Genomic DNA, 144,179 nt, shown 5'->3' on the forward strand with positions numbered 1-144,179 from the left:
TGGTGGATGAAATGAACAAATATTTTGCTTCTGTCTTCACTAGAGGATAGAAAAACATTCCAGTAATAGCTACAGATCAGGAGGTGGAAGGAAGAGATGAACTTGGTGAAAATACAATCACCAGGGAAGCGGTACTGAGCAAACTGATGGAGCTGCGGGCTGACAAGTTCCCAGGTCCTGATGGACTTCATCCTAGAGTCTTAAAAGAGGTGGCTAATGAGGTAGTAGATGCGTTGGTATTAATTTTTCAAAACTCACTAGATTCTGGAAAGGTTCCATCAGACTGGAAAGCAGCAAATACGACCCCTCTATTCAAGAAGGGGGGAAACAGAAAACAGGTAACTATAGGCCAGTTAGCTTGATGTCTGTCATGGGGAAGGTGTTAGAATTGATCATTACAGAAGTTATAGCTGGGCACTTGGAAAAACTCAAGGTAATCGGGAATAGTCAACATGGTTTTGTGAAAGGGAAATCATGTTTAACCAATTTAACCAATTAACCGGGTTCGATTCTGGGTACTGCCTGTGTGGAGTTTGCAAGTTCTCCCTGTGTCTGCGTGGGTTTTCTCCGGGTGCTCCGGTTTCCTCCCACAAGCCAAAAAAAAGACTTGCAGGTTGGTAGGTAAATTGACCATTATAAATTGTCACTAGTATAGGTAGGTGGTAGGGAAATATAGGGACAGGTGGGGATGTTTGGTAGGAATATGGGATTAGTGTAGGATTAGTATAAATGGGTGGTTGATGGTCGGCACAGACTCGGTGGGCCGAAGGGCCTGTTTCAGTGCTGTATCTCTAATCTAATCTAATCAATTTATGGGAGTTCTTTGAAGAAGTAACAGCGTTGTGGATAAAGGGGAGCCCATTGATGTACCGTACTTAGATTTCCAGAAGGCATTTGACAAGGCAACAAATAAAAGGTTATTGCGCGAAGTAGGTGGTCATGGTGTAGGGGGTAACATATTAACATGGATAGAAGATTGGCTTGCTGGAAGAAAATAGAGAGTATGCATAAATGGGTCCTTTTTGAGTAGCAGGATATGACGAGTGGAGTCCTGCAGGGGTCTGTGCTGAGGCCTCAACTTTTTACAATTTATATCAATGACTTGGATAAGGGGAGCAATGGCCTGGTAGCTAAATTTGCAGATGACACAAAGGTAGGAAAGTATGTTGTGAAGAGGACATAAGGAGGTTGCATAGGTTGAATGAGTGGGCAAAAATCTAGCAAATGGACTATAATGTGGGAAAATGTGAAGTTGTTCACTTTGGAAGGAAGAATAAAAAAGCAAAGTATTACTTAAACGGAGAATGACTGCAGAATTCCGGAGTACAGAAGGATCTCGGTGTTCTAGTGTATGAGTCACAAAAAGTTAGTATGCAGGTACATCAAGTAATAAAGAAGGTTAACGGAATGCTATCCTTTATTACGAGAGGAATTGAAAATAAAAGGATGATATGCTTCAGTTCTACAAGGCATTGGTGAGACCATATCTCGAATACTGTGTGCAGTTTTGGTCTCCTTATTTAAGGAAGGATGTAAATGTGTTGGAGGTGGTTTAGAGGAGGTTTACTAGATTGATACCTGGAATGAGTGAGTTGTCTTATGAGGAAAGGTTGGACAGATTGGGCTTGTTTTCACTGGAGTTTAGAAGAGTGAGGGTAGACTTGATTGAAGTATATAAGATCCTGAATGGTCTTGACAGCTCTGATGAAGAGTCACTGACCTGAAACGTTAACTCTGCTTCTCTCTCCACAGATGCTGCCAGACCTGCTAAGTATTTCCAGCATTTCTTGTTTTTATTTCTGATTTCCAGCATCTGCAGTATTTTGCTTTTATTGGCAAGGTGGATGTGGAAAGGATGTTTCCTCTTGTGGGTGAGTTCTTTGTTAAGTACAGATCATTCAACATCAGAGATGGAAAGGTCAGGGGGTATTGTGAATACACGGCAAGGGGTCAGAGGAAAGTGAAGGGGAAGAAGAATCCGGAGGGGCATTAGTCCCCATGAGCTGCTGGAGCTTGCGTTCCTTAACACCTGAAAGGAAGAGAAAAAGCTTTTTGTTAGTGTGTCGGATAAGACAAAAGATGGAATGAAACTGCGGAGCAGGACAGCTTTAAGATAAGGAGAATCAGTGCTTCTGGAGAGAGAGGTTGAGTGTGTACATGTGGCGGCACATGGCACTGAGTGTGGACCTCAGGATGTAGCGAGAACAGCAGTCCGAGGAACGTTGTATGTCTAGGAGATACCTGTAATCCTGGATGGATTCGAAACATGAAGGATGAAACTTCAGTTGGACATGGAACAAGTTGGAGCCGGAGACAGTCGTTGAGGAAGGAAATGTGGCTGTGAAAATGAGTTTTGATAGACACCTTATCAAACACCAGGAGGGAAATGGAAATTAATGAAGGGGAACAAGGGACAAATGGAAATCCCGTCAGAGAGAAGAGCAGAATTTCTTCAAGGTATGCATTCCTGGAAGAGAAAGGGCAGTAAATTAAACACTAAAGTCAAAGCTAAATACTGCGGATGCTGGAAATCTGAAATAAAAACAGAAAGTGCTGGAAATACTTAGCAGATCTGGCAGCATCTGTGAAGACAGAAGCAGAGTTAATGTATCTCGACCCATATTTTTGTTTCTTTACTTGTCTCATTACCATCTCCTTTCTGTCTTCCATCATTCCTTCTATCATTTAATCTCTTCTGTCTTCCATCCTATCTCAGACCATCCCTTTTGTTCTTTCCCTCTTTTCCCTGCCTCTGTACTTGCTTAAAATCTGTAACATCTCTTTTTCCAGTTCTTATGAAAGGTCTGAAGCGTTAACTTTTGTTTCTCTCTTTATAATTCTTGTTATAGCGTTACTTTTCCAGGCGATGGCACTGGTTGGGACTAAGTAGACCAGCGCTCTTTCTCTTTTTGGCGGGGGGAGGTCCTCCAGCTGATGGCGCCCTCTCGGCTGGAGGACTGTATTGCACCTGGCACCGCCTCTCTCATTTCTTCCCCTTTTCTTCAGTTGTCCTTCACGCAATGACGTCAGATGCCGGAAGGTCATAGGCTGTGAACGGAAGTGAGTGCTGGAGCTCTCCGCCATTGTGTATGAGAGATAATAATCGTACCTTTACAGACACGTACTCCGGCTGCCGACTCAACAACTATACAGGTCACGGGAAAGCTGCGGGCAGACAAACAGTGGCGCCATCCTCCGCCTCCTGGGATTTACCAGCATTGCCTCGGGCCGCTGGGAGCGCGGGTTAAACAGGAATCGGCCGAGCCCCTGCCGCCGCTCTTTAATGAAGAATGTCTGCTACCAGCGTGGATCAGGTAATCGACTGACTGCCAGCTGGGGAGTGAGTGCTGAGTCCGGCCGCCGCCTCGCAAGCCATAACTCTCCTCTCGCTCTGACACTTCCTGTCGTTTGCAATGTTGCAACAAGGTGTATTTTAAAAAAAATAACTTGTTAATATTTAATTCCGGATTTCCATAAGGTACTGACGGGTGTTTTCTTTTTTGTGTTTTTGTTTTCTTTTGTATTTTTCTTTCTATTAAACACGATACTACATCAGAGACCGAAAGGCCAGGGAAGTAAAGGTGAGTTGGTCCGTTACTCATTCTGTTGATTTCACACAGATTGAGTGCTTTGACTTTTTTTTGTATTTTTTTGTTTGTTTTGCTAGAGCGCGCTTTAACTTCATTTTCCTAACATCACCTTTTATTTATGAACTCATCAAATCAAACGTTGAAAACTTTTTTTACACTTCTATCAAACTTCAGAACACTTTTAGTATTCATATGGCAGGACATGATTTCGAACTTTAGGAGCAATTTGCCTTCCGAGGCAAATGAGCTTCCATGTTTTATTTGCCTGAATCAAGTTTTAGTTTACTTTGATTTTCTACATATGAATCTGGTAACAAAACCATTCAGGCTGAATTTCGTAATGCTTTACCACTTTAATTTCACTTGTTTGCACTTTAATTGTTCACTTCTAATTTTTGTTTCCTGCATTTCTTTGTTTCAAAGTCTGAAAGTGAAGTAAAATAAATATAACAGCATTGATTTCTCTTTCAATATTTTTGACATAATGTGGGAATAAGTGTAGCCTGAGGTTTTGATTGTTTCTGAAAGCAGCATAGTGTTTCCTTGATTTTTAAACATGTGAAGTTTACTCAATTTAGCAAATTTCATTTGAACTGCTTCATACAGTTACTTATATTACATCTTTGAGGCACCCAAACAAGTTAAAAAGTATAGCTAATCCTTTTGTGTTTGTGCAAACACAATAATGGAATTTTAGGTTCTCAGTTTATGAAATATATGATTTGAAATACTGACGACCTGGAGGCGAGAGTTTTTTTTTCTTTTGCAAGTCTTAATGCTGACCTGGCTTTAATTCTCCATTGCACCATATTGGGCTGTGTAAAATTTGTAGTAGTAGCTATTTATTCACTTGATCATCGACTGCGTTCCCACCTCATTGGCCATGAGTTGCTGTGGGAGGGCATCTAATGGCATTTGCTGTTAGTTAGACTTGCTCTTGCGTGTTAAGGTTTTTAAATTTATTGTGCGGCCAGTTTCTGAAAGTGTGAGCTGATGGCACAGCAAGGGGAATGGTAGTATATGGGATCTGAGTGAACAGGACAAGCAACTGTATCACTGTAACCAATCAGATTGTAGTATTGTGAAATTGACTGCAGTGACTGAGTCATAGTTATACAACACAGAAACAGGCCCTTTGGCCCATTGTGTCTGTCCTGGCCATCAAGCATCTGCCTATTCTAATCCCATTTTCCTGCACTGAGTATAAATTAGAGTGGGTGAATTCAATGCCAAATCCGCTACAGAAAAAGGGAGAAAAGAAGATTGGATTGAGAGAGCGATAGAGGCAGAAAGGAAAAATTTTAGAAATTACCTTTTGCAGTCTCCAGTACCAACGAAAACCTGAAGAAATGAGATTCTACGCTTGTAATAGTGAATGCCTGTAGTTTGTATCTAATGTGCAAATACAGCAATTTCATGGTCATTTAATACATTTTAATGGTGAGGCAGACGGCAAGATGTATTTTTGCGAAGGTAATGGCGGACTTTCACAAGTCGGACAACAACATTAAGTTTAACCGCACATCTGCGTCTTGCTTGGAGTTGCTGTGCCATTTGTGTATAAACAATGGCAACCGCAATTAGCCTCACTGTTACTTTGACAGAGCAACTGAAAATGAGTCCACAATGGAATTACTTTTCGGATTGTAAAATGCTTGCATTTTCTCTAGGAAAATCCAGCGCTCTGACCATGTGCTCACATTGTGCAGTAAAGTAAATCCAGCGCTCTGACCGTGTGCCCACATTATGCAGGAAAACGAACTAAGTGTTTAAGAATGTATCAAGCTCTGACCTCACTTTCTGTTTGTGCATATTTGCTGAACCCAGCTAATTGTAGTGTGTATTGTTTACTGCTGATGGGATCTCATGTGCTTGAGTTATTGTCATTTGGATGTAAAGTTGACACTCTGATTTAAAGCTGTAGAGGCCTGAAAGCCTTCATCCCTGTTTTAAAGGCTCTTAAATTTGCTGCCATATGCACTGCCATGTGGAAGTAACATGTTTGATTGCTGGCATGGAGGAGACCTGACATCTTTACATTTTTTGACTTGCCATATGACCATTTTATCTGGCAGTTATATGTAGCAGAAGCAAAATCTGCAGCTCAAACAATCTTATCTAGCTGGTGGAAAATGTGTATTGGCGAAAGGAAAACAATATTTAATTTACTTTATGTAGTGTCTTCTGAGAAACCATTTTGAGCCCTGCATTATTTACAATATGCATGCACATTGGATTTCCTAGTCATTAACTGCAGATTTCATATTAAACTTGTAATTACATTAATTTTTGATCTTCTCAAACCTTGAGTATATGGAATGCATTGATGGTTGATGTCTACACAAAAACTGATCAAAAACAGAATAAATCCCTTGTCCAACAAAATGGAAATCAACTATCGACCCATAAGTATAACATGAAAATAGTATGTCTTGTGCATTGTTGTCCAGTGTGAAATTGGTGACTAGACACAAGTATGTTTTAGGCACATGCACTAATTTTAGTAGAAAACACAACTCGAACATTGCAAGTAAATGTACTTCACGTGCATATATTTACTTAACATACTTCTGCCATTCAGTAACCAAGCAAGTACCATGATCAAACAAAACAGTCGCACACTTTATTTTTGTCTTATCATTTTACCAGCATGTACAAAAAAAATTCAAATACACCTATATGCCATGCAAATATAAATATTGAGATTGCTTGCCCAGCAACGGAACCTGTTACTCTTGTTTACTAATAGAAACGTAGAAAATAGGAGCAGGAGTAGGCCATTCGGCCCTTCGAGCCTGCTCCGCCATTCATTATGATCATGGCTGATCATCCAACTTAGTAACCTGTTCCGGTTTTCGCCCCATACCCTTTGATCCCATTAGACCCAAGAGCTATATCTAACTCCTTCTTGAAAACATACACTGTTTTGGCCTCAACTGCTTTCTGTGGTAGTGAATTCCACAGGATCACCACTCTCTGGGTGAAGAAATTGCTCCTCAACACGATCCTGAAAGGTTTACCCCATATCCTTAGACTATGACCCCTGGTTCTGGACTCCCCCTCCATCGGGAACATTCTTCCTGCATCTATCCTGTCTAGTCCCCTTAGAATTTTATAGGTTTCTATGAGATCCCCCCTCACTCTTCTGAACTCCAGCGAATATAATCCTAACTGACCCAATCTCTCCTCATGTGTCAGTCCCACTATCCCAGGAATCAGTCTGGTAAACCTTCTGCACTCCCTCTATAGCAAGAACATCCTTCCTCAGGTAAGGAGACCAAAACTGCACACAATGTCCCAGGTGTGGCCTCACCAATGCCCTGTATAATTGCAGCAAGACATCCCTGCTCCTGTACTCTAATCCTCTCACTATGAAGGCCAACATACCATTTGCCTTTTTTGCCGCCTGTTGGATCTGCATGCTTACCTTCAGCGACTGGTGTACGAGAGCACCCAGGTCTCGTTGCATATTCCCCTCTTTCACAGATAATCTGCCTTTCAGTTTTTGCTACCAAAGTAGATAACCACACATTTATCCACATTATACTGCATCTGCCATGCATTAGCCCACTCACTCAGTTTGTCCAAATCACCCTGAAGCCTCTCTGCATTCTCCTCACAACTCACCCTCCCACCCAGTTTTGTGTCATCTGCAAATTTGGAGATATTACATTTAGTTCCCACATCTAAATCATTATTGGGGTCTTGGCACCAATCCCTGCGGTACCCCACTAGTCACTGCCTGCCATTCGGAAAAAGACCCATTTATCCCTACTTTTTGTTTCCTGTCCGCCAACCAATTTTCTATCCATCGCAATACACTACCCCCAGTCCCATCCGCTTTAATTTTATATGCTAATCTCTTATGTGGGACTTTGTCGAAAGCCTTCTGAAAGTCCAAATAAACCACATCCACTGGCTTCCCCTCATCAACTCTACTAGTTACATCCTCGAAGAATTCTAGTAGATTTGTCAAGCATGATTTCCCTTTTGTAAATCCATGCTGAGTCTGCCCAATTCTACCACTGTTCTCCAAGTGCTCTGCTATAAATTCTTTGATAATGGACTCTAGAACTTTCCCCACTACTGACGTCAGGCTGACTGGTCTATAATTCCCTGCTTTCTCTCTCCCTCCCTTTTTAAATAGTGGGGTTACATTAGCTACCCTCCAATCTGTAGGAACTGTTCCAGAGTCTATAGAATCTTGGAAGATGACCACCAATGCATCCACTATTTCTAGGGCCACATCCTTAAGTACTCTGGGATGCATACCATCAGGCCCTGGGGATTTATCGGCCTTCAGTCCCATCAATTTCCCCAACACTATTTCTCTACTAATGCTGATTTCTTTTCAGTTCCTCTCTCTCACTAAGCCCTGTGTTCCCCAACGTTTCTAGTATGATATTTGTGTCCTCCTTTGTGAAGACTGAACCAAAGTATGCATACAGTTGTTCAGCCATTTCTTTGTTCCCCATCATAAATTCCCCTGTTTCTGACTAAGGGACCTACATTTGTCTTCAATCTTTTTCTTTTTACATACCTATAGAAACTTTTACAGTCAGTTTTTATGTTCCCCACAAGCTTGCTCTCGTACTCTATTTTCCCCTTCTTAATCAATCCCTTGGTCCTCCTTTGCTGAATTTTAAACTGCTCTCAATCTACAGGTCCGTTTTTCCTGGCAAATTTATATGCCTCTTTCTTGGATCTAAATCTAGCTCTAATTTCCCTTGTAAGCCATGATTTGGCTATTTTTCCGTTTTACTTTTACGCCAGACAGGGATAAACAATTGTTGCAGTTCATCCATGCGCTCTTTAAATGTTTGTCATTGCCTCTCCACCGTCATCCCTTTAAGTAACGTTTCTCAATCCGTGATGGCCAACTCGCGCCTCATACCTTCGTAGTTTCCTTTACTAAGATTCAGGATCCTAGATTCAGAATCAACTACGTGACTCTCCATCTTGATGAAGAATTCTATCACATTATAGTCGCTCGTCCTCAAGGGGTCTCGCACCACTACATTATCAATTATTCCTCTCTCATTACACAGTACCCAGTCTAGGATGGCCTGTTCTCTAGTTGGTTCCTCAACGTATTGGTCTAGAAAACCATCCTATATATACTCCAGAAATTCCTCCTTTACGGTATTGTGACTAATTTGATTTGTCCAATCTATCTGCAGATTATGCAGATGGCATGCACCTCTAATTTACTGTTTAATGCCATTCCCAACATCACTACAGTTTTGGGGTCTATATACAACCCCCACTAACCTTTTTTGCCCTTGGTGTTTCTCAGCTGTACCCTGTATAGAAATACAATTAGCCACATCGGGATTCCCAATTAGTCAGGTGGCCAATGATATTGTATTGGAAAGCACTGTTGTAATTCGCATTTCCTGGCTGTAGCACTTCAAGTCTCGCCTTCAAAGATTTCAGTGCCACTTCAAAGAGAAATATGTAGAAATATAGGAACTCAACTGGAACCCAAATGGTTGCAGCTTCTTAACTGACATCTGTATTAACTTTATTTATCAATAGCACTTAATTGATCTCTGAACCAATCTAGTGTTTATTTAGCATCAATTCCATTTTGTAGCCTTGGAGACAGCATTTACACTTTGCTAGAACAATAATACAGTATGCTTCTATCTTTATAAAGTAGCAAATCTTTTTACCATAAGCCAGGTTGTTAGAATTGTAAAAACTTTACACATGCATACTCTTCCTGTCTGTCATATTTAAGAGTCACACTCTCCAATGCAAATTTCTGTATTACATGAGGCAAGAAAAGAGCAAACAGCACCCACCAGAGCCATGATGTCTCCAGCTCTAAATTGACCAGTGTATGAACTCGCCCAGTGATTACTTAATTAGTCTTTGTAAGCACACCAATACTTGAATAATGACTTGTGCATTATATGGTAAAATATTCCTGTCCTCCTAGCAAATCATTTAGCTTTGTTAGCTTTGCTCTTTAATTTATAATTTAAAAAAAAATGCTATCTGGCAGTGTATGGATCCATCACACTGTTACAGATGAAAATCTTTTTTTTAAAAAGAAAGGCTAATTAATGCTGGGCACTTCTGACCTGTAGTTGAAATTGATCAGTTTTGCAACTTGCAGAATTATCTGACCACCTTCTTCTTTGGCCTCCTTGTCTCGGGAGACAATGGGTAAGCGCCTGGAGGTGGTCAGTGGTTTGTGAAGCAGCGCCTGGAGTGGCTATAAAGGCCAATTCTAGAGTGACAGACTCTTCCACAGGTGCTGCAGATAAAATTGGTTGTCAGGGCTGTTACACAGTTGGCTCTCTCCTTGCGCCTCTGTCTTTTTTCCTGCCAACTGCTAAGTCTCTTCGACTCGCCACGCTTTAGATCTGCCTTTATGGTTGCCCGCCAGCTCTGGTGATCGCTGGCAACTGACTCCCACGACTTGTGATCAACGTCACAGGACTTCGTGTCGTGTTTGCAGACGTCTTTAAAGCGGAGACATGGACGGCCGGTGGGTCTGATACCAGTGACGAGCTCGCTGTACAGTGTGTCCTTGGGGATCCTGCCATCTTCCATGCGGCTCACATGGCCAAGCCATCTCAGGCGCCGCTGGCTTAGTAGGGTGTATATGCTGGGGATGTTGCCCACCTCGAGGACTTCTGTGTTGGAGATATGGTCCTGCCACCTGATGCCAAGGATTCTCCGGAGGCAGCGAAGATGGAATGAATTGAGACGTCGCTCTTGGCTGACGTACGTTGTCCAGGCCTCGCTGCCGTAGAGCAAAGTACTGAGGACACAGGCTTGATAGACTTGAACTTTTGTGTTCTGTGTCAGTGCGCCATTTTCCCACACTCTCTTGGCCAGTCTGGACATAGCAGAGGGTGCCTTTCCCATGCGCTTGTTGAATTCTGCATCGAGAGACAGGTTACTGGTGATAGTTGAGCCTAGGTAGGTGAACTCTTGAACCACTTCCAGAGTGTGGTCGCCAATATTTATGGAATTATCTGACCAAACAACAATAAAACTCTATTTAAGAACATAAGAAATAGGAGCTGGCATATACTATTTGGCCCTTTGAGTCAATAAAATCTTCTACCTCAGCTCTACCTTCTCGCAATATCCCTTTGTACCCAAAACTCTGTCGACCTCTGTCTTGAAAATACACAACAACTGAGCATCCACAGCTCTTTGGGTTAGAGAATTCTAAAGATTCGCAACTCTTTCAGTGAAGAGCTTTTTCCTTGTCTCTGTCCCAAATGGCTGACCCCTTATTCTGAGACTGTAACCCTGTGTTCTAGATTCCCCAACCAGGAAAACGTTTTCTTAGTATCTTAGTTTTAGATGTTTCAATTAGATCTCTCTAGATCAGTTGAGATTTAGATCTAGCTCTAGTTCAGTTACACTCTCTAGAGCAAGTATGTCCTTCCTTGGGTAAGGAGATCAAAACTGTACACAGTATCCCAGGTATGGCCTCACCAATGCTCTGTATAATTGTAATAAGACTGCTTTTACTCTTGTACTCCAATCCCTTCGTAACAAAAGCGAACCTACCATTTGCCTTCCTAATTGATTGCTGTACCTGCATATTATCTCTGTGATTCATGTACAAGGACACACAGGTTCCTCCTAAATGCAAACATTTCCCCAGTCTCTCAGCATTCAAAAAATAATCTGCTTTTTTATTTTTCCTGCCAATGTGGATAACTTCAACTTCACCACATTGTATTCTATCTGCCATGTTCTTGTCCACTTTAAGCGACCTGAATTTGTGTTTACTTAACAATTAGACTGTTACCCAAAAAGCGACACATCACCATAGCAGAGTAATGTATTGATTTCTGCATAGTATAAAATTCCTGTTCTTTGTAAAGCCAAATATCTAACTTAACACTAGCAATGCTTTAGGAGATCCGGTAATATATTCAAAATTGCATGTGCATATGCTGCACTTTGTACTGCGCAAACAATCTTAAAATGCTTACTTTTTCAGAGTTGCACATTCCAATCTAAACAGTTCGCTGAACAAATAATTAAAATCTGACCTCAAGCTCTGTTTACTTGTACAGTTAAACTTATTTTGGCCATAAAGTCGTGCTGTATTAACAAAATAATATATTGTGCATTACATGGTACAGTACTTATGCCATTGTAAAACTGCATCATCCAGTTTAATTTTTTTTTGGAATAATTTCTTGATTGCCAGTTTTGGAGGGATGATAGTTTAGATGTTGGACTATTAATCATTCAAGATTCTTTCATCTACTTTGATATGATAGGTAACTATTGATAAGATTATTGTCATGTGTTATCCTCTATCTTTTGCATCCATATTATAGTTCTGCTTCAATATCTGAAATTTTTTGGGTATCGTACAGCAATGAAACTTTCTTTTTAAGGAAAAGCAATGATCCGCAAGTTATAAACTACATGTTCTCGTTAAGCGTACTATATATGCTCATGCAGTATGTTCTGAAACTGCGAGTTTATAAATCCATTAGCATTTCATGAGCTACCTTTTCACCGTTGACTCTGGTGGTTATATCCTGTTACACAGTCCAATATAAAACTTTAAAAAAAAAAATGTTGGGTTTTCAAAGATGACTGTATTAAGAGCATTTTCTAATGGAATGTTTTTAATTACAGTTCAGAACGGTTCGATGCATCAAAAAGACACAGTGAACGATGATGATTTTGAACCTTATTTAACCAGCCAGACGAATCAGGTAAAAATCTTCATTTGAGCATTGATGGTCATTGCATACATTCCTTTTTCTTAAACCTGAAATGTACACTTTGGAAGGATTTTATTTTCATGATTTTGCATTATTAATGGGTCTCAACTGCCGAAGACTGATGTAAGATTACTGTACCCTAAGTACAGAGCAGTAAAGTTTATTTTTGCAAGTATTGGTTCCCTTGTTTTAGGTAGAGAATAACAAAAAAAATTTATATTCTTGTTTATGTAAGGACAAGGCATAAAGTCCAGCAATTCTGCAAGGTCTTGCCTTATTTTCTGATCAGTTTATATTGTGCAGCATGCTTCCAGCAGAATTTGCTATGTTTATAAAGCAAAGTATCTTTAACACAAAACAAGTTGTACGAAAGTTGCAATAGTGACTTTTGATCCTGGAGAAGGACCATTAAAGGCAAACAATGTGGTAATAGTTAGGCTAGGTACACAGCTTGTCTGAAATCAGTGTGGTTAGTGGCTAGTTGGAGCTGCAGCTGGTAGCAGCATTATACACAGCTACATAAGCTCTGCTGTTGATATGGTCTCTGCACCACCTCTCTTACTTTTCAGTGCTGCTGCTGAAATTGGAGCTGTTGGAGACAGCACTGCTGTAAGATTGGCACTGTATTTTTTAAACACTTCTTGTAACTGGCAATTAAATCACTTGAATGTTAAGGCATTTGACAAGTTAATACTTGTGGATTTGAGAATAGATCAAAAGAAAGCAAATCCAAAGCACAGATGACAATTTTCAGCTATAAATTCTTGTTGGTTCCCTAAAGATAGAAGGTCTTCGGTGAGATGCTGGAGAGCAGGCAGTGCCTGGAGAATTATAGATCCAGCAGGAGGAGAACTGGGGCAAGGACTGACCTGAAAGTAAATGGATTCTGTGTCTCAAAAATCTAAGCTGAGAGCAACTAGGTTTATTTTCAAATATTCATTACACCTTCCACTAAAATTTTTAAAGGAACAATTTGCATTTGTATAACACTTTTCAAATCATGATGACCCAAAACATTTCATATGTAATTCAGTGGATTATGAATTGCAGTTCCCTTTATATAAGTTAACAAGACAGCTAATTTGCACTCAGCAAGGTCCTGTAAACAGCAGAGAAATGAATGGCCAGTTAATTTGTTTCTGGTGGTGGTTGAGAGTTGGATATTGACCAAGACATCAGAAGAATTGCCCTGCTCCTCTTCTCGCCGTGACCTGGGATATTTGCATCCACCCAAGCTGGCAAATGGGGTACTGGTTTATATTCCTATCCAAGTGATGACACCTCTAACGATGCAGAATTTCCTAAGTATGGCACTGAAGTTCAGTCAGATTATGTGCTCAAGTTCTGCAGTCAGGCTTAGAACCATTCCAGGCCTCAAGCACATAAATCTAAAAAGGTCAGTGCAGTAGTAGAAGGGGAGGTACTCAATCCATCGACAGACCTGATGCATACAAAAGAACTTGGGTACAGGGATAAATCAGTGCAGTCCTCACTGCTTGGACCATGCTTTCTAATGATACTTGCCATTGTAGCACTGATTCCTTTTCTGATTAATGTTGAATCATTAAAAAGATTCAGGGTATAAATTGTTCTGATTGTGTATTGCAGACCCCACTGCTCAAATGGCTGAAGGCAGTGGGGTTGTCTGCAAAGAATTAAAACAGGTGCTGCTTAGTCAGAAGGTTGCTAATTTAAGCCCCATAATGGACATCACATAATCCAAGGTGGCATTTAAATACAGTATTGTGTTGATACATTAAACTAAGTCATTGTCTCTTACTCAGTCGGTTGTAAAATATTCTATAGCACTGTTAGTTATAACACTACCAGTTCTGGCATCCTGGATAATGTTTTTTTCTCCAACAAAAAAACTCTGGTCATCTCATTTGCTGTGTGGGACTTTCTGCCTAAATTGTCTACAACATTTGCCGACAAGTAACAAGATTTTTTCTTGAAGTAGAATCAGTTGTAAAGTGCTTTGGGAGACTGCTGTAAGGTGTATTATAAATGGAGGTTTGTTGTCCTTCACTTGATTTTCTGTGTGCGTGTGCTCATGTTCATGCATGCTCATTCAAATCTGTGCCCATCCTTCCAAGAACTCTGTTTGAATCCCTTCAGTTAGGATTCCATCCTGCCACAGTGAAACAGTTCTGGTCGAAGTCACATGACGTTCTATGTGACTGACTAAGGGCCATCCCTCCTTGACCTTCTCAACCTGTCTGCAGCCTTTGACACAGTTGACCATACTATCCTCCTCCAACATTTCTCCGTTCAGCTGGGTGGGACTGCACTTAGCTGGTTCCATTCTTATCTATCCAGTTTTAGCCAGAGAATCACCTGCAATGGCTTCTCTTGCTGCTTCTGCACTATTACCTCTGGTGTTCCCCCAGGAATCTATCCTTGGCCTTCTGCCCCCTTCTCCTTCCCCCCCACCCCCCCCCATCTCTCATCTGCATATGGTCCCTCAGCGACATCATCCGAAGACAGCGTCACTTTGCACGTAGATGCTGATGACACCCAGCTCTACCTCATCACCACCTCTCACGACCCTCTACCGTCTCTAAATTGTCAGACTGCTTGTCAAGACAATCGGAACTAGTTGAGCAGAAATTTCCCTCAACTAAATATTGGGAAGCTTGAAGCAGTTGATTTGTTCCTAGCCGCAGACTCCGTTCCTCACCCAGCCTCACAGTTGCCTGAACCAGACTGATCACATTTAACCCCGAGATGAGCTTCTGACCATGTATCCGTGTCATCGCTAAGACTGCCTAGTTCCTCCTTTGCAACCTTGCCCGACTCCACCCTTGCCGCATCTGCTGCTGAAACCCTCTTCCATGCCTTTTTTACCTCTAGACTTGACCCTTCCAATGCGCTCCTGGCCAGCTTCCCATGTTTTACTCTGTAAATTTGGTCATAAAAAGCCCTGTTGCCTGTGTCTTCACTCGCATCAGGTCCTGTTCACCCATCACTCCTGTGTTTACTATTCTGCATTGGCTCCTGGTTAAGCGACAACTCAATTTTAAAATTCTCATCCTTATTTTCAAATCCCTCCACGACCTCATCCTTCCCTGTCTCCATAGTCGCCTCCAGCCACAAAACCCTCCGAGATACCTGCACTCCTACACTTCTGGCTTCTTGAGCATTCCTGATTTTAATCACTCTGCCGTTGTCTGTGTCTTCAGCTGCCAAGGCCTTAAGCTCTGGAATTCCCTCCATAAACTTCTCAGCCTCTTTTTTTCTTCCTTTTTAAGACACTCCTTAAAACCTTGCCCAAATATCTCCTTATGTGGCTAAGATCAAACAAAATTTGACAAACACTCCTGTGAAGCAACTTGGGATGTTTCATGATAAAGGCACAGTATAAATATAACTATGGTAATTGCTGACTTATGTACCTCCTCCCAATCATAAGAGATGGAAGAAGTCATCAATAATGCTGTCAAGCAAAACCAGTAACACGGTCACAGATGCTCAGTTTGGGTTCTGCTAGAATCATGATGCTCCAGATCTCGTCAATCTTAATTTCAGAAAAAGCACGAGCTGGATGCCAGAGCAGAGATGAGAGCAGCTGCCCTCAACATCAAGGTAGCATTTGACTGAGTATAGCACTAGGGAACAGTGCTAATGCTGAGTCAGTGGGAAGACCCACCAGTGGCTGAAGCCAGACCAGACATACAGGAAGCTGGAACAAAAACAAGAAATGCTGGATTCACTCAGCAAGTCTGGCAGCATCTGTGGAAAGAGAAGCAGAGTTAACGTTTCGGGTCAGTGACCCGAAACGTTAACTCTGCTTCTCTTTCCACAGATGCTGCCAGACCTGCTGAGTGAATCCAGCATTTCTTGTTTTTGTTTCAGATTTCCAGCATCCGCAGTATTTTGCTTTTATACAGGAAGCTGGCCTTGGTTCTTGGAGCACAATCACCGCAGCCCTGGTCTTTGATGCAGGGGTTCATTAGGCAGCGTCCTTGGCTCAGTAGGAGCTGGACAAAGCCAGGCTTGAGCTGACGAGTGGCAGGTAACATTCACATTACATAAGTGCCAGGTTGTGACCCATTTCCACCAAAAGAAGGCCCAAGCTCCTTATCCTGACATTCAGTGGCACCACAGTTGCTGAGTCCTGCATCAGCAACATTCTGGGGAACACCATTGGCCAGAAGCTTAACAGGAGCAACTGTGTCAATACAATAGCAAGGCAGAAGCTAAATATATCTGCCAGTTTGTTTGCCTCCTGACTGCTCAATGCCAATCTGCCATTTACAGCACTGACATCAGGAGTATGATGGAATGTTCACCTGCTTATACAGATGTAGCTACAGCACTCCAATTCAACACCATCAGGAAAAAAAAATCCCACTCATTTGCCTCTGCCACTATAATCAATATCTGTCATCTGCATTTTAGGCACATTGTGGCTGCAGTATGTACCATCAACAAGATGCACTACGGCAACTTGCTAGTGTCATTTCAACTTTTTTTTATTCATTCATGGGATGTTGGTGTCGCTGGCCAGGCCAACATTTATTGCCCATCCCTAATTGCCCTTGAGGTGGTGGTGACAACTGAGTGGCTTGCTAGGCCATTTCAGAGGGCATGTAAGAGTCAACCACATTGCTGTGGATCTGGAGTCATTTCGATTGACAATAGCTCCAGGCCCTGCGAATGGCACCATTTGAGAAGGGTAAGAGCAGCATTGTAAGAACATTATCACCTCCAAATGTCATCCTTACTTCAAACTATATTGCTATTCCTTCATCACTAGGTCAAAATTCAGCATGCTTCCCACCCGAGAACAAATATATAAGAAAATAAATCAAATTTTGCTGTGCATTGATTTTGAAGGATAATTCTGTATTGATTTTATTCTGTATTTTCATTTTAACATTTCAATATTAGTTGAAATAGGATTTTGAGATTAACAGCCTTGATCTAGTGAGTAGCTTTGGTGTACAGATTCGATTAAGTCCCCAATCTACTGAGTTAGCTGATTTTAGCTGGGATTGGTATGGGATTTGACTGCGGTTCCCCACTTTTGATTGCTATCTAATAATCCTTGCTGGAATTGTATATGTAGGTGCTGGGTAAAGGCTAGATTGGCTTGGCTGAAATATAAGTAGCGTTCCCAAACTTCCAGGATTGGCTGAGTTTCCAGGAATTAATTGAGAATTATCTCCTGGATACTGCAGCGAGTAACCTGGGAGAAAAGTCATAGGGAAGTAGAGTTCGAACTTTGGGATTTGGACTTTCTTTTCCAGACTGCTTTTTCCCTGATTGTGATGTCTCTGCATATTCCGTGAAGTCGTACTCTGTCCTTTATTTGAAATGAAGGAGTGGGTCACCGTTGGCCTTTCCAAAACGAAGGTGTCTGGCTCGCGCTTACAGAATCGCTTGCGCTGCCCAATCAAAGGGATTTCGTGACTCTGACCATGGTGGCAGGTGGGTACTCTAGCTTTGTAGATTGCTGGACATACCAGGAGCAGAAGCAGACTAGGGGAAAGAAAAGGTAAGGGAAGTAAATTGCATTTTCTGGTCTGCACTAAAAGGAGAAAAATAGCACATCGGAGCAATACATGGCAAGTCAGTCAATGGAGATAATTCATTTCAAAAGTGTTCAAAGTAAAATCAATGCATCAAATGACTTTTTTATGCCACCATAAATAACACTCGCAGTCCAATTCATGAGGAATTTCAGACCGTTTAGCCTAATAGATATTTAGGATTAGCGAGTTGGAGTATTACTTTTAATTAAAGCCAGAACCACTTGTAAAATGTTATTATGGAAATAATTATTTTTGATAATTGCCTGTCTATTCACTGTTTTAACTTTAATGATTTTAATATTGACTTTCAGTATAAATGATAGACATTAAATATACATGCTTAAGATATCACTTTAAAAAAAAAAACAAGTGGTTCAAGAATCTTGTCTGAAAGTGTCACAGATGTACCATTGGAAATGAAATGGCTATTTCAACCTGTTCAGGACTCTTTGTCCTGAGGCCCCCTGCCCCCCCCCCCCGACCCCTCCTGTCGGCTTGAGGACACGAACTTTTGCATATGAGTTCTGCGAGTGTAAAGACATACAACTACAGAGTACCCAATATTCACTGACTAATGTGATAACACCAAACCTCCAGGTATACATCCAGCCACAGTTGTTAACGCTAAATATGTGATTGATTAGATACTCCTATGAATAATGGCCACTCGAGTGAAGTACTCTTGGGTGATAAAACCATTTTCTATGAAAGTCAATGTCTTGAAGAGAAAATTTCCAAGAAAAACATGATTTTTCTTTTGCCTGTTTTGCTGTCTACAGGAAGTATTGACTGTTCTCTGCAATGCGATTCCACAGATGCTGTCTGCTCCCCACTGATGGGGCTATTCCTGCATGAGCCCTAACAGTGGGAATCAGCAGGGTAGTTGACTGCGGGTTGAGGGAAATCAAGGGCAAGCCTGATCCTGACCTCCCAATGTCTGCATATCTACTTTCAACCAAGATAGAGTGGGGACTGGTGAGGAATAAGAGGTTTGACACTCGGGGTGGGGTGGGGGAGGAAAAGTCTTTATTGTCTTTTGTATATTCATAAAGAGTTAAGTGATTAATCCAGCTGTACAAGGTTTTGAGAAAAGTCAAGCTTTTTCAAAGTTAGAATAATTGGAATTTAAATATTCATAGTAAATATAATTACAGTGGTACAACTGTCATTAGCATCCATTACCAGTGAAATTTGAGTGAATTAAAGGTGGCATTTCAAAGGCGGTCAGGTTTTAAAGTCAATAGAATATTGTCAAAGCTAGATCACTAGAAGAATGAACAGTTTTTTAAAAGAGACTATGTGGATTGTGTGCCCCTTTGAGAAGAAAAATTACATTTTCCCAATATGACATACTGGAAATGATGAGATAGATTTGCAGGGTGTGATGAGAAAATCTTGTAAATTAAGATCACCAATCCTTAGAATGAATGAAATGTCAAAAATATTAAATTTGTTGAAGTCCAGGGCCTCCTTTTCTAAGAAATTTGAAGAATTTATTTCAAATTTATTTGTCAAATGAATTCTGGCCTTTTTATGTTCCAGGCTCATATGTAAATATTGGTATAAAACCAGAAAATGCTGGAAACACTCAGGTTCAGCAGCATCTGTGGAGAGAAGGTTTGGGTAATGTTTCAGGTCCCCTCTCCACTGATGCTGCCTGACCTGTTTGGTGTTTCCAGCATTTGTTTTTAATTTCAGATTTCCAGCATCTGAACTTTCACCTCTCACTCTGCTGTCTTATTCCATCTGCTTTTGAAACCCTAATCTATGCTTTTGTCACCTTCGGACTTTGACTATTCCACTGCTCTCCTGTGCTCCTATCCTCCACCCTCCATAAACCGAAGATCATCAAAAATACTGCTATAATTATTCCAGCCCACACCAAGGACTGCTCATCCATCGTTCCTATGCTCGTTGATCTACATTGGTACGTAGTCTACCGCCATCTCAAATTTAAAATTCCCGCCCTAATTTTCAAATGCTTTCATCAGCTTCACCCTTCCTATTTATGTAATCTCTTGCAGCCCTACAACCTTCTGAGAACACTCTGCATCTGACACATCGCCCACTCTTTTTACCACATTATTGGCGCTGTGCTTATAGCTATCTAGGCCCTGTGCTCTGAAATTTCCTTCCTAAATCCATCTATCTTTCTCTCCTTTTTAAGACAATTGTTAAAACTACCTATTTGACCAAACTTTTGGCCTCCCCTCCAAATATCTCCCCTTTTGGCTCAATCTGAATTTCTATTTGATTTATACTTCTGTGAAGTGCCTTTGGATGTGTTCCTACGTTAAAGGCACTAAATAAATGCAAGTTGCTGTTAGAAATTTGGTAGTCTGGTATAAAAGTTGCAAGTATAATCAATTGCATGCTTTTAGCTCAGCATTGTTAAATGTATGCATTTGCATATAGCTTACTATGGCAGACAGAAACATTCAAAATCCTTCAGATTCTTGTTGGAAATTAACACTCTTTTTTGCCTAAGTAAAGTTGGCACTTAGCTGATTTTTTTTCCCCCACCTCTTGGCCATATATCCATTCCAAATTGATGAACCCCATATTTTGTTTTGTACTGTGTAGCACAGCAGTTCAGATTTTTTTCATATCTCCTAAATTGCCCCCAATTGAAAATACCCCTCATACTGCATACATCAGACAGGCAAGTACAGATGAGTAATTGTTGATATTTTTGTTGCCATGGATGATAGACCAGCTATGTATATGATGTGAACCACATCTGCTTCCCTGAATAATTTAATTACTAATACCATTATTATCTTTTTAAGTTGAATTCTGCCATTGCACATCAAAAAATCCTCAACTTGTCGGGAAACTTAAAATAGAAACTTTCTGCTTACATATATCTCATACTGTTGATAGAAGTTGGGTAGATTGTTTAAATCATTCCTTGTCCTTGCCAAATATTTCCTTTCCATATTGAAACACATTATTTTAGCTACCTTCACTAAGATCCACTGTCTCCACGTTAACTGGCAGTGATGCAGCATTTACTGATCCAACTTTGTTCTGTATGGTTAACCAGACTCCGCTTTGACTTTGATCTGCAGATATTAGTAAGGAAACTGTTGCACATAGTAAAACAGTTGATTTCTGTTTTTGAAAAGCAAGAGTAGTTATGCAATGCCTACAGACAGATGTAAACATATTTACCTTACACTGTGGCTGGTTTTTAGAGAAGGTACACTTTTTCACATGTGCTGTTTAATTTCTATAGTGATGTAATCTTAGATCATCCTTTTCAGAGAATTAGTGTATGTATGAGTTTTATCTCCTATAGCAACATTATAAAATGTGGACGGTTTCTGCAGTGGTTTCTGCAAATACTAAGGAAATTCCACCACTGGTTGGGTATACTAAATTTCCAGCTGATTCAAAGCAAGGCACCTTGCATTCATCTTGGGCATTGTTACCAGAGCAGTCTAGCAGTAATAAAGATTTAGATTTAGAGATACAGTACTGAAACAGGCCCTTCGGCCCACCGAGTCTGTGCCGACCATTAACCACCCATTTATACTAATCCCCTATTCCTACCACATCCTCACCTGTCCCTATACATCCTCACCTGTCTTTATATTCCCCTACCACCTACCTATACTAGGGGCAATTTATAATGGCCAATTTACCTATCAACCTGCAAGTCTTTTTGGCTGTGGGAGGAAACCGGAGCACCCGGAGGAAACCCACGCAGACACAGGGAGAACTTGCAAACTCCACACAGGCAGTACCCAGAATTGAACCCGGGTCGCTGGAGCTGTGAGGCTGCGGTGCTAACCACTGCGCCACCGTGCCGCCCTTGAAGTCTTTCTATATTAGAAAGTATAATTCTATAAAATGGGTAAATATTTGAATAATACTTGGATTGATGTAGCACCTTTAACAGATGTCTCCAAATGTTTCACAATTGAGGGTTAGACACAGCAATTAGGGGAGACAAGAATGAGTACGTTTTGAAGACTTTCAAAGCTGAAGATTCAACAAGGTGGAGGGGTTATAGGGAGAGAGTTTCAATTTATCATGACAAGATGACTAAAACCTCTGCCATTAATGGTAGAGGTATTAAAGGATGTTTTTTATGATCCATTTGTTCCTCAATCAGTAAGTTTCTTTAACCATTGACAGCAAGTTTTTGTAGTTTTATTAAGCATACAGTCCATGCAATAGAACTGGACATACACTCAAATCATATTACTTAACAATGTCGCGGGTTAACAATATTAACTGTTTTCTCTCTTCAGGTGTTGTTCCTCTCTCCTTTTTAAGTGTGACGTCATCACCCTTCTCAAAACAGCCCTCGACCCCACCGTATTTGCAAACTACTTCCCTGTCCTCTTCAAAGTCATTGAACATGTCGCCTCCCAAATCCATGCCCATCTTCCCAGGACTCCATGTTTGAATCCCTCCAATCAGGTTTCTGACCATGCCACTGTACCGAAACGGCTCTTATCAAACTCACAAATGACATTTTATGCAACTGTGACAAAGGTTAACTATCCCTCCTCATCCTGTCTGCAGCCATTGACGTGGTTGAACACCATCCTCCTCCGTCCCTCCACTGTCATCCAGCTGGGTGGGACTGCTCTCACTGGTTCCATTCTTATCTATCCAATCTTACCCAGAGTATTACTTGCAATGGCTTCTCTTCCCTCTGGTGTCCCCTAAGGATCTATCCTTGGCCTACTCCTATTTCTTATCTACATGCTGCCCCTCGCTGACATCATCCAAAAACAGTGTTCGCTTTCAAGTACACTGATACCCAGCTCCATCTTGCCACGGCCTCTCTTGACTCCTCCATTGTTGTTAAATTATCAGACACGTATCAGACGTCCAGTACAGGATGAGCAGAAATTTCCTCAAAATAAATATTGGGAAGACTGAAGCCATTTTTTTCGGTCCACGCTGCATACTCTGCTTTCTAGCTGCCGACTCCATTCCCCACCCTGAAATTATCTGAGACTAAACCAGACGGTTCACAACCTTGTCATATTTGACCCCAAGATGAGCTTCCCACCATTACTAAGACTGCCTATTTCCACCACTGTAACGTCACGCCTGCCTCACCTCATCTGCTGCTGAAACCATCATTCATGCCTTTGTTACCTCTAGACTAAACCAATGCACTGTTAACTGGTCTTCCATATTCTACCCTCCTGTAAACTTGAGGTCATCCAGAATTCTGCTGCCCATGTTCTAATGCACACCAAGTTCCATTCACCTATCACCCCTGTGCTCGCTGACCTAGATTAATTTTAAAATTCTTGTCTTGTTTTCATACCTTTCCATGGTCTCGCCCCTCCTTATTTATTTTTATTTAGAGATACAGCACTGAAACAGGCCCTTCGGCCCACTGAGTCTGTGCCGACCAACAACCACCCATTTATTCTAACCCTACACTACCCGCACATTTGCTACCACATCCCCACCGTTCTCCTACCATCTACATACACTAGGGGCAATTTAAAATGGCCAATTTACCTATCAACCTGCAAGTCTTTTGGAGGTGGGAGGAAACCGGAGCACCAGGCGGAAACCCACACAGACACAGGGAGAACTTGCAAACTCCGCACAGGCAGTACCCAGAATCGAACCCGGATCGCTGGAGCTGTGAGGCTGCGGTGCTAACCACTGCGCCACTGTGCCGCCCATTATCTCTGTAATCTCCAGCCACAGAACCCTGCGAGATATCTGCACTCATCTAATTCTGGCCTCTTGAGCATCCCCGATTTTTAATCGCTCCACTATTGGTAGCCATTCTTGCAGGGGGTGCTGTTCCCGATGCCTTTCCGCCTCCACTGCAGATTTACGAGGGGCAGCAGTGGCAAAACAGCCCGTCTGCCCTAGGCCAGTCAGGGCTCTTAAGTGGCCTATTAACTGCCACTTAAGGGCCTCCTCCCAATGCCGCTGGTATTATACCAGCGGACGATTGAGGTCCCCTCAGGAGACTGCCAAGTAAAACCTGGCGTTCTCCTTGCGGGTTTAGGGGCGCTCCTGATCGGGCACCCTGTGCCCCACTGAGGGCTGAGCCCCCCCCCCCCCCTTGCCTCGCTTGGGACAATGGACCGGACCCCAGCGAGGCCCCACAAACTTAACCTTTTATCCGGGGGGCCGGCGTCCCTCTTGCTGCTGTGACTGAGCACAGCCGGTTCACTGATTAGCCAGTAGTTATTGGAAGTGGGATTTCCTGCCTCACAGAAGCGGAAATCCTGCTAAAGGTTAATTAAGGGCCTGGGGGATGTAAAATCCCGGCATGGCTCCTAGGCACAGCAGAGGCGGGTTCGCCCCCAACTTTTTGGCCGGTGGGCGGGGACTCCTGCCCAATGTAAAATTCTGGCCAATATCTCCTTATGTGGCTCAGTGTCAGCCCTATGAATCCAAGCCTTGTTCCAGTCTGCCACTTTGATAAGCTGCAAATTGCTTATTGAAATAGCCACATATGGCAAGCTATGCAATGTAATTTTACAATACTTCTACTGATTGACATAGACTCAGAGTTATACAGCACAGAAACAGGCCTTTCGGCCCATCCTGTCTGTGCCGACGATCAAGCACCTATCTATTCTAATCCCATTTTCCAGCACTTGGCCCGTAGCCTTGTATGCTATGGCATTTCAAGTGCTCGTCTAAATGCTTCTTAAATGTTGTAAGGGTTCCTGCCTCTACCACCCCTTCAGGCTTCAATCATGTGTGTCCCTTCTGTTTTTCCCAAAATTGATCCTCATCCATTCACTGTTTGCCACCTCCATCCAACTACTGGAAGCACTAATGAGTCTCCTGTGTCTTCAGCACTCCTGTTTGCCCCATCTGATGTTTCCTCCTTTTTTAAATACCAGTTGCTCTCCCAAGGTCCCAAAGCCAGCAAGGGTGACAAGCCAACATCTCATCCTTTCTCTCCATTAATCTTCGGGGTTATTTTTGGTTATGCTTCATTCAGTTTATTAAAATTTTAAAATTTGCATCCCCTCTCTCAGTTGCCTTCCCCATGTGATATTGTTAGTTAAGTTTCCAGGATGCAGCAGAATCAGTCAGCCCCACTGAAAGAATACTTTTACTTCTAACAATTTCTGTTCAGTTGATTTTTTAAAATATTAAATTCAAGTTATTTTTTTTGAGACAGGATCTCTGTGTATGACTGTACTAGTTACACCTAGGGCACAGGGATTCTAATTGCTAAAAGAGAGACACAGACAATAGAGACAAAAGTGTCATTAATCATTCTAATTTCTTTTGAAAAAAAATTGAATTTTGAAAGCGCATAAAGCTTCTGAGGGAAATGTATAGAAGTGGTGATTGGGAAGGGAATAGGTTGAGGATAAGTTGGCCTATTGCCTCTCACTAACCTCACCTTGGAGAGAGACAAGTAGGAGTAAGTAGGGAGGATGACTGGAGCATTAAGGATGAGGTAATATTGAAGCAAGAGGGAGGGAAGGATTCAGAGTTTCAGCATGAATTTTTAGGAAGCAGAGGTAGGGGCAGTGATAGGAGTGAAAAAATAGTAGGAAGGAGAGGGGTCACTGGGGAGGCAATGGTGACATGGTTGAAGATGTAAACATTTTGCTTTCTACCTTGTGTTTTTCCCCGATCATGTTCAATAACAATTAGCATTATTGTGCTGCCTCTATCCTGACTTTATCAAGTTCCATTCAGCCATTATCCCTGTGCTCACTGACCAACATTTGCTCCTGATCAACAATGCCTCGATTTTTAAAATTCTAAACCTTATAAATTCTGGCCTCTTGTGCATTCCTGGTTTTTAATTGCTTTACCATTGACAGCCGTGCCATCAGCTGTCTTGGCCTTAAGCTCTGGAGTTCCCTCCCTAAACTTTTCTACCTTTTCGTTCCTCCTTTAAGACGCTTATTAAAACCTACCTCTTTGGCCAAGCTTTTGATCACCTGTCCTAATATCTTGTGTGGTTTGGTGTTCCGTTTTGTATGATAACGCTCTGGTGCCGGACCTTGGAATGTTTTAATACTCAAGACCCTATATAAATAAAAGTTGTTTCTACATTACATATTTATACCAAAAATTAAAATACAACTCATTAAGGAGAATCTAATTGGTCCTATGCCATATCAATATCGTCATTTAATCTGATTTCTTTATGAACGAGGCCAGTCTAACTCCCTTATTTCGTTCTCTTACAAAGTTGAAACTACTGATTGGTATGGAATCAAAGACGGTCTTACAATCAGCACCAGCTTGATCTCACCCATTCGACAGAAACGTTTTCCTTTTGTGTCTGCATCTGTGTGATTGAGTATTGCTCCCTGAAACTAGCCAGTATGCAATGACATATCTTCAATTAACTTCTTTCATTAAGCAGGTGATTATTTCATATTAAAACCTGCTGAGATTATGGGATCAGTCTGAGTTCAAAAGTCACTATTTCAGAATTGAATTGTACTTCCTTACTTAAAGATTAAAAACTAAGATTGGTACAATATCAAAGAAAAATCAATAGCAGTATTACACATTTCATGTCACTCTGATTAACTTTATTCATAAAGGCTTGCTGTCATTCTGTAGACCATTCACATGTTTGTTGACCCTTTTTATCACCTTTCGTGCATACAAATATCTTCACTGGAGGAGTGACCCTTTTTTCCAAAAAAGACTACCTTTTTTTGATCAATGCCTCTAAACTTCTAAAGCAAGCTTCATTAAATGGATATATAGTGTCTCTTTATTCCAGCCATTTCAACATCCATTCAAAACAAAAAAGCTGCTGTTCACTCTTAAAAAGAATAGTTACAGCACAGAAAGAGGCTATTCGGCCTGTCATGTCCATGCCGGCTCTGCAAGAGCAACTCTGCTAGACTCACTCTCTGGTCTTTTTCCCCATCGCCCTGTAAACTTTTTGTCTTCAGGTGCATACCTAATTCCCTTTTGAAAGCCATGTTTGAATCTACCTCCACTGTGCTCGGAGCATTCTAGATCTTAACCACACACAGCATAAGAAAAAGTTTTTCTTCATGTCACTGTTTAGAATTGTACCCTGTATTTTATATTACCTCTCCTCATTCTTCTTGCCAAAATGTATCACTTCACACTTCTCTGCATTGAGTTTCATCTGCAATGTTTATGCACATTCCACGAGCCTGTCCATATCCTCTTGAAGTTTATCACTATTCTCTGTACAATTCATAATACTTCCAAGTTTTTGGTCATCTGCAGATTTTGAAATTGTGTTCTGCGAGCCCAAGTCTAAGAAAAGCCGTGGTCCTAGTATCAACCCACTATATACCTTCTTCCAGTCCAAAAAATGATAGTCAGCCACTGTTCTGTTTCCTGTTACTCGGCCAACTTCGTATCCATGCTGCCACTGTCCCTTTTATTCCATGGGTTTCAACTTTGCTGGTGAGCCTATTATGTGGCACTTTATCAGATGCCTTTTGGAAGTCCACGTACACCACATCAACTACATTACCTTCATCCACTCTATTACCTTATCACGTTAGTTAAACACAACTTGCATTTAACAATCCATACTGACTTTCCTTAATTAATCCACATTTGTCCAAGTGACTGTTAATTTTGGTCCTGTATTATTGCTTCTGAAGGCTTTCCCACCACCAGGTTAAACTGACTGGCCTGCAGTTTCTGGGTTTATCCTTATACCCTTTTTTTGGAACAGCGTGTAACATTTGCAATTCTCCACTCCTCTGGCACCACCCGCTGTATCTAAGGAGGATTGGAAGATTCTGGCCAGTACCTCCACAATTTCCACCCTTCCTTTCCTGCACATTTTCTGATGTATCCCATCGGTACTGGTGACTTATCAACTTTATGTACAGCCAGCCTTTCCAGTACCTCCACTTTATCAATTGTTAAACCATCCAGTGTCTCAACTACCTCCTCTTTCACCATGACTTTGACAGAATCTTCTTCCTTGATAAAGTCAGTACAAAGTACTCATTTGTACCCCTGCCTTCATGCATATATCCCCTTTTTGGTCCTAATTGCGTGCCTTTCCTCTCTTTCTCCCCCCCCCCCCCCCCCCCCCCCCTTACTACCTTTTTACCATTTATATGTTTATAGAAGACTTTTGAATTCCCTTTTGTGTTAGCTGTCAGTCTCTTCTCATACTCATGCCCCTGATCTTTGTATGTTTCCTGTGTGTCATGCTAAGAGTGCTGCACTGAAATGTAAATTGTGTGACCTGGTCTTCGGTGAGGTCAGTTTCTTGCACCACCAGCATGCACACAACCTGAGGAGCAGTGATGGTAATATTGGGGCAGCATTATTTGAGATTAGGTCGATATTTCAATTGGTTACTGATCCAGTTATTAAAAACTAACATTGAACAAATGAGCACATTAGTACAGTAATTAGTGTGGCTCAATTTTGGGATTAATACTGTTATAGCAAAGACCAATTTCATACATATCTGTTCATTCAGCTTTGTATTTGGATTTTGCAACTGTTTTCCATTAGAACTCATTCAGTCTTCATTTGAGCAATATGTTATCTGTTGAGACTAATTTTCAAGAAAAAAAAGTGTAGTCAACAGCATGCTTGGAAACCAGATTCACTGTTGTGCAAAGAAAATATGTTGGCAACAGAGATGTTTGTAAATTACAGGAAATTCCTTTGCACAAAAGCTACTTGAAGGGTTTGTTAAATGCTGGAAGTGTTTCAGTCTTGTACAATGTTTATGTAGCTATCAAAGGGTGTATTTGATTTCTTACTGAAGCAGGATATGTATGTTGAACTTGGTGTGAATAGAATTGTGATCTGGAACTTACCTCGTGCTTAGTGAATGGATGTAGGTGCCATTGTAGAATTGAGTCATACAGACTAGGAAAGCCCTAAATTCAATCCCTAGTTTTAGTGATCTCTGGTGACAAAGGCTTTGTTGTCAGCCTTGTATTTGTGGTGGCGCTCATCATTGAGCCTGAAGGTTCTGGATTCAAGTCCCACTGAAGAATTTGAGTACATTATCCAGACTGACAGTCTAAGGGCGTAGTGAACTTTTGAAGATTCGTCTTTCAAATGAGGTGTTAAATCGAGGCCTCATCTGTGCTGTCAAGTGGATGGAAAAGATCCCGTGGTCCTATGCAAAGAAGAGCACAGAGGTTCTTTCGGTTTTAAGCTACATTTGTAACTAGCAACTTCAATCAGTCGTTTCTAATTAAATTCACAGTACATGACCGAAAGGAAGGGTAGTAGCTGCTTCCAAATTCAGCACAGCATTTATGGGAAGGAGAAAGTTAGTTGGGGTCTCTATGCATTAGAAAGTGAAATAGGCTGTTTTAACAGCCTGTTATGTCATAATTTTACTTGCATGTTTTAAATACAGCAAGGGTGTTTAAGTTGGTAGTACTGATTCTGAATTTTTTTTTATATATATATTTATATTGCTGGAGAATCTGTTTGGACTGAGGCCTTACAAAGAGTGAAAATTAAAGACTTGAGTTTCAAATGCTAACATGATTTTAGTTGCTGAAAGTTTTATAAGCTATCACTTCAGACTGGGATAGCACCGAGACTGAGCCAGAACAGGGTGTTGAGGAATGGAGTTGAGGGCATCAAGTTGAAGACAGAGTCTTGGTTGAGTTCTTCGAAATGCTCCCTCCAGCAAGTACTGACTGGCTCCCTGTCCTTGAGCTCTGCAAGTAAAGGGAGTGTTGGCCCTCTAGAGAGTGAGAATGGGGAGCTAATAGACAGTAAGGAAATGGCAGATGCAATGATCAAATATTTTGCTTCTGTCTTCACTATAGAGGATACAAAAAAAATTCCAGTTATAGCTGTAAATCAAGAGATGGAAGGAAGAGAGGAACTTGGTGAAATTACAATCACCAGATAAGCGGTACTGACCAAACTGATGGAGCTGCAGGCTGACAAGTCCCCGTGTCCTGATGGACTTTATTCTAAGGTCTTAAAAGAGGTAGCTAATGAGGTAGTATATGTGTTGGTGTTGGTCAAAATTTGCTAGATTCTGGACAGGTTCCATCAGACTGGAAAGTGGCACATATAACCCCTCCTACTCCAGAAGGGCCCGAGGCAGAAAACCGGTAACTATAGGCCAGTTAGCTTGATATCTGTCATTGGGAAGGTGTTAGAATCTATTATTAAGGAGGTTGTAGCTGGGCTCTTAAAAAAAAAAACTCAAGGTAATCTGGCGTTGTCAGCATGGCTTTGTGATGGGGTAGTCATGTTTAACCAATTTGTTGGCGTTCTTTGAAGGAGTGACATATGCTGTGGATAAAGGGGAGCCCGTTAACATACTGTACTTGGATTTTCAGAAGGCATTTGACAGGGTGCCAGATAAAAGGTTATTGTGCAAAGTAGGAGCTTATGGTGTAGGGGGTAACATAATGGAAAGATTGGTTGGCTGGCTGGTTTTTAAAAAAAAAAGTATGCATAAATGGGTCCTTTTCTGATTGGCAGGATATGACAACTGGAGTCCTGCAGGGCTCGAGGCTGGGGCCTCAACTTTTTACAATTTATATCAATGACTTTGATGGCATGGTAGCTAAAGTTGCAGATGACAGATAGGAATGTGGGCATCGCAGGCTAGGCCAGCATTTATTGCCCATCCCTAATTGCCTTTGAGAAGTTGGTGGTGAGCTGCCGCCTTGAACCGCTGCAGTCCATGTGAGGTAGATACGCCCACTCTGCTGTTGGGAAGGGAGTTCCAGGATTTTGACCCAGTGACAGTGAAGGAACAGCGATATAATTCCAAGTCAGGATGGTGTGTGACTTGGAAGGGATCTTGCAGGGTGGTGGTGTTTTCATGCATTTGCTGCTCTTGTCCTTCTAGTTGGTAGAGGTTGCGGGTTTGGAAGGTGTTGTCTACGGAGCCTTGTGTGTTGCTGCAGAGTATCTTGTTGATGGTACACACTGCTGCCACTGTACATCAGTGGTAGAGGGAGTGAATGGCATCCCATCCACAAACAATCAAGTGGGCTGCTTTGTCCTGGATGGTGTCGAGCTTATTGTGGTGTTGGAGCTGCACCCATCCAGGCAAGTGGAGAGTATTCCATCACGCTCCTGACTTGTGCCTTGTTGATGGTGGACAGGCTTTGGGGAGTCAGGAGGTGAGTTACTCGCCACAGGATTCCTCGCCTCTGACCTGCTCTTGTAGCCACGGTATTTATATGGCTACTCCAGTTCCATTTCTGGTCAATGGTAACCCCCAGGATGTTGATAGTGGGGGATTCAGCGATGGTAAAGCCATTGAATATCATGGGGAGATGATTAGATTCTCTCTTGTTGGAGATGGCCATTGCCTGGTACTTGTGTGGCACAAATGTTCCTTGCCACGTGTCAACCCAAGCCTGGATATTGTCCAGGTCTTGCTGCATTTCTACACAGACTGCTTCAGTATCTGAGGAGTCACGAATGGTGTTGAACATTGTGCAATCACCAGCAAACATTCCCACTTCTGCTCTTATGATTGAAGGAAGGTCATTGATGAAGCAGCTGAAGATGGTTGGGACTAGGATACTAACCTGAGGAACTCCTGCAGTGATGTCCTGGAGCTGAGATGATTAACCTCCGACGACCGCAACCATCTTCCTTTGCACCAGGTATGACTCCAACCAGTGGAGAGTTTTCCCCCTTATTCTCATTGACTTCAGTTTTGCTTGGGCTCCTTGATGCCATACTCTTTCAAATGCTGTCTTGATGTCAAGAGCAGTAACTCTCACCTCACCTCTTGAGTTCAGCTCTTTTGCCCATGTTTGAACCAAGGCTGTAATGAGATCAGGAGCTGAGTTGCACTGGTGGAACCCAAACTGAATGTCACTGAGAAGGTTATTGCGAAGCAAGTGTTGCTTGATAGCACTGTCGATGACTCCTTCCATCACTTTACTGATGATCGAGAGTAGACTGGGGTGTTAATTGACCGGGTTGGACTTGTCCTCCTTTTTGTGTACAAGACATACCTGGGCAATTTTCCACATTGCCGGGTAGATGCCAGTGCTGTAGCTGTACTGGAATAGCTTTGCTAGGGGCGCGGCACGTTCTGGAGCACAGGACTTCAGTACTATTGCCGGAATATTGTCAGGGCCCATAGCCTTTGCAGTATCCAGTGCCTTCAGTCGTTTCTTGATATCATGCGGAGTGAATCGAATTGGCTGAAGTCTGGAATCTCTGATGCTGGAGACTTCAGGAGGAGGCTGAGATGGATCATCAGCTCGGTACTTCTGGCTGAAGATTGTTGAAAATGCTTCAGCCTGGTCTTTTGCACTGAGGTGCGGGGCTGTCCCATCATTGAGGATGGGGATATTTGTGGAGCCATCTCCTCCAGTTAGTTGTTTAATTATCCACCACCATTCACTACTGGATGTGGCAAGACTGCAGAGCTTAGATCTGATCTGTTGGTTATGGGATCACTTAGCTCTGTCTGTGGCATGCTGCTTATGCAGTTTGGCATGCAAGTAATTCTGTGTTGTAGCTCCACCAGGTTGACTCCTCATTTTGAAGTATGCCTGGTGCTGCTCCTGGCATACCCTCGTGCACTCTTCATTGAACCAGGGTTGGTCTGTCAGCTAGGTGGGGGCCTAGCATTACACTGGTAATGGTAGAGTAGGGGGTATGCCAGGCCATCAGGTTACAGATTGTGGTTGAGTACAATTCTGCTGCTGCTGATGGCCCACAGCGCCTCATGGATGCCCAGTTTTGCATGGCTAGATTTGTTCGCAATCTATCCCATTTAGCACGGTGATAGTGCCACACAACACGCTGGAGGGTATCCTCAATGTGAAGGTGGGACTTCGTCTCCACAAGAACTGTGCAGTGGTCACTCTACCAATACTGTCGTGGACAGAAGTATGTTGTGAAGAGAACATGAGGTTGCAGACTGATGCAGATAGGTTGAGTGAGTGGGCAAAAATCTGGCAGATGGATCATAATGTGGGAAAATGTGAAGTTGTTCACTTTAGCAGGAAGGATTGTCATGGTCCTGTAGTTTTGTTTCTGGGGACATGCAGTTTGCCTTTAAGGCTTGCAAAGGATCAGTATTGCTTCAAGAACCAGCAAGCCTCGAGTTATAGGAAGGTGCATTTTCGTTGCCTTGGAAACAACCATTTGGAGACTGCGATTCAACGGGTGCATTCTTGTTACCATAGATATAGCCACTGGGAGTGAGTTTCATGTGATACATTTGTTAAAAGCCAGTTCAAAACTGAGTTGCTAATTGAAGACAGTTTGTTCTAACAGAGGACACAGACAGAGACATACAGACATAGCTGGTGTGAGCACCTGAAGAAAGAGCTCTCAACCAATTAAACTGAAGGAAGAGGATTTTAGTCTGTTTATTATCTCAAAATTCTAAGAAAAAGTCAAGCCCAAAACACAGATCCCTGGTAATTTAAATTGAAGGAAAGTTCGACTGTGAAGATCTTTCATCCCTCAAAAACTCTAATGTCGGATTGTTTCTGTTGAAAGTGTTTGCAAGTCGTTAATTGTTGAAATTCGCTGGAGAAGGAAAGCAACATTCTGTGAGGACTTCAAGCAACATCGGACTGTAAATTTGCAAGGACTCTAATTTTTTCTGTGTTAAATTTTGGTTACATCTTCATAGTGTTTAAGAATTTAGTTCTTCTAATTAAAGAGTTAATTTGTAGATTTAAAGACACTTGGTTTGGTTAGCCTCATTCGGGGGTTGATAGATGGTACAGTTTGGTTGGATCTTTAATTTGGAAAGTTTTAAATGATATGTTAGCCGATCTGTGGAGATTGGATTAACAGTGCGTTGGTCCCATCACAATTAAAATAGTATATATATTTTTTTAAATTTAGAAATACAGCACTGAAACAGGCCCTTCGGCCCACCGAGTCTGTGCCGACCATTAACCACCCATTTATACTAATCCTACATTAATTCCATATTCCTATCACATCCCCTCAATTCCCATACCACCTACCTACACTAGGGACAATTTATAATGGACAATTTATCTATTAACCTGCAAGTCTTTGGCAGTGGGAGAAAACCGGAGCACCCGGTGGAAACCCACGCGGTCACAGGGAGAACTTGCAAACTCTGCACAGGCAGCACCCAGAATCGAACCCGGGTTGCTGGAGCTGTGAGGCTGCGGTGCTAACCACTGCGCCACTGTGCCACCTGCAATTTTGATTGGGGGCTTTGACTGGAGTGGTTGGTCGTAACAGAATAAAAAAGCAGAGTATTACTTAAACGAAGAACTACTGCAGAATTCCGAGGTGCAGGGGGGGATCTAGGTGTTCTAAGGCAGGAGTCACAAAAAGTTAGTATGCAGGTACAGAAAGTCATAAAGAAGGCTGATGGAATGCTATCCTTTATTACAAGAGAATTGAAAATAAAAGTAAGGATGTTATGCTTCCGTTATACAGGGCATTGGTGAGACCACATCTCAAATACTGTGTGCAGTTTTGGTCTCCTTATTTAAGGAAGGATGTGAATGTGTTGGAGGTGGTTCAGAGGAGGTTTACTGGAACCTGGAATGAGCGGGTTGTCTGAAAGTTGCTGGATCTCTTGTGTTCTTTCTACCCACCATTTGTGTTTAAAGTCCCGGGTTTTATACAGCTCTGCTGCCTTCAGGAGCCTGTAGGATTGCTGCTTTACCTTGGATGTGTGATGAAGTTTCTAGTCTGTGAAGGCTTTGCGCTTATGCTCGATTGGGTTATGCATTTCTTGTCAAACCAGTGACGATGCTTCCTGGTAGAGAAGCCCAGGACCTCTTTGCAGGTTATTGTTATGGTGGCTTTTAGGGTCGACCAGGCACTAATGGCACACAGGAGCTCCTGGTGGTTGGAGGTTGGCAGTGAGGCATTGGGGTATAATTTCTAATTGAATCCTTTTAGGTTGACGCTTATTGGCCAAGTGCTGTGATGAAGAATGGCTAGTTAGACAAGGTTACTAGTAACTAGAGTGCATAGCTGCTTACAGCATCAAACGGAGGACATTGGTTATCAAAATGAAAAAGAAAGCAGTGTGGGCGTTTGCCTAATGGGTATTTCACACTTGTAATGTTGCAATTACCAGTATAACTTTAGGCGACCTCTATGAACTATCATTGTAGAGCAAACCTCTTAAAAAGAACTTGTATTTATATAGTCGCACTGAAAAATTTTCTATAGGTTCCAAACTTGTCCTGTGAAAAGTTCCAAGTTTAATTTTATGTTTTGAAAGTACAAATGCATGCTGATGGAAATTGTTGCAGAAATCTCCTGCCAGGCAGCTTAGTTTTTGTACATAAGTTTGTGGGCCAGTCACCCTGCGAGTTTAATTCAATCTAAGTGTATCAGCAGATCTGGGTGGTGTGTTCTTACCGTATGGAATAGATAGTTCTTTGTTTCGGACTTCAGCTTTGTGTGCATTGACTGCAGGTCACCATTTGAAACAGTTTATAAGCTGTGGTATAAAGTGAATGTGCAACTTAAAAAAACTACATGCATCTCAGCATTTTTGTTTAAAAAAATTTGTTTCACGAGATGTTGGCGTTGCTGGATAGGCCAGCATTTGTTGCCCGTCCCAAATTGCCTTGGGAAGGTGGTGGTGAGCTGCCTTCTTGAACCACTGCAGTCCATCTGGTGCGGGTGCACCATCAGTGCTGTTAGGGAGGAAGTTCCAGAATTTTGACCCAGTGACAGTGAAGGAATGGTGATATATTCCCAAATCAGGATGGTCTGTGGTTTGGAGGGGAAATTGCAAGTGGTGGTGTTCCCATGCATCTGCTGCCCTTGTCCTTCAAGGTGGAAGAGATCACGGATTTGGAAGGTGCTGTCGAAGGAACTGTGCATCTTGTATATGGTACACCCTACCGCTACTATGCGTCGCTGGTGGAGGGAGTGAATGTTGAAGGTGGTGGGTGAGGCACCGATCAAGTGGGCTGCTTTGTCCTGGATGGTGTCGATCTTCCTGAGTGTTGGAGCTGCACCCATCCGAGCAAGTGGAGAGTATTCCATCATACTCCTGACTTGTACTTGTGGATAGGCTTTGGGGAATCAGGAACTGAGTTACTCACTGTAGAATTCCCAGCCTCTAACCTGCTCTTGTAGCCACAGTATTTATGTCGCTGTTCCAACCCCCCAGGATGTTGATCATGGGGATTTAGCAATGGTAGTGCTATTGAATGTGGAGGGGGAGATGGTTAGATTCTTTCTTTTTCCTGGCACTTGTGTGTTGTGAATGTTATTTGCCACTTATCAGCCCAAGCCTGAATGTTGTCCAGGTCTTGCTGCATATGGACACGGACTACTTCATTATCTGAGGAGTTTCAAATGGTGCTGAGCATCCTACAATCAGCGAACATCCCCACTTCTAACCTTATGATGGAGGGAATGTCATTGATGAAGCAGCTGAAGATGGTTGGGCCTTGGGCACTACCCTGAGGAACTGTTGCAGTAAAGTCCTAGGGCTGAGATGATTTGGCCTCCAACAATCGCAACCATTTTCCTTTGTACTAGGTATGACCCTGACCAGAGGAGAGTTTTCCTCCTGATTCCCATTGACTTCTCTTTGGCTAGGGCTCTTTGCCGTACTCTGTCAAATGTTGCTGTGGTATCAAGGGAAATCACTTTCACCTCACCTCTTGTGTTCAGCTCTTTTATCCATGTTTGGACCAAGGCCGTAATGAGGTCAGGAGCTGACTGGCCTTGACGGAACCCAAACTGAGCATCAGTGAGCAGATTGTTGCTGAGTGAGTGCTGCTTGATTGCACTGTCAGTGACACCTTCCATCACTTTTCTGATGATTGAGAGTCGACTGATGGGGCAGTACTTGTCCAGATTGGATTTGTCCTGCGTTTTGTGGACAGGACATACTTGGGCAGTTTTCCACATGGTTTGGTAGATGCCATGTTGTAGTCAGTTTTGTTGATAATTTGTGTGATGTTTGATTTGCTGCAAAATAATCGAGTGTTTTTGTTATGTTGTATTAAATTTGAGACAAATGCTACTGAGGGATTGTTTAGTGTGCATGAAAATTAGTTATAGGTACTCACCATTTGAGTAGAATCATACGTTACATCACCTTACAAGCAACTTTGTACCATGACTGAAAGAGAATAAATCAGTCTGTTCCAGTGTATAGAGAAACCTTACCATCCACATGCAAAAACTACTTAATTGGCCAGTGAATCTGCCTAAAATCATTTAGCCCCTAACTCACCCAGGAAGGCTTAAGAATTACACTTTCTGACCTTAAAGGAACACTAATTTAAATGCAGCTGCATTTTAGTAATGGTATAATTGCTGTATAATTGCTTGGACCATTATAAAACTGTGTTCCGTCTTGCCATGAATAGCACCGCAGAAGTTCTGATAGCATACATGAAAATGTATAGTCTTTGTGTTGCATTGTTTATATGTTCATAGATTAAAATTTGTTTTATTTCTTGCAGAGCAACAGCTATCCACCAATGTCTGACCCATATATACCCAGTTACTATGCTCCTTCCATTGGATTTCCATATTCTCTTGGTGAAGCCCCCTGGTCAACAGGGGGAGATCCTCCAATGCCATACTTAACAACATATGGACAAATGAGCAATGGTGAGCATCACTTTATACCAGATGGTGTATTTAGTCAGCCCGGGGCCTTGGGCAGCACCCCACCATTTTTGAATCAACATGGATTTAACTTTTTTCCTGGGAATGCAGACTTTTCTACTTGGGGAGCGAGTGGATCTCAAGGACAGTCAACACAAAGTTCTGCATATAGCAACAGCTATGGATACCCACCTAGTTCTCTTGGAAGGGCCATAGCTGATGGACAAGCTGGATTTGGCAGTGACTCTTTGAGTAAGGTGCCTGGCATAAATAGCATTGAGCAAGGCATGACTGGACTGAAGATTGGAGGTGATATGACAACAGCTGTCACTAAAACTGTAGGTTCTGCTCTTAATAGTACAGGTATGTGCAGTAGCATTGTTGCTAATAGCACCCCAGCAACAACCACTTCAGCTCCTAAACCTACATCATGGGCTGCTATTGCTAGGAAGCCTGCAAAGCCTCAGCCCAAACTAAAGCCTAAGACTAACATGGCAATAGGTGGACCTGCAGTGCCACCTCCACCCATAAAACACAACATGAATATTGGAACTTGGGAAGATAAAGGCAATGTGCCCAAAGTCCCTCCTGCACAGCAAGTTATGCCTCAAGTTGTTGTTCAGCAGCATCAGCTTCCACAGCAACCAATTGCTATTCAGACCCACCTAACAAATCAGCAACAACCACAGCACCCAGGGCCTCAACAACCACAGTCTCAAGGTCAGCAGCAGCCACAAAACCGTTGGGTGGCTCCTCGCAATCGGGGGGCTGGCTTCAATCAGAACAGTGGAGCAAATAGTGAGTGTTTTGTGTTGGGTGTAGCGTCATTAAGCACTTCACCATCTGGAGGAGATGTACATCCTGTATTGGAAAAACTAAAAGGCATACACAACTACAACCCCAAAGATTTTGACTGGAGTCTGAAGACGGGCCGAGTATTTATAATTAAAAGCTACTCTGAGGACGATATACACCGTTCTATCAAGTACTCTATTTGGTGCAGTACTGAGCATGGTAATAAACGTTTGGATGCTGCTTGCCGCTCCCTGAACGGTAAAGGACCACTCTATTTACTCTTTAGTGTAAATGGAAGTGGACATTTTTGTGGAGTGGCTGAGATGAAGTCAGCAGTGGACTACAATGCTTATGCTGGAGTGTGGTCACAGGATAAGTGGAAGGGCAAGTTTGAAGTTAAGTGGATCTTTGTGAAAGACGTTCCCAATAATCAGCTAAGGCATATTCGATTGGAAAATAATGATAACAAACCAGTTACCAACTCAAGGGACACACAGGAGGTGCCCCTGGAAAAAGCGAAGCAAGTGCTTAAAATAATTGCTACTTACAAGCATACCACTTCAATCTTTGATGACTTTGCACATTATGAAAAGCGTCAAGAGGAGGAGGAAGCCATACGTAGGGTAAGTATAAAATAACAGTTGAAACTCATGTCTAGTCTATAGCTATGATATGTAGTACTAGTTAAAATTCTTCAGGCTTCTGATATTTAACACAGGCATTTATCAGGTAATCCCATAAGTTTAAAAACAACTTGTCTAATGTATGTATTTGAATGTGAATCGTAGACCAGTAGTGCACAAGAAACTATCCAGGGTACTACTGATACTCAGTTACAGACCCGAGACCTTTGGAACACTTTCAAGGATTCAGATAATGGTCTTTAGCTTGTGAATTAAATTGGCCCATTTAGGCAAATTGATGTTTATCATTTGTACCTTTTCAAAATTGACCGTTATACTTATCTATAGAGATCTCACTGAACTTGAATGACCTTACAAGTGCAATTGCCAGTATTAATGTTTTTTTCTATCTTATATTTGCTTTTGTGGGTTGAATTTTAGATACATGCAAAAACCTGACTTGTGGTTATCCAGAAATTGTCCCTAAAAAGCTTAGAAATGTTAACCACCTTCAAGCCAGTTGGTAGTTATCCAAAAAATCATTCAGTGTAAGTGCTGCACATAAATGGCAAATAAGAGTATTAGACATCAAACACCTTTCCATTTACCTGTAAACAATGTGCCGTGTTGTCATCTAGGAGATTTGAGGCAGCCATAATAGTACATTGTTCCATTGGCAATACTATTTTCCTGGCAGTGTAAATTTTGCATTTTTTTTAACTAATCATTTGTGATTATATGTAAACTGTTAAATATAATGAGATTGCTGTGACAGTCACTCAAAAGAGGACGGACCTGATTGGGATTTTGGCACCATGGAGCAGTGAAAGACCAGAGAGTCAGAAAGATGGGAGTGGTGGAAAATTCTACAGTAAGGGGACTAAATTGCCTTTTTTTGTTGCAGTTATGACTGGGTGTGCTATACTAATGTGTAGTATCGTTGATATCTGGTTGAAGGTTATCATGAAAAGGGAAGATCAGCCAAAGGTCATGATCCAAGTTTGAGCCAATGACTTGGTTAGAAATATGTTTGGGGTCTTACAGAGGGAGTTGAATTAGTTGGGCACTAACTTGAAATGAGTGTTAATCTCTGGATTTCTTACAGTGCTACATGGCTGGACAGGTTAAGGAGAGAATGATTATGATGGTCAATGCAGGCAGCAAGTTTGGTGCAGAAGGGAAGAGTTGACTTTCTTGAGACATTGATGTAAGCTCTGGAAACAAGGAAGTCTATACCAAAGTAATGAGTTCACCTCAGCTGAAACTGCACCAGTCCCCTTGCTGGGGGATTAAAATGTGTAGCGGGTAGTAGTGAGACTTAAAAGCAAAACAGAATTAATAAAACTATTGAAATAGCTGGTGAATGATGAGGTGATATTACCAGAGGGGAAAGGAAAATTTTAATGGCTTTCTGGTAGTGAGAGATAAAAGAATTACGGTAGAGTAGCTACAACAGACATTGCTTAGGTTTGAAAAAGTGGGAGCTTGATCTTTCTAGTTCTAACACTTTCAAGAGAAGGCTCGTATGGCTGTATTGAAGAATTCCATCAGGCAGCAGATCTTCAGAATGTCCCAGGGAGGTTGTGTTAACGAACAAGAAGGGAAATGGATAATTTTGTGTATTACAGGCCCACAAACAGTGGGAAATTTATAGGTATATGATATATGTAGAATGACATAAATCAATAGATATCTGGGTACTAATGACATCAAGGGATATGGGGATTGTGTGAGAAAGTGGCGTTGAGGTAGATGATCAGTCATGATCTAATTGAATGGCAGAGGAGGTTCGATGTGCTGAATGGCCTACTTTTCCTGTAGAGTTTGCAGACATTCTTGGGAGAAGGGAGAAAGTTTCTACGTGTTCTCAAAATGTACTGACCTCCCAGTCACAAGATGGACTGTGGCTTGGTACTTGCCTGCATCTAACATATGAAAGGTCATTTAATGTTGAAATATGTTCAAACATTTATGAAATGCATTGGTTTAATCATTTTGAGCTTGAATTATATTGTGAATCAAGTTATACCAACAAGCAGATCCTATGGCCAAATTTACAGGTCTGCTTAATGTTTGGTTTCTGTAACTAGAAAACTATAATATAAATCTGGAGAATCTGTAAAATTGTTAATTATTTAATAAACCTATGTAGGGCAGGTTTTTGTGTACTTTTTAAAATCAAGGCAGTCTCCTGAATTATTTGAGTTGTGTGGGGAAAAAATGAATTATTTGAATTGAATTAAGCAACGCAAAGTTGGAATTTACTGCAAAAAAAAATCAATTATCAGATCATTTAAATGAAATAAGTTTGAATCTTTTGAAGATTGTATAATATCTTAAGCACATGGAAAAATGAAAATGCAGACAAATTAAAATCATGAAAAATTGTGAACATAAACAAAATACAGCAGATGCTGGAAATCTGAAATAAAAACAGAAAATGCTGCAAACACTCAGCAGTCAGCCAAAATCTTTGTGTGGGGAGTGGTGTCAGAGCCCAGCAATTGGGAAAAGGGGAAAGATCAGGACTTGGTGGAGTGGGGTTTGAAGCCCAGCAATCGGGAGGGGAGGAGGGAAAGATCAGGGCTTGGTGGGGTGGGAGTTGTCGTTTTGAAGCCCAGCAGTTGGAAGGGAGAAAAAGATCAGGAGCAGTGACGAGGGTTTGAAGACGCAATCAGGAAAAGATCGGGGCTTGGAAGGTGGGTTGGGCATTAGCTGATTGTGGGGCAGGGTTTGGAGGGAGGTCACTCAGTTGTGCCAGTGTGGAGAGTCTGCAATTGGCAGGAGGAGGCTGAAAGATTAGGGAGAGCACAATATTATTGCTCTGTTGTGTTCATATCTCTCTGGTTTGCACCTGACTCTATTTCATTGCCAGGATTCCTGAGCCCACTAGAACTTGGCCAGCAAGTATTAAATTTAAATCAGTTTCCCAACTGTAACTACATTCCATCCCCTGCAACCACCTCAGACCAACTCCTGCCTGTTGTGGGATGTTAATATCGACCCTAAGATTTCAGTTTGATGTACTTTCATCGGAACAGTGGTACCAAAAGGCACCTTGTCTAGTATTAATTCTTCAGAGAAGTTAAAGGAATACACGTGCTTGAGAAATGGAGAGCCAGTCCAGATCAGATACAGTTCTTGGGCCCTGCTATCACGAGTAGAGTGGTGGAAGTCTAGTTATGTCCACCTGTGTTCTCTTTTTGAAATCAGGCAATCCGACCAAGGGAGGAAGTTGCATCACTGATCCTGAGTCGATCTGTCCTAGATCTGAGTTTGTAACACTACACTAAGCCTTCAGTGGGTCATTTGGAAAATTAGATTCAAGTCAATCCTGAAACCCCTCCTTGGATCGTACTAGCCAAAATTATGAAATTCCATAAATCATCACCTGCTGCTGGATACTGCCCTACTCTTTTTCAGGGCTTGGAACCAACCTAAAAATGCTTTCAGTCTGAAATGATCTTGGTCCTTTGAATTTCTTCAGGTGTAGAGTCCAAGGCCACATGTAAGTGGATCTTCAATTATTGCAACTGTCTGCACCAGTGACTCTTGTACTGTATTGCTGTGATCTCCAATCCCCTGAGCTGCTTGTCTGTAATCCCCTCAGTAGTTACATCGTTATCTATTAAAATATTGAACGTCATGACCGAATAAACTCTTAATTTGTGATTCATGCTTGGCCAAATTGTTCCAGCCAAATTCTGACTAAGGTGATTTCTGAGATTGCTCAACGTCCCTGAATGTGCACAGTTGTTTACATAATAGTAGTCCTCTTATGAAAGGGCAGTCAGTATCTGTCAAGTCTCTTGCAGCCCATGTACTGCAGCTGGATGAAAGTATGGAGTCAACCTATCTGCATTAATGGTGACCACACAACTGACCCCACAAGCTGTGATAGCCTCCTATTTGTATAACAGGATTTCTAAAAGGCCACAAGGTTCACCTTGTCAACTATCTCACTTTATTTTTAACATTTGGCCTGACTGTTTTCAAATTGCTGACTTCTGTTTGGCTGTTTCACTCTGGTGTTGCCTGGACAGATTGAGCAGCTGGCTGTTTGCGATGCTTGTCTGTGGGATGATGTAAATTATCTGGTCTCCCACCCATGTAACAGCTTGCTTGGATTCACGAGGCCAAAGATGATCAGCACAGTTGCTAGTTTTACACTCCTGTTCATGTAACTGGATTTTTAAATCATCTGGAGCCAAGTAAGTGCTTAAAAATAATTACTACTTACAAACGTACCACTTCAATCTTTTGATGATTTTGCATATGATGAAAAGCATCAAGAGGAGGAGGAAGCCATACGTAGGGTATAAAATAACTGTTGAAACTGATGTTTAGTCTATAGCTACGATATGCCATGTTGTCATCGAGGAGATTTGAGGCCGTATAATAGTACGTTGTTGCATTGCCAATACTATTTTTCTGGCACGCTGTAAATCTTGCATTTTTTTTTAAAAACTGGTCATTTGTGATTTATGCGTGATCTGTTTAAATATAATGAGCTTGCTGTGACAGTCACTCAAAAGAGGATGAACCTGATTGGTCTTTCACTGTTGCATGGTGCCAAAATTCCAGAGAGTCACAAAAATGGGAGTGGTGGGAAATTTTACAGTAAGGGGACTAAATTGCCTTTTTGTTGCAGTTATGGCTGGGTGTGCTGTATGATGTGTAGTATCTCCCTGCTCAGCATAGTGGGGAAAGTCTTTGCTCCAGTCGCTCTAAACAGGCTCCAGAAGCTGGCCGAGCGCGTCTACCCTGAGGCACAGTGTGGCTTTCGTGCAGAGAGATCGACCGTTGACATGCTGTTCTCCCTGCGTCAGATACAGGAGAAATGCCGCGAACAACAGATGCCCCTCTACATTGCTTTCATTGATCTCACCAAAGCCTTTGACCTCGTCAGCAGAAGTGGTCTCTTCAGACTACTAGAAAAGATTGGATGTCCACCAAAGCTACTAAGTATCATCACCTCATTCCATGACAATATGAAAGCCACAATTCAACATGGCGGCTCCTCATCAGACCCCTTTCCTATCCTGAGTGGCGTTGAACAGGGCTGTGTTCTCGCACCCACACTTTTTGGGATTTTCTTCTCCCTGCTGCTTTCACATGCGTTCAAGTCTTCTGAAGAAGGAATTTTCCTCCACACAAGATCAGGGGGCAGGTTGTTCAACCTTGCCCGTCTAAGAGCGAAGTCCAAAGTACGGAAAGTCCTCATCAGGGAACTCCTCTTTGCTGACGATGCTGCTTTAACATCTCACACTGAAGAGTGCCTGCAGAGTCTCATCGACTGGTTTGTGGCTGCCTGCAATGAATTTGGCCTAACCATCAGCCTCAAGAAAACTAACTTCATGGGGCAGGACGTCAAATGCTCCATCCATCAATATTGGCGACCACGCTCTGGAAGTGATTCAAGAGTTCACTTACCTAGGCTCAACTATCACCAGTAACCTGTCTCTAGATGCAGAAATCAACAAGCGCATGGGAAAGGCTTCCACTGCTATGTCCAGACTGGCCAAGAGAGTGTGGGAAAATGGCGCACTGACACGGAACACAAAAGTCCGAGTGTATCAAGCCTGTGTCCTCAGTACCTTGCTCTATGGCAGCGAGGCCTGGACAACGTATGTCGGCCAAGAGCGACGTCTCAAATCATTCCATCTTCGCTGCCTCCGGTGAATACTTGGCATCAGGTGGCAGGACCGTATCTCCAACACAGAAGTCCTCGAGGCGGCCAACATCCCCAGCTTATACACACTACTGAGTCAGCGGCGCTTGAGATGGCTTGGCCATGTGAGCCACATGGAAGATGGCAGGATCCCCAAAGACACATTGTACACTGGTATCAGACCCACTGGCCGTCCATGTCTCCGCTTTAAAGACGTCTGCAAACGCGACATGAAGTCCTGTGACATTGGTCACAAGTCGTGGGAGTCAGTTGCCAGCGTTCGCCAGAGCTGGCGGGCAGCCATAAAGGCAGGGCTAAAGTGTGGCGAGTCGAAGAGACTTAGCAGTTGGCAGGAAAAAAGACAGAAGCGCAAGGGGAGAGCCAACTGTGCAACAGCCCCGACAAACAAATTTTTCTGCAGCACCTGTGGTAGAGACTGTCACTCGAGAATTGGCCTTTATAGCCACTCCAAGCGCTGTTCCACGCACCACTGACCACCTGCAGGCGCTTATCCATTGTCTCTCGAGATAAGGAGGCCAAAGAAGACTGAGGCGTCCCTGGGACTTTGCTAGAGAGCAAGAGATGTTCCTTCCCTGGAGTTCAGTTACTGTCTGCTTTCAGAGGCGTAATTCACAAGCTCCCAGAGTTACATAGTCAGTCATGTGATGTGACCACCTCTGTGTTTGAAACAGAAGTTTCCGGAAGGGTTTTTTTGAAATTCAAAATTCTCCCCTCAAGCTGTGCAAACATACTTGGTGGTGGGGGGGTGGTGGTTTGACTCTTTCAAAGTCAGTGGGTGTTGTTGGCTTTTGACTATCAATATTGTCAAAACCATTCTAGGTAATTTAATCAGAGAGCACCCCCATTGTTCTGGCCAGACTTGGTAATCATCTATCTCTAGTCAGCCTTTGGTTTTTCATGTGCAAATTTGTGCGCGGTCATCTTTAGCTGTTCTGTTCTGCTTTTTAAAAGTTATTTGTAACAATGTCCAGTAAAAGTCTCAGGGAAAGTTCTATATGATGAAATTAATATTTCCGTGTGGCATGTGGGGCTTTCATTACAAGTGTAGTTTACAATGTGCTAGCAATCAAGAAATTATGCAAACTTTACTTTGAATAAAAGCACAAATTGTAGAAAATACATAGCAAGTCAATTGACATCCAAAAGTGAAACAAAATGGGCCAAATTTTGATTGATCAGGAAATCTAACAGCATCTGCAGTTAGTTAGACTTCACTTGCATGGTTAAACATAGAACAGCACAGTACAGGCCCTTCGGCCCACGATGTTGTGCCGAACCTTTAACCTACTCTAAGATCAAACTAACTACCTACCCTTCATTCTACTATCATCCATGTACCTATCCAAGAGTCGCTTAAATGCCCCTAATGTATCTGCTTCTACTACCACCGCTGGCAGCGCATTCCACACACCCACCACTCTGTGTAAAGAACCTACCTCTGACATCTCCCCGAAACCTTCCTCCAATCACCGTAAAATTATACCCCCTGGTTGATATCCCTTTCTACCCTGGGAAAAAGTCTCTGGCTATCCACTCTATCTATGCCTCTCATCATCTTGTACCCCTCTATCAAGTCACCTCTCATCCTTCTTCGCTCCAATGAGAAAAGCCCTAGCTCCCTCAATCTTTCTTGGTAGGACATGCCCTCCAGTCCAGGCAGCATCCTGGTAAATCTCCTCTGCACCCTCTCTGAAGCTTCCACATCCTTCCTATAATGAGACGACCAGAACTGAACACAATATTCCAAGTGTGGTCGAACCAGGGCCTTATAGAGCTGCAGCATAACCTCGCGGCTCTTAAACTCAATCCCCCTGTTAATGAAAGCCAACACACCATACGCCTTAACAACCCTATCAACTTGGGTGGCAACTTTGAGCGATCTATGGACATGGACCCCAAGATCCCTCTGTTCCTCCACACTACCAAGAATCCTGTCTTTAAGCCTGTATTCTGCATTCAAATTCGACCTTCCAAAATGAATCACTTCACACAAGTTTTTAAATTTTTTGCCTGGCAAGTTGCTGAGTGCGAGTGGCACAACTCTGACAGCAACCTCTGAATGTTCTGAATTTAACAGCATATCCCTCGCTTGCCTGAAGTTGTCGTACCATTTGTCCATTAATAGTGGGGAATGCTGTTAGCCTCGCCAATGTTCATCAGACCTACTGTAATGAAGGATTATATTAACCTATCTTTTTAAATGTTTAACCTACCATGGATTTGCAGCATTTATTCATTATCTACATCTTTTAATCCTTTTTATAGTAGGAAATACTGTACTAACCCTATCTCTGCCCTTAAGACCAACCATTTACTTAGTATCCACATGCTGTGTGGTTAAGGAATCCCTAATTTTGTGGTAATGCCACTGGGTTGATCACTAATAATGAAGTTAAAAAGGTGTGGATTATTTCTTTTTCTGTTCCCTATCATTTTCTGTTCCTTATTCATTTTGTTATACATTTAACTTTTTCAAAAGTAGTTCTAGCCATTTTTTGAAGCCAGTACCCAAATTGCCTGAAGTCAGTCCTTGGCTGAGATCATCCATTTTGGATCTTGACCAATTGTGAAATTTTTTGGGGAAGTGTTATTAATATTTTTGTGTTACATCTTTCATCCAACTCGAAGAAGTGAAAAGCAAGCATGCAATAAATAGGTGGCAGTCCAGTTAGAAAGACTTCCTAATTGAGCTGTTTTATCATGTTTTTTTTTTAATTTCCAAAATATACTTTATTCATAAAAATCTGTAAAAATTACATTGCCAAACAGTTTCCAAACAGCACCAAAAAATACCAACATTGCAAGGGAGATCAGTTTCCTTCAATACTCTCATGAGTTTCTTCCCAACCCTTCCGTTTCACAATTGTCATGTCAATTACAGTTTTACATTTACAGCAAATGAAAATATTAACGATACAGTTCGAGGGGTTTCCCATGGATCCAGCCCCTCAGTCCAGCTTGGTGGGGGGAACCTTACACTGTGGTCTTTCCCCATTGAGCCTTTGCTGCGGCTGCCCCAAGCTTTAGTGCGTCCCTCAGCACGTAGTCCTGGACCTTGGAATGTGCCAGTCTGCAACATTCGGTGGTGGACAACTCTTTGCGCTGGAAGACCAGCAAGTTTCGGGCAGACCAAAGGGCGTCTTTCACCGAATTGATAGTCCTCCAGCAGCAGTTGATGTTTGTCTCGGTGTGCGTCCCTGGGAACAGCCCGTAGAGCACAGACTCCTGTGTTACAGAGCTGCTTGGGATGAACCTTGACAAAAACCACTGCATCTCTTTCCACACCTGCTTTGCAAAGGCACATTCCAGGAGGAGGTGGGCGACCGTCTCTTCCCCACCACAGCCAACGCGGGGGCACTGTGCGGAGGGGGCGAGACTTCGGGTGTGCATGAAGGATCTGACGGGGAGGGCCCTTCTCACCACCAGCCAAGCTACGTCTTGGTGCTTGTTTGAAAGTTCTGGTGATGAGGCATTCCGCCAAATGACTTTGACGGTCTGCTCGGGGAACCATCCGACAGGATCCACCGTTTCCTTTTCCCGTAGGGCCTTGAGGACATTCCGTGCAGACCACTGCCTGATGGACCGGTGGTCAAAGGTGTTTTTCCGCAGAAACTGCTCCACGAAGGATAGGTGGTACGGCGCCGCCCAACTGCACGGAGCGTTCCGCGGCAATGTGACCAGGCCCATCCTTCGCAACACCGGGGACAGATAGAACCTCAGCACGTAGTGACACTTGGAGTTTGCGTACTGGGGATCTACACATAGCTTGATGCAGCCGCACACGAAGGTGGTCATCAGGATGAGGGCCACATTGGGTACATTTTTCCCGCCCATGTCCAGAGATTTGAACATCGTGTCCCTCCGGACCCGGTCCATTTTAGATCCCCAGACGAAGCGGAAAATGGCTCGGGTAACTGCCACGGCGCAGGAGTGGGGTATGGGCCAGACCTGCGCCACGTAGAGCAACAACGTGAGCGCCTCGCACCTGATGACCAGGTTCTTACCCACAATGGAGAGAGATCGCTGCCCCCACATGCCCAACTTTTGTCGTACCTTGGCTACTCGCTCCTCCCATGTTTTGGTGCACGCCCCGGCCCTTCCGAACCATATCCCCAGCACCTTCAGGTAATCTGACCTGACGGTGAAGGGGACAAAGGATCGGTCAGCCCAGTTCCCAAAGAACATGGCCTCGCTCTTGCCGTGGTTAACTTTGGCTCCCGAGGCCAGTTCGAACTGGTCGCAGATGCTCATCAGTCTGCGCACGGACAGCGGATCCGAGCAGAAGACGGCCACGTCATCCATGTACAGGGAGGTTTTGACCTGAGTGCCTCCGCTGCCTGGGATTGTCACCCCTCTTATGCTCGCATCCTTCCTAATAGACTCAGCAAAGGGTTCAATACAGCAAACAAACAAGACCGGGGACAGAGGACAGCCCTGTCTGACTCCAGATTTGATCGGGAAACTTTCAGATTCCCACCCGTTGATTGACACTGCGCTACTGATGTTTGTGTAGAGCAGTTGGATCCAATTGCAGATTCCCTCCCCAAACCCCATTTTGGAAAGCACATCCATCATGTAGGTGTGCGATATCCTGTCAAAAGCCTTCTCCTGGTCCAGGCTGATGAGGCAGGTGTCCACCCTCCTGTCCCGTACGTAGGCGATCGTATCCCTGAGTAGCGCGAGGCTATCAGAGATCTTCCTGCCGGGTACAGTACAGGTCTGATCGGGGTGAATCACCAGCTCCAGAGCAGACTTGACTCGACTGGCTATGACTTTGGACAGAATCTTGTAATCAACATTAAGCAGTGAGATGGGCCGCCAATTTCTGATTTCTACCCTCTCCCCCTTCTGCTTGTAAATGAGGGTGATGATGCCTTTTCTCATGGATTCTGACATGCTACCGGCCAGGAGCATACTCTCGTATACTTCCAGCAGGTCCGGGCCGACCCAGTCTCACAGGGCCGAGTACAACTCGACTGGTAAGCCGTCGCTCCCGGGAGTTTTACTCGCCTCGAAAGACTCGACGGCCTTTGTCAGCTCGTCCAGAGTTAGCGGCTTGTCCAGTCCCTCCCTCCTGCTGTCATCTAAGACCTCTGTGATAGATGACAGGAAGGACTGGGAGGCTCTGCTGTCTGTGGGCTTCGCGTCATACAACCCAGCATAAAAGGATTTGCTGATCCTTAGTATGTCGGACTGCAAAGACGTTACCGAGCCATCTTCCTTCAGGCTGCTGATAACAGAGCTCTCTCTGTGTACCTTTTGGAAGAAGTAACGCGAGCACGTCTCATCCTGCTCGATGGAGCGGACTCTGGACCGGAAGATGATCTTGGAGGCCTCCTTGGCAAAGAGCGAGGCCTGCTGGCTCTTCACCTCTTGGAGGTCCTCCTTCACCTCGACCCCCATTGACTGCAACCGGAGTAGATTTTGCATAATTTTCTGGAGTCGGGACAGTTCCCTCTGTCTCTCTCTCGCCTTCTGAACACCTTTGTGGGTGAAGAACCTCTTGATGTTCTCCTTAATCGCTTCCCACCAGTGAACTGGAGACTCAAAGAGGGGTTTCACGGTCCTCCAACCATTGTAATCCCTTTTGAGTTCCTCAACGTTCTCTGGGGTCAGCAGTGTCGCATTGAGCTTCCACGTCCCTCTGCCAACCCGCTGGTCGTCCTGTAAGTGACAGTCGGCCAGTAAGAGGCAGTGGTCGGAGAAGAACACCGGTGGATCCGACCGTGACAGCACGGGACACAAACAGGAAGTCAATCCTGGAACGGGCAGACCCGTCCGATCTTGACCATGTGTATCTGCGCTGCGCTCCGTCTGCAGGTTTGCTGAAGACGTCGTGCAGTTTGGCATCCTTAACTGTTTCTATTAGGAATCTGGACGTAGCGTCCAGTTTGCTGTCGTCACTGCCGGATCGTCCAGCCGCATCGATGATGCAGTTGAAGTCACCGCCTAGGATGACCGGCCTGGACGTCGCCAGCAGCAGTGGGAGCTGCTGGAAGACGGTCAGCCGCTCGCTGCGTTGTACCGGGGCGTACACGTTGATCAACCAGAGCGGAGCGTTGTTGTACATCACGTCTGCTACGAGGAGGCGGCCGCCCACCACCTCCTTAACTTCGGAGATGGTGAAGTTACCTCCCCGCAGCAGAATACCCAGGCCGGAGGAACGGCAGTCATTACCCCCCGACCAGATCGATGGCCCGTGGGACCACCATCGCGACCACTGCCTGTAGGTGCTGAGGTGTGGTATTCCACACTCCTGCAGAAACAGTAGGTCAGCTTTGACCTTGGCAAGGTAATCCAAGGTTGAAACACATCGCGTAGTCGATTTAATGCTACGCACATTAATGGAAGCAATTCTTACACCCATTTTTTACTAAAAATTAGTTGTTGCTTCCCATACCATTTGTCCTCGCTAGTCCCAGTCCTTCCCCTTCGGGATGTTCCTGCATACCCATCGTATGCGCAAGCAGTTTCACGTTGGTTGGGCTCAGAAACCCCTCCTGATTTTTCATGCAGGGTTTGTGCCGCTCGGGTGACATCGGGGGGGTCTTGTAGGCAGAGAGGATTGGGTTGTCCTCAGCTGCTTCCATCTGTTCCTCCTCGAAAACATCACAGCTCCCGGTCTCCCGGAGCTCAGGTGCGCCAGACGTGTCTTTGCTCCCGGTGTCCCGGAGCTGAGATGCGTTGGCCACGTCGTTACGTGTGGGGAATTGGGGTTGGGGCACGCAGGGCCCATCACAGCTTCCAGTGCCCGGGGGCTGGGATGCTTTATCATCCATCTCGGAGTTCTGCCGCCTCTTTTGAAGGGGCTGTCGTTCCAACATCCCAAAGCCACCACCCAAACCAGTGGCAAGAGGAGGCTCTCTTCTGAATCAGACTGCAACAACTCCTCTTCACTGGACGGGGAAATGCTGGAACGACAGCCCCTTCAAAAGAGGCGGCAGAACTCTGAGCTGTTTTATCATGTGTTCATGGAGTTGAGCCATAGTTCCGATGAGTCATACTCACTTCACTCACTATAACATTATTGTACCCTCTCCATGCTCTTTATTTTACAGTCTAAAACAAATATTTTTTTACTCAAAGAATGTAGTGGCCCTCCTGTTAATCCTCGGTGTAATTTCCATTCTGAATTGTATTTTTGTAACATTTTATTATTTTGTCCTTTTATGTTAATTGTCCTGTCTGTAACTTTTTAACTCGACACTGGCACTTATTTGCATATTATAACAAGCAATGGTACTGTATTATTGGGCCTGAAAAATCCTGGGAGTGGGTCTGGTGGTTTCGAAAGAATACTGCATGGAGAGCTGTGGAATTTTATTGACTTAAGCTGCCCATAATACATCTGGATTTATCAGTTTAGTCATGTCAAAGCAGTATGAATTATATTTCACCGCTTATAATATTGCAGTTGCAATTGGAGATACTGAATAAATAGTCTTCTGTCTACATAAAACCATTATATTGAGTCTGATATATTTGCCTTAATTTATATGTATGTTCAGTAGATGCAAATAACCTAATTAATAGAAAAATTGATTTTTTATAAGCACAGAACTTAAATCACTTTTCATACTTTGGAGGCTATTTAAGTTATTTTAGCGCACAATTTTTCAAAGTATTTAAATTTGGCAGTATCCTAATGTGATCTTGTAGTTGTGTGTTTATAATGTCCAGGGCCAATTAAATCTATCGCATTAATATTAAAGTGATAGGTGCTAAATATCTCTGCTTATGGCACCAATGTTTGTTATATTTTTACAGGAGCGGAACAGAAGCAAATAGTGACTGAATGGAGATGATCTACCAGAGTTACAACACTAATGAGACAAACCTTGAAAATTTACTGGTATCTTCAAGGAACCTTGGTTATTGGAACTTTACTGCTCAAGGCAACCTCTTTTGAACACTTGAACATGAGATTGGCTGGCTTTCCCTGTTGGTTCTCATTGCTGCATTTTCCCTTTCACTGTTGTTTCACAAAACATATTTGAGCGCTATATGTCAAGCACTTTCTGCCTTCCTAAAGCTTTTTATCAGTAACTGCTATCTTTCTAAACTCAACCTCTTTAGTTGAAAACCAGAAATTGAGTGAATGTCAGAAACCAATTAATAACCTTTTTTGTTGGATTTGTTTAATACTAACAAGTGTAGTTTAGTCAGTGATCTGAGATTTCACAATGCTTAGCTCTCCAACCTACTTTTTTGTGTTGTAGGATTTATTTTTAAGTTAATTTTAGCTCTACAGAAACCATTTGAATATCATGTAATTTTTAGTTCAAACTAATAATCCAATATAATGCCTATGTGAAAACTATTGTAGTAAATAAAGCAAATAAATGAAATTAATATTTTGCCAAATGTGAAACAAACCAGAAGTTATGCAAGATTCTTTCCCCAAATTATTCCTTTTATTTTTAAAAGTGTATGTGCAACCATTTGAATGCAATGCTCTTTTTTTTCTTGTACTATGTATTACATAGGTTTCGGAAAAGTGCATTTGTCTGTGGAGGAGATGCTAGGTGTTTGATACAAACATTAATGACACTGTCCTAAGTAAATGTACCTCTGTTTGATTTTAACTTTTTAGACTTCTGTATTGTCTTTTAAATACAACTTCCTAGCTTTGAATGTTTGCCTTTCTGGCAGATTACTATCATGGAAGTGAAAATTTATTTCCTCTAGATTGACTAGCTTAATAAATCCAATACTTGTTTAGCAAGTGTTATGGCATGAGTTAATTTAGTGTGTTTCACATTTTCATACTTTTGAATATAACTTTACAGGAATACAACCAATTTAGGAGATACTGAATAAATAGTCTCCTGTCTACATAAAACCACTATATTGAGTCTGATATATTTGCCTTAATTTATATGTATGTTCAGAAGGTACCAATAACCTAATAGAAAAATTGGCTTTTTATAAGCACAGAACTTAAATCACTGTTCATACTTTGAAGGCTATTTAAGTTATTTTAACACACTATTTTTCAATGTATTTAAATTTGGCAGTATCCTAATGTGATCTTATAGTTGTGTGTTTATAATGTCCCGGGCCAGTTAAATCTATCACATTAAGTTAGGGGTGCATATTTAGAGTTTGCAGTACCCAAGTAGTTTAAAACTGTTTTGTGTACGAGAAGTCATAATAACAAATGACTTCATTGCTTTTTAGTCCTGCATATGATGGAATTAAACGAACTAGTATAAAGACAATTGTGTAAGTTAGCATTGATCAGTATAACTATGCATTTACATCATGGAGTTCCCTGATTTAAGTCTCATAATTGTGTTTTTATTTCTCACAATTCAACTATCATACTGATATCATTTGGTGCAGTACTGGCTGAAATAGTTATCTGTAAAGGTAGAAAATTTAAGAAACCTTTGGAGCTATTTCTTTATCGTTTTCAGGCAACAATACTTTTTTCTAAATTGTTTTTAATTTCCCTCATATAGTAAACCTATGTGTTCACTTGTCCCAATTAATGGACTGCAAGTGATTTGGGACAAAGTGTGAAACTATATGTAAATTTCTGATTCCATTCATGAGTTTTTAAGAATATTTTACATCAGTAGCCTTAATACCCATAAGTATTGTATGCATGTTTGTCTCTCGCTCTATGTTGCATGGAGTCCTGCATCTTTTACAGACCTCTAAAGTAACTATCAATACAGATGCATTTATTCTTTTGCTGTCAATCATTTATTCAGCTGGCAGCTTAGCATTGCAGTTTTTCCCTGTTTTTATAATTGAGTACTTTGGTCAGAATAATTTAACAGAATTAAGTAATTTAATTTAACACTGCTTTTTAAATTGTTTGTGACAATATTCTAAAATTTTAAAAAATTGAGGTAGAATATAAAAAATTACATACGATTAAAGGAAATGAAAATATTGCATGAATGCAAAAAATACATGATTATTTGATTTAGAAAACAGTACCATTTTTATTTGTGACTTATTGTGTAAGATGGTCAAATTTGGAGGCTTTTGTGAACCCTTGTGCTAATACACTGCTGGTATAACTTGTTTTTGTCAGTAAAGGTAATTTTGGAATGGCTTTAAAAAACAACTTTTATTATTCAGGCCATTATCTAAGAAATAGAATATTGCAATCAAATTTAAATTACATAATGTTTAGAAGATCTATTTCTGATACCCAATAATGTTACACGCCCTTTACTTATATGCAACTTGATTTTAAAAACTAGCCTTTGTGCTATCCTACTTTCTTTGAAAACAAAATGCTATTTTCAGCTTGCATTAATAAATCATAAGTGACACATTACTCCATTTACTTTATCCTCCCACTCACCGTTCCCATTCTTTCATTAAATTTTGAATTGCTGTTTCATGTTTAATTAAACATCAAAAGATCAAAGTGTCTTGTCTCATTAATTTATAGGTACTTGATGTTTTCACCTCTGCAGGCAAAACTCTATTCTGCTGATTGTATGGATTTTGTCGATGTAATTCATATTTTTTTATGCAGCGCATCAGTTGTATATATGAAAAGTTCACCTGAGGTAAACATGGAAAATTTAGAATTATTACTGTTCTTCTGAGTTTTATGGTATACAGTCAAAGTAATCAATTTTCTTTCATGGGTGGGTTGTAGTGTGTTATAAGACAAAACCATGACAATACCCAGAGATGTATGAGGATGGAAGTGGGCTGAATTTACCAGTCCAAGACAGAATTTTGGCAAGAGCTTTTTTTTTCCCCATCTGATATTTTTGAAAGAATAATTTGGTTTGTTAACAATGTGTTCACATCTCTTCATACATTCTACTGCTAACGATTTGCTGAAATTCTGTGCCACATCGCAACAGTTTGCTTTGAGAACATAGAACATTACAGCGCAGTACAGGCCCTTCAGCCCTCGATGTTGTGCCGACCTGTGAAACCATCTGACCTACACTATTCCATTTTCATCCATATGTCTATCCAATGACCACTTAAATGCCCTTAAAGTTGGCGAGTCTACTACTGTTGCAGGCAGGGCGTTCCACGCCCCTACTACTCTCTGTGTAAAGAAACTACCTCTGACATCTGTCCTATATCTATCACCCCTCAACTTAAAGCTATGTCCCCTCATGTTTGCCATCACCATCCGAGGAAAAAGGCTCTCACTATCCACCCTGTCCAACCCTCTGATTATCTTATATGTCTCTATTAAGTCACCTCTTCTCCTCCTTCTCTCCAACGAAAACAACCTCAAGTCCCTCAGCCTTTCCTCGTAAGACCTTCCCTCCATACCAGGCAACATCCTAGTAAATCTCCTCTGCACCTTTTCCAAAGCTTCCACATCCTTCCTGTAATGCGGTGACCAGAACTGCACGCAATACTCCAGGTGCGGCCGCACCAGAGTTCTGTACAGCTGCAGCATGACCTCGTGGCTCCTAAACTCGATCCCCCTACTAATAAAAGCTAACACACCATATGCCTTCTTAACAGCTCTATTAACCTGGGTGGCAACTTTCAGGGATTTATGTACCTGGACACCAAGATCTCTCTGCTCATCTACACTACCAAGAATCTTCCCATTAGCCCAGTATTCTGCAATCCTGTTACTCCTTCCGAAGTGAATCACCTCACACTTTTCCGCATTAAACTCCATTTGCCATCTCTCAGCCCAGCTCTGCAGCCTATCTATGTCCCTCTGTAACCTACAACATCCTTCGGCACTATCCACAACTCCACCGACCTTCGTGTCATCCGCAAATTTACTAACCCACCCTTCTACACCCTCATCCAGGTCATTTATAAAAATGACAAACAGTAGTGGCCCCAAAACAGATCCCTGCGGTACACCACTAGAAACTATACTCCAGGATGAACATTTACCATCAACCACCACCCTCTGTCTTCTTTCAGCTAGCCAATTTCTGATCCAAAGCACTAATTCACCTTCAATCCCATACTTCTGTATTTTCTGCAATAGCCTACCGTGGGGAACTTTATCAAACGCCTTACTGAAATCCATATAGACCACATCCATGGCTTTACCCTCATCCACCTGTTTGGTCACCTTGTCAAAAAACTCAATAAGGTTTGTGAGGCACGACCTACCCTTCATAAAACCGTGCTGACTATCTCTAATGAACTTATTCTTTTCAAGATGATTATAAATCCTGTCTCTTATAACCTTTTCCAACATTTTACCCACAACTGAAGTAAGGCTCACAGGTCTATAATTACCAGGGCTGTCTCTACTCCCCTTCTTGAACAAGGGGGCAACATTTGCTATCCTCCAGTCTTCCGGCACTATTCCTGTCGACAATGACGACATAAAAATCAAGGACAAAGGCTCTGCAATCTCCTCCCTGGCTTCCCAGAGAATCCTAGGATAAATCCCATCTGGCCCAGGGGACCTATCTATTTTCACACTTTCCAAAATTGCTAACACCTCCTCCTTGTGAACCTCGATCCCATCTAGCCTAATAGTCTGTATCTCAGTATTCTCCTCGACAACATTTTCTTTCTCCACTGTAAATACTGACGAAAAATATTCATTTAACACTTCCCCTATCTCCTCCGATTCCACACACAACTTCCCACTACTATCCTTGATTGGCCCTAACCTCTCTCTAGTCATTCTTTTATTCCTGATATACCTATAGAAAGCCTTAGGGTTTTCTTTGATCCTATCCGCCAATGACTTCTCGTGTCCTCTCCTTGCTCTTCTTATCTCTCCCTTTAGATCCTTCCTGGCTAGCTTGTAACTCTCAAGCGCCCTAACTGAGCCTTCACGTCTCATCCTAACATAAGCCGCCTTCTTCCTCTTGACAAGCTCTTCAACTTCTTTAGTAAACCATGGCTCCCTCGCTCGACAACTTCCTCCCTGCCTGACAGGTACATACTTATCAAGGACATGCAGTAGCTGCTCCTTGAATAAGCTCCACATTTCGATTGTGCCCATCCCCTGCAGTTTCCTTCCCCATCCTACGCATCCTAAATCTTGCCTAATCGCATCATAATTTCCTTTCCCCCAGCTATAATTCTTGCCCTGCTGTATATGCCTGTCCCTGCCCATTGCTAAGGTAAACCTAACCGAATTGTGATCACTATCACCAAAGTGCTCACCAACTTCTAAATCTAACACCTGGCCGGGTTCATTACCCAGTACCAAATCCAATGTGGCATCGCCCCTGGTTGGCCTGTCTACATACTGTGTCAGAAAACCCTCCTGCACACACTGGACAAAAACAGACCCATCTAAAGTACTCGAACTATAGTATTTCCAGTCAATATTTGGAAAGTTAAAGTCCCCCATAACCACTACCCTGTTACTCTCGCTCCTGTCAAGAATCATCTTTGCTATCCTTTCCTCTACATCTCTGGAACTATTTGGAGGTCTATAGAAAACTCCCAACAGGGTGACCTCTCCTCTCCTGTTTCTAACCTCGGCCCAGACTACCTCAGTAGACGAGTCCTCAAACGTCCTTTCTGCCGCTGTAATACTTTCCTTGATTAACAATGCCACACCCCCCCCCCCCCCGCCTCTTTTACCATCTTCTCTGTTCTTAGTGAAACATCTAAATCCCGGAACCCGCAACATCCACTCCTGTCCCTGCTCTACCCATGTCTCTGAAATGGCCACAACATCGAGAGCGGCACAGTGGCGCAGTGGTTAGCACCGCAGCCTCACAGCTCCAGGGACCCGGGTTCGATTCCAGGTACTGCCTGTGTGGAGTTTGCAAGTTCTCCCTGTGTCTGCGTGGGTTTTCTCCGGGTGCTCCCACAAGCCAAAAGACTTGCAAGTTGATAGGTAAATTGGCCATTATAAATTGTCACTCGTATAGGTAGGTGAATATAGGGACAGGTGGGGATGTTTGGTAGGAATATGGGATTAGTGTAGGATTAGTATAAATGGGTGGTTGATGTTCGGCACAGACTCGGTGGGCCAAAGGGCCTGTTTCAGTGCTGTATCTCTAATCTATAATCTAAAATCCCAGGTACCAACCCATGCTGCAAGCTCACCCACCTTATTCTGGATGCTCCTGGCGTTGAAGTAGACCCATTTTAAACCAAGCTCTTGCTTGCCAGTGCCCTCTTGCGTCCTTATAACCTTATCCCTGACCTCACTACTCTCAACATCCTGCACACTGGAACTACAATTTAGGTTCCCATCCCCCTGCTGAATTAGTTTAAACCCCCCCCCCCCCCCCCCCCCACCCCGAAGAGCACTAGCAAATCTTCCCCCCAGGATATTGGTACCCCTCTGGTTCAGGTGAAGACCATCCTGTTTGTAGAGGTCCCACCTACCCCAGAAAGAGCCCCAATTATCCAGGAAACCAAAACCCTCCCTCCTACACCATCCCTGCAGCCACGTGTTCAACTCCTCTCTCTCCCTATTCCTCACTTCGCTAGCACGTGGCACGGGCAACAACCCAGAGATAACAACTCTGTTTGTTCTCGCTCTAAGCTTCCACCCTAGCTCCCTGAATTTCTGCCTTAAATCTCCATCTGTCTTCCTACCTATGTCGTTGGTGCCTATGTGTACCACGACTTGGGGCTGCTCCCCCTCCCCCTTGAGGATCCCAAAAACACGATCCGAGACATCACGTACCCTGGCACCTGGGAGGCAACACACCAACCGTGAGTCTCTCTCGTTCCCACATAACCTCCTATCTGTTCCCCTAACTATGGAGTCCCCAATGACTAATGCTCTGCTCCTCTTACCCCTTCCCTTCTGAGCAACAGGGACAGATTCTGCGCCAGAGACCTGTATCCCATTGCCTACCCCTGGTAAGTCGTCTCCCCCAACAGTATCCAAAACGGTATACCTATTGTTGAGGGAAACGGCCACAGGGGATCCCTGCACTGCCTGCTGGTTCCCTCTCCTTCCCCTGACGGTAACCCATCTACCTTCTTCTTTTACCTGAGGTGTGACTGCCTCCCGATAACTCCTCTCAATAATCCCCTCCGCCTCCCGAATGATCCGAAGTTGCTCCAGCTCCAGTTCCCTAACGCGGTCCTCGAGGAGCTGGAGCTGGGTGCACTTCCCGCAGATGCAGTCAGCAGGGACACCCTTGGCGACCCTTACCTCTCACATTCTACAGGAGGAACATTCAACTGCCTTAACCTCCATTCCCACTATTCTAAATTCCCAAGTTTTTAACCAATCACACGATAAAACAAGAAGAGAAATAGAAAAAGCCTTACCTACACACAACCGAGTCCTTTTTTTTTGGTAAGAGGAGGAGGGCGGGTGGGAGACACTACAAGAGTTTTATTTAGCTGCTAGGACCATGTGGTGTGGGGTTTGGATGGTTCCCACTATTCAACTCCTATCTCAGTGTTTGTTGTTGTTAGGGTTTATTTGTCAAATAAACAGACAGTGACAGGTTTTCTTCTAGGTTTAAAACAAAAAAACAATTATTTATTGATCTATACGCCTTAACTCAAAATTGTCGCATCCGTTTGCACGCGCGCGCGCACACAGATGGAGAGGAAAAGGGGTAACTGGTTGCAAGTGAGGATTTATTTCGGGGTCACTGTAAACCTGTTGAATTCTCTCTGTCCAGTTATCGTTGTTTGAAGGCCTCGAGGTGTTTGTAGGTTTCTCTCTTGGTTGCAAGATCAGTTGACAATAGTGGATCTCTTCAAATTCACTGCAGTATAAGTATAAATGTAGAATTGTACAGCAAGACGGGTCACTTCTTGCTGGATTTCTCCCAGCCCCGGAGTTGGAAAAATTGTTTGAGGTCGTCTCGCTCTCTAGCGCCTGTCCCCATTCCACCCCCCTCATCCCCAGCACTGCCTTATTTAAGGTAAAAAATTGTTACATCTCACTCTGCTGGGAGACAGGCATTTTCTTCCCTGTAGTGACTGGCTATGGCTTAGGCCGTGGCTACTTCTCACATTCTTCATATGGGCGGCACAGTGGCGCAGTGGTTAGCACTGCAGCCTCACAGCTCCAGGGACCCGGGTTCGAATCTGGGTACTGCCTGTGTGGAGTTTGCAAGTTCTCCCTGTGTCTGCGTGGGTTTTCTCCGGGTGCTCCGGTTTCCTCCCACAAGCCAAAAGACTTGCAGGTTGATAGGTAAATTGGCCATTATAAATTGTCACTAGTATAGGTAGGTGGTAGGGAAATATAGGAACAGGTGGGGATGTTTGGTAGGAATATGGGATTAGTGTAGGATTAGTATAAATGGGTGGTTGATGGTCGGCACAGACTCGGTGGGCCGAAGGGCCTGTTTCAGTGCTGTATCTCTAATCTAATCTAATCTAATCTAAGAACCCATTCAATTCAGATTGTTATACAGCATATGTTCTACAATCTCTTAGCTTTGAAAATAGTCCTAGTTGACAGTGTGGCAAATTTTGAATGTGTGTGGCCATCTTTTACAGCATTGACCATTTTCTTGAAAAGCGAAGTCAATTTTTATAACTTCAATTTTAGCCTTATTTTTATTGTCTCACTTCTTGCAAGTGTGACGTAGCACCTTTATCATAGTAAAATATGCCAAGGTGCTTCATAGAAGTCTTAGACCAGATTTGACACCAAAGGAGCTATTAGGCCAGGTGACCAAAAGCTTGTGTGTTGAAAGAACAGAAAACCAGCGTTTGAGGAATGCAGAGTTCTAAGAGGGTTGTAGAACTGGAGGAGGTTACACAGAGGTGTATGAGGTCATGGAGAAATTTGGGCACTAGGATGAGAATTTAAAATCAAGGCGTTGCTGGACTATGAGCCTGTATAGGTCAGTGTGTAGAATAGTGAAAGATGAATGGGACTTGATGCGAGGTAGGATACAGGCAGTAGAGCTTTGAGTGAGATTATGATTATGGAGGGTGGAAGATGGGAGACTGACCAGGAGAGGTTGGAACACATCAGTCTGACCTGAATTTAAATTCAGTCTTGAAAATAAAAGGTAGTAATCTCTGATTTATTTTACAGATACACCAAGGGAGCTTGTAAAATAATTGCTCTGGATTTGTTACCATTTTTATAATAGAAATACTGTACTGTTGTGACAAATTTAGCTTAATGTGGTTCTATATTTTGGCTCTTCTAGGTAATTTGGACATTCATCTAAGAAATTTTCATTAGCCCAAATTGCATGCAGTTCCAAGAAGAGCATGTTTAACTCTTTTAGTTGTCTTCCATTTGTATTGAGATTACCTGTGGAATGAATAAGGGAGGGGTAAATCATTAAAAAATCGCTCTTTTCTGTGTTGGAAATAATTCTCTCCCCCACTCCTTTTGTTTGTAGTTTCATTATGGCTCCTACAAGGACTATCCCCTTTTGATCCTTTCACTTGAGTTAGAAAAACAGTACACATTTACTTTAAATTTGTAGGAAGCACTGATTCTCATCGACACTTAAGTACCATCGGGATATGGCTGGTGAAGAGAGGTTTGGGCTTGGCTTTGTTATTGTTTGTTTATGCACTAACCCAAACATCAAGTGTAAAGAAGGGCCACTTGTGTAAAGCAGTAATGGGTTGATGTGCCAGTGAAACTATATCCCAGCATCAGTCAGAGAAGCAAAGAACATTGCAGGGAGAAAACACAAGAACATTTCGCAGTTAGATCTTCATGTGCACAAATCTTTGATAGGCTTAAAAACGCATGGGAGCTTGGCCTTTATAAATAGAGGCAGAAAATACAAAAACCAAGAAGTTCCCACTGAACCTATATCAAATACTAGTTTAGCCCCAGCTGGAGCATTGTGTCTCCATACCAGGCACCACACTTTAGGAAGAATGTTACCAGCTTTGCTGAGGATGTTGGAGATTTGCTAGAATGATTAAGACTGAAGGATTACAGTTAGAAACATAAAAAGATAAAGCACTGAAACAGGCTCTTCGGCCCAACCAGCAACCACCCATTTATACTAATTTTACATTAATCCCATATTCCCTACCACATCCCCCTTTGGCTGTGGGAGGAAACAGGAGCACCCGGCAGAATACCCACACGGTCACAGGGAGAACTTGCAAACTCCGCACCGGCAGTACCTAGAACGGAACCTGGGTCACTGGAGCTGTGAGGCTGCGGTGCTAACCACTGCACTGCTGTGCTGCGTTATGTGGAGAAACTGGGGTTCTTAAAGCCAAGAGTAAATTTGATAGAGGTTTCTAAAATGGTTCAGATAGAGTAGAGGAAATGTTTCCAGTGGCTGAAGTGTCAGTAACCAGAGACCACAGATTTAAGGTGATTGGCAAAAGTACCAGAGGCAGTTTTCAAATCTTTACGCAACGAGTGGCTAGGATTTGTAATCCACTTTCTGATAGGATGGTGGATACAGATTCAGTAGTAGCCTTGAAAAGGGAATTGAATAAATACTTGAACAAAATTGCAGGGATCTGGGGAAAGAATTAGGATGTGAAAATAACTGGATTGTACTTGTAATGTGCCAGTGTGGACTCGATGGACCGAATGGCTTACTTCAGTGCTATACTGTTCTGATATTTGTGCAGATTCTGCCTCATGGTCTGAAAAACACAAGAAGTCGGAATAAAACTTGAAAGGCTAAATGCTCACTGGTGGTTTGAGCAGTGTGCTAAGATTTATTAGCTATAATATTTCCAGATAGTAATTATAGAATGCTATAGGAGATCTTTGTTCCAAGTTAGAATATTTTGGCTTTGACCACTTACAAGCTTTCTTCATACTGTTACAGAAGGACAACTGTTCTCACAAATAGCAAGCCTAGATGTGATTTTTAGAGGCAGGTTCTCTGCATATTCATATAAATTGGTCCTTCAAGTATCTATATGGACCTTCAGAGCACTTTCTAGATTCCAACAAGCCAGACCAGTAATTATCCCTGCACTGTTCTGAAGTGAACTTCAGCACTATCACCAGTACTGTTATAACCCCTTGCTCTTGTTCCACTTCCATGTCATCTTGAATTCTGTCCCTGAAACCATCTTCCTCAGCTGCTTCCCCCTCCTTTGCTGCTCTTCCCTGTGTCTGCCTTTCTTTCTCCAGCATTCATCCTTCTCCCATTGAACTCCTTTCTCTTTGCTCTGATCCTTTCTATGTCTTGCCCTGGGCATCCTCATTGTGCCTTTTGGTATGTACCAGCAGCCTATTGCCAAGAGGCACCTAAGCTGTCTTACTCCTCTTGCCTGGCACATTCCTGAGGTAAATTCTCTAACCACCTCTTCCTGTATAATATCTAAAATTATGGTCTTTTCCCTGTCTTGCAAGCAATCCAACCCATCCATTATCTAAGCCTGGAGAGTGCATCAACATACTAGGCCTGCACAAAAACCTGGTTTCACTTTGATAATTCGTTCAGATTTACTAGGGCTGCTTCACACATCACATTTCCTACCCAAATTGCAGCAATGATGGGCTGTCATCTCCAGATTCCACTTTAGTGTATATTGCTCTTCCAATCCATTCCCATGTTGAAAAACCTCACCCCTACTGCTTGTCCAATTTTCTTCAAAATCCTTATTCTACTCAATTGAAAACAGGACTAAAGGCTACCAGTTTAAATGGCTACAAAGTACTTTTGAAGTTTCCCCTTTTCCTCTTGAGCAATTTTTAAAAAAGGGAAGCTTGTGCCCAAATTCTGAATGTGCACTTGAGGAAAGGATAAATCAGATTGTTCTGAATTCTGTTAGTTATATTGCTATTGATTTCTCTCAATATTGTAGCAACAGTAAACTTTAGCTTCTGCCTCTTGAAAACTGATAAAGCTACTGAGGTTACTATCGCAGCAGAAGGGTTGTTAGTTGTTCAACAATAGCTTCCATATGATTCAGCCTCAAGTGATTTGTTCAGAAAACTTAGATATAGATTGACTCCACAGATACGACTGTTCTACAGTATTACATTAAATGACAAAGTAATACAATCTGGCTCAAAGAACCGGCTCTAGGCTGCCTGCAATGGCTGTAGACTTCCAAGCATCCTGAAAATTCTAACTTTTAAAGCTTAGTCAGGCTCCATATGCTCCTCTTTTGTAGTTATGTTATCCCATCATTCTATATGGTTTAGCGGACCATGGGATGGTAGTGGCCTCGTTCTCTTATCAAGGCTGGTATGCTATATGATCTTTAAGGAGGAGATGTTTCAGGTGCAGGTATTAATTCCAACAAGGGTGAAAGGTAGAAAAACCAAAGCCAGGCCTTCTTTGATCGCGAGGGTGATACAGAATATGAGGAAACAAAAAGGGTGTATGATGCATGTCAGGTGAATTCTTCAAGCAAGAACCAGGCCAAATACGATAAATTGCAAGGGGATATGAAGAGGAAGATTAGACTGGCGAAGAGAGAATATGAGACTAGAATGGCAGTTAACATAAAAGGGAACCCAAAAGTCATCTGCTGGTATGTAAATAGTAAGGTAGGAGTGTGAAGGAATACTCTCCACTTGCCTGGGTAGGTGCAGCTCCAACAACACTCAAGAAGCTTGACACCATCCAGAACAAAGCAGCCCGCTTCATTGGCACCCCATCCACCACCTTCAACGTTCACTCCCTCCACCACTGACTGACAGTGGCATCAGTATGTACCGTATACAAGCTGCATTGCAGCAACTCATCTAGGCTCCTTTGCCAAATTTTCCAAATCTTTACAAACTAGAAGGACAAGGGCAGCAGATGCATAGGAACACCACCACCTGCAAGATCCCCTCCAAGCCACACACCATCCTGCCTTGGAACTAGATCGTTGTTCCTTCACTGTCGCTGGGTCAAAATCCTGGAACCCCCTTTGTAACAGCACTGTTCGTACACCTACCACACCATGCACTGCAGCAGTTCAAGAAGGCAGCTCACCAACACCTTCTCAAGGACAGTAAGGGATGTGCTATAAATCTGGCCTAGTTAGCGACACCCACATCCCCCGAACTAATAAAGTGGGTAGTAAGAGGTGGTGTGGGGCAGAGGTGCAGGACAAAGCTGGAAAACTTAATGAGTATTTCGTATCAGTGTTTACTAAGGAAGAGGATGCTGATAAAATATCAGTACAAGTGGAGATGGTAGAGGTAATGGATGGGGTGAAAATTGATGGGAAAAATGTGTGGGAAAGGCTGGCTATGCTTAGAGTGGTCTAGATGGCTTGCATCCCAGTTTGCTAAAGGAACTGGGAGTGGAGATAGTGGAATCTATTAATCTAATCTTCCCTAGACACAGGAGAGATGCCAGAGGACTGGAGTGTGGCAAATATCACACCTTTGTTCAAGAAAGTGTGTGAAGACTTTCCTGTTAACAGGCCATTCAGTTTAACAACAATGGTGGGTAAGGTTTTAGGAACAATAATCAGGGAAACATATTAATAGGCACTTGGAGAGGTTTGAGTTAATAAAAGAGACCCAGCATGGATTTGTAAAAGACAGATCATGTTTGATCTAATTGAATTTTTTTGATAAAGTAACAGAGAAGGTTGATGAAGCCAATGCAGTAGATGTCTACATGGATTTTAAGACAGCATTTGACAAAGTACCACCTAAAAGGTTGGTAACAAAATTGAGGCTCCTGGAATAAGATAGTCAGTGTCAGCTTGGATAAAAGATTGGCTTAAGGGCAGAAAACAGTGAGTCATAGTAAATGGTTGTTTTTCAGATTGGAACATGATAGTGGTGTTCCTCAAGGGTCAGTGCTAGGACCACTGCTTTTTTATAGATATAAATGACTTAGATATTGGAATACAGAGTAAGATTTCAAAAATTTACCAATGATACCAAACTTGGAGGTGCAGCAAACTGAGGACGATACCAATCGACTGCAACAGGACATAGACGGGGACACATTTTGTGGCCTGGGTCTGACTTTATACACCGCTGCAGGGTGTCAGATCAAAGTTAACGGGTCCTTGATGGCGCCCCTTTGCTTTGGGAGAGGAGTGCGTCAAGGATGCCCCATGACTGGCCAATTGTATACCATCTGCATAGAGCTATTCCTGTGCCTGCTTTGCAGGAAGGTGACGGGTTTGGCTCTGCGCGGGCCAGGCATGCGGGTCATCCTCTCGGCTTATGCCGATGACGGGCTCCTCACGGTCACAGATCCCGTTGACTTGCGGAGGATGCGCGAGTGCCAACAGACCTTTTCTGCCGCGTCCTCCGCGAGCATCAAGTGGGAGAAATGTTGCGGACTCCTGGATGATCAGTGGTGGGTGGACTCTCTTGCACCTCCTCATCTCGGAGTCCACCTTACCCCTGCTGAGGAAGCCTGGCCGGCAAACTGACAGGAGTTGGAGGCAAAAGTGACCACTTGGCTGGGGCGCTGGACAGGACTGCCCCAAGTGCTTTCCTACACTGGTCATAAACCAACTGGTGGCCTCGATGCTGTGGTACAGGTTGGTCCCTTTGGCCCCGCCCCCTGCATTTGCCACTAAAATCCAGAAGAAGCTCGTCGATTTCTTCTGGGGCAAGAGGAAACACTGGGTTTCTGCCGTAGTCCTGAGTCCCCCGATTGAGGAGGGCGGCCAGTTGCTCGTGTGCGTCTGCACCCAGGCTGCGACTCTCCGCCTTCGGACCCAGCAGAGATACCTATTCATCGAGTGTCCTCCCAGATGGTGTGTGCTAGCGCCATATTTTTTACGCCGGGGGCACTACCTTCAAGACGACACGCAGATCCCGACGGAGAACATTAGCCGTGCGTCTCTGAGGGAGTTGCCTGTCTTTTACCGAGATCTATTCAGAGTCTGGAACATAGTCACCTCCAGTCAGAGCGCTTCCTTGCCAGCGGAGGAGAGTGCCTCAGCTTTTCGGACAGCTGGCTCCGGGGACGGACCGACAGGCAGAGGAGTAGCCAAAGCCCCCGGGACACCCTTCACTGTGGGTGATGAGGGGGCTCACGGCCGAGCTGATCCCCGCTCGCCTGGAACTGCTCATCGGACCCAGGCCCCGAAACCCTCCTTGGGATCCGGTCCGCACAACCTGAGACGCCTCTCAGAAATGCCCTCTGTCTCATTACACACGTTGCCGAGGAGTTTCCTGTATGGGCTGCTCCGGCACACTCTCCACTTCCTCGCCCTCGTCAGCCAGTTGGACACGCCATGTTGCCATCTGGTGGCGAGGGGAAACCCCAGTGGATGTCTCTCTACTTGGAGGTCCTCCCACTTTACATCAGGGACCTGGGGTGGAGGGTGGTGCACAGGGCAGTCCTGTGCAATGGACTTTTAAGCAGATTCACGGACTCCCAGGCCGCCTTTAATTTCTGCAGTCTGGACGAGTCCATGTTCCACGTATATATGGAGTGTGAAAGGTTACAGCCGTGTTTGAGTATTTAAAGGGGTTGCACCTCAAGTTTTAGCTGCACTTCAGCCCCACGCTTCTGATCTTTGGGCACCCGGTGTGGAGGGGCGTGGGCTAAGAGGAGGATGTCCTCGTCGGTCTGCTCCTGGGCCTGACCAAGGTGGCAAATCACACGTCCAGGCTCCGGACCATCGGGGGGGTCCGTCCATCCTGATTGCCTGCTCCTCTTCCGAGGTTACGTTCCCGCCCAGATGTCCCTGGAGAAGGAGCATGTGGTGTCCGCTGGTATGCTTGAGGCCTTCCGCGACCGGGGACTGGAGTGCATTATCGACACCGAGAATGGCATTTTAATTTTAATTTTGTCTTATTTATTCGATTTTAATAAAGTTATTTTATAAAATCTATATAAGGGGGGTGCTGAGGAATAAAGGCCCCCTCAAAATAAAATACATAAAAGGGGCCTGGGAAAGAGCAAAAAAAAACACGACATAGACGAGCAGAATAGCCTGACAAGTGGCAGATGGAATTTAATACAGAGCAGTGTGAGGTGATGCATTTTGGCAGAGGGGATAGCGAGAGGCAATATAGACTTAATGACACAGTTCTAAAGAGTGTGAAGGGACAGAGTGATCTTAAAAGGTGACCGGACATGGTGAGAGGGCAGTTGACAAAATATACAGGATCTTAAGATTCATAAATAGAGGTATTGAGTACAAAAGCAGGAAAGTTACATTGAACCTTTACAAAGCTCTGTTCTTTTTATTATTTCATGTGACGTGGGCATCGCTGGCAAGGCCAGCATTTGTTGCCCATCCCTAATTGCCCTTGAAACTGAGTGACTTGCAAATTGGATCCAAAATTGGCTTAGTGGCAGGAGGTAATGGTCGAGGGTTGTTTTTGAGAGTGGAAGCCTGTGACCAGTGGTGTACCAGAAGGATCGGTGCTGGGACCCTTGCTGTTTGTAGTGTCCATTAATGATTTAGACATGAATATAGGAGGTATGATCAGAGTAAGTTAACAGATGACACGAAAATTGGTGGTGTCGTAAATAGTGTGGAGGAAAGCCTTAGATTCCAGGATGATATAGATGGGCAGAGCAGTGGCAAACGCAATTTAGTCCTGAGAAGTATGAGGTGATGCATTTTGGGAGGACTAACAAGGCAAGGGAATATACAATGGATGGTAGGACCCTAGGAAGTACAGAGGGACGTTGGTGTACTTGTCCACAGATCACTGAAGGCAGCAGCACAGGTAGATAAGGTGGTTAGGAAGGCATATGGGATACTTGCCTTTATTAGCCAAGGCATAGAATATAAGAGCAGGGAGGTTATGATGGAGCTGTATAAAATGCTAGTTAGGCCACAGCTGGAGTACTGTGTACGGTTCTGAACACCACACTATAGGAAGGATGTATTGGCACTGGAGAGGGTGCAGAAGAGATTCACCAGGATGTTGCCTGGGCTGGAGCATTTCAGCTATGAAGAGAGACTGAAAAGGCTAGGGTTGTTTTCCTTAGAGCAGAGAAGGCTGAGGGGGGACATGATTGAGGTATACAAAATTATGAGGGCATAGATGCCAAAGACTTGCAGGTTGATAGGTAAATTGGCCATTATAAATTACCCCTAGGATAGGTAGGTGGTAGGGAAATATAGGGACTGGTGGGGATGTGGTAGGAATATGGAATTAGTATAGGATTAGTATAAATGGGTGGTTGATGATCGGCACAGACTCGGTGGGCCGAAGGGCCTGTTTCAGTGCCGTAGCTCTAAAAAAAAAATAGATAGCGTAGATAGGAAGAAACTTTTTCCCTTAGTGGAGGGGTCAATAACCAGGGGGCATAGATTTAAGGTAAGGGGCAGGAGGTTTAGAGGGGATTTGAGGAAAAAAAATTTTACCCAGAGGATGGTTGGAATCTGGCACGCACTGCCTGAAGAGGTGGTAGAGGCAGGAAACCTCACCACATTTAAAAAGTATTTAGATGAGCACTTGAAATGCCATAACATACAAGGCTACGGGACAAGTGCTGGAAAATGGGAGTAGAATAGTTAGGTGCTAGATGGCCGTCAAGGACACGATGGGCTGAAGGGACTGTTTCTGTGCTGTATGCCTCTATGACTCTTGGCCATTTCAGAGGGCAGTTAAGATTCAACCAGATTGCTGTGATTCTGGAGTTACATGTAGCCCAGACTAGGTAAGGATGGCAGATTTCCTTCCGTAAAGGACATTAGTGACCCAGATAGACATTTGTGTCCAGTTATGGTCACCACACTTTAGCAAGGATGTGAGAGTCCTTGAGAGGGTGCAGAGGAGATTTACCAGAATGGTTCCCGGGATGAGGGATTTTAGCAACAAGGTTAGCTTGGAGAAGCTGGGCTTGTTCTCCTTGGACCAAAGGAGAGTGAGGGGAGATTTGATGGAAGTGTACAAGATGGACAGGTTTAGATAAGGTAGAAAAGAAAAGCTGTTCCCATTGGCTGATGCTACAAAGACTAGGGCATTTAATGTTTTGCGCAAGAGATGCAGGGAGAATGTGAGGAAGAATTTTTTTACGCAGTGAGTGGTAATGACACACAACTTGCTGTCCACAAGAGTGGTGGAATTGCAGACGATGAATGATTTCAAAAGGAAATTGGACGGGCTGTGGGATTGAGTGGGGGAATGAGACTGACTGGATTGCTTTAGACAGAACAGGCATGGACTCGATGGATCAAATGGTCTCATTCTGTGCCTAATGACTCTGGGTTGAATTTTGTTCGGCAGATGGTAGTCTTGTTGCCAGCACTGTAATTGGATGGAGCCAGGAGCAACTGACCGCACACGATCCTGCAGCGGCTGACCAATTAAGGGCAATGAAGTTCGGGGGTTGATCAATTTTGTGATCGGTGGTGGGGCAGAGAAACTGGGGTCAGCTGACACCATGGCAGGTGCTTGTGCCATTTTTAAAGAGCTGCCAGCCCTGCCTTGAATCTTGATCTCTGCAGTTGTCGGAGTTCAGGGAGGATGCAGTGTGATGGCAGAAAGTAGACCTCAGGTGGCCCCAAGCTTCAGTGATGCCTCCATCCAGGTGCTCCTACTGGCTGCCAGGGAAAGGTGGCATGTACTATTCCCTAGGCACTGGAGGAGGAGACCTGGGAGCCTGACCAAGCATGTCTGGCAGCACATTGTGGATGAGATCAGCAGCTATGGGGTCACACCAAGGACCTAGATCCAGTGCGCAAGCAGCTCAATTACCTCATCCGGGCAGCAAAAGTGATTACCTCTTAAAGCCTTCACCTATTGGGTATTGCATCTGACAAAGCAGGAGGGTGTGTTGGGCGAAGAGGGAATGCCCAGCCAGACGTGGGCAAAGAGTCAGGGGTTGCAGGCAAACTGCCTGAGGCACACAGGAGGCATCTGTGTGCTCCCATTAGTGGCAGCTGGACTATCACCAGCCTATGTCTTGGGATTGTTCTCCTTGGAGGACCAACGGCTTCCTCCCTTTGTCTGCAGGAGAAGATTGCACATAATTGCAGAAAGTTTGCCAAGGCTGTTGGTGGGCATCCAATTTTCCATCTCCTAACCCCAATGGAGAGGAGGCCATGCAGCTGGCTGGACCGCAGGACAGCTGGAGCGTTGCAGACGGAGAGACACGGGAACCTTTCCAAGACAGTGGGTAAGGTCACCTTGGGGCACCAGGGTCCATCTGCAGTGATGGAGCCATGCTGCTCATCAGGCATATGGTGCCTACAGGGATCTCCAATGTAACAGTATGGGCTATGGCGAGAGGGAAGGTCCTTGAGCCTTCATTGTCTCTGTTCTCTCATGCAGGTCACACAGTGCCTACTGGAAGAGCCTCCTAGATTGTGGGAGAGCCTGCCTCTGAAGGGGAGGATGGAACCTCATAGAGGCCAGGGTCACCTCATACCCTTGCACCCTCCACCAACGCAGCTACTTGTATGTCAGTGGGTATGCTTCTGACAGTCGGAGTTCTGTGGGAGGCCAGGCCCATGCTAAGCCCCAGGCTCTTAACATGCCTCTGGTGTCACCAGCATCAAAGGAAAGGCTGTAGCTGCAGCAAGTGGTCTGGCAACATCTGGAGGAGATGTTAGACGCTACGTGCACCCAAGCCTGGACAATGCAGAAGTCCATCCAGTCCTTAAACTTGGCACAGTCGCTGACCGGTGCACAAGTGGCATCCTCCATTGAGAGATTGGTGGCTCTAATCGAGAGCTACATCCAACATTCATGCAGACTTGCATACCCTCATCTTGATCATGCGCTCAAGGCAACAATGGCAAGGTGAGAGAGGGACGGGGGACATGGAGTCACCACCAAGTCCTCTACCTTATCAGATCAGCAGGGAGGCACAAGTTTGCCCTGCAAGTGAGGGGGAGCGGCTGCCCACAGCTGCTGGGGGCTGCTCTCAAGGTGCTCCTGGTGCGGGCAGCAGTTCCTTTGTCCCTCTGCCAGTGTTGCCAGGGCCTCCATCATCCCTGATAACAGGGGTGCCACTGTGTCTGTGCAGGAGGGCCCCGAAATGCTGGGGTCCACTAGGCGTTGGCAACCAGAGGGCAACCATTAAGGTCACCCCTAGCTAAGGGCAGCAAGATCAGCAGCCAGCCTCCATTTCAGCTGACAGTGCAGGGGGGCACCTCATAGAAGTTCACACAAAATACTGAAAAAGTGCACCTAGAATCATGGGGTTTTGAAGGGTGATTGTGTATTGTAGATGGAAAGGGTAGCATCTGCTGCTACAGTCATTGAAGTTATTTTTAAAACCAAGCAAGATCTCCCTACTCCTCGGTAAAGCCTTTGGCCCTATGTACCAACTCAGTCTCTGTGAAGAAGCTCGAGGCGAGGCATCATGCTGCAAGTGGTCCAGTCTGGAGCCTTGCCAGCTCAGCGCTGCGTAACTGATCAATGAGTGATTGTTCCCTGAAGGAAAGAAGGCAGCAACAGGGCTGTATAAAGATGTCTTTATTGGTAAACGTACAACTGACTGTAAAGATTAAAGGGAACACAAATGTATAAGGGCATCGCGAGCCTTCCTTGCATGTATTCATGGTATCTCTCCTGTTGACCCTGGGGTCCTTCATCTGCTGATACTTGGCCAGCTTCCTCCTCCGCATCCTCATTGTCCAAGGAGGCAGCATACTCCTCGCTTTCCTCATTGTTCAACGCCTCCCCCCTCCGTAGTGACAGGTTGTGCAGTGCACAGCAGACCACTATGAAACATGAGACCCTTGCCAGAGCATACTGAAGGGCTTTGCTGGTCTGATCTAGGCACCTGAATCTCATCTTTAGCAGACTTATGGCCTGCTCAATGGTCGTTCAAGTTGCCCTGTGGCAGGTGTTGTACCTCTCCTCTGCATCTGTGCATGGGTTCCTCACAGGTGTCAGTAGCCATGTCCTCAGTGGGTAGCTCTTGTCTCAAAGAATCCATCCCTGAAGACTAGAGGGAGGCCAGAGAAGGTCTGGCACCTGGGATTGCCTCAAAATGTAGGCATCGTGACAACATCCTGGGAACCTTGACAGACTTGCAGGATCCTTCTGTGGTTTTCGCAGACATTGAGAGAGTGAAAGCCCTTCATGTTGATGAAGGCCCCTGGCTGGTGTTCAGGAGCCTTGATGGCCATTTGTGTACAGTCAATGACACTGTAAGATCTGGGGTTCGCTTTAATTTAATTGTAAGGCTTAGGTCAATTGCAATTACAGACTAAGTTGGGAGAGCTTATCTCAAAGGGACTTTCAGTTCAGACTAGCTACAAACCACGTTGGGTACAAATATGTTTTTACAGGCTTCACAGAGTTTATTCAGTTTATCACAATGAGTATAAAAACGTGATACTTAACAAAACGCAGTGATAAGCAGTCTCATTGACTGTGGAACACCGGTCCTCGACCTCCACTTGACTGTGGCACGTGTCTCTTCACTATTGACTGACAATCTTTGATTCTTCTTTTTAATGACGTGTGCCGATGTCTCTCAGCATCTTTCTTTTATCCCCCCTGAGGGTTTCTTCATTCCATATTAGGTCATGTTCTAACTTAATCCTTTTGAATGATCAGGTAACATTCCAGTTATGAATGGCCTCCGAATATCTTTATTTACATTTCTATCCCCATGAAGCCTACAAGTCTATCAGTTATTGTGACATTGTGTCTCCCTTCATTGAAATGGAGAAAGGCGGTCATCAGACATCCTGCCTTATCTCAAAAGACACTTCCTCTATTGTTGCTACAGTAGACATTCAGTCTTTCACCATCTTTCCAGTACAGCATACGAATAAACATTTCACATAACAACATGATTCCAGACACAAAAGTTCACAACTTAATCCTAATATAATGCAAAATACTACTATTCCCAAGCATAACCACATCATTTCTTAAAAACATTCTACTTTAAAAACTATAGCACCTTAGGTAAACTGCAACAGGCCATAACCTGCATAGTTGGGATCCATGTGGAAGCACACATAGTCACCGTTCCTCCTGGAAAGGGCATTGGTGGCCTCCTTGAAGCACCGATGGGCCTCTGACTGTGAGATCTCACACATCTCCCCAGTGGATCCCTGAAATGATCCAGAGGTGTAGAGGTTCAGCGTCATTGGCATTGGATTTCTACCTAGTCCCTTGGGGCACAGCACGGCCAATATCATAGTGCATAGGTCAGTGATGGCCTCCCTGGAGAGGCGGAGTCTTCATTAACACTGTCTTTCGGACATCTGCAGATAGTTGAGCCTTGACAGTTAGACACTGCCTGAAGGGTAGTTTCGTCTGTGTGGGGGAGCCACCTGTCTTTCCCCTTTGCCACCTTCACCACTATCTGGAGGTCACTGCTGCAGTGGCCTGGCCCTCCCTCCTGCTCTGCTGCACATGTCTATTGCCCTTCCCCTTCGAATGGAACCACCGCAGTTCTGAGCCCTTTACCGCCATTTCTCAGATGATGCCCGATGATCTTCCTTCGCTACCCTGTCTGGCAGTTAATGCTGCCTCTCCCGAGCAGCCATCAAATGAGCTCCCTCCTCCATGTCGCCTCTTGAAGCAGGCGAGCCTCTAAAGCCCCATGAATCCTGCACGCTGTTTGTAAAATTTAAAACCACTAATAAGATCGCTGTTAACAGGGCTCTTAAAAACCTTAATTGCCTGCCTGTCACATCGCTGCCTGAACTCCTCCCTCCATGTTTGCCGCCATTGATAAAATCAGGACTGGACGTCATGACGTTGGACTTCCTGTCTGACATCTCCCATCCCAATTTTATGCCCCCAACACCACTGTCCCCCGCCCACTCCCCCGCCTCCGTTCCTGTTCCCAAGTTCCGCACAAAATTTAACCCTATGACTCTAAGTACTGAGTTATCTATGGCTGTAGGAATGGTACAAGTGAGAGCAGTTTCCCATGTTGGCTATGTCGGTCTCCTAGTAACCAGCTTTCTTATCTAGGTAAGGGTCACCTCTTGACCTGGAAGTTACAGCTAAAGGGAACTTCAGCATTCTCTGTCTCTGAGCTCCCTTTGTTCGCAAGCACTAAGAACAAGAGTCAATCCCCACAATCTTCCTCCACATTGTTCTCTGGCTAAAATGTTACCTCAAATCTTGCTGGGATACTGCATTACAACAGTGACTAGACTTAATTGGCTGTAATGCGCTTTGAGACATCCAGTGGTCATGAAGGCGCTACATAAATGCAAATCTTTCTTTTTTTCTTTTGACCATTCCCTGGGGCCAATATTTATCCCTCAATCAACATCATTGAAAAACTGATGATCTGGAGGTTATCATATTGCTATTTGTGGGATCTTGCTGTGTCGAAATTAGCTGCTGTGTTTTCTACATTACAACAATGATGATGCTTCAAAAATACTTCATTGGCTGTAAAGCACTTTAGGATGGCCTGAGTTTGTGAAAGATGCTACATAAATGGAGTCTTTCTTAAATAGTCTAACACCTATTATGTGAGAAAGTATAAAGCAATTCAGATTCAATGACTACTGTTCATCTGTTGAATTAAGACTGACCTTAAAGCCATGGTCAGTTTAGATAATAGTTTTAATTGAACATTTCAGTGTATACTGCTGATAAATTAAAAATCAGTTGATAAATTAATTCTGCAGGTTAAATCTGCGAACATGTCAACCTTTTTAGAAGCTACAGAAGATGTGGGCAGAGTTCTTAATGAGTTTTTTGTCTCTGTCTTCGCAAAGGAGAGGGGTGATGCAGACATTGTAGTAAAAGAGGAGGAGAGTGAAATATTAGATACGATAAGTATAATGAAAGAGGAAGTACCAGAGGGTCTGACATCCTTGAAAGTGGATACGTCATCAGGGCCAGATGGATTGCATCCCAGGTTGTTAAAGGAAGCCAGGGAGGAAATAGCAGATGCTCTGAGGATTGTTTTCAAGTCCTCACTGGATACAGGTGAGATGCCAGAGGATTGGAGGTCTGCAATTGTTATACCATTGTTTAAAAAGGGTGCGAGGGATAGACCAAATAATTATAGGCCGGTTAGTCTGAACTCAGTGGTGGGTAAGTTATTAGAATCAATTCTGAGGGACAGGATAAACTGCCACTTAGAAAGGCACAGATTAATCAGGGATAGTCAACATGGATTTGTTAAGGGAAGGTCATGTCTTACTAACTTGAGTTTTTTGAGGAAGTAACAAGGAGGATTGATGAGGGTAGTGCAGTGGATGTGGTTTACAAGGCATTTGACAAGGTCCTGCATGACAGACTGGTCAGTAAAATGAAAGCCCATGGGATACAGGGGAATGGAGCAGTTGGATCCAAAATTGGCTCAATGACAGGAAACAAAAGGTAGTAGTTGATGGATGTTTTTGCGAATGGAAGGCAGTTTCCAATGGCGTTCAACAGCGCTCAGTGTTGGGACCTTTGCTATTTGTGATATATATTAATGATTGGGACTTAAATGTGGAAGGCATGTTTGGGAAATTTGCTGATAACAGAAAAATTGGCTGTGCAGTTGATAGTTAAGAGGATAGCTGTAGACTCCAGAATGGTGTCTATGGTTTGGTTGAGTGGACGAAAGAGTGGCAAATGGAATTCAATCCGGAGAAGTGTGAGGTAATGCATTTGGAGAGGGCAAACAAAGCAAGGGAATACAAAATAAACGGGAGGATATTGAAATGGGTAGAAGAAGTGAGAGACTTTGGAGTCCATGTCCACAGGTCCCTGAAGGTGACAGGAGAGGTAGATAGAGTGATGAAGAAGGCATATGGAATGCTTTCCTTTATTGGCCGAGCTGGAACTGTAAAAAACGTTGGTTAGGCCACAGCCGGAGTATTGTGTACAGTTCTGGTCGCCACATTACAGAAAGGACATAATTGCTTTGGAATGAGTACAGAGGAGGTTTACAAGAATGTTGGAAGACGTTGTTTTCCTTAAAACAGAGGAGACTGAGAGGTGACTTAATTGAGGTGCACAAAATTATGAGGGGCCTAAATAGAGTAGACAGGAAGGACCTGTTTCCCCTAGCAGAGAGATCAATTACTAGGAGGCACAGATTTAAGGTGATTGGTAGAAGGAATAGAGGGGACATGAGGAAAAACTTTTTCACCCAGAGGGTGGTGGGTGTCTGGAATTCACTGCCAGGAATGGTGGTGGAGGCAGAAACCCTCAACTCTTTTAAAAGTTACCTGGACATGCACCTGAAGTGCTGTAACCTGCAAGGCTATGGACCAGGTTCTGTAAGGTGGGATTAGATTGGGCGGCTAGATTTTTCGGCCAGCGCAGATGATGGGCTGAATGGCCTCCTTCTGTGCCGTAATTTTTCTGTAGTTCTATGGTTTTATTTATAATCAGAAGTTTCACATGGTCGAATTGCAACAAAAGTGAAACTAAGATAAAATAGAGTTGTACGGGTCTATGGAGAAAAAGTTTGTTAAACAAGGGAAGAGACTCATTAAAATTCTCCTTCCATGGAGCTGTATTAGGTAAAGCAGAAGTGTGTGGATTGTCATGTAGATGGGGTAAGAGGAAGGTATAAAAATTGGGTGTTAGAACATATACGTGCAATTCAATTAGATCTGCAACCTGTATACCGAGCTCAGAACTGTTAACGTGTTTGAGGCTTCCGACTAAATCCTCAATGTTTTTGTCACAAGTACTGCTGTTGAGCACAACCCCGTCCCAGCCCGCCCCCCCCTCGCACCATCTTCACCCCGCACCCCCTTCCCCTGCACCCCCCCCCCACCCCCTCCCTCTACCCCTCCCCCTTGCATCCCCTCCTCCCACCGGCACCATCCTACACCTGCGTAGGGGCCCCAACAACCCCACTGCCTTGTGGGCGTCTCGGGAGAGACCAAGGCTAAGGGAGTAAACCCTAACAGAAAATCCGGAGCGGAACCCCGTAGGCGGTCATGTGTCACCTTTGGCATGTTTCCGGCAGTTCCTGCAGCCATACTGGTGCCAAACGTCGTGTCCTGCACTCCTTTGGACCCCACCAGAAAGGCCGAGAGGGGGGTTTTGACGACTGGGCAACTCTCAACCTCCATAAATTTGCCCAGGCATGCGCCATGGAGAGGTCACTCCATAGTTGCCTCACAGCGACTGAAACAACACGGAAGGCAGCAGATACGGGTTATAAGTCCAGATAAATTGGCGTAGAAGCTGGGCGCCACGGGTTGCCTTTGTCGGTGGGAGAGGTCATTGCACCTCACTGGACAGCTACCGCCCGCCTCAAACCGGGCAGCCCCCGGTCAATAAGGTTCTGTCCCGCCACAGTCTGCCTGCTTCAATGGGTGCTTGGAGCTCAGGGTCATTGCCCGAAAGGTGGACTGATACACCGCACCAAACAACATGAAAAAAGGAAAGAAGGTACCAGCCCTTCGCTTTGCAAGCTGGAACGTCAGAACTATGTGTCCTGGCCTGTCGGAAGACCTTACACAAATCAACGATTCTCGGAAGACCGCCATCATTAACAACGAGCTCAGTAGACTCAATGTGGACATTGCAGCACTTCAGGAGACTCGCCTCCCCGCGAGTGGCTCTCTAGCAGAGCAAGACTACACCTTCTTCTGGCAGGGCAGGGATCCTGAAGAACCAAGACAGCATGGAGTGGGCTTCGCCATCAGAAACTCCTTGCTCAGCATGATAGAGCCTCCCTCAAATGGCTCGGAACGCATACTGTCCATCCGACTGCTCACCACCTCTGGTCCAGTACACCTACTCAGCATCTATGCTCCAACACTCTGTTCCGCACCTGAAGCTAAAGACCAGTTCTATGAACAACTCCATAACATCATTAGCAGCATCCCCAACACCGAACACCTATTCCTGCTGGGGGACTTTAATGCCAGGGTTGGGGCCGACCATGACTCATGGCCCTCCTGCCTTGGGCGCTATGGCGTTGGAAGGATGAATGAGAACGGGCAGAGACTGCTTGAGTTGTGTACCTATCATAACCTCTGCATCACCAACTCGTTCTTTCACACTAAACCCTGTCACCAGGTTTCATGGAGGCACCCAAGATCACGTCGTTGGCACCAGCTAGACCTCATTGTCACAAGGCGAGCCGCCTTAAACAGTGTTCAAATCACACGCAGCTTCCACAGTGCGGACTGCGACACCGACCACTCCCTGGTGTGCAGCAAGGTTAGACTCAGACCAAAGAAGTTGCATCATTCCAAGCAGAAGGGCCACCCGCGCATCAACACGAGCAGAATTTCTCACCCACAGCTGTTACAAAAATTTCTAAATTCACTTGTAACAGCCCTTCAAAACACTCCCACAGGGGATGCTGAGACCAAGTGGGCCCACATCAGAGACGCCATCTATGAGTCAGCTTTGACCACCTACGGCAAAAGTGCGAAGAGAAATGCAGACTGGTTTCAATCTCATAATGAAGAGCTGGAACCTGTCATAGCCGCTAAGCGCATTGCACTTTTGAACTACAAGAAAGCCCCCAGCGATTTAACATCCGCAGCACTTAAAGCAGCCAGAAGTACTGCACAAAGAACAGCTAGGCGTTGCGCAAACGACTACTGGCAACACCTATGCAGTCATATTCAGCGGGCCTCAGACACCGGAAACATCAGAGGAATGTATGATGGCATGAAGAGAGCTCTTGGGCCAACCATCAAGAAGATCACCCCCCTCAAATCTAAATCGGGGGACATAATCACTGACCAACGCAAACAGATGGACCGCTGGGTTGAGCACTACCTAGAACTGTACTCCAGGGAGAATGCTGTCACTGAGACTGCCCTCAATGCAGCCCAGCCTCTACCAGTCATGGATGAGCTGGACATACAGCCAACCAAATCGGAACTCAGTGATGCCATTGATTCCCTAGCCAGCGGAAAAGCCCCTGGGAAGGACAGCATTACCCCTGAAATAATCAAGAGTGCCAAGCCTGCTATACTCTCAGCACTACATGAACTGCTATGCCTGTGCTGGGACGAGGGAGCAATACCCCAGGACATGCGCGATGCCAACATCATCACCCTCTATAAAAACAAAGGTGACCGCGGTGACTGCAACAACTACCGTGGAATCTCCCTGCTCAGCATAGTGGGGAAAGTCTTTGCTCGAGTCGCTCTGAACAGGCTCCAGAAGCTGGCCGAGCGCGTCTACCCTGAGGCACAGTGTGGCTTTCGTGCAGAGAGATCGACTATTGACATGCTGTTCTCCCTTCGTCAGATACAGGAGAAATGCCGTGAACAACAGATGCCCCTCTACATTGCTTTCATTGATCTCACCAAAGCCTTTGACCTCGTCAGCAGACGTGGTCTCTTCAGACTACTAGAAAAGATCGGATGTCCACCAAAGCTACTAAGTATCATCACCTCATTCCATGACAATATGAAAGGCACAATTCAACATGGTGGCTCCTCATCAGAGCCCTTTCCTATCCTGAGTGGTGTGAAACAGGGCTGTGTTCTCGCACCCACACTTTTTGGGATTTTCTTCTCCCTGCTGCTTTCACATGCGTTCAAATCCTCTGAAGAAGGAATTTTCCTCCACACAAGATCAGGGGGCAGGTTGTTCAACCTTGCCCGTCTAAGAGCGAAGTCCAAAGTACGGAAAGTCCTCATCAGAGAACTCCTCTTTGCTGACGATGCTGCTTTAACATCTCACACTGAAGAATGCCTGCAGAGTCTCATCGACAGGTTTGCGTCTGCCTGCAATGAATTTGGCCTAACCATCAGCCTCAAGAAAACGAACATCATGGGGCAGGATGTCAGAAATGCTCCATCCATCAATATTGGCGACCACGCTCTGGAAGTGGTTCAAGAGTTCACCTACCTAGGCTCAACTATCACCAGTAACCTGTCTCTAGATGCAGAAATCAACAAGCGCATGGGTAAGGCTTCCACTGCTATGTTCAGACTGGCCAAGAGAGTGTGGGAAAATGGCGCACTGACACGGAACACAAAAGTCCGAGTGTATCAGGCCTGTGTCCTCAGTACCTTGCTCTACGGCAGCGAGGCCTGGACAACGTATGCCAGCCAAGAGCGACGTCTCAATTCATTCCATCTTCGCTGCCTTCGGAGAATACTTGGCATCAGGTGGCAGGACTATATCTCCAACACAGAAGTCCTTGAAGCGGCCAACATCCCCAGCTTATACACACTACTGAGTCAGCGGCGCTTGAGATGGCTTGGCCATGTGAGCCGCATGGAAGATGGCAGGATCCCCAAAGACACATTGTACAGCGAGCTCGCCACTGGTATCAGACCCACCGGCCGTCCATGTCTCCGTTATAAAGACGTCTGCAAATGCGACATGAAATCGTGTGACATTGATCACAAGTCGTGGGAGTCAGTTGCCAGCATTCGCCAGAGCTGGCGGGCAGCCATAAAGACAGGGCTAAATTGTGGCGAGTCGAAGAGACTTAGTAGTTGGCAGGAAAAAAGACAGAGGCGCAAGGGGAGAGCCAACTGTGCAACAGCCCCAACAAACAAATTTCTCTGCAGCACCTGTGGAAGAGCCTGTCACTCCAGAATTGGCCTTTATAGCCACTCCAGGCGCTGCTTCACAAACCACTGACCACCTCCAGGCGCGTATCCATTGTCTCTCGAGATAAGGAGGCCCAAAAGAACTGCTGTTGAATGTATGTTTAATTGTTGTATATTTAGTAAATCTGTGATATTTAACATTCGATGTTGCGAACCCTACTGATTTGTTAATTCTAAGAATACACACATTTATCCCTCTTACAACACTCATGGTGGGCAATGCTCTTGATTTCCAAGAGAGTCTAAATAAGGCTGCAATATTAATTTCAACTTAATATTAACCCCCAAATCTGTCTTATTATTTGTTAATGTCCATTCTGGTTTAGTTTCTGAGTCTGAAAATATAGAAAATCATTCCAGAACCTATGGTTCTACGGAACCTCTGGATCAACCAGTCGCCATGTTAAATAACTTGGACGTTGAATGTGTGTGATCTTTTTTTCATGCTCATACTGTCATTTTGATAACTTTTATTTGGCACAAAGGGTAACTGAGCTGCATACTTTTGGAGTGGATCAATCATACCTTGTTTGGTCTTCAGATAAAGAGATTTTAACACCCATATTTGTTTTATTGAGAATTGAATCCACGATTCACTTGTGTCAGGAAGTCAACAGGTGCCAATTTTCATCATTTAGTGCAATTTTGTGTCAGCTATGTCTCAGTTGGTAGTATGTCCGCCTCTGTGTCAGAAGGTTGTCGGTGCAAGTCCCACTCCAGGACTTGGGCACTAAAAGCAAGGCTGATAATCCAGTTCAGTACTGAGGGAGCACTGCAATGTTGGATGTGCCATTTTTCTGATGAAACATTAAACTGAAGTTCCATCTGCCCTCTCAAGTGGACATAAAAGATCCCAGGCCACTATTTCAAAGAGGAGCAGCAGATATATCCGTGGTGTCCTGGCCAATATCTATCTTTCAATCAACATCACAAAAGCAGATGATCTGATCATTATCATATGCTGTGTGTAGAGCTCGATATATGCAAATTGGCTGCCACATTTCCTACATTACAATAGTGACTACATTTCAAAATCGTACTTCATTGGTTGTAAAGTGCTTTGAAATGGTCATGAAAAGCATTTATAAATGCAAGTCTCTTTCTTTATTTCAGTCTTTATCTGAATGGCTAAGAATTGGCTACAGCAGTAATGTTGCTAATCTCATTTGCATAATTACAGCTCAAAGTGCAGATTTGAAACAGGCCTGAAATTTATCTATTTAAACTGGTTGAACTGCCTGTGAGGCACAGGCAACTCACCAAATAATGTTAACGAAGCCTAAGTCCCAATTTCAGGCGAGTGTCTGGGCCACTGGTTGGGCTGTGTGCTCAGAAACTCTTAAAGGCATTTCAATCTGTTGGCAGTCTTTGCTGAGGCTGAAAGGTCCAAGACGGATTCGGCAAAAATGAAGGAAAAGAAAGAAATTGCAAATGTGGAGGCATAAGTCTCCAGGACAGTCAGAGTTCTTGGGCATTTTAACCCCCAGTTTGATGCCTGCCCAATTGGGGCTGTTGCTGCATGATATGGTTGCAAGGGTTTCGGCCAAATTTACCATTCAATTACATCAGTCCCTTAGATCCCTATTGTAGCATGGCTGGAAGGAGATGGAGGCAGATTTGAGGCTGCAGATGACTTACTTTTGGTGGCTGTGTCAACCCTATGCTTCCTGTTGGCTGTGGGTATCCTTGCAGCAGATAGAATCCTAGATTGGTTCCAACACAGAAGGAGGCCATTCAACCTGTCATGTCCATGCCAGCGCTATGCAAGAGCAACTCCTTTAATTCCACTCTCTTGCCTTTTCCCAGTAGCTTTGTAATGCTTTCCTCTTCAGATAATTATCCAAATCTCTTTTGAAAGCCTCAATTGAATCTGCCTCCATCACACTCTCAGGCAGTGCATTCCAGATCCTAACCACTCGCTGTGTAAAAATGTTTTTCCTCATGTCACCATTGCTTCTTTTGCCAATCACTTTAGATCAGTGTCGTCTGGTTCTGGATCCTTCCACCAATGGGAAGAGTTTCTCCCTATCTACTCTGTCCAGACCCCTCATGATTTTGAACATCTCTATCAAATCTCCTGTTAATCTTCTCCAAGGAGAACAGCCCCAGATTCTCCAACCTATCCACACAATTGAAGTTCTTCATTCCTGGAACCATTCTCGTGAATCTTTTCTGCACCCTCTCTAATGCCTTAATATCCTTTCTAAAGTGTGGTGCCCAGAACGAGACACACTACTCCAGTTGAGGCCAAACCAGTGTTTTATATAGGTTTATTGTAACTTCCTTGTTTTTGTACACTATACCACTATTTATTAAGCCCAGGATCCTGTATTCTTTATTGAACAGTTTCTCAACCTGTCCTGCCACCTTCAATGCATATGTACCCCCAGGTCCCTCTGCTCCTGCACATATTTTAGAATTGTATCCTTTATTTTATATTGCTTCTCCTCATTTCTCTGCATTAAATTTCATCTGCCACTTGTTAACCCATTCCACCACCTTGTCTATGCCCTCTTGAAGTTTGTCACTATTCTCCTCACAGTTCACAATACTTACAAGTTTTGTGTCATCCACAAATTTTGAAATTGTGCCATGCACACCCAAGTCTAGGTCATTAATATAGATCAGGAAAAACAGGGGTCATAACACTGATCCCTGGGGAACCCAACTAAATACCTTCCTCCAGACTGAAAAACAATTGTTCACCACTACTCTTTGTTTCCTGTCACTCAGCCAATTTTGTATCCATGCTGCTACTGTCCCTTTTATTCAATGGGCTCTATCTTTGCCAACAAGCCTGTTATGTGGCACTTTAACAAATGCTTTTTGGAAGTCTAGGTACACCACATCAAGCACATTACCCTTATCAACCCTTTCTGTTACCTCATCAAAAAACTCAATCAAGTTAGTTAAACATGATTTGCTCTTAACAAATCCATGCCGGTTTTCCTTAATTAATCCACACTTGTCCAAGTGACTGTTAATTCTGTCCTGGATTATCATTTTGAAACGTTTTCCTGCCACTGAAGTTAAACTGACTGGCCTGTTGCTGGGCTTATCCTTACACCCTTTCTTGAACAAGGGTGTGGTAACATTTGAAATGCTCCAGTCCTCTGGTACCACCCCTGTACCTAAGGAGATTTGGAAGATTATGGCCAGTGCCTCTCACAATTTCCACCCTTATTTCCCTCAGTATCCTTGGATGCATCTGATCTGATCCTGGTGACTTATCAACTGTAAGTACAGCCAACCATTCTAATACCTCCTCTTTATCATTTTCTAGAGTTTCAACTATTTCTTCTTTCACCTGATTTGGGCAGCATCTAATTTCTTGGTAAAGACAGATACAAAGTACTCATTTAGCACCTTAGCCATGACCTCTGCCTCCATGCATAAATTCCCTTTTTGGTCCCTTAATTGCCTGTTATGACCAGATGAGAAGGGGTCTAGGGGTTCCCTCTCAACCTTTGCCTGGTTTAACCGTAACAGGGTTTAATTTTACACTATCTCTAGCTCCACCTCAGTGAATCCTTGTTCACTGTTCCACTTGTAAGGCAAGGAAATCAGACAGATTTCCTTAGATTTAAACAAGGTGGAAGTTTATTAATCTTAAACTCTAATCCGGTTAACGACTAACGACGCGACCACGCTAGCATGCATACGCAATAAACAGATTGAGACAGAAAAAAGTAGAAATAAAGGGGAAAGTCTGAGGCAATATATGGGTTTCTAGTTACTATCCTTTGAGTTTGATGTGGAGTCTTTGGTTGAAGGTAAGTCTGCAATTCATTGGGGCCCAGCGCACGCTTCAAATTGTTTCGAAGTTGGAGTCTTTTCTCTCTTGAGGTTTACGTGTCTTCCGTGGGTCCGGTTGTTTGGGAGAAAGCAGAAAGAGAGACAGTCAGGAGAGAATCTTCGTTGTTCCGGCTTCAGTTGCATACTGCTGTCTCAATTGAAACTGTCCTGTGTCTCAATTAAAAGCCTGGATCATCCGGTTAGTCATGTGACCAGTCCTGTCTTTTGTGGATTGTAACATCTTAGCAGTCCTTGGAATGCTCTTCCTTACACCTTCAATGTCTGGTGTTCAAAATCCATTTGGGTTAATTGGATCAGGGAGTAGGTGTTTGTCTCCACAAGCACCATCTCTTAGTATGCAAATGTCTTCCAGTCAAAGGTCTGGTGATCTCTTGAACAAGTCATTTCTTCCCTCCAGCAACAGTTTAAAATCAACGTTCATATGACAAAATTAATATGCTTCATTCTTGGCAGGTGGGGGTCTGCATTGTAGCCCCACTTTTCCCTTTACGACTCTTTTACTATTTATATGCTGATAGAAGACTTTTGGATTCTTATTTATGTTAGCTACCAGTCTCTTCTCATACTCTCTCTTTGCTTATCTTATTTGTTATTTTCACTTCCCCTTAAATTTCTATATTTAGCCTGGTTCTCACTTATATTATCCACCTGACATCTATCATATGCACCCTTTTTTCTGCTTCATCTTACTATCTCTTTCATCATCCAAGGAGCTCTGGATTTGTTTGCCCTACCTTTGCCCTTTGAGTGAATGTACCTTGACTATACCTGAACTATCTCTTCTTTGAAGAGTGAAATGCACTACCTGCCTGGTCCTTCTTGACTGGCCATCACCCATTCCCTCTCTGCTTCGATACCCTCAAGCTGCTGGATGACCACGTCTATAAACATGCTATCGCAAAACTCACATTTTCGTGGATGCGCTGTATTGGACGTAGTGAGCTGTTTCTCAAGCTCCAAAACCTGGAGTTGGAACTCCTTCTAGCATGTGGTTGTTCAGGATACGAGAAGCGTTCCGGAGTTCCCGCATGAAACAAGATGTGCACTCCGAGGGTCCGAGCTACCCTCCCATGCCTCAATTAATAGACTATCAAACTTACTACTTAAATAAGTAAGACTCATCAGCTACTCACCAATCAGCTGCTTCTCCTGTGCTGACGTCATTCTATTTTATAGAGTAACTGACATGTTTTTACTATCGAAAACCTTAGATTGTAATTTACTGAAAAATTCAGACTTCTTTTGTTTTGCTAGCCCCTATTATTTAATTTTAACTTTGATTGATTAATTGAGTACTGTATTTAATTATATGATAATTTATCAAATTGGCTTTAGTTTTTATACTATTTAATCGACCAAGTCGTACTTTATAGTTGATTAATTTAGATTAAATTGAAAGCTTACCAGTGTACTCACCCCAAATGACTCCTTGTCCTGTGATGTCACTTGACGATTATTTTTCTTCTTTCTTCTTTCCTGTTCGATTCAGACTCACAGATCACAGCCCCATTCCTTTTATCGCCAAAAGATATGCTTTATTCATAAAATAAGTGAAAAAATAATTGCAAAACAATTCAAATTGGACATTTCATAAAGTGCAATACAATCATTTCTTTTATACAGTACATGAGATTACAGCCTCATCTGCTCCCGATCTGCTTCACACTGCTCTGATCCCAGTCATCTCCACACTGCTCCTGACCTGCTTCACAGTGATCCTGATCTGTTTCACAATGATCTCAACCTGCTTTCCACTGCTCCTGACCTGCTTCACAGTGATCCAGATCTGTTTCACAATGATCCTGATCTGTTTCATAATGATCTCAACCTGCTTCACCCTGATCCCAGCCTGCTTTCCACTGCTCCCGACCTGCTTCACCCTGATCCCGACTCGCTTCCCACTGCTCCCGACCTGCTTCACAGTGATCCCGACCTGCTTCACAGTGATCCTGACCCGCTTCCCACTGCTCCCGACCTGCTTCACACTGCTCCCGACCTGCTTCCCACTGCTCCCGACCTGCTTCACAGTGATCCCGACCTGCTTCACACTGCTCCCGACCTGCTTCCCACTGCTCCCGACCTGCTTCCCACTGCTCCCGACCTGCTTCCCACTGCTCCTGACCTGCTTCACAGTGATCCCGACCTGCTTCACTGTGATCCCGACCTGCTTCCCACTGCTCCCGACCTGCTTCACAGTGATCCCGACCCGCTTCACTGTGATCCCGACCTGCTTCCCACTGCTCCCGACCTGCTTCCCACTGCTCCCGACCTGCTTCACAGTGATCCTGATCTGCTTCACACATGTATTTGATGCACTCAGTGTAAATATGATGAAGTTGCACAAAAGTAGCACTGGAGGGAGCCAAATGTTTCAGTGCAGCAAAACTGAAAGCAAAACACGAATAATTTATTCAAAAATTGTATGTTTACTTACTATTTACTAACCAGCATTATAGATCTGATAATGTTTGCTGTGAGGTGTAAAGTTGTTTTCTTTTTAAATTTCAAAATATGCAAAGGTGTGAGGATACTATCCTTTCACCTCTGAGATTTCCATTCAATCCATCTTGGGCTACAGGATGCTGCGAGTGAAGGTCTATTTTATCCACTCACTAAGGTTTTGCAGAAAAATGTTTTTAGCTTCCTCACCCCAATTTGGTTCCCAGCCTGTAGCACAGAATTGCCAGTAATTCAGCACCAATTAGCAACTTTGCTTCCATGCACCATAGTGATAGTGTAGAAAATGGAAGTAATGCACTTAAGAAGTGGTGAAAGGATATTGTTGATGCAAAACATGATTAGCTTTACACTGCACATAGCTCATGTTATATCTAGCCTTTAAGCGATTAATGCTGACAATAGATGATAAATTGGAAAAGTGATAACTCCAAACAATATCTCTCTCCTTGACTGACATTGAAAGAAAACCTATATTAGCATTACACTGCTGCCAGTCATCTGCTTCTCAAATCCACTTAAATTATTGTTTCAATGGTCTTCTTATTCTGCATGTATATTACCTCTTTAGGTGAAGATGTTCTTCTGGTTGCATCTGACTTCCTAATTTTGAAAGTGTACCCTTGTACTTGATGCATTCATTTGAATCAGATATTTGAATGAGATACCATAATAAAATGCTTAGCTAAGGAGTTAACCTGCCTTTGGTAAAATGGAGAAAGAGTTTTACTGTGAATGAGTTATTGGCCTATAAATTTGAGTTCATTCAAATTTCTGTTGCCCATTTCCTAACTTGCACCAAATCCCATTCACCCAATACTCCTTCACTCGCTGATCAACGCTGGCTCCCAATTTAGCAATGCCTGAATTTTAAAAGTTCTCATCTTTGTTTTCAAATCCCTCCAAAGCCTTGGGCCTCTCTAACTCTGTATCCGCATTTTGTTTGATAATGCAACTAGGATGTGCATTGGGGCATTTTACTACATTGAAGGTGCTATATAAATGTAAGCTGTTGTTGTTTGTCTCTTTTTATTACTTTCTCACCATCCTTCCTGTCAGTATATTTTCTCGTAATGAATTTGACTCCCATAACTCATCTATCTCTGACAATCCTTTCTTACAGAATTATCTCCTCTGATTGTCCTAAATAGCTTGCTTTCCAATTTAATACAGGTGCCTTAATCATTCTCAGTGTTTCCAATCTTCATGAACATGCATTATCACAGGAAAATAGGAAAGATAGTTTTACTATTTTTTTCTTTTTTTTAGCAACCATTTGGTGTCACTGTTGCCTCCCAGATAAGCCGACACTACTCCATGTTAAATTCTCACTGCTTATTACAGAAGATGGATCTGTGAGGTCAGAGGTTATGGCAAAGGTGTTCACAATGTTGAGTGTTTCGCCACAGTCATGATTGTTATATATACAGAAATTGGGAAACATGGAAGTTTTTGCCATTTGGCCCAACTGATCTGTGCCACTCAAGCTTCCCCTCACCCCACTTCATCGAACCCGATTTGTATTTCCTTCCATTCCTTTTTCCCTCATGTACTTATCTAGCTGCTACTTAAAGGCATCTATGCTATTCGCCTCAAATACTCCCCATGTGGTAGCAGGTTCCACATTCTAACCACTCTCTGGGTAACGACATTTCTCCTGAATTCCCTATTGGATTTATTACTGACTATCTTATATCTATGGCCTCTAGTTTCGGACTCCCGCACAAGTGGAAACATCTTCTCTATGCCTACCCTATCCAACGCCTTCATAATTTTAAAGATCTCTATCAGATCACCCCTTAGCCTTCTTTTTTCTGGAGAATAGAACCCTAGCCTGTTCTGCCTTTCAGGAAAGACAGAACCTCTCAGTTCCAGTATGTTGTATATCATCTTTGTACCTTCTCCAGTGCCTCTATATCTTTTTTGTAATATGGAGATCAGAACAGTGTACAGTACTCCAAGTGTGGTCTATATTAAAGGAAAAGAGGAGTCAGCTCATCATGAGACCCAAACAACCAGAAAAATGTTACACGATTAACTCCTGCAGTGGCCAGCTGTGATGTTGCAAAAGTTTGCAATGTGACAGACAATTCCAGCTGTGAAGTCATTTCTTGCTTTTTCTATTATTGATAGATATATTATAATTTTTCTAACATTTCTCTAACTAATTTATGTGTGATTTATTAACTGTGTAGATTGCAATGATTCCAACTAAGCAAAAAAAGCTTATGGAGCAGAAATCCAGGTCAGTAGATCTGAGTTGTTGAATCCCAAATACAGTTACTGCTTTTGTGATATGGTAAATGAGTCATGACAATAAAACTGTGATAAGAAATTAAATCATTAAATACCGGACTCATGAATGGTCCACTGAAGAATAGATGACATCGATCTGCAAGTTAAATATGATGACTGGTTGCAAAATGGATTAAACAATTATCTGAAAATTTAAAGATAGTGTATTTTCATGTGGCCAATTACAATTAGTGAGCACCTTCGTATATGCTTTAATCACTAGATGCTGAAATATCTGCATGTATAGTAAGGATATTAGTTACTTAGTCATCGGCTGAAGATGGGTGTGAATGTCTTGGAATTCATGTACATTAGAAATAGTTAAGGAATTAACCATTAGGAATTCAAAAGTAGAAAGTTATATATACAGAATAATCAATGTTTTTGGATAATATTACAACTATAGCTTTCTTCAGCTATTTGGATCCTATAAATTGTGAGAATGGAGTGAAATGGAAACTGCATAGATCATGGCCCACATCTGTTCAGGAACTGGTCTGGTTACCAAATTCTAATTGCATTTTTGCAAGATTCTGTTTACATTCATCTGCCATTTTAATAAACGTTACCTGTAAACAATGAATCCCTCTGGGACAGTAAAGAAGGAAGAAAGACACGTTTTCTACATCACAGTTCTCAGCAATGTCTCAAAGCCCACACATATATAATGGGACAGATATTCTGGCCAGTAAAAATATTTGTGTAAGTGTGGAATGGGTATGTAAGGACCAAGAAATAAGATAGGGGGTAAATTTTGATGGATTGCTGCTAACCTATTACAGGATGCTATTTATTGGATGGAATTTTATGTCACAAATGAGTACAAGAGCTTTGTTAAAACATGCAATTGCATTTAAATTACATTTCGGGGCTAATTTTGTGAGGGTGTGCTCGTAGCAGGGAACCTTGTCTGCCACCAGCACATTGCGGAAAATTACCCCCAAAAGGTTGTTCCTTTCCATTGATTGCAATAGAGTGTTCTCTATAATGGAAGCCCAATCTGCAATGCCAGTTTTACACTCCAGAAGTAAGTTGAAAATCACGCTTGCGATTTCATAGTTGAATTGGTGCAGGATGAACAGCAGCATGCCAAGGAGATCACCTGATACTAGAAGATCAGTCATTTGAATGGCACTCAAGTCACTGTTTTAACTGACTCCAAGTAGGCCTACCATGACAGCTCTGACAATTTTGAACAGGCCATTTAATTCCTGGGATATACTGGGGAAGTTATTTTCTTGCCTATGTGGAAGGATTACAGAATAGAATGAAATTATTCCATGTTTCTATTTTTTGGTGAATCTTTTTGTTCACCAAAGTGAGGAATGTCAGTTCTGGGGTACTCACTTCGGACAGCTTCCATCTATAAAAGACACTCTGGTTGAGCATTGACACATGCAGAAGAGAGTTCCCATTGTTCCTTCTGGCATCATAACACCTAATTTTCTTTTCTCTATTAATGCTTAGGATGCAGCAGCTACTAAAGAATCCTGAGCAAGCAGGCCTGGTATCTACTCCACCCATCTCCAAAAAGCCCTGAAACAGGTGTCACGCTCCTCATTAACATAGATAAGAGATCTAAAGCCTGGGGGTGCCTCAGTAATGGACCCGATGAATTAAGTAGTGGCCTAAACACATGTACACATCAGACGCGGGTCATCCCATTGCTAAAATTGGCATCATTGTGGATTGGTAGTGGCCATTGTTTAGGCACTATGGGTGCTAATTGCTGTCCAAAATGATGTCCGCAGCATGTGTGCATACTTATGGAGCGAGTCGTGCCAGACACTATGTTGGTAAGTATGTTAGCACACACACAGTGAATGGCTGCTGGAAGTAGGCAGAACAGGCAGATCGTCATGTTGATTTGATGCGAAATGCTCCTCTAAAACCCTTTCTTAATCTCACACAGCTAAACATACATTTAGAAGCAGGAAGGACCTCTCACCAGTACTTTTAAAAGTGATCATCAATTACTTACAGATTAGCTGTTGGTTGATTTCTTCTGGCTGTTGTTTTTATTCTACAACTGTTTGGTGCAGTCTATAATTGCTTAAAGTTTTGGCTGGGCTGCCTGTGAAGAACTCATCTGAATACGATACCAGTCCACAAAGAGTGGTGTTGCAGGTACCGAAGGAATTTTTGCTGACTTCAAGGCTTCAGCACAAACAAGTTACTCCCAGACATGGGTGGCCTAGCAGCCATTCCCCTTGGAATACAGCATGACTTGGAGAATGAATACTGGGCATGCAGAGCAGGACAAGATCCTGGAAGAGGGAGGAGGAGGGGGGGGTGGGTGGGGAGAAGGGGTCTCTGCAGGAGGTTATTTCAGCCAGAGTGTTCAGGGAGAAATTCTCCTACCTGAATCTCAGTGAGGAACAATGTGTGAGATGTCTGTGTTTCACTAAGGGCATCCTCACTGAATCGACCACCTGCTGCAGCCACAACTGCAACTTCAGAGCAGGGCGAGGATTGCATTACCAGTGACTGTGAAGGTGACTGTGGTGATGAGCTTTTATGCATCTGGTTCCTTCCAGGCTGCAACCAGAGATTTTTGCAACATCTCACAGTTTGCCATCCACTGTTGCGTGAGGCTCTATACTCAGTTAAAGCTAACTATATTTCATTCTATCTTGCCAGAGACAAGCTTTGCTAGGATTGCAGACATCCCCATAGCGCAGGATGCTATTGGCTATATGCACATCGCTTTGTGGGTGACAAATATCAACTCTGCTCTATACTGGAAACAAAAAGGATTCCACTCCCTCCATATCCTGCTGGTGTGCGACTATAGGCAGAGAATCATGCTGGTCAATGCAAGGCTTGCTGGTAGCAGTAATTCTGCACAGCCCGCTGTGCCAGTTGCATTGCAGCCACCACAGCAAACCAAAGCATGGTTACTGGGTGACAAGAGCTATCTACTGACCACATGGCTGATTACTTCACTGCACAATCCAGGCACAAATGCAGAATATGCCTTCAATGAAAGTCATGTTGCCACATGAAATGTGATCGAGCAGACCATTGGCATGCTGAACCAATGCTTCTGCTGCCTGGACCACTGTGATTGGGCCCTGCAGTACTCGGCAGAGTGGGTGTCAAGATTGGTGGTGGTCTACTGCACACTGCACAAACTGGCCATCGTGAGGTGACAGCCCTTGCCACCATGTATAAGGCAAGCAGCTCAGGAGCAGGAGTATGAGAAGGTGGAGGAGAAGGAGGAGCAGGAAGAGGAGGAAGAGGAAGGGAGGAGACAACCTAGACAGCCCCTTTTTGGCTGGGCTGCCTGTGAAGAACTCATCTGAATACGATACCAGTAACTGCAACCCTAATTTCCCATTCATTGTCACTACCACGCCTTACCTTCCCTCTTTTACTGACCATCATAGTGTCCATTTGGCCACAATGCAAATATAAATGCCATCAATAACATTCCAAACTACATTTATAAATCAAATCATTCACTACTGCATACAAAAGTCAACTAATCACCCTTTGTGCCTATATTCTACATGCCTTTGCCTGGCCTAGTGCTTGTATGCATTGCTATCCCAGTGGCTGCAGCATGACTGGTGGAAGGCTGCTGACTTTCAGTGGAGGATCCTGCAGATGGCCTTGGAGTGAGACCTCAAGCAGCTCTGGCCCTAGAAAATCTAGTTTCAGACTGCATCATATTGGCATGAATGACAGCAGTCTGGAGTGGCTGGCTGACAGGCAACAACAAAGGCGTTGGTGGAGTGGCAGTGGTGAGAGGATGAATTCTATCATCCTGATAGAAGACAGCAGGTTCATACTTCATGGAGCCACTGACACTATCTGGGATGGAACCTCAGCAATCCTAGTAATCTGTTGGTGGACAGATTGCTGCACTGCTGTGACATCCTTTCAAGCCCCTTTGCACACTGTAATCCACAGCAAACATTGGCAACAGCTTGAGCTTCCATTGCAGCACTCAAACTGCTGGTGGAACCTGCTTGTGCCGCTAATGGAAGCTAAGAAATCGGCTGCATCATGGTTGGGTCCACAAATGTGCTGGTGGAATTGGCCACCACTTCCATACTGGAAAGGATGGGTTCCAAGCTCTGTGTAAAGCCCTGTGCCAAGTTGGTGCTGGACTCCTCCGTGATCCGTGACAGTGACTGCAGACTTTCTGACAGGCTTCCCAAGACACCAAACATTTTCTGTGCATGCCCTTCAGCCTCCTTCTATAGGTTACCCCATGGCAATACTCATCTGAGTTCTCTGCAGCAGAACCTGTGTGCAACCTCACTGTCTGACAAGCCTACCTGATTGCAGGCTACTCATGCCCATTGTCTTGCCATGTGCAGATCCCAGCTCTATGTAATGCTCTAAATTAGGGTTCATCAATTGGGGCTCCGAGGTTAGGTTGCAGTCCGGGAGAAGATTTCAAAGGGTCCGCCAGAAAAAGGCTTTTGGGAGCAAAACATGGTGCTTAATGTCGGTGATCAGACCCAGAATGCTTCTGCCATCAAGTGACTCCCCCGGGAGTTGAAAAGATCTCACATTGAGTAATGTTTCAGGGCTAAAAATTTGTTTGCCTTGTTTTTTGGGCACGGGGTCATGATTCATGATCTGCTTGTGGCAACTCTGTTGGAGGTGGGCAGCAAGCAAACCTCGTGCTTCCACCTCATTTATCTGATAGTAGCCTGGGCCCGATTGGGTTCCTGGCTGCTGGTGTACTCCTTGCTCTTCTGACTGCCTCTGCACTCAAAAGGGAGCCAAACAGCATTGTTCTGAGATCACGAATACAGCCAGCCTCCTCTTCTTAAAGGCAGCTTGTTCTCTGAAAGGGAAGCTGCACACAATAATATTGCTGGAGTTTAAAAGATGGAAAATGGAAGACCAGGGAGGAGAGAGGATTCCAGGTTGACGGATACAGTGCTGGAGACATTAAATTATCAGGATTGCTGGGGTGAAGATCCAAGGGAGTGATAGTGGCTCCTCTCACAGGAATTTTTTTTCTTTTTATTCTTTCATGGATGTGAGTGTCACTGACAAGGCCAGCATTTGTTGCCCATCCCTATTTGCCCTTGAGAAGGTGGTGGAGAGCTGCCTTCCTGAACAACTGCAGACCACGCGGTGTAGGTATACCCACAGCGCTGTTAGGATGACAGCTTTTGCCCTCCCACCCCTCCCACTCTGCCATTTCCCTTGCTGTTGCCTGTTAACCGGACAGCCTGCCCAGATTGCTGCGACCCATGCCGAGAGGGTGCAGTCTGAAACCAAGCCTTCTAGAGCCAGAATTGCTTGGGGTCATCCTCCAAGGGCATTTGCAGTTTCCTGCACTGAAAGTCAGCAGCTTTTTAACAACCATGTTGCAGCCATGGGGTAGCACTGCTTAGGAGCACTACGACAGGCAAAGGTACACAGAAGACATGGTGGAGATGGGCAGGAGGAAAGCTGCAATGCATCTGCAGGGAGCCAGGCGGTCCTCATGGACCACCCTCAGAAGGGAGTGGGAACAGGTGGCTGGGGAGGTCAACTCCCAGAGTCTGAACCCCAGGATCTGGCAGCAGTGCCACAGAATGCTAATGACCTCATGCAGGTGGTCAAGGTCAATGAATGGATATTCACATGACATCTCCTACCCACCACTCCACCAATCTCTCATGTTGTTCACTCCATCACTCATCCAGCAGCTGTCCCTGGCACTCAGAACTCACGCCCAACAACTAGATACTGCATCTCACCATCACACATCTACCAATGCTGCCAGCCTCACATCCATCTCTACTGCTTCCACATACTTCCATCAATTCAGCTATGGAAGGTGCATCACCCAGACACAGTGCTACACAATCACTGACATTCTGCCCTCTCTCTTGCAGGACAAGGTAGCACACAATAGAAGAAAGCAGAGCAGAGCCCACCGGGGGATAAAGATGTCTGCATCTCCTGAACCCTATGGAGTGATAGCTCTCAGAATATGGAGCCGGCTTCAATCGAAACCATGACATCTGGTGTCACTGAGCACATTGAAGATGATGGTATGTATCTGCGTTATGCCCCTTCTCAACTCCCAGCACACCCTCATCCTGCTATCTGGCATGGTGCAAGTTGTTGATGATGTGGCCCTCAACCTCTTGCTTTCCACTCCACCCCACCTCCCTCCCATCAATCTTCCTATCCTGAGTTCCTACTTTCAGACACCCAAGAACTGCCAGCTGCCCAGTCACAGCAGCCTAAGGAGGAAGCGAGAGAGAGAGAGAGAGAGAGAGAGAGAGACAGAGCAACACCACAGCACTAATGATGAGGTCCTGTCACTTAATCTCACACTTGCAGCCACTGGCATTCAGCCAATGTCTCAGGCTCCTCCATCACCATTCCTGGGTATGTCCTGTCCCACCAGCAGGGCAGACCCACCAGAGGTGGCGGCACAGTGGTATACAGTCGGGAGGGAATGGCCCTGGTAGTCCTCAACATTGACTCTGGACCCCATGAAGTTTCATGGCATCAGGTCAAACATGGACTGTGTGACGTCAGGATAGCATCGACTGACAGCCTTATGGTGCATGCTGGCGACAACTCGCGTGCACCCTTTTCTTGATGGAATGCTGTGTGGGCAGTGCAGGAAATGGCCGGTGGTGCATTGCAACACAGCAAAGCGGTACTAGACCTCCACTATGGAAATTAATTTCATACACTAGGTCTCTGGTTTATTCACTTTAACAGATTCCCCGAGTGCTCCTCGCCCTGAACTACAGCGGGGTAGAGAACCAATCCTCAGAATATTCTCCTTCAGTTGGCAGCCTATATGATTGTGTCTGGTGCGCAAAGAGAAGCAGATTAAACTGTTGTTCAGGTTCATCCATTTATATTGTGTTTCTCAATGCCACACCTAATACTTTCTGCTTCTGCTGCATTGGCTAACTAGAAATAGAAAGTCTGGATAAATGGGGCATTTTCAGGTTGGCAAACTAGTGGAGTGCCACAGGGATCAGTGCTCGAGCCTTAACTATTTGCAACTCTATATTAATGACTTGGATGAAGGGACAGAGTGTATTGTAGCCAAATTTGTGGACGATACAAAGATAAGTAGGAAAGCAAGTTGCGAGGAGGACACAAAGTGGCTGCAAAGAGATGTACATAGGTTAAGTGAGTGGGCAAAAATGTGGCAGATTGAGTATATTGTAGGAAAATGTGAGGTTGTCCATTTTGGTGGGAAGAATAAAAAGATTATTATTTAAATGGAGAGAGACTGCAGAATGCTGCAGTACAGAGGGATCAGGGTGTCCTCATGCATGAATCACAAAAAGTTAGCATGCAGATACAGCAAGTAATTTGGAAGGCAAATGGAATGTTGGTATTTATTGCAAGGGGAATGGAGTATAAAAGTAGAGAAGTTTTGCTACAACTGTATAGGGCATCGGTGAGACCACATCTAGAGCACTGTGTGGAGTATTGTTCTCCTTATTTAAGGAGGGATATACTTGCATTGAAAGCAGTTCAGAGAAAGTTCATTCAGCTGAAGGGGTTGTCTGATGAGGAAAGGTTGAGCAGGTTGGGCCTATACTCATTGGAGTTTAGAAAAATGAGAGGTGATCTTATTGAAACAGATGACATTCTGAGGGGTCTTGACAGGGTAGATGTTGAGAGGATATTTCCCCTCATGGGGAATCTAGAACTAGGAGGCACAGTTTCAAATTAAGGGGTCTCCCGTTTAAGATGGAGATAGAGTCATAGAGTTATACAGCACAGAAGCAGGCCCTCAGTGCGTTCCTGATTCCAACCACCCTCTGGATAAAGACACTTTCCTCAAATCCCCCCTAAACCTCCTGCCCCTTACCCTAAATCTATGCCCCCTGGTTCTTGACCCCTCCGCTAAGGAGGAATTTCTTCTCTCAGAGGGTCATTAATCTTTGGAATTCTCCTCTCCAAAGTGCAGTGGAGGCTGGGTCATTGAATATGTTCAAGGCTGTGTTAGACAGATTTTTGATCTACAAGGGAGTCAAGGGTTATGGGGGACAGGCAGGAAAGTAGTGTTAACGCCACATTCAAATCAGCCATGATCTTATTGAATGGCAGAGCAGACTCGAGGGGCCGAATGGCCTAATCCTGCTCCTATTTCTTATGATCTTAACATGCCTGCAACAGAACATTGTGATTTACAGTCACGGACTGAAGAAAATATCAGATCCCCAAATGCTCTACTTGAGTTTACCAAGTGTACTAGGGCAGTTTCCCAGTCCAGAGCACTAGGATGGTTCTTGCTGGTTCAATCTGTTGGTGATGCCTCCAGTGGCTGTCCTCCCAAGTCTCAGAGTTTCTTGTTTAGCCATATGATGGGAAAACTGCCTTCAGCATTGTGGGTGGGATTACACAGGGATGATGGCAATGTGTCAACCACCTTGATGTTCTCAATGCTTAAATCCAGTGTCATTTACCAGGCTGTCTCACATCAGGGGTTTAGCAGAGGCATTCTCACCTTGGTTAAAAGCAAAATACATCGGATGCTAGAAATCTGAAATAAAAACAGAAAGTGCTGTAAATACTCAGCAGGTCAGGCAGCATCTGTGGAGAGAAAAGCACAGTTAACGTTTCAGGTCTGTGGCCTCACCTTGGGATTGATTCTTCCTCCCGATTACTCAATCACAGTTTACTTTTATCCAGAGTCATCCATGTGTGAGTTCCCTTTTTTGCCTGAAATCTACCTCATAAATTCATTGTGGATCTGCTAAATGGAGCAGAGTCCTTCTCGAGCATATCTTGGAGCTTAGATCTCCACCTCTTGACAGAATGGTTGCTCAGCGCCAACAACAATTTTCACATTAAATAAGTAAAACAGCATTAATATTAAATATATATATTTCATTTTACAGCTAATTTTTATACAGAAAAAGTACTTGTGTTGTATTATAAGGGGTTTGTGGAATTTTTATAACACCAGAGGGAGGTTTAGAAGCAAAAAATGCTGCAGCCACAATGCACTTCCTCTTCCCAGTTTAGCTTTAAGCAGTACAGGCTAGCCTTAAATAGTGCTAGCCACTCACAATATTGATCCCCTGCTCAGGCATCCAGCTAATCAACAGCACAGGTATCAGGGGTTACCCAATTTAATGTTTTAAGGGTAGTTCACAATATCTGGCATGCAGCTGGCTTCAGAGATACTGAAACATGTTTGGTTGTGTGTGTAGTTGTGGCACAGACATTGTAACAATGATTCTCTAAAAGGTAGCTGTCAGATCCTGTGCTATTATCCATTCACGGTGCATAACTCCTGATGCCAGGGGAGGGTAGAGAGGGTGATAAGCTCCCTGCAAACTAAAATCACAGCCTATTCATAGTGCATAGCATTTTGTGCTAATTAAACTGTGTGGATTTGACTCAGATAACACTTAAAGGACACAATTACTGGTGCCAAAGGAGGGTTGAGAAGTGCTGCCTTAGATTCCATGCCAACTGAGATCACAGGTCTTTCGCAGTGTATAGTCTCTAGTGCCAAACAAAAGTGGTGGGGGGTTGGTGGGAGGGGAGGGGGGGGTGGAGCGTGGGTGGAGGTGTTTGGATCCCACATTAACCGATTTGACAGCTCATTTATCCGTGATCCTTTGACAATTACTACACTGCTGAGTCACCATTTACATCAGTAAACATTTGTATATAAGCCATTTGAAAGATCTATAATTATGATGTAAAATATTCTATGATCATGTTCAATTTTTTTCTATAATCATCTTCAAATGAGAATAAAAGTATACACTTTCAAAAATTGTTATATGAAGTGATGTGCAGTATTAAAAAAAAAGGTTTTATTTAGTCAAGTTGTTGTAATGATATCAACCTAGATCATATTCTACTTAACTATTTCAATTTTAGAGTTTCAGTTATTCCACATATGAAATATTTACACAATTAACCATCATGATCTTGAAGAAATTAATACAATTATCATCGAGCCTCATTAAAGCATAAAAATCTAATTGGATAGTTACTACAAGCTTTAAAATTTGGGCAGAAAGAGAATGAAATGTTGGAATTGTGCAGGTGTGGATATTGTGGGAGGACAAGATTAGGTTTGACTGCGAGCTATCTTCAGTGGTCCAATACCCACGGCAAAGGAGTCCACAAGTTCACGAGAGTAAGAAGAGGTAAAAACTAGTAGAGAAAAAAAATATTTTTTTGGGTTAAATTGGGGTTTAATTCTGAGTTATTGTGCTTTTCTTTTGTGTTTGGCAAATCATGTCATCAAATCGCATCAATGGTGTGATTGTTTTAAACAATGTAAATGAGGATTGCACAGTAGTGCAACAACATAGGGTTAGATTTCATCTCCACAGTGTTACGGCCAGGTGTGGAGGGAGTCTCAGGCTTCCCTTTCGCCCTTCCTCTTGTTAGACCACAACAGGGTTTATTCTTTTTTTAAAAACAGTGGTTGTGCTTATCACCTCCATGATTGTTTGACCTTGTTCCTCTAATGTAATTACAAAAGAACGAATCAGACAGGTTTTCTTGAGTTTAAACAAAAAAAGAGGTAAATTTATTACACTTAACACTCTAAACTGATTTAAAATACCAAAAATTCGCTACACATTTATGCACACATTCACATGAGAGTCACACACACACAAATAGATTACAGAGGGAAGCAGATTTGGTGGTTGGATTCTTTTTCTTTTGGGCCTCCTTATCTCGAGAGACAATGGATACGCGCCTGGAGGTGGTCAGTGGTTTGTGAAGCAGCGCCTGGAGTGGCTATAAAGGCCAATTCTGGAGTGACAGGCTCTTCCACAGGTGCTGCAGAGAAATTTGTTTGTTGGGGCTGTTGCACAGTTGGCTCTCCCCTTGCGCCTCTGTCTTTTTTCCTGCCAACTACTAAGTCTCTTCGACTCGCCACAATTTAGCCCTGTCTTTATGGCTGCCCGCCAGCTCTGGCGAATGCTGGCAACTGACTCCCACGACTTGTGATCAATGTCACACGATTTCATGTCGCGTTTGCAGACGTCTTTATAACGGAGACATGGACGGCCGGTGGGTCTGATACCAGTGGCGAGCTCGCTGTACAATGTGTCTTTGGGGATCCTGCCATCTTCCATGCGGCTCACATGGCCAAGCCATCTCAAGCGCCGCTGACTCAGTAGTGTGTATAAGCTGGGGATGTTGGCCGCTTCAAGGACTTCTGTGTTGGAGATATAGTCCTGCCACCTGATGCCAAGTATTCTCCGAAGGCAGCGAAGATGGAATGAATTGAGACGTCGCTCTTGGCTGGCATACGTTGTCCAGGCCTCGCTGCCGTAGAGCAAGGTACTGAGGACACAGGCCTGATACACTCGGACTTTTGTGTTCCGTGTCAGTGCGCCATTTTCCCACACTCTCTTGGCCAGTCTGAACATAGCAGTGGAAGCCTTACCCATGCGCTTGTTGATTTCTGCATCTAGAGACAGGTTACTGGTGATAGTTGAGCCTAGGTAGGTGAACTCTTGAACCACTTCCAGAGCGTGGTCGCCAATATTGATGGATGGAGCATTTCTGACATCCTGCCCCATGATGTTCGTTTTCTTGAGGCTGATGGTTAGGCCAAATTCATTGCAAGCAGACGCAAACCTGTCGATGAGACTCTGCAGGCATTCTTCAGTGTGAGATGTTAAAGCAGCATCGTCAGCAAAGAGGAGTTCTCTGATGAGGACTTTCCGTACTTTGGACTTCGCTCTTAGACGGGCAAGGTTGAACAACCTGCCCCCTGATCTTGTGTGGAGGAAAATTCCTTCTTCAGAGGATTTGAACGCATGTGAAAGCAGCAGGGAGAAGAAAATCCCAAAAAGTGTGGGTGCGAGAACACAGCCCTGTTTCACACCACTCAGGATAGGAAAGGGCTCTGATGAGGAGCCACCATGTTGAATTGTGCCTTTCATATTGTCATGGAATGAGGTGATGATACTTAGTAGCTTTGGTGGACATCCGATCTTTTCTAGTAGTCTGAAGAGACCACGTCTGCTGACGAGGTCAAAGGCTTTGGTGAGATCAATGAAAGCAATGTAGAGGGGCATCTGTTGTTCACGGCATTTCTCCTGTATCTGACGAAGGGAGAACAGCATGTCAATAGTCGATCTCTCTGCACGAAAGCCACACTGTGCCTCAGGGTAGACGCGCTCGGCCAGCTTCTGGAGCCTGTTCAGAGCGACTCGAGCAAAGACTTTCCCCACTATGCTGAGCAGGGAGATTCCACGGTAGTTGTTGCAGTCACCGCGGTCACCTTTGTTTTTATAGAGGGTGATGATGTTGGCATCGCGCATGTCCTGGGGTACTGCTCCCTCGTCCCAGCACAGGCATAGCAGTTCATGTAGTGCTGAGAGTATAGCAGGCTTGGCACTCTTGATTATTTCAGGGGTAATGCTGTCCTTCCCAGGGGCTTTTCCGCTGGCTAGGGAATCAATGGCATCACTGAGTTCCGATTTGGTTGGCTGTATGTCCAGCTCATCCATGACTGGTAGAGGCTGGGCTGCATTGAGGGCAGTCTCAGTGACAGCATTCTCCCTGGAGTACAGTTCTAGGTAGTGCTCAACCCAGCGGTCCATCTGTTTGCGTTGGTCAGTGATTATGTCCCCCGATTTAGATTTGAGGGGGGTGATCTTCTTGATGGTTGGCCCAAGAGCTCTCTTCATGCCATCATACATTCCTCTGATGTTTCCGGTGTCTGAGGCCAGCTGAATATGGCTGCATAGGTGTTGCCAGTAGTCGTTTGCGCAACGCCTAGCTGTTCTTTGTGCAGTACTTCTGGCTGCTTTAAGTGCTGCGGATGTTAAATCGCTGGGGGCTTTCTTGTAGTTCAAAAGTGCAATGCGCTTAGCGGCTATGACAGGTTCCAGCTCTTCATTATGAGATTGAAACCAGTCTGCATTTCTCTTCGCACTTTTGCCGTAGGTGGTCAAAGCTGACTCATAGATGGCGTCTCTGATGTGGGCCCACTTGGTCTCAGCATCCCCTGTGGGAGTGTTTTGAAGGGCTGTTACAAGTGAATTTAGAAATTTTTGTAACAGCTGTGGGTGAGAAATTCTGCTCGTGTTGATGCGCGGGTGGCCCTTCTGCTTGGAATGATGCAACTTCTTTGGTCTGAGTCTAACCTTGCTGCACACCAGGGAGTGGTCGGTGTCGCAGTCCGCACTGTGGAAGCTGCGTGTGATTTGAACACTGTTTAAGGCGGCTCGCCTTGTGACAATGAGGTCTAGCTGGTGCCAACGACGTGATCTTGGGTGCCTCCATGAAACCTGGTGACAGGGTTTAGTGTGAAAGAACGAGTTGGTGATGCAGAGGTTATGATAGGTACACAACTCAAGCAGTCTCTGCCCGTTCTCATTCATCCTTCCAACGCCATAGCGCCCAAGGCAGGAGGGCCATGAGTCATGGTCGGCCCCAACCCTGGCATTAAAGTCCTGGTTGGATTAAAGTCCAGAATAAATGGAATGTAAATACAATATATAAGTCCAGTAGTCCTCGGCTGAAGTTGTAGTCTTGAACTTCTCGCTGGTTGACATGCACGGTGGTGGGCTTGCTTTGCTTAGAGTTCCTGAAGGCAGAGTTGGTTGTTGATTCTCTTCCCTTGGTTTCTGGCTGTAGCAATAGTCTGCAAATGAAACCAGGCCTGAGCCCGACAGAACCACATCCGACCTGAGCCCGACCCGGCCTGAGTCCTTTCATTTTTTCTCGCACCCGACCCGATCATCAGTTAACTTAGCTTCAGTTTTTCCCTTTGTTGCTTATCTGTACAAGCTTAAAATAACTGTAACTAAACAATCTTTCAAGTCCAAAAAGTACATTAACATTGGAGCCACGTACCAGAGGTGGTGATAGAGTGTGTCCGACCTGGCCCGATCTGACCCGAGCCCAAATACCGACCCAGAAGACTGACCCGACCCGAAACATGTCGTTGGGTCCCATCGAGTTCAGGTCGGGTAGCCATGCTCTATTCCCCAGTCGAAGCTGGTTCTTCTCTTTATATTTTCCGGGGAGAGAGAGAAAGAGAGAGGGAGACATAGGGGAGCAGCCGCCTGCTTCGTTGCTGTCTTTTCAGTTACTGCCTGTTTGCTGTCTGTGTGACAAAACTTCCAGTTTCTTCAGAGCTGCGCAAGCAGTCACATGGTTCTATCAAACTCCTTTGTTTATAATGAATTTTTACTGGAATCTTCTAATGAAATTAAAGGTGCTGCATGCCCCAGGGTGTCCATCCACACTTGGAGAGGGTTGCCTCTTTCAAAGTCAATGGGTGGGAATGGCCTTGATGACCATGCTGATAAAGCCATTCTAGGTAATTCAATCACTTAGAGAAAGCCATTGTTCTGGCTGAGTTTTTGTTAGACTTTTCGTCTCCAGTTCAATCTCTCGGTGTTTCATATGTAAATTGGCTATCTTGGCTGCTAATTTTTTAAAAAGTTAACGTGTAGGATTTTTTCCATTAAAAGTCTAATGTAAGTTTCCAACTGATGAAATTAATATGTCCCATTTGGCATATCGGGTTTTCCTGACAACCAAGCCGAGAGGTAATCCAGTGGAGTTGATTAGTGACCCATTGTAGAACCGGCTCAATGTTCATTTCATTGAAATCAATGGGATGAAAGTCAGATGGGTTAAATAAGGCTGGCCAATTCTGCCCTGTTAGGTTACTACTCAGGCAGTCAAGACAAAAGCCTACCCAATAGAGTTAAGGCGCATTTAACAAAGGCACAAAGCAATTAATACAATAATTTCATCTTTTTCAAATAGTGTGATGTTATCTGATTTTAAGTCAACCCAATAACACCTACAGCAAGATTGTTGAATGAAGGTGAGTGAATGCCTTTTATAAAAAACATTTTGCTTTCCCTTGAGTATGTTGGAGCACTTCACACGGAAGCAGACTTGAGTGAAGCGATATACTCTAGTTGATGATGTATGATGACAAGATAATAGACAGATTAGGGAGCTGCTTCGCAAATCCCTCCTTATAAATTTAAAATAATTTTCAAGTGTTTTTAGCCCTTTACTTCAGGTGTCCAGTCACAACCCAGACCTGATCCTTCAGGTGGGGCCCACATGCGCCATTCAGCAGCCTGGTTTATCTGATTTCATCATCAGGCATATATAGGGTTACTGATGATCTGCCAAGCTGGGGACATGGGAACTCCTGGCATTGAGAGTCCTCCCCCGGCACTGCTCCCTTCTAAATTGCTGACCTTGTCTGAGGAAAGTGAAGGCCCTGCCCCTCACAAAGCTCTGCGGAATTCCTGACATTAGGCCAGAACTCAACTTATCCAGGCTCTGGCCTAATTCACGTCAATTCCAGCTCCCTCCAATTGATCTTAGGTGGGGTTGCAATGGAAGGGATATGGAATCTCAGTTCCTAGATCTTTACAAACAGAGGAAATTCTGTCAAGTGCTTTTTCATAAAAAAAATTTCCCCTTTAACCCATTTTTAGAAAAGCACTATACAATTAGCTATGCCACTTTTTATGCAACAGTCATGTGCCAACAGATTCGTACATACCAGGGGATGCCTTAAACTCATGCAATTGAAACAACTAAGTAAGTTAATGCTAAAGCAGAATTTATATTGCAGCCATACTAATTCATCTTCTGGGAAAACAGTGGCCATGAGCTGCCTCCCATCATTTACTAAATCCACATCCTTAGCCTGGCTTCAGACCCATAGGTCAATGAGAAACCATATCTGAGTGTACTGTTAGGATAATGGAGCTAGATTTAATACAGTAAAGGACACAACCACTGGTCTCCATAATCTGAATTAACTCAGTGCCAGTATAAAGGCAGCTCTCAGAGGTGAATGGATGGTGTTCTAATCATTTGTGTATATATACTTGTGAAACATTGTCTCTGAAATGAAAATTACCATAGGATCTTATTATATTTTGTTCTACTAACCAGTGGAAGTTTGCATTGTATTTTTATATAACTCCACTCAAAAAGACTGATAGAAAATGGAGAGAAAAAACTACTGCATTTTTTCTGTCAACAATAGAGGGCACTGTAATCCCTAGTAAAGTACATTTTTGACCATGGTCAATTAAACCAGAGTTTTAACCTCACAATTTTTATTTTAGAGGAAGGATGTTGAATACTGTCATGTGATATTTCTCTACTGTTTTACCAGTAAAGTTAATCCCTTTATTGGACAAAGGAATTCTATAATAATGTGTTAAAAGTTTGTCTGCTAATATCCACAACTGTAACTTTTAGGCTTTTAAATCATTGATATATAGACAATTTTATTTTTGAATCTTTTGAAATTTTTTGAAGCCTATTTAATTTGAATAAGTCCTTATTCTGTCTTTTATCTTCTCTGCAGAGTGCCTTGGGACTTTTATCACATGAGACCATTTCCATTCCATTTTAACAATCCCAACATTAATAATTTACATGAATTCAGAAAATGCAGGAAATACTCAGCAGGTCAGGCAGCATCTGTAGAGCGAGAAACGGGAGTTAATGTAACTGATGAAAGGTCATCGACCTGAAATGCTAACTCTGCTTCTGTCAACATGCCACAGAATGATAGAATGTGGGTTTAGGACTGTGGTTCCATTGGTGTAATGAGTGGCTAGTCGAATGAGATTAAGCAGCGGCCAGCCAATTAAGTGTCAGGAGGTGCAGGGCCATCCAGTGTGGGGACAGAGCTGGCAGTGGAGGTACAAAGACGGTGTCAGGTGACTTAGCGAAAGCTCAAGACGCCATATTTAAAGGGCTGACAGCTCTGCACTCAGTACTGCCTGCTGTTCCAGAGCCCCTGCCTGACTAGTGCCTGTGTAACACAGCCACAAGAACGCAAGAAATAGGAACCATTCAATATGATCATGGCTGATTTTAGGCTTCAACTCCACTTTCCTGCCCAATCGCCATATCCTTTGATTTTCTGAAAGACCAAAGTCTGTCTATCCCAGCCTTAAATGTATTCAACGATGGAGTATCCACAACCCTCTGGGGTAGAGAACTCAATGTTCAGTACGGCAGGCTGTAGTGTGCCTAATGGGTAAATGAGATGCTGGTCCTCGAGCTTGCGTTGTTGTTCACTGGAACACTGCAGCAATCCCAGGACAGAGATGTGAGCATGAGAGCAGGGGGGAGTGTTGAAATGGCAAGCAACTGGAAGATCGGGGTCCTGCTTGCGGACTTAGCGGAGGTGTTCCGCAAAGCGGTCACCCAGTCTGTGTTTGGTCTCCTCAATGTAGAGGAGACCACATTGTGAGCAGCGAATACAGTATACTAAATTGAAAGAAGTACAAGTAAATAGCTGCTTCACCTGAAAGGAGTGTTTGGGGCCTGGGATAGTGAGAAGAGAGGAGGTAAATGGGCAAGTATTACACCTCCTGCGATTGCAGGGGAAGGTGCCATGGGAAGGGGACAAGGTGGTGGGTGTAATGGAGGAGTGGCCCAGGGTGTCACGGAGGGAACAATCCCTTTGGAATGCTGACAGGGGAAGGGAGGGGAAGATGCATTTGGTAGTGGCATCACGCTGGAGGTGGCGGAAATGGCGGAGGATGATCCTTTGAATATGGAGGCTGATGGGGTGGAAAGTGAGGACAAGGGGAACCCTGTCGCGATTCTGGGAGGGAGGGGAAGGGGTGAGGGTAGAGGTGTGGGAAATGGGCCGGACACGGTTGAGGGCCCTGTCAACCACAGTAGGGGGGAATCCTCGGTTGAGGAAAAAGGAAGATGTATGCGGCACAGTGGCGCAGTGGTTAGCACTGCAGCTTCACAGCTCCAACGACCCGGGTTCAGTTCTGGGTACTGTCTGTGTGGAGTTTGCAAGTTCTCCCTGTGACTGCGTGGGTTTCCTCCCACAGCCAAAGACTTGCAGGTTGATAGGTAAATTGGTTATTGTAAATTGCTCCTACTGTAGGTAGGTGGTAGGAGAATTGAGGGAAGGTGGGGATGTGGTAGGGAATATGGGATTTATGTATTAATGTGGGATTAACGGGTGGTTGATGGTTGGCACAGACCTGGTGGGCTGAAGGGCTTGTTTCAGTGCTGTATCTCTCTCTCTCTCTCTATATCAGAAGCACTGTCATGGAAGGTAGCATCATCAGAGCAGATGTGTCAGAGACAGAGAAACTGCGAGAATGCAGCAATCCTGGGATTGCTGTAGTGTTCCAATGAACATCAACACAAGCTCGAGGAACAGCATCTCATTTACCGACTAGGTACACTACAGCCTGCCGGACTGAACATTGAGTTCAATAATTTCAAAGCATGACAGGCCCCCCATTTTACTTATATTTTTAGTTTTTTTTCTTTTTCCTTTTTTTAATATATCTTTATGTGCTTATTTTATTTCATCTTAGTTTGTTCAGTTTGTTTACCCACTTTTTTTTTCATGTTTGTACTTGCGGCTGTTCAATTTTCAGTCCATTAACACCCTATCTGTACTAATGCTTTGTCTTTCAACACACCATTAACATATTGTTTGCCTTTGCTCCATGACCTTCTGGTCAGCTATTCTGTGACCTTGTCCTATTTACACCTTTGCCTTTGTTATCTCTTGCCCCACCCCCGCTTTACTTGCTTATAAGCTTTTACATTTCTAATATTTGCTGGTTCTGAAGAAGGGTCACTGACCTGAAACGTTAACTCTGCTTCTCTCTCCACAGATGCTGCCAGACTTGCTGAGTATTTCCAGCATTTCTTGTTTTTATTTCAGATTTCCAGCATCCGCAGTATTTTGCTTTTATCCCTTCAGAATCTTATATGTTTCAATGAGATCGCCTCTCATTCTTCTAAACTCCAGAGAATATAGGCCCAATTTACTCAGCCTCTCATCATAGGACAACCCCTTCATCCCAGGGACCAATTTAGTGAACCTTCACTGTATTGCCTCCAATGTAAGTATCTCCTTTCTTAAATGTGGAGACCAAAACTGCCCACAGTACTCCAGAAGTGGTCTCACCAAAACCCTGCACAATTGTAGCAAGACTTCCTTATTCCTGTACGCCAATTCCTTGCAATAAAGGCCAACATGCCATTTGCCTTCCTAATTGCTTGCTATACCTGCATGCTACCTTTCTGCATTCTTTGTACAAGCAAACCCAAATCTCTCTGAGCATCAACACTTACAAGTTTCACACCCTTTTAAAATATTCTGCTTTTCTATTCTTATGGACAAAGTGAATAACTTCACACTTCCCTACATTATACTCCATCTGCCATCTTGTTATCCACTCGCTTAACCTGTCATCTGAGTCATTAATATGGATTGTAAATAGCTGAGGCCCCAGCTCTGATCCTTGTGGCACTCCACTATTCACTGCCTGCCAACTTGAAAATGCCCCATTTATGCCTACCCATTGCTTCCTGTCCGTTAACCGATCCTCTAGCCATGCTAACATATTATCCCCAACTCCATGAGCCCTTATCTTGTCTATTAACCTTTTGTGTGGCACCTTATCAAATGCCTTTTGGAAATCCAGGTATACTACATCTACTGGTTCCCCTTTATCTACCCTACTAGTTATATGCTCAAAAAACTCTAATAAATTTGTCAAACAGGTTTTCCTCTAGTAAAACTAAGTTAACTTGTTCTAATCATACTCTGCTTTTCTAAGTGCATTGTTAAGACTTCCTTCATAAGAAATTCCAGCATTTTTCCAATGACTGATGTTAAGCTAACTGGCCTGCAGTTCCGTTTTCTTTCTCCCTCATTTCTTGAAAAGCGGTGTAACATTTCCAATTTGATGGGATCGTTCCCGAATCTAAAGAATTTTAGAAAATCATAGCTAGCACATCCACTACCTTTGTAGCTATCTCTTCTAGAACTCTGGGGTGAAGGCCATCAGATCCTGGGGATTTGTCAGATTTTAGTCCCTTAAGTTTCTCCAATACCTTTTCTCTACTGATATTAATTTCTTTAATTTGCTCACTCTTTTTAGCCTGTAGGTAACCGACTATTTCTGGTATGAAACTTGTGTCTCCTACTGTGAAGACAGACTCAAAATATTTGTTCAATGTCTCTGCTATTTCCTCATTCCCATGATAATTTTTCTTGCCTCTGCTTCTAGGGAGCCAATGTTTACTTTAGCTACTCTCTTCCTTTTTATATACCTATAAAAGCTTACAATCTGTTTTTATATTACTGGCTAGTTTACTCTCATACTCTATTTTTCCTTTTTTAAATCAACTTTTTGGTGGCCCTTTGCTGGTTTCTACACTCCCAATCTTCAGACTTGTTACTCCTTTTTGCAGCATTGTAAGTCTCTTCTTTTAATCTAATACTATCCTTAACTTCTTGAGTGAGCCATGATGAGTCTTTCTTGTTGAGTTTTTGTTTTTTAATGGAATGTATTTTTGTTGAACATTTTGAATTGTTTCTTTAAATGTTTCCCACTGTTCATTTACTGCCATATCTTTTAATCTATTTACCCAATTTACCTTAGCCAGTTCTCCCCTCATACCTACGTAATTGGCTTTGTTTAAGTTTAAGATTTTTGTTTGTGATTGGATTGTGATTGTGGTGTCACTTTCAAACTTAACATGAAATTCAATGGTATTATGATCACTTCCTGCCTGACTGCTGCCTGCTGTTCCACAGCCCCTGCATTCAGTACCACCAAGGAGCTGAACGGAAGCCTGCAGGTGGAATGGCAGAAGGAAAACCCCAGGTGGCCCCATGGTTCAGCAATGCCTCCCTCTGGGCTCTCCTCCAGGCTGCAAGGGAAAGGCGGGAGGTCCTCTTCTCCAGGGATGGGAGGAGCAGACCAGCCTGCCTGACCAAGCAAGCCTAGATGGATAAAGTGGAGGGGGTCAACAGCCATGGGGTGACCCCCAAGACTTGGATCCAGTGCTGGAAAAGGGTCAATGACCTGATTCGGTCTGCCAAAGTGAGTGCTCCATCCACTTCCCTCCCTTTAGGCCTAGCTTGTGGCAGAGCGAGAAAGTATATTTGGTGGAGAGGGAGGGATCACCCAGCTGTGGCAGTGGAATTAAGGAATCATAAATGATGCCTTAAGCATGGCTGCATCTCAGGGAGAGGTGCCTGTCTGTCAATGCATTCCCCTGTATAGTCCCTCAAGAGTGTGGTCGCATGCCGGAGGCATTCGCATGGCCCCATCACAGGCCGCTAAACTACCACCAGCATAGATGCTCTGCCTGTCCCCACTGGTGGAATCACATTGCATCTCTTTGCATTTGCAGGAGAAGAGAGCACACAACAGAAAAGAGTGGACCAAGGAGTGGTGATTTGCCTTATCTTCATGTTCTGAGCCAGTGGAAGAGGAGGTGATGGAACTGGCAAGGCAGCAAGGTTGCCGCTCGATAACAGATGGCAAGACAGGGGTGCTTACCCAAGAAAGTGAGTGTGATGTTCTGGGGAATGTGGCACAAACAAGCCATGGTGCTCATCGTCACATCTCAGGCTCAAAGAATCACACTTGAAGTCACAGATTTAACTTTAACAAAGATTTAACAAGTGTTAAAAAGACTTCTGTTCACTACTGCTACAAATACAACCCCAGGTCAGGTGTTTTCCCTAAAGCACAAAGTTACTTCCAGTTTCTCTTCCAAGTAGAATCATAGAAAGTTTAAGGCACAGAAAAAGGCCACTTGGCCCATCGTGTCTGTGCTGGCTGAAAAACGATCCACCCATTCTAACCCCATCATCCAACATTTGGTCTGTAGCCCTGCAGGTTACAGCACTTGAGGTGCATATCCAGACTCCTTTTGAATGAGTAGAGGGTTTCTGCCTCAACTACCCTTTCAGGCAGTGAGTTCCAGACCCCCATCACCCTCTGGGTGAAAATGTTTTTCCTCATCTCCCCTCTAATTTTTCTACCAATTACTTTAAATCTATGCCCCCTAGTCACTGACTTCTCTGCTAAGGTGAATAGGCCCTTTACCTCCACTCTATCCAAGCTCCTCAAAATTATGTACATTTCAATCAGATCTCCCCTCAGCTTTCTCTGTTCCAAGGAGAACAACCCCAGCCTATCCAATCTTTCCTCATAGCTGCATTTTTGCAGTCCTGACAACATCCTCGTGAATCTCCTCTGCACCCTCTCTAGTGCAATTACATCCTTTCTGTAATGAGGTGCCCAGAACTGCACACAGTACTCAAAGTTGTGGCCTAGCCAGTAAGTTATACAGTTCCAGCATAACCTCCCTGCTCTTCTTTCTATACCTTGGCTAATAAAGGAAAGGATTCCATATGCCTTCTTAGCCACCTTATCAACCAGCCCTGCTACCTTCTGGGATCTGTGGACATTCACTCCAAAGTCCCTCACTTCCTCTACACTTCGCAGTATTTTCCCATTAATCATATATTCCTTCACCTTGTTTGACCTCCCCAAATGCATCACCTCACACATTTGCCACTTTTCAGCCCATCTGACCAGACCATCAATATCTTCTTGCAGCCTACAGCTATCCTCCTCACTATCATATAGTCACTCACACTCAAGCCCACACATACAATCATGACACTTGTGTATCCACCACTGGAGACATGGAGCTCCACAGGAGGGGTGGTTGGAATGTCACAACAGGAACCCATAATGCTTCAATCTATCTGTTCCCTAATGCAGACCCAGTCCACAGACAGCAACAAAGAGCTCGAGAGACTGGGGACACCTGGCGGAGGAGGAAGCAGCCTCAGAGGGTGCACCGTCACATCATTCCCCCACACCCTCCACCAGCACAGATGCTCCCACATCAGTGGGTATCCAGTCGTGGCTAGATTCTGGCACACAACTTGGTGAGCACACCACAGACGCATGCGAGCAGCAGATGGAGACTGTGATAGCCGAGGCCACTGACAGTCGGAGAACTATGGGAGGCCAGGCCCTTGCTGAGCCCCAGACTGATGACATACCTCTGGAGTCAATGGAAACAGAGGAGATGCTGCAGCTGCAGCAAGAAGTAAGGCAACATCTGGCAAAGATGCCAGAGGCGATGTGTGCCCAGGAGCAGACAATGGAAGAGTCCATACAGGCCTTGAGTGCTGTCATGTCTGATTGGTGCACGCATGGCTTCCTCCATCATGGACAGCATGCTTCAGCAGACCACTCAGTTAGTGCGAGAGATGTGTGTAGACCAGCATACCATCGCATTGTCCATGGCCTCCATGCAGCAGTGGCAAATCAATAGAGGAATGAGGCACCTGGATTCTCCACCAGCTTTTTGTCCCTCTCAGGTCAGAAGGGAGGTACAGGTATATCTTGCAAGGGAGGAGGAATGACTGCCTCCTGCAACTGAGGGCTCCTGGTGTTGCCAGCAGCTCCTCAATCCCTCTGCCAGTGACGCCAGTGCCACCTTCTTCCCCAACGGCAGAGGAGGGTCCAGCACCTGTGCTGGAGCCCCTCAGTATGCAGGGGCCCACCAGGCCTCAGGAAGCCAGAGGACAGATTCCAAGATCATCCCAAGCCATGGGACAGCGAGGCCAGCAGCCTGCCTCCACCTCAGCTTTCAGCGCAGAGGGAGCATCATGTAGGACCACCTGGAAAAGATTTTAAAAGAGCACCTGGATGCACTTAGGGGTTCAGAGGTGAAGGTCTGTTCTAGAAGACAGGGGTTGTGTTTGGTGTCACACGGAGGATGCTAGTCCTGGTCCTGCAAAGGTGCAACCCGTTCATCTTGTACAGGTCCACCTACCCCGGAACAGGTCCCAACGCCTCAGAAATCTGATGCCCTCCCTCCTACACGAATTCTCCAGCCACGTGTTCAATCGCTTAATTCTCCTATTCCTATGCTCACCAGCATGTGGCACTGGGAGTAATCCTGAGATCACTGCTTTTGAGATCCTGCTTTTTAATTTCTTTCCGAACTCCCTAAACTCTGCTTGCAGGACCTCATCCCTCTTCCTACCTATATCGTTAGTACCAATTTGGGCCATGACCTCTGGCTGTTCACCCTTCCCCAGAAGAATGTTCTGCAGCCTCTCCGTGACATCCTTGACCCTGACACCGTGGAGGCAACACACCATCCTGGAGTCATGCCTATGGCCACAGAAACACCTATCTGTTCTCCTAACTAATGAAACCCCTATCACTAGTGCCCTTTCACTCTTTTTCTCCTACTGTGCAGTGAAGCCAGCCAGGGTGCCAAGGACTTGGTTCTTGCTGCACTCCTCTGAGGAACCATCGTCCTCACCAGTATCCAAAATGGAAAACTGGTTAGCAAACAAGATTGACTCAGGGAACTCCTGCACTACTTGCCTGGTTCTCTTTGACTGCCTGGCGGTCACCCATTCCCTGTCTGCCTGCACACTCTTAACCCGTAGTGTGACCACCTCCCTAAACGTGCTATCCACGTAGTTCTCATAGAGTCATAGAGTTATACAGCACAGAAACACGACCTTTGGTCCATTGTGTCTATGCTGGCCATCAAGCACCTAACTATTCTAATCCGATTTCCCAGCACTTGGCCCATAGCCTTGTATGTTATGGCATTTCAAGTGCTCATCTAAATACTTCTTAAAGATTGTGAGGGTTCCTGCCTCAACCATCCCTTCAGGTAGTGTATTCTAGATTCTAACCACCCTCTGGGTGAACATTTTTTTCCTCAAATCCCCTCTAAACCTCCTGCTCCTTGCCTTGAATCTATGCCCCCCGGTTATTGACCCCTCCGCTAAGGGAAAAACTTTCTTCCTATCTAACCTATCAATGCCCCTCATAATTTTGTATACCTCTATCAGGTCCCCCCTCAGCCTTCTCTGTTCTAAGGAAAACAACCCTAGCCTATCCAGTCTCCCTTCATTGCTGAAATGCTCCAGCCCAGGCAACATCCTGGTGAATCTCTTCTGCACCCTCTCCAGTGCCAACACATCCTTCCTATAGTGTGGTGCCCAGAACTGTACACAGTACTCCAGCTGTGGCCTAACAGTACTCCATCATAACCTCCCTGCTCTTATATTCTATGCCTTGGCTAATAAAGGCAAGTATCCCAAATGCTTTCCTAACCACCTTATCTACCTGTGCTGCTGCCTTCAGTGATCAATGGACAAGTACACAAAGGTCCCTCTGACACTCTGTACTTCCTAGGGTCCTACCATCCATTGTATATTCCCTTGAATGTTAGTCCTCCCAAAATGCATCACCTCACACTTCTCAGGATTAAATTGCATTTGCCGCTGCTCCGCCCATCTTACCAGCCCAGCTATATTGTCCTGTAATCTAAGGCTTTCCTCCTCACTATTTACGACACCACCAATTTTCGTGTCATCTGCGAACTTACTGATCATACATCCCATATTCACATCCAAATCATTAATGTACACTACAAACAGCAAGGGTTCCTGCACTGATCCCTGTGGTACACCACTGGTCACAGGCTTCCACTTGCAAAAACAACCCTCGACCATCACCCTCTGCCTCCTGCCGCTAAGCCAATTTTGGATCTAAATTGCCCTGGATCCCATGGGATCTTACCTTCTTAACCAATCTCCCATGCGGGACCTTATCAAAAGCCTCACTGAAGTCCATGTAGACTACATCAACTGCTTTACCCTCATCTACACATCTAGTCACGGCCTCGAAAAGTTCAATCAAGTTTGTTAGACACGATCTACCCCTGACAAAGCCATGCTGACTATCCCTGATTAATCTCTGCCTCTCCAAGTGGATATTAATCCTGTCCCTCAGAATTTTTCCAATAGTTTCCCAACCACTGATGTTAGACTCACCGGCCTGTAATTACCTGGTTTATCCCTGCTACCCTTCTTGAATAATGGTACCATATTCGCTGTCCTCCAGTCCTGTGGCCAGAGAGGATTTGAAAATTTGTGTCAGAGCCTCTGCTATCTCCTCCCTTGCCTCACATAACACCTGGGATACATCTCATCTGGGCCTGGGGATTTATCCACTTTTAAGCCCACTAAAACAGCTAATACTTCCTCCCTTTCAATGCTAATTTGTTCAAGTGCATCACAATCCCCCTCCCTGATCTCTACACCTACATTGTCCTTCTCCATAGTGAAAACAGATGAATAGTAATCAATTAAAACCTCAACTATGTCCTCCAGCTCCACACACAGTTTGTCACTTTGGTCCGTAATGAGCCCTACTTTTTTCCCTGGTTATCCTTTTGCCCTTAATAAACTTATAAAACATCTCAGGATTTTCCTTTATCTTGCCCGCCAGTGTTTTCTCATGTCCCCTCTTCGCTCTCCTAATTACTTTTCCAAGTACCCCCCTACACTTTCTATACTCCTCTAGTGCCTACGTTGTTTTCAGCACTCTGAATCTTCCATAAGCCTCCTTTTTTTCCCTTTTCCAATCTTCTAAATCCCTTGACATCCAGGGTTCCCTGGACTTATTGGTCCTACCCTTCACCTCCTGAACTCTTACTGTTTCCTCTTTGAATGTCTCCCACTAGTCTGATGTAGACTTTCATACAAGTAGCTGCTCCCAGTCCACTTTGGCCAGATCCTGTTTTATCATATTGAAATCGGCCTTGCCCCAATTCAGTACCTTTATTTCCGGTCCATCTTTGTCCTTTTCCATAACTACCTTAAATCTTACAGAGTTATGGTCACTATCCCCGAAATGTTCCCCCACTGACACTTCTACCACTTGTCCGGCTTCTCTGTCTCACGGATGCACCACAGTGACTCCAGGCACCGGTCAATTACAAAACCTGGAGCTCAAGCTTCTGCTGCTGGTGACACCTCTTGTAGATGTGTTTGTCAAGGACACATCGTGTGTCCACGAGTTCCCACATACCACAGGAGGCTCCGCCAGATTGAACCAGGCAACAAAATCTCATCTTCAGCAGCCCAATGGCCTGCTCGATGGTTGCTCATGTTGACCCATGGCAGGTGCTGTACATCTCCTCTGCTTTTGTGCGTGATTTCCTCCACCTGTCAGTAGCCATGTCCTCAGTGGGTAGCCCTTGTCTCCAAGTATCCAACCTTGAAAGTGCGTGGCAGAACGGAAAAGCTCTGGAACCTGGGACTTGCAAAGTATGTATACGTCACAGCTGCTTCCCACAAACCTTGCCCCTACCTGCAGGATCCTTCTGGGGTGGTCACAGACCAGTTGTACATTGAGGGAGCCTTTTGTGTTGATGAAGGCCACTGGCTAATCTGTGGGAGCCTTGATGGCCACATGTGTGTAGTTGATGACTGTTTGGTTCGATGCAGAAGTGCACATAGTTGCCAGACCTCCTGAACAGGGCATTGGTGTGACTGCGAGATTCCGTACATATCTCCAGTAGTTCCCTGGAATGATCTGGTGGCGTAGAAGTTCAGTGCCACGGTGACCTTCAGTGACACTGGCATTTGGTGTCCATCAAATCCCATGGGGCTCAGCTCATCCTGCATCATGGCAGACAGGTCTTTGACACTAAAATAAAAGCAAAATACTGCAGATGCTGGAAATCTGAAATAAAAACAGAAAGTCCTGGAAATACACAGCAGGTCAGGCAGCATCTGTGGAGAGGGAAACAGAGTTAACGTTTCAGATCTGTGTTCTGATAAAAGGTCACATCCTTTCTAAAATGTGGTGACCAGAACAGTATGCAATACTCTCGTTGTGGCCTAACTAGAGCTTTTTAAAGGTGCAGCTTAACTTCCCTGCTTTTGTACTCAATATCTCTACTTATGAAGCCGGAGATCCCATATGTTTTGCTAATGTGACAGCCACGTGGTGAGATTTGGGTGGTTCCCACTGTTCAACTCCACCTGACAGCAGCAAGTGTGTTTTGTTATTAGGGTTTAACTCCTTGGTGTTTTAGTTGTCAAATAAACAGACAATGACAGGTTTTCTTGTAGGTATAAAACAGAAAATCAATTATTTATTGATCAATATGCCTTAACCCGAAATTGTCACAACCGCAGACACTCATGCATTCGCTCACATACATGCACACAGACCCAGGCGCGCACGCACACACCCACATACACATACACGCACACGTGCACACACACACACACACACACAAGAAGAAACAGATAGAGACGAAAAAGGGGTAAATGATTATAAGTGAAAGGGTAGGTTTCGGGAGGGGTGGAGGTGGTCACGGTAAACCTGTTGAATTCTCTTGGAAGTCAAGTTCTCGTTGGTTGCGGATCTGAGGTGTTTGCAGATATCTCTCTTTGTTGAAAGTTCAGTTGAAGACAGTGGATCATTTCTAATTTGCTGCTGTATTAAGTGTAGATGTAGAATTCTACAGCAGGGTGCATCCCTTCTTGTTTGCTGGAAACAAGCTTCTTGGATGCTGCTTTCTGGGTGCCTCGCTTTGGCTTTCTCTCTTGGCTGCCTTTCAAGATAAAGATCTCACCTCCTTGTAGGAGATGCTTTGGTCTCTCTCCCATGGTGATCACACAATGGCCCAAGATGTGGCTACTTCACACCTTCGTTGTTTCAGAAGAAGCCATTCAATTCAAAAGGGACTCTTGTTAGTTTCAGGATGAGAATAATCCAGCTATGATGTTTCCACTTCACACCTTCTTTGTTTCAGAAGAACCCATTCAATTCTGGAATACTTAGGAGGGGTGTAGGATGGGTGCAATTGACACCTCTTAGCTTTAAAGATTTTCCTTCGTCCCTTTCAGACAGTTTGAATATACAAAGGCTAAGTCCTTTTGTTTTGTTGGCCATTTTGGAGCACGTTGTTCACTTTTTAAAAGAATGATCCTTTTTTTTTAAGACTAACTAAGTTTTTATAACTCTTCAGCTTTTGTCCATAATTTTTCATCATCGCACTTCTTATACATATGACACTAACTACACTCTCATTATGTCCTGCCACCTTCAAATATCTATTCACATGAACCCCCAGGTCCCTCTCTCCCTGCACACTCTTTAGAATGGTGCCATTAAGACTATATTGACTCTCCTTATCCATTCTGCCAAAATGTATCATCTCACACTTCTCTGTATTGAATTCCATCTGCCACTTGTCGGCCCTTTCTGCTAGCCTATCTATGTTCTGTTCCATTGGCAAACTTTGAAATTTGACTCTGTATTCAAATATCCAAGTCATCTGTACATATCAATAAAAGCAGTGATCCTAGTACTGACCCTTGGGGAACACCACTGTCTAATATCCTCTGGTCTGAAAAACCATTTACCACAACTCACTGTTTTCTGTCCTTCAGCCAATATTTTTTTATCCAAGCTGACACTGACTCTTCTATTCTATGAGCCTCAATTTTGTTAACCAGCCTTTTATGTGGTACTTTGTCAAACACTTTCATAAAATCCTTATAGACAACATCCACTGCTTTCCCTTCATCAACCTTCTCTGTTAATTCATCAAAAAATTCAATTAGATTAGTCAAGCATGATCTGCCTTTTTCAAATCCATGCTGGCTCTCCTTAATTAACTTAAACCTCTCCAAATGCTGTTGATTTTTTCCTTGATTATTGTTTCTGAAACCTTACCCAACCTGTGGATACTAGAAATGTCCTTACATCCTTTCTTAAATAAGGATGTCCCATTTGCCACTCTCCAATCCTCTGGCACATCTTCGGTATCTGGGGAAGATTAGAAGATTGTGGCAAGCCTTCCTATCTCCACTCCCATTTCCTTTAGCGATCTGGGATGAAAGCCATCCAGACAAGGTGACTTAGCTACTCCAATCATAGGTAGCCTTTCCAGTACATCCTGCCTATCAATTTTCACCCCATCCATTACCTCTAACATCTCTGCTTCTACTGATATTTTGTCAGCATCCTCTTCCTTAGTAAACAATAATACAAAGTACTCATTAAGTATTCTAGCCTTGCCCTGCGCCTCCCAGTGTATATCACCCTCTTTGTCCCTAATAGGGCCCACCCTGCCCCTTACTACCCACTTACTATTTACATGACGGTAGAAGATTTTTGGGTTCCCTTTTATGTTGACCGCCATTCGATCCTCATAGTCTCCCTTTGCCGGTCAAAATTTATTTGCTTCACCCTCTCAAATTATAAATATGTCTGCTCAGTCAATGTCTGTAAGTTCCTAAACTTCTGACGGTAAGCTTCAGGGACCAACTCATACGCAGAGAGAATAGCCTTTTTTGGCATCTCATAAGCTGCAGAAGCCTCTGCAGAAAGAATGGCATAAGCTTCATGAGCTCTGCCTACCAGCCTGCCCTGCATGAGTAATGTCCAGATTTCTTTCGGCCATTTCATCTGTTTGGCTATTTTTTCTAAAGATATGATAAATGCCTCTACGTCCCTTTCCTCGAACTTAGGAAGAGCCTGTATAAGGATAAACAACTTCTCGCTGGGTCCTGATCTAAATTCAGATTCTTCCTGACCTGAATTTTCCCTGGATTCAAGATTACCCTTTTGTCTTAGCTCCATCTCTTTTAACTTAAATTCCATCTCTTCTCTTTCACTTTCTCTCTGAAAAGCTCTCCCTTTCTCCTTTCCTCCAATTCAAGTTTTCTTATTGCAATTGCTTTTTCTTTTTCCTTTTCTTCTTTTTCCAATTCAAGTTTTCTTAATTCTTTTTCTGCCTCAAGTTTTTTCATTTCTAACTGAATCCTAGCCAATACCACTGTATCACTCTCGGACCTACTACCTTCTTGTTCCTCGTATTGCCCTTCATCTGTATTATCATCATCATCTTCTTCTACCAATTCCAGATATTCAGCTATTATGTCAATTAGCTCAGCTTTTTTGGCACCTGATTTCAATTCCAACCCCAATTTTGCTGCCAATTCTTTTAATTTGTTCTTAGTTAAAGTTATCAAGTCACTTAGAGAAACATTCTGCTTTTCTAAAAACTCTGCTACAACCACGAATGCCATAACAATGGTATAGACTGTACCTTATTATACAAGAGACCTGGTTCTTTTAATTCCTTTGTAATTGGTGTCAGATTTATATCTCAACAATCAAGTTTCCAATTGATAAGATCCCAGACTCGAGAGCAATTAATCTGATACCAAACGCAAGACCCCAATTTATATATGTTATCCCAGAGATGAGTAATTACTATTATTCCAAATGTAAGCCCTCCAGATTAGTCTGATTCTGATCCTAGACGTGAGCCACCGAATTAAATATAATTCAACTGCGAGCGAGCCCCCGATTAAGATATGATACAAATCCAGAAGCTCAATTAATATGTGATTCATTACCATCGCTGAATCCCCACTATCAACATCCAAGGGGCTACCATTGACCAGAAACTGAACTGGAGTAGCCATATAAATACCGTGGCTACAAGAGCAGGTCAGAGGCTAGGAATCCTGAGGCGAGTAACTCACCTCCTGACTCCCCAAAGCCAATCCACCATCTACAAGGCACAAGTCAGGAGTGTCTTGGAATACTCTCCACTTGCCTGGATGGGTGCAGCTCCAACAACACTCAAGAAGCTCGACACCATCCAGGACAAAGCAGCCCGCTTGATTGGCACCCCATCTACAAACATTCACTCCCTTTACCACCGACACACAGTGGCAGTAGTGTGTACCATGTACAAGATGCACTGCAGCAACACACCAAGGCTCCTTCGACAGCACCTTCCAAACCCACGACCTCTACCAGCTAGAAGGACAAGGGCAGCAAATGCATGGGAGCACCACCACCTGCAAGTTCCCCTCCAAGTCACACACCATCCTGACTTGGAACTATATCGCTGTTCCTTTACTGTCGCTGGGTCAAAATCCTGGAACTCCCTTCCTGACAGCACTGTGGGTGTACCTACCCCACATGAACTGCAGCGGTTCAAGAAGACAGCTCACCACCACCTTCTCAAGGGCAATTAGGGATGGGCAATAAATGCTGGCCTGGCCAGCGACGTCCACATCCCATGAATGAATTTTTTAAAAATTCAAATCTTGAGCGAGCCCCCAATTAATATGATTCAAATCCCAGACGAGAAATCCAATAAATATGATATTCAAATCTCGAGTGAGCCCCTAATTAATATGTGATTTAAATCCCAGATGAGCGCCCAATAAATATATTATGACTGACCACTCCAGTCAAAGTCCCCAATCAAAATCTAGGATTCTGATTGTGGTGGGAGAAACACACTGTTCATTCAATCCCATCGCTCCACAGATCGCCTAACATATCATTTAAAACTTTCTAAACTAAAGAAAGACCCAGCCAAATTGTACCATCTATTAACCCCCGATAACCAAACCCTTTGTCTTTAAATCAACAAATTAACTCTTTAATTAGACGAACTAAATTCTTAAACACTATGAAGATATAAACAACATTTATAATAGTAAAAATTAGAGTCCTTGCAAATTTACAGTCCAGTCTTGCTTGAAGTCCTCACAGAATGTTGCTTGAAGTCCTCACAGCTGTCCGATGCAAGAAAAATGATTCTTCCACAGTAGAACAGTCCATAATCTAACTTCCAGCAGTACATGATGCTTTCCTTCTCCAGCGAATTTCAACAATGAATAACTTACAAACACATTCAATAGAATCAATCTGATTTTAGAGTTTTTTGAGGGATAAAAGAGTATCACGGTCTAACTTCCCTTCCTTCAGTTTAAATTACCAGAGATCTCTGTTTTGGTTTGACTTTTTTTTTTCGAATTTTGAGAGATAATAATTAAACAGACTAAATTTCTCTTCCTTCAGTTTCAATGGTTGAGAGCTCTTTTTCCAGGTGCTGTCACCACAGCTGTCTGTGTCCGTGTGTCCTCTGTGTCTGTCTGCTGTTAGAACAACCTGTCTTCAACGAAAAAGCCAGTTCAAAATTGAATTGTAACAAATGTATCGCTTAATACTCTCTCCCAGTGGCTGTATCTATGGTAACAAGAATGCACCCTTTGAATCACAGTCTCCAAATGGCTGTTTCTAAGGCAACGAAAATGCACCTTCCTATAACTCCTGAGGCTTGCTGGTTCTTAAAGCAAAACTGATCCTTTGCAAGCCTTAAATGCAAAGCGCATCGTGCCGGAAAAAAAACTACATGACCGGTACATGACCATCACCAAGAGTGGTTCGGTAGCACCGCTATTGACCGAGCTGGCTGAGTCCTCAAGGACATATCTGCTAGACTGGGTCTGCGACAGGTGGTGGGGGAACCAACACGAGGGAAAAACATACTTGACCTCGTCCTCATCAATCTGCCTGCCGCAGATGTTTCTGTCCATGACTATATTGGTAGGAGTGACCACTGCACAGTCCTAGTGGAGACGAAGTCCCACCTTCACACTGAGGATATCATCAATTGTTTTGTGTGGCACTGCCACCGTACTAAATGAGATAGATTTTGAACAGATCTAGCAATGCAAAACTGGGCATCCATGAGGAGCTGTGGGCCATCAGCAGCAGCAGAATTGTACTCAACCACAATCTGTAACCTCATTGCCCGGCATATCCCTCACTCTACCATTACCATCAAGCCAGGAGACCAACCCTGGATCAATGAAGAGTGCAGGAGGGCATGCCAGGAGCAGCACCAGGCATACCTCAAAATGAGGTGTCAACCTGGTGAAGCGACAACACAGGACTATCTGCGTGCCAAACTGCATAAGCAGCATGCGATAGACAAAGCTAAGTGATCCCATAACCAACAGATCAGATCGAAGCTCTGCAGTCGTGCCACATCCAGCCGTGAATGGTGGTGGACAATTAAACAACTAACTGGAGGAGGTGGCTCCACAAATATCCCCATCCTCAATGATGGGGGAGCCCAGCACATCAGTGCGAAAGATAAGGCCGAAGCATTTGCAACAATCTTCAGCCAGAAGTGCCGAGTTGATGATCCATCTCAGCCTCCTCCTGAAGTCCGCAGCATCACAGATGCCAGACTTCAGCCAATTCGATTCACTCCCTGTGATATCAAGAAATGACTGAAGGCACTGGATACTGCAAAAGCCATGGGCCCTGACAATATTCCGGCAATAGTACTGAAGACCTGTGCTCCAGAACTTGCCGCACCCCTAGCCAAGCTGTTCCAGTACAGCTACAACACTACCCTGCAGTGTGGAAAATTGCCCAGGCATATCCTGGACACAAAAAGCAGGACAAGTGCAACCCGGCCAATTACCGCCCCATTAGCCTACTCTCAATCATCAGTAAAGTGATGGAAGGTGTCATCAACAGTGCCATCAAGCGGCACTTGCTTAACAATAACCTGCTCAGTGATGCTCAGTTTGGGTTCCGCCAGGGCCACTCAGCTCCTGACCTCATTACAGCCTTGGTTCAAACATGGACAAAAGAGCTGAACTCAAGAGGTGAGGTGAGAGTGACTGCCCTTGACATCAAGGCAGCATTTGACCGAATATGGCATCAAGGAGCCCTAGCAAAACTGAGGTCAAAGGGGATCAGGGGGAAAACCCTCCACTGGCTGGAGTCATACCTAGCGCAAAGGAAGATGGTTGTGGTTGTTGGAGGTCAATCATCTGAGCTCCAGGACATCACTGCAGAAGTTCCTCAGGGTAGAGTCCTAGGCCCAACCATCTTCAGCTGCTTCATCAATGACCTTCCTTCAATAATAAGGTCAGAAGTGGGGATGTTCACTGATGATTGCACAATGTTCAGCACCATTCGTGACTCCTCAGATACTGAAGCAGTCCATGTAGAAATGCAGCAAGACCTGGATAATATCCAGGCTTGGGCTGATAAGTGGCAAGTAACATTCGTGCCACACAAATGCCAGGCAATGACCATCTCCAACAAGAGAGAATCTAACCATCTCCCCTTGACATTCAACGGCATTACCATCACTGAATCCCGCACTATCAACATCCTAGGGGCTACCATTGACCAGAAACTGAACTGGAGTAGCCATATAAATACCGTGGCTACAAGAGCAGGTCAGAGGCTAGGAATCCTGAGGCGAGTAACTCACCTCCTGACTCCCCAAAGCCTGTCCACCACCTACAAGTCAGAAGTCAGGAGTGTGATGGAATACTCTCCACTTGCCTGGATGGGTGCAGCTCCAACAACACTCAAGAAGCTCGACACCATCCAGGACAAAGCAGCCCGCTTGATTGGCATCCCATCCACAAACATTCACTCCCTCCACCACCGACACACAGTGGCAGCAGTGTGCACCATCTACAAGATGCAATGCACCAAGGCTCCTTAAACAGCACCTTGCAAGCCCGCGACCTCCACCATCTAGAAGGACAAGGGCAGCAAATGCATGGCAACACCACCACCTGCAAGTTCCCCTCCAAGTCACACACCATCCTGACTTGGAACTATATCGCCGTTCCTTCACTGTCTCTGGTTCAAAATCCTGGAACTCCCTTCATAACAGCACTGTTGGTGTACCTACCCCAAATGGACTGCAGCAGTTCAAGAAGGCAGTTCACCACCACTTTCTCAAGGGCAATAAGGGATGGGCAATAAATGCTGTCCTAGCCAGCGACGTCCACATCCCAGAATGAATTTTAAAAAAAGATTTTGGGGTTCCCTTTTATGTTGACTGCCATTCGATCCTCATATTCTCCCTTTGCCAGTCTTATTTTCCTCTTCTCCTCCTCTTTCAACTTATTGTATTTGGCTTGGTTCTCACTTGAAGAATTCACCTGACATGCATTGTTCACCCTCTTTTTTTTAATTTCATCATATTCTCTATCTTCCACGTCACCCAAGGAGCCCTGGCTTTAGTTTATTTTCCTTTTGCCCCTGTTGGAATGTACTCAGCCTGTACTTGAAATAGCTCCTCCTTAAAGATCACCCACTGTTCCCCATTACATTTTTTTCTGTCAATCTTTGGTTCTATTTTACCCTGGCTAGATCCGATCTCATCCTATTGAAGTTAACCTTCTTCCAATTTAGAAGTTCTACTTTAGATTGCTTCTTGCTCTTCTCAATTACTAATCTAAACCTTATGATACAATTTCGGGTGGTGCAGTTAGCACCGCAGCCTCACAGCTCCAGCGACCTGGGATCGGTTCTGGGTACTGCCTGTGCAGAGTTTGGAAGTTCTCCATCTGACCGCATGGATTTCTGCCAGGTGCTCAGTTTCCTCCCACAGCCAAAGACTTGCAGGTTGATAGGTAAATTGGCCATTGTAAATTGCCCCTAGTGTAGGTAGGTGGTAGGAGAATTGAGGGGATGTTGTAGGGAATATGGGATTAATGTAGGATTAGTATAAATGGGTGGTTGATGGTTGGCACAGACTTGGTGGGCCAAAGGGCCTGTTTCAGTGCTGTATCTCTCTATGACTCTAATGATCACTCATACCCAAGTGTTCCCCAACAGACACCTGGTCCTTATGCCCCTGCACCAGATCGAGCAATGCCTCCTTCCTAGTTGGACCTAGAACATACTGGTTAAGGAAGTTCTCTTGAACACTTTTCAGAAATTCCTCCCCCTCCTTATCCTTTACTCTAACATTATCCCAATTGATATTTGAGTAATTAATGTCCCCAAATGTCACCACACTATAGTTCTTGCACATCTCTGTAATTTCCCTGCAGGTTTGCGCCTCTCTCTCTATTTGGAGGCTTATAAAACACCCCCAGTAGTGTGATCATACTGTTTTTGCTTCTCAACTCTAATCAAATGGATTCTGTTTTAGCCCCCTCAAGAACATCTTCTCTTTGCAACACGACAATGACTTCCCTAATCAATACTGCCACAGAACCTCCCTTTTTTCCTTCCCTATCTTTTCTGAAAATTTGCATCCTTGAATTTTAAGCACCCAGTTCTCACCATTATTAAGCTACATTTCCATTATTGCCACTACATCATATTCCACATGACTATTTTTTCCTGTAATTCACCAACCTTATTCACCACACTTTGTGCATTTACATACATGCATTGTAACCTGTCTTTGTATTCCTCATAGTTCTTAGTTTGTGGCTATCTAATATGGTACTATTTCCTTCTCTGGTACTATCCCAACCCCTCTCATCCCTTTATGCACCTTATTCCTCTTTTCTACTTCTATGTGCAGGTGTTTAGTTTAAACCCTCCCCAGCTACACGAATGAATCTCCCCACGAGGACATTAGTCGCAGTCCTATTGAGGTGTGGCACCCAATGTCTCACGAATCTGAAGCCATCCCTCCTGCACCATGCCTCCATCCACGCATTGATCCTTCCTATCTTTCTATTTCTACTCTCATTAGCACTTGGCACTGGGAGTAATCCAGACATTACTATCTTCAAGGTCCTAGTTTTTAACTTCCTCCCTAGCTCTTAGAATTCTGACTGTCCGACCTCAATACTGTCCATTGTCATTGACATTGGTACCAACATGGACCAAAACTTCTGGCTCATTCCCTTCTTCCTGCAGAATATTCTTCACCCTCTTCATGATGCCCTTTACCTTGGAACAAGAAAGGCAACATATACAGGACTCACGATGATGGTTACAGAAATGTCTGTCTGATCCCCTAACTATAGAATACTAACAACATACTAACAACAACAACAACAGCAACTTCTATTTATATAGCACCTTTAATGTAGTAAAATGTCCCAAGGTGCTTCATTGGAATGCTAATAAGCACCAAATCACATAGGTAGATACTAGGACAGGTGGCTAAAACTTTGTCAAAGAGCTAGGTTTTAGGGAGGGTTTTAAAGGAGGAGAGGAGGTAAAGAGGTGAAGAAGCTTAGGGAGGGAATTCCAGAGCTCAGAGCCTAGGCTGCTGAAGGCACAGCCTTCAATGGTGGAATAATTAAAATTGGGGATGTGGAATAGGCCAGAATTGGAGGAGTGCAGGGATCTTAGAATGTTGTAGGAGGTTACAGAGATAGGGAGGGATGAGGCCATGGAGGGATTTGAAAATAGGATTAGAATTTTAAAAATGAGGTGTTGCTGGATTGGGAACCACTTTAGATCAGTGAACACAGGGATGATAGGTGATGGGACTTGGTGCGGGTTAGGATACAGGCAGCAGAGCTTTGGATGAGTTCAGGTGGAAGATGGGAGGCCAGCCAGGAGAGCATTGGAATAGGCAAGTCTAGAAGTAACAAAGGCATGGATGAGGGTTTCAGCAGTAGATGAACTGAGGCAGAAACAATGTTACGGTCTTGATGATGGAGCAGATATGTATTTGGAAGCCCATCACAGAATCAAGTAGAGCGCCAATAAAGCAACAGTCTTGGAGTCAATGGTAGTGGTGGAAAGATAAGGTTGGGTGTCATCAGCACGCATGTAGAACTGACTTTGCATTTGTGAGTGATGTCACCGAGATACTGCATGCAGCTGTTGAAAGGGATCACCAGTGATGATGGAGAAAGGAGTCGAATTAAAGAAGGTAGAGAGTTCGAGGAGGATGAGGAGGGACCATAAACTTTCTTGCAGTCGTTAGGCATGACACTGATGACTTTGAGCAGGTGGTTTCATGCCAGAGGCTGGTTGGAATACAGATTGAAGGGACCCCAATGAACTGAGTATGGAACTGTATTGTTCAAAGACCAGGGCAAGAAGCTATAGGTTAGAAAGAGGTTGGAATTGGATTTTTAAGGTGGATGTGATAAGTGCATTTTAAAAGACATGGGAACAATGCATGAGGAAAGGATGAAGCAGGCACGAAGGTAGCAGCTCGTGACTGAGTGCAACTCGAGACAGAGTGTGAGCTTGGTCAGTTTGTAAGTGTGGGAATTTTAAAGGTTCATTTTAAGGGTTAATCTCATTCTAAAAGTTAGTCAAGCTTGCATTAAGCATTTAACTACAATTTACTGTAAAGTGAAGTTTCTTTCAGTCTTAGTCAGGGATAAACAAGGTCCCTGCTGAGCAGCAGCTACAGTTAGTTAATTAGGTAGCTAGTTGGAACTGGTTTCTCTAGCTCGCAGTGCATGACTCAGCTAGTATAAATACAGGTGGTCTTGCTAAGTGCATGAAGTAAGCAGGCATGAAGGCAGTACTTTGTGACTGACTGTGAGTTTGGTAAGTGTGGGAACTCTGCAGTGAGGGAGGAAGTGCTGCTCTGACAGAGGTGAAGCATTAATTAGGTGGACAGGCAGGTGAGAGCATACCAGAAACAGAGGGCAACCTACAGGCAGTGATGAGAGCTTTGGAGAACTGAAGGGGGAGGTGGAGGTAAGTATGACATTAATTGGAATAATAACATAAGTACAAGCTGGACTAGAGGCATTAATTAAAACTTAATTAAGAAAATAATTAATTAGTTAATAAACAATAAGGATGGCAGGGCAGGTGATGTTTTGCAGCTGTAGCATGTGGAAGCTGATGGATGCCATAGTGATCCATGGGAACCACATCTGCAGTAAGTATCAGTGGCTTGAGGAACTTTGGCTCACAGTTGATGAGCTGCAGGCTGAGCTTTGGATGCTGTGCTGCATCAGGGAGGGGGAAAGTTACCTGGACACTTTATTCCAGAAGGCAGTCATAACCCTTACGTTAGGGTTTTCTGATTTGGATGATGGCCAGGGACAGGAGGGTGTGACTGTGAGTGAGGCAGTCTGTGGATTGAGAAGGTAGAAGTGGAGGAGCTTCAACCTTGCAATTATCCAACAGGTTTGAGGTTCTTACAGCTTTTATGGATGAGATGGAGGTTGCAGGGTGGATGAGTGAACTGGCCATTGCACTTTGGTATAGGAAGCCATTCAAATGGGGGAGTAAATAGAAATGTAGTGGTAGTAGGGGACAGTATAGTGAGGGGGATAGACACTGTTCTCTGCAGCCGAGAGTGTGAGTCCAGAAGGCTGTGTTGCCTACCTGGTACAAAATCATGAGAGGTATAGACAGGGTGGATAGCAAGAAGCTTTTTCCCAGAGTGGGGGATTCAATTACAAGGGGACACTAGTTCAAAGTGAAAGCGGAAAAGTTTAGGGGGGATATGCGTGGAAAGTTCTTTACGCAGAGGGTGGTGGGTGCATGGAATGTATTACCAGTGGAGGTGGTAGATGTGGGCACGATAGCGTCTTTTAAGATGTATCTGGACAGATACATGAATGGGCAGGAAGTAAAGAGATACAGACCCTTAGAAAATAGGCGACAGGTTTAGATAGAGGATTTGGATCGGCGTAGGCTTGGAGGGCTGAAGGGCCTGTTCCTGTGCTGTAATTTTCTTTGTTCTTTGGTGCCAGGGTTTGGGACGTCTGTTCGAGACTGCAGAGGAACTTGCAGTTGGAGGGGGAGGGTCCAGTTGTCGTGGTCCATATGGGTATCAATGACGTAGATAGGACTAGGAAAGAGGTTCTGCTTAGGGATCATGAGCAGCCAGGAGCTAAATTAAAAAGCTGCATCACAAAGGTAATAATCTCTGAATTACTAATGAGCTGCAAGTGAATTGGCATAGGATAAATAAGATTAGAGAGTTAAATGTGTGGCTCAAAGATTGGTGTGGGAGAAATGGGTTTCAAGTCATGGGGCACTGGCACCAGTACTGGGGAAAGTGGGAACTGTACTGTTGGGATGGTCTTCACCTGAACTGTGCTGGGACCAGTGTTCTGGCGAGTCATATAAGTAGGGCAGTAGAGAGGATTTAAACAAAATATTGGGGAGGAGGGATCCTGTGAGGGGTGATGTGGTAAAGGGAAATGATAACCAGAGAGTGGCAGGAGGAACAGAGCATATGAACTGTAGTGTGTACCAGCAATAAGAACAGAGTTTGCAAGAATGGTAAAAAGACCGAATTAAAGGCTCTGTATCTGAATGTGTGCAACATTTGTAACAAAACGGATGAACTGATAGCACAAATAGAAATAAATATGTATGACCTAATAGCCATTTCAGACATGTGGAGTGGAATTTTATCCTGGCGGTGGGGATCTCGACATCGGGAGAAACCGATGCCGAGATCCCGATGTCCCCTCTTTTCCAGAAGGTCTACCAAATTTATTTCCAATCTGGCACTTGCGTGGACAGTGGCGGGCCTTCCATAGGATCTAGGACCCCGTTGCCGGGGTCAGAGGCTGGCAGCTGCAGCTAGAGGCAGTGGCTGCTGCTGGTGACTGCCCTGGAGGCCAAGGAGTGTCGATGGAGCCAGGCTTCAGGTAGGTCAGGGCAGGAGGGGTCTCGTGGGGGTCACGGGGCGGAGGGGAGTCGGTAGAAGGGGCAGGGGGGTTGACTGTCAGCGGGACCCCCCCCCCCCTCCCGATGCCAAGTCCCTCAGACACTAAATGCCTTTTAACAAGGGACCCCTCCACCCCAGAGCCGGGAAGCAGCCCACACTCTTTTTTCCTACTGTGCTTCCCATGCGGTGACAGGGCCACCCGTCATATGGGTAATTGCAACTGCAGTGGGAAGAGGCCCTTAATTGGGGATTAATTGCCCAGTTAAGGGCCTCAATTGGTGGTGGGGCAGGAAGGCTGTTCACAGGCCTACCTGCCGTGGACTAAATTTCAGCGGAGGTAGGATGGTGGTGGGAAATTTCTCTGCCACCATCCCATCCAATTTTATGCGCTCTCACACCAAACATGCCATGGGGCTGAGCATAAAATTCCACCCGTGGTTGCAAGGTGACCAAGGCTGGGACCTAAATATTTAAGGGTATTTGACATTTCAGAAGGACAAAGCTAGGAAAAGGTGGTGGGGTAGCTCTGTTAATTAAGAATGACATTAGTACAGTAGGGAAGGATGACCTTAATTCAAAAGATCAAGATGTAGAATCAGTTTGGGGAGAGATAGGAAATAGTAAAAGTAAGAGGTCACTTGTGGGAGTAGTTTATGGGCCCCCGAACAGTAGCTACACTGTAGGACAGAGTATACAGGAAGAACAAATGGGGGCTTGTAAGTATTGTACTGCAATAATCATGTGTGATTTTAATCTTCATATAGATTGGATGAATCAGATTGGCAAAGGTAGCCTGGAAGATGAGTTCATAGTGTATTTGGGACAATTTCATAGAGCAGTATGTACTAGAGCCAACCAGGGAGCATGCTATTTTAGACCTGGTAATGTGCAATGAGACAGGATTAATTAATGACTTCATAGTAAAGGAGCCTGTAGGCAACAGTAATCATAACATGTTTGAATTTCACATTTAGTTGGAGGGTGAGAAGTGTGGGTCTAAGACTAGATGCCTTTCCCTTGTAATTGCCTTTATTTAAGTTTGAGAACAGAGTTGGCTAAAGTGAACTGGGAAAATAGATTAAAAGGAGTAGAGAAGCAGTGGTAGACATTTAAAGAGCTATTTCATAACTCTCAGCAAAAATATGTTCCATTGAGAAATAAAGACTGAGAAGGATGCACCATCCATGGCTAACTAAGGAAGTTGAGGATAATATCAAAGTGAAAGAAACAGTGTACAATACTGTGAAGATTAGTGGTAAGTCAGAAGATTGGACAGATTTTAAAAACCAGCAAAGAATGACTAAAATAAAAAAGGGAGAAATTAGAAATATGTGAGAAAGCTAGCTGGAGATATAAAAAAGATAGTAAGAGTTTCTACAAGTATTTAAAAAGGAAAAGAGTAACTAAAGTGAGCAGTGGTCCCTTGGAGAGTGAGACTGGGGAATTCATAATGGGAAAGAAGGAAATGGTGTTGAACAGGTATTTTGTGGCTGTCTTCACTGTCGAAGACACAAAAAACATCCTAAGAATAATTAAAAATCAAGAGGTAAAAGGGAGGGAGGAACTTAAAACAATCACAATCACTAGGGAAAAGGCACTAGAAAAATTTAGAACTAAAGGCTGGCAAGTCTCCTGGACCTGATGGCTTGCATCCTCGGGTCTTAAAAGAAGTGGCTACAGAGATAATAGATACATTAGTTGTGATCTTCCCAAATTCTCTCAATTTTGGAAAAATCCCAGTTGATTGGAAAATCACAAATGTAATACCTCTCCTCCAGAAAGGAGGGAGACAAAGCAGGAAACTACAGGCCAGTTAGCCTAACATCTGTCACAGGCAAAATGCTCGAATCTATTATTAAGGAGGTTATAGCAGGACACTTATAAAATCATAATGCAATCAGGCAGAGCCAACATGGTTTTGTGAAAGGGAAATTGTGTTTGACTAATTTATTAGAGTTCTTTGAGGAAGTAACAAGCAACATGGATAAAGGGAACCTGTAGATGTAGTGTACTTGGATTTCCAAAATGCATTTGACAAGGTGCCACATTAATGGTTACTACACAAAATAAGAGCTCATGGTGTAGGGGGTACCATATTAGAATGGATTGGTTAGCTAACAGGAAGCAGAGAGTAGGCATAAATGGGTCATTTTCAGGTTGGCAAGCTTTAACTAGTGGAGTGCCACAGGAATCAGTGCTGTGGCCTCAATTAGTTACAGTCTACATCAATAACTTGGATGAAGGGACTGAATGTATGGTAACTAAATTTGCTGATGACACAAAGATAGGTAGGAAAGTAAGCTGGCAAGAGGATGTAAAGGGTCCACAAATGGATTTAGATAGGTTAAGTGAGTGAACAAAAATTTGGCAGATGGAGTATAATGTGGGAAAATGTGAACTTGTTCACTTTGGCAAGAAGAATTTAAAAAAAAAAAAGTATATTATTTGAAAGAGACTGCAGAACTCCATGGTACAGAGGGATCTGGGTGTCCTCATACATGAATCACAAAAAGTTAGTATGCAAGTGATTAGGAAGGCAAATGAAATGTTGGCATTCATTGCAAGGGGAATTGACTATAAAAGTAGGAAAGTGTTGCTACAACTGTACAGAGCCTTATTAGACTGCATCTGGAATATTGTGTATAGTTTTGGTCTCCTCACTTAAGAATGGATATAATTGCATTAGAAGCAGTTCAAAGAAAGTTCACCCAATTGATTCCTGGGATGAAGGGGTTATCTTTTATGAGGAAAGGTTGAGCAGGGTGAGCCTATATCCATTGGAGTTTAGAAGAATGACAGGTGATCTTACTGAAACATATAAGATCCTGAGGGGACTTGACAGGGTAGATGCTGAGAGGAAACTTCCCCTTATAGTGCAGACTGGAACTAGGGGACACAGTTTAAAAAAATTATGGGTCTCCCATTTAAGACTGAGACGAGAAGAATTTTTTTCTGAGTCGTTAGTCTGTGGAATTCTCTTCCCCAGACAGCAGTGGAGGCTGGGTCACTGAATATATTCAAGGATGAGTTAGATCAACTAGGGAGTCAAGGGTTATGAGGGGCAGACAGGAAATGGAGTTGAGGTCACAATCAGATCAGCCATGATCTTATCCAATGGCAGAACAGGCTTGAGGGGATGAATGGCCTACTCCTGGCCTAATTCTTGTTATGTCAGGAAGCACGTGGCTGAAAAAAGAAAGCTAATAAATTCGGGGTTAGATTAAAATGGGAACAGATGATCGGTTTAATGGAGGATTTGAGCCGGAGAGCTAGAGAAGGTGGAAGAGAAACTGCATAAAGCAGTGGTGATGGGGATGGAATTACTTTCTCATTCACGGGATGTGGGTGTCTCTTGCAAGGTCAGCATTAATTGCTCATCCCTAATTGCACGTGAGAAGGTGGTGGTGAGCCACCATCTTAAATACAACGGAGTGGCTTTTTCAGAGGCCAGTTAAGAGTCAACCACAATACTGTGGGTCTGGAATCACATAGACCAGACTGGGTATGATGGTAGATTTCCTTCCCTAAAGAACATTAGTCAACCAGATGGGTTTTTACAATAATCTGAGTTTCTAGATAACTACTACTAGTACTAGCTTTTTTTATACCAGATTTATTTAAATTAGTGTCACAGAATTGTTACAGCACAGAAGGAGGCCATTCGGCCCATCGTGTCTGCACCAGCTCGCAAAAAAAGCTATTCATTTAGTACCATTTTCCTGCCTTCTCCCTGTAACCCTGCACATTCTTCCTTTTCATTTAAGTCTAATTCCCTTTTGAATGCTTCAATTGAACCACATTCTCAGGCAGCACATTCCAGATCTGAACCACTCGCTGTGTGAAAAGTTTTTCTTTGTCACTTTTGCTTATCTTAGCCATTACTTTAAATCTGTGCCTCCTCATTCTTGATCCTTTCATGAGTGGGAACAGTTTCTCTCTATCTACTCTGTCCAGACCCCTCATGATTTTGAATACCTCTATCAAATCACCCCTCAGCCTTCTCTTCTGCATGGAAAACAGTCCTAACTTCTCCAATCTATCTTCATAACTGAAGTTCTCGTGAATCCTTTCTGCACTCTCTCCAATGCCCTCACGTCTTCCCTAAAGTGCGACGCCCAGAACTGGACGCAATACTCGAACTGAAGCCGAACTTGTGTCTTATGTAAGTTCAACATAACTTCCTTGCTCAAATACTTTATGCCCCTAATAATAAAACCCAGGATACTGTATGCTTTATTAACCTCTCTCTCAACCTGTTCTGTTACCTTCAATGACTTATGCACATATGCACCCAGGTCCCTCTGTTCCTGCAACCCCTTTAGAATTGTACCCCTTATTTTATGTTGTCTCTCCATGTTCTTCCTGCCAAACTGAACCATTTCACTTTGCACTGCATTGAATTTCATCTGCCACCTATCTGCCCATTCCACCAATTTGTCTGTCCTTTTGCAGTTCTACACCATCCTCCTCACAGTTCACAATACTTCCAAGTTTCGTATCATCTGCAAACTTTGAAATTGTGCCCCCTTCACCAAGGTCTAGGTCATTAATATATATCAGGAAAAACAAGGGTCCCAACATTGCTCACTGGAGAACTCCACTACAAACCTTCCTCCATCCTGAAGAACCTCCACTAGCCACTACTCTTTATTTCCTGTCACTCAGCCAATTCCATATCGCTACCATCCATTTTATTCCATGAGCTATAACTTTACTCATGAGTCTGTTGTGTGGCACTGTATCAAATGCTGTTAGAAAGTCCATGTACACGACATCAACTGCATTGACCTCATCAACCCTCTCTGTTACCCCCTCAACTCTGGCAAGTTAGTCAAACATAAATTTTCCCTCAGGAAATCCATGCTGGCTTTCTTTAACCTGCATTTATCCATGTGACTATTAATTTTGTCCCAAATTATTATTTCTGGAAGTTTCCCCACCACCTAAGTTAAACTGACTTGTCTGTAGTTGCTGGGCTTATCTTTACACCCTTTTTTTGATCACGGGTGTAACATTTGCAATTCTCCAGTCCTCTGGCATGACCCCCTGAGTCTAAGGAATACTGAAAAATTGTGGCCAGTGCCTTCGTGATTTCCACCCTCACTTCCTTCAGTATCCTTGCATGCATCTCATCTGGTTGTTATGATCAAGGTGGGAGAAATGCACTGTTAATTCCGTTCCACTTTTCCACAGGTCACAGCATATCAATAAATTTTTCCCACCGGCCAAAGAATAGCCAGTTACACTGCATTTGTCCCCTAGAATAAAACACACCAACCAGGTTTCTTTATACAAAAACATTTTCTCTTTATTAGAAAAAAGACAATCAGTCTTAACCACTAATGAAATAAATCTATATATGTGAAAAGCTCCTTATTTTCCGAGACATCATGGGCACACACACATACAATCAAGAAAACCGGTTAACTGGGGAAAGAAAGGATTCTGGTTTACAGCTGTTTCATGTGAATAAAAGGATTAATAGTTATTTGGTAGTACAGAACTTGAGTATTGCTGAAAATAGAGACACGTTGTCGAAGCTTTTCATCTTGCACTCATCAGGACAATCCGCAAGAATATCAATGTAAGGGAAAACAACAACTTTTTACTGTATGAGAAGAGAATACTCATTGGTTGGCAAGTGAACTCTGGTAGAGGCATTGCCATGGAGAATGTACCAGTTTACAGTGACTGACAATTAACTGCCAAGCTTTGTTTGAAATTTAAACCATGCAGCTTGATTCTGATTAGTCAAGGCATTGCCCTGAGGAATGAATCAGCGAATGGCTGTCACTTATTTTGTTTAGCTGAAACAGGCGCAATGTTTGTACATGTTCTTTCTGTCTGCAAAGAACAGGTTCCTGTGTATTAATATATGTAGCTTCCAGTACATGCAAATACACCACACTGCAAACCCTACTGACAATCTTAAATTGGTTGTCAGTGTAATTCTTAGCACACTGTGGATTATTTAGCAAATGTTGTCCAATTGCAAAATCATATCTAATGTTGGACACGGTTTTGAATTTTGCAAGCATGGGCTGGTTGGGCATGGCTTGTACCTTGTCCGTTGCGATCCGCCAGTCTTTGGGACGTACGGTCTAAATACCTAGTGTCATGGTCCTGTCGTTTTTTTTTTTCTTCAGAATATGCAGTTTGCCTTTAAGGCTTGCAAGGGATCAGTATTGCTTTAAGAGCCGGCAAGCCTCAGGAATTATAGAAAGGTGCATTTCATTGCCCTAGAAACATCCATTTGGAGACTGTGATTCAAAGGGTGCCTTCTCGATACCATGGAAACAGCCACTGGGGGTGAGCTGGATGCAATACATTTGTTACAATTCCGTTTGAACTGGCAGTTAGTAAGGCAGTTTGAACACACAGACCGGAGACACAGAGGACGCAGCTGTGATGAGCACACCTGAAAAAGAGCTCGCTACCATTTTAACTGAAGGAAGAGGATTTTAGTCTGATTATTATTTTCTCTCAAAATTCTAAACATCAAGCAAAGACAGAGATCTCTGGTAATTTAAATTGAAGAAAGGGAAGTTAGACTGTGACAATCTTTTATCCCTTTTAAAAAAAACTCAAGTTAGATTGATTCCATTGAAAGTGTTTGCAAGTTGTTAATTGTTGAAATTCGCTGGAGAAGGAAAGCATCACCTACGGACTTTTCTACTGTGGAAGAAGCTTTCTTCTCGCATCAGACGACTGAGGACTTCAAGCAACCTCGGACTGTGAATTTGCAAGGACTCCAATTTTTTCTATTTTAAATGTTTATAACTTCTTGGTGTTTAAGAATTTAGTTCTTTTAATTAGAGTTAATTTGTTGATTTTAAAGACACCTGGTTTGGTTAGCCTCATTCGGGTGTTAATATGTTTATATACCTAGCATCACACTGGCATTGAAATTCATATATCACATTACTCATTTGTGTGATAGGCAGGACATCCTTTTGGCTTGGCAGCAGCATCCTGTTAGTGGCAAACACCACACGTGTTGCTACTGCATAATAGCAGTGTGAAACAGCTAGCTTCACCTGTTGCTCAAATTTTTGGGATACATTACCCTTCCAGGATAATTTGAGGTAGACTGGACACTTTTCAGGGCTGAAAATGATAGCCTTAGGCCCATTCATAAGTTTGCACAATATACTGGAAGAAATGATCTGATCAGGGTAGCCATTGTCCCGCAGGATGCCTTTTGATTCGCCCTATTTCAGCATCAAGCTTGCACGGTGAGCAAATGGCTCAGTCCCTATTTACGAGATTGCCAATCATATAGCGCGTGGAACTGTAAGAATCCCAACGCGTGTATTGACCAGTGATGGTAGGTTTGCGGTAGACCGTGGTAAAGAACCCCTTAGCAGATTTCTCAACTAGTACATCAAGGAAAAGGAGCTCATTTGACTGCTCCATTTCAAAGGTGAATTTGAGCGCAGGATGGAGCCCATTAAGACGTGTAAGGAAATTATTACATGCAGCTGCGGATTCAAATATAGCAAATGTATTATCTACATATCGGAAATATACAAGAAGTAGGAGGTTAGGTATCATTCCCTCAAAGACATATCTCTCATGAAACCCAACAAGGATGTTTGAGAGCTGGGCCTAGAGGGGATGCCATGGCAACACCATCTATTTGGGCATGCATGTTGTTGTTAAAACTGAACTCAACTGCGAGAGTTCATAAGTTCAATGAATACTGATTCACGTAATGGTTGCGGGTCTAGATCACCATGATATAGTGCTGTTGCGCAAATATCTATGGTTTCCTTAAGTGGTACCTCGTAAATGGGGCCTGAGCCATTTGCTCACCATGCAAGCTTGATTTTGAAATGGGGCGGATCAAAGACATCCTGCATGACAATGGTTATCCTGATCAGATCATTTCTTGCCGTATATCGTGCAAACTTATGAATGGGCCTAAGGCCTTCTTTTTCGGCCCTGAAAAGTGCCCAGTCTACCTCAAATTAATCTGGAAGGGTAATGTCTCCCAAAAATTTGAGCAACAGGTGAAGCTAGCTGTTTCAGGCTACTACTTTGCAGTAGCAACACGTGTGGTGTTCGCCACTAACAGGATGCTGCCATAAGCCAAAACGACGTCCTGCCTATTCCACAAGTGAGTAATGTGAAATATGAATTTCAATGCCAGTGTGATGCTAGGTATATAGGCCGTATGTCCCAAAAACTGGCGGATCGTATCAAACAAAATGTCCCTTCTGCTGTTCGCAATGGGCAAGGTACAAGCCATACCCAACCAGCCCGGGCTTGCAAAACACAAAATAAAGTGTCCAACATTAGATGCAATTCCACTATTGGACAACATTTGCTGAATTAGCATCAGTGTGCTAAGAATTACGCTGACAACTAATTTAAGATTGTCAGTAGGGCTCGCATTATGGTACATTTGCACATACTGGAAGCTACATATATTAATACACTGGGTCATGTTATTTGCAGACAAAGAACATGTCCAAACATTGCGCCTGTTTCAGCGAAACAAAATAAGTGACAGCCATTCACTGATTGATCAAGGCATTGCCCTGAGGAATGAATCAGTCAAGCTGCATGATTTAAATTTCAAACAAAGCTTGCAGTTAACTGTCAGTCACCATAACCTGGTGCTTTCACCATGTCAACACCTCTCCCAATCAGAGTTCACTTGCCAACCAATCAGCACTCTCTTCTCATACAGAATGAAGTAGTTGTTTTTCCTTACACTGATATTCTTGCGGATTGTCCTGATGAGTGCAAGACAAAAAGTTTCAACAACAGCTACACGGAGGTCGTTACTCCACAAATCAAAGGCAGCTGGGTAACAGTTAGAGGTGGGAAGAAGTCAGTGCAGGGATCTCCTGTGGTCGTTCCCCTCAACAACAAGTATACAGTTTTAGATACTGTTGGGGGGGACGGCCTATCGGGGGCAGGCTGCAGTGACCGGGCCTCTGGCACGGGGTCCTGCACTGTGGCTCAGAAGGGAAGGAGGGAAAATGGGAGAGCACTAGTCATCGGGGACTCGATGGTGAGGAGTACGGACAGGCGGTTCTGTGGGCGCAGGCGAGACGCACGGATGGTTTGTTGCCTCCCTGGTGCCAGGGTCCGTGATGTTTGTGATCGCGTCTTCAGGATCCTTAAAGGGGAGGGGGAGCAGCCAGAGGTCGTGGTGCACATTGGCACCAACGACGTAGGAAGGAAGGGTGGCACAGATGTTAGAAGTGAGTTTAGGGAGTTAGGCTGGAAGCTGAAAGCTCGGACGGACAGAGTTGTTATCTCTGGTTTGTTGCCGGCGCCACGTGATAGTGAGGCTAGGAATAGGGAGAGAGCACAGCTGAACACGTGGCTGCAGGAATGGTGTAGGAGGGAGGGCTTCCAGTTCTTGGATAATTGGACTGCATTCTGGGGAAGATGGGACCTGTTCAAACAGGACGGGCTGCATCTGAACCAGAGGGGCACCAATATCCTGGGAGGGAGGTTTGCTAGTACTGTTCGGGAGGGTTTAAACTAGTTTGGGAGGGGGATGGGAACCGGACTTGTAATCCAGGGACCAGTGGGTCCACTCAGAAAGACAAAGAGTGTAGTGAGGTATTGGGGAAGGTAGCACTGTCACAGAGGACAGATGGGCACGGAGAAGGGTTAAAGTGCGTATACTTCAACGCAAGAAGCATCAGGAATAAGGTGAGTGAATTGAAGGCGTGGATGGGCACTTGGGACTACGATGTTGTGGCCATCACTGAAACGTGGATAGGTGAGGGGGAGGAATGGTTTTTGGAGGTACCTGGTTATAGATGTTTTCATAAGATTAGGAATGGTGGTAAAAGAGGTGGGGGGGTGGCATTGTTAGTTAGAAATAGTGTAACAACTGCTGAAAGAATTTTCGAGGAGGATCTGCCGACTGAGGCACTGTGGGTTGAGGTCAGGAACAGGAAAGGAGCAGTCACCTTGATGGGAGTTTTCTATAGGCCCCCCAATAGCAGCAGGGAGGTGGAAGAGCAGATTGGGAAACAGATTTTGGAAAGGAGCAGAAGTCACAGGGTAGTAATTATGGGGGATTTCAACTTCCCAAATATTGATTGGCAACTCTTTAGATCGAATAGTTTGGATGGGGTAGTGTTTGTGCAGTATGTCCAGGAAGCTTTTCTGACTCAGTATGTAGACTGCCCGACCAGAGGGGAGGCAATATTGGATTTGGTACTAGGTAATGAACCAGGGCAAGTGATAGAGCTGTTGGTGGGCGAGCACTTTGGAGATAGTGATCACAATTCTGTAGCATTCACTGTGGTAATGGAGAGGGATAGGTATGTGCAACAGGGCAAGGTTTACAATTGGGGGAAGGGTAGATATGATGCTGTCAGGCAGGAACTGAGGAGCATAAGTTGGGAGCATATGCTGGCAGGGAAGGGCACGGTCGAAATGTGGAACTTTTTCAAGGAGCAGATAGTAGGGGCCATTGATAAGCATGTCCCTGTCAGACAGGGAAGGGATGGTCATGTGAGGGAACCGTGGTTGACAAGAGAGGTTGAGAGTCTTGTTAGGAAGAAGAAGGATGCGTATATAAAGTTGAGGAAAAAGGGCACAGGCATAGCTCTGGAGGGATACAAGATGGCCAGGAAGGATCTGAAGAAAGGGATTAGGAGAGCTAAGAGAGGGCATGAAAAATGCTTGGCCGGTAGGATAAAAGAAAACCCCAAGGCCTTTTACGCGTATGTCAGAAATATGAGGATGACCAGGGGGGCCGTAGGTCCGGTCAAGGACAATAGCGGGAGACTGTGTGTTGAGCCGGAAGAGATAAGTGAGGTTTTGAATGAGTACTTCTCTTCGGTATTTACGAATGAGAAGGGGTGTATTACTGAAGAGGACGGTGTGAAACAGACTGGTAAGCTCGAGGAAGTGCTCGTTAGGAGGGAAGATGTGTTGGCGTTTTTGAATAACTTGAAGATAGACAAGTCTCCCGGGCCTGACGGGGTATATCCAAGGATGTTATGGGAAGCAAGGGATGAAATTGCAGAGCCGCTGGCAATGATCTTTTCATCTTCTCTGCTGACGGGGGTGGTACCAGGTGATTGGAGGGTGGCAAATGTTGTGCCCCTGTTCAAGAAAGGGAATAGGAACAACCCTGGGAATTACAGGCCAGTTAGTCTTACTTCGGTGGTAGGCAAGTTGATGGAAAAGGTGCTGAGGGATAGGATTTCTGAGCATCTGGAAAGACACTGCTTGATTCGGGACAGTCAGCACGGTTTTGTGAGGGGTAGGTCTTGCCTCACAAGCCTGATTGAATTCTTTGAGCAGGTGACCAAGCAAGTGGATGAGGGTAAACCAGTGGATGTGGTGTACATGGATTTTAGTAAGGCATTTGATAAGGTCCCCCATGGTAGACTTATGGAGAAAGTCAGGAGGCATGGGATAGTGGGGAATGTGGCCAGTTGGATTAAGAATTGGCTAACTGATAGAAGGCAGAGAGTGGTCTTAGATGGTAAATACTCAGCCTGGAGCCCAGTTACCAGTGGCGTGCCGCAGGGATCAGTTCTGGGTCCTCTCCTGTTTGTGATTTTTATTAACGACTTGGATGAGGAAGTCGAAGGGTGGGTCAGTAAATTTGCAGATGATACAAAGGTTGGTGGAGTTGTGGATACCGAGGAGGGCTATTGTCGTCTGCAAAGGGACTTGGATAGGTTGCAGTGCTGGGCTGAAAAGTGGCAGATGGAGTTTAACCCTGAAAAGTGTGAGGTCGTCCATTTTGGAAGGACAAACATGAATGCAAAATACTGGGTTAACGGTAGGGTTCTTGGGCATGTGGAGGAGCAGAGAGACCTTGGGGTCTATGTGCATAGATCATTGAAAGTTGCAACTCAAGTGGATAGGGCTGTGAAGAAGGCATATGGGGTGTTAGCGTTCATTAGCAGAGGGATTGAATTTAAGAGCCGTGAGGTGATGATGCAGCTGTACAGGACCTTGGTAAGGCCTCATTTGGAGTACTGTGTGCAGTTCTGGTCGCCTCATTTTAGGAAGGATGTGGAAGCCTTGGAGAGGGTGCAGAGGAGATTTACCAGGATGTTGCCTGGAATGGAGAATAAGTCTTACGAGGAAAGGCTGAACATTCTAGGCCTCTTCTCATTAGAAAGGAGAAGGATGAGGGGTGACATGATAGAGGTTTATAAGATGATCAGGGGAATAGATAGGGTAGACAGTCAGAAACTTTTTCCCCGGGTGGAGCAAAGCGTTACAAGGGGTCATAAATTTAAGGTGAAGGGTGGGAGATATAAGGGGGATGTCAGGGGAAGGTTCTTTACCCAGAGAGTGGTCGAGGCATGGAATGCCTTGCCCGGGGAAGTTGTTGAGTCAGAAACTTTAGGGACTTTCAAAAGGCTTTTGGATAGGTATATGGATAAAGGAGAATGATGGGGTATAGATTAAATTGTCCTTGACAGAGGACAAAGGATCGGCACAACATTGTGGGCCGAAGGGCCTGTTCTGTGCTGTATGTTCTATGTTCTATGTTCTATGTTCTAACATGTCTCTATTTTCTGCAATACAAAAAGAATAATAAAATAATTCAGTTTGTCACGTTCTGGTGGGAAATTCTTCGGTTAGGTGAGGCACCCCAGAGTCGAATAGTCGGATGCCACTCGATGTCGCTCTAGGCGAAGTTGAACAGTTGTGATGGGTAGGCATTCAAGGACATTTGACGACAGCAGGAATCTCATAAGTCTTTCAGCAGGGGGTCTAGCAACAGGACTGCTTAGGACTCTCAGTAGTAGTATAGCAGTAGAAGCTTTCTTCAGGTTCCAGGATTTCCCAAAACACAGGAGGCAACAGGAACCACACTGGATGCAGGAATTCTTCAGAGACATGAGGCGATAGGAATCTGCCACCTTTCAAATAAAGGATTTCTTTTCAAGAGATGCAGGTATTCTTTTTACAGAGGTGTCTTTTTCTGGATCTTCCACTTTGATCTCCAGGCAGGTCAGAAACCAAATTTCAAAAGCTTGCTCTTTGTCAACTCATTGGTTTTTAAAGGAGTCCAAAGTGAAAGTAAACTTTCCTGAGCCAATCACATGACCAGACATAGCGTCTCCTCTGTCATTCAAAGTGTTCCAGAGGAGGTCAAAACCCCTTGCTGGCTTCCTTGAAACTGCTTGCTTTCCTATTCTTGTATACAAAGTCAATATCTAAAAATTTCAGCTATTTGCAGATGTCCATGTGCACTGAAAATCCTTTTTCAGTTTTTTTTTAGAAAA

General features: G+C 44.0%; 1 protein-coding gene across 3 annotated transcripts; it reads left to right on the plus strand.

Annotated features, from left to right (window-relative positions):
- Positions 1-3,031: 3,031 nt before the first annotated feature.
- Positions 3,032-54,847, plus strand: ythdf3 (YTH N6-methyladenosine RNA binding protein F3). 3 transcript variants are annotated; one of them, XM_068031907.1, is made up of 4 exons: positions 3,032-3,314; positions 12,222-12,301; positions 37,200-38,765; positions 52,225-54,847. In XM_068031907.1, the coding sequence occupies exons 1-4, from the start codon at positions 3,284-3,286 to the stop codon at positions 52,243-52,245; spliced, it is 1,698 nt and encodes a 565-aa protein (XP_067888008.1). In that variant the 5' UTR covers positions 3,032-3,283; the 3' UTR covers positions 52,246-54,847. The 3 variants fall into 3 exon arrangements, with proteins under 3 accessions (XP_067888008.1, XP_067888010.1, XP_067888009.1); XM_068031909.1 differs by lacking the exon at positions 3,032-3,314 and adding an exon at positions 3,501-3,581; XM_068031908.1 differs by lacking the exons at positions 3,032-3,314; positions 12,222-12,301 and adding an exon at positions 31,322-31,400.
- Positions 54,848-144,179: the final 89,332 nt, after the last annotated feature.

Source organism: Heterodontus francisci, chromosome 5 (assembly GCF_036365525.1).
Source record: "Heterodontus francisci isolate sHetFra1 chromosome 5, sHetFra1.hap1, whole genome shotgun sequence".
Classification (NCBI taxonomy): Eukaryota; Metazoa; Chordata; class Chondrichthyes; order Heterodontiformes; family Heterodontidae; genus Heterodontus; species Heterodontus francisci.

Coding starts and splice junctions, on each gene's coding strand:
- ythdf3 (XM_068031907.1), top strand. CDS start 3,284: ATGAAGAATGTCTGCTACCAGCGTGGATCAG. Junction 3,315..12,221: donor CTGCTACCAGCGTGGATCAG/GTAATCGACTGA, acceptor TTTTAATTACAG/TTCAGAACGGTTCGATGCAT. Junction 12,302..37,199: donor TAACCAGCCAGACGAATCAG/GTAAAAATCTTC, acceptor TATTTCTTGCAG/AGCAACAGCTATCCACCAAT.